The sequence below is a fragment of the Bubalus bubalis genome, chromosome 4, assembly GCF_019923935.1.
Source record: "Bubalus bubalis isolate 160015118507 breed Murrah chromosome 4, NDDB_SH_1, whole genome shotgun sequence".
In the NCBI taxonomy this organism is placed as follows: domain Eukaryota; kingdom Metazoa; phylum Chordata; class Mammalia; order Artiodactyla; family Bovidae; genus Bubalus; species Bubalus bubalis.
In genome coordinates this window covers 140327719-140471897 of record NC_059160.1, presented here as the reverse complement: position 1 = coordinate 140471897, position 144179 = coordinate 140327719, and positions in this window count along the sequence as shown.

The window sequence follows — 144179 nt, the reverse complement described above, 5'->3', positions numbered from 1 at the left end:
ATATCCTCTCTAATTTCTGTTGTTGCTATAAAATTCATAAAAATTGTTCACCAGATTTTGATTTGGCTAACTGCATGATTTTTCCTATTATGTATGTTCATTATTTTTTGAAAGGAAAGTTGGTTTATACTAATGAGTAATATATGTTTTTAATAGTTGTACAATCACTTCAGTTCAGTTCAGTCACGTCCAACTCTTTGTGACTCACAGACTGCAGAACTCCAGGCCTTCTTGTCCATCATCAATTACTGGAGTTTACTCAAACTCACGTCCATTGAGTCAGTGATACCATCCATCTCATCCTCTGCTGTCCTCTGTCATTCAATAAGTACTTGAGTATAAAAGCAAAAATTCCAAAATTAGGGAAAATTTTGAAGTACATAATTACTTAAATTATAGAATTTTCTATTATAATTATGAAAAAATTAATGAGTATCTAGCTTAATTTTAATTTAGTTGAGCATTTAGTAACACCATTTGGTATCATAAAGTCATTCTCAAATTAAATGAACAATAAAAATTTCCTTTTAAAAATTACTCAGGTTCAGTTCAGTTCAGTTCAGTTGCTCAGTCCTGTCCAACTCTTTGTGACCCCATGAAATGCAGCACGTCAGGCCTCCCTGTCCATCACCAACTCCCGGAGTTCACCCAAACTCATGTCCATTGAGTCGGTGATGCCATCCAGTCATCTCATCCTCTGTTGTCCCCTTCTCCTCCTGCCCCCAATCCCTCCCAGCATCAGAGTTTTTTCCAATGAGTCAACTCGTTGCATGAGGTGGCCAAAGTATTGGAGTTTCAGCTTTAGCATCAGTCCTTCCAAAGAACACCCAGGGCTGATCTCCTTCAGAATGGGCTGGTTGGATCTCCTTGCAGTCCAAGGGACTCTCAAGAGTCTTCTCCAACACCACAGTTCAAAAGCATCAATTCTTCAGCACTCAGCTTTCTTCACAGTCCAATTTTCACATCCATACTTGACCAATGGAAAAACCATAGCCTTGACTAGAGGGACCTTTGCTGACAAAGTAATGTCTCTGCTTTTGAATATGCTATCTAGGTTGGTCATAACTTTCCTTTCAAGGAGTAAGCGTCTTTTAATTTCATGGCTGCAGTCACCATCTGCATTGATTTTGGAGCCCCCCAAAATAAAGTCTGGCACTCTTCCCACTGTTTCCCCATCTATTTCCCATGAAGTGAAGGGACCAGATGCCATGATCTTCGTTTTCTGAATGTTGAGCTTTAAGCCAACTTTTTCACTCTCCTCTTTCACTTTCATCAAGAGGCTTTTTAGTTCCTCTTCACTTTCTGCCATAAGGGTGGTGTCATCTGCATATCTGAGGTTATTGATGTTTTTCCCGGCAGTCCTACATTTCTTAACATCTTTGAAGGAAGATGAATTTTTATGCCATTTACAAATTTTTTTTTGAGGTTTATAATTATTCCTGAATTTTAGAGTTGGTACGTTAGACTTACATAAATTTTGGAATGACCAGATTTCAGTAGTACTCCCCAATGCTCACTAAATCATATTTTTTGCTGTTAGGTAATTTGGTCAGGCATATGGACCATCTGTTGTGTTGACTACAAACTATATAATCTGCTTGAACCATCTTGTTGTTGCACATAGTTTACCTCACTTATTTAATTACTACATGCTTCCAGATTTTGTGGTTTACAATATGTTCACTCTATGAAATTCTGCCCATAACAGATTTCTTATGCACTGAGTAGCACCTAACATTTCTTTTTGGTTAACAGTTGGATTTGCTTGTCCTCAGTGAGGAATGATAGCACTGAATTATTTATTTTGGGGGGCAAATTTCATTATCTGTTTACTGTCAATAACAAATATATCTATTTTATTTAAATTATTCAATATTTTCTGTCTTGTTCAGGAAATTTGAATATCTTATGTACACTCAGATAGCTATCATTTCTTTTTTGTTAATTTTCCTGGATATTTAAAAATTGAATATGTTAGAGAATATGGAGTTCTCTCATAAAAAGTTATGTCTATCCTGATATTCAATGATTATTACAAATTATACCTGTTCTTTCATCTATTATAGATTATTTGCAAGTATATCATAGTCAACATCAGAGAGTTCTTTCAGATAATTTCTCTATTATATATTAAATTCCTATTTTCTTGTTTTCCACAGATTGAGATTATATCTGCTTGTATTTTTCACTTGAATAGATTTATGAAGTGTGGAAAATGAGCTATGATATTTTCTGTTATCAAAGTAGTTCACATTTCACGCACTTAAATGAATTTTAAAGACCAATAAACTATTTATTTTTGGTTGTCCCTTTATATGTTGTACAATAAAGTGATTTTTATCATTTCTAAATTCTTCTGAACCCATTAAAATTTTTATACTGCTTAGCATGTACAGAAGCACTTCTCAGTCATAGAATCCTCTTAATTAATTAAATTGCTTACATTTTAATTTTTGTTTAAACTATATGAAAGGAACTGGACAACTAGGCATTTAACATTTCCCCCTATGGCAAACCAACCTACTGATTATTTTCAATCCTTTTTTATTTGCTTCTATATAATTAATTGACATAATTCTTCCATGTCAGAATTTAATTTGATGTTATATTTTAAATTTGGATCATGTTTACTTTCAATTTTTAAATATCAACAAGATACTTCTGCTGCAAGACCTCTTTGCTGCAGAATACTTCAACAAAGAACAACTATAAAACTTGAATAAAATTGTGATTTAACAAAACAGCTACTTAAGTTATTTGATAAGAACTTTACTCATAGAAAAGATTTGAGGTTTCAAGGTCACAGAGAGAAAAGAAAGTACATCCACATTAATGTGAGACAGACATTTTCTGCTGATTTTCCTACCCATGAGTATGCTCATTTTTGAGCCACACTTGGCAAGAGTTATTCATTTGTAATTTGTATGTTTTTCTCCATATATATTTTTGTTCAAAGGAAAAATAGCATTAGCTACATCACCCATTTGAATAGATTATATGATGAAACTAGCCATATTTGATTTATTCCCTCTTTTGGCCTTTCATCAGCATGATAAGTAACTGGCTTTTGAACCAATAGAGTTTATGCACATAGTTTTTATAGATCTCACAATTAAAGCTTATTTTAGTAGATTTTAAAAAACAGAGTATCTACTTTTTCAAGTCTTTGCACTGTCTTTCATTAATTAATAAGCAGAGCATCATGTTCAAGATTGTAGAGTTTACAGTTAGAGACTCTAGCTTATTCTATAGCTATTTCACTTACCAGCTTTGGAAAATGGGCAGATAATTTGACCTAATCCTTCTGTGTTCAGTTTTCTCATTTGTTAACAGTATAAGTATACATTTTATATAGTTGATTGGTATGCTAACATGACAATGCATAAAGAGCAAAGAGAGAACTCATCCAGATTTTTCAATCTCTTTACTATTAATATTGTTATTGGAAAACATCTTAAAGTAAAACGGAAATGATTCTCAGTTCTGATAAGCAATTAGAAAATGTTTCCCTAAATGTACAAAAATAGTTATTTTATTGTAATTATAAGGAAAAGATTAGCAAATATATATTGCTCCTTAGATATAAGGAGTAGTTATAATGATCATTTGCATAATTTTCAAAATTAATTCAGAAGACACAAAGTCACTTCATAGTTTTAAGAAATTAAAAATATACTTACAATCTAAAAGGAGCACTTTTTAATAGGATTCACTGGTGGCTCAGACACTAAAAGGAACACATTTTTGTCTCACAATAAATTTAGATAGAAAGTAGATATGATAGAACATAACTCCCCAAAACTTAAATTTAAAAAAAGATTTTATAATATGCATATTCACCTGTAATGAATAATTAAATGTGGTTTTTATTCCTGTTTTATGGGTTCTGGAGACTTGCTCAAATTATTCAACTGAATTTTTATCATTATAGAATAAGGTTAATATAACATCCTGATATTATCCTATGTCTGATAAATATATGTATTAGATATTAACACTTTATAACATTACACATTTTTTTCTTCTTACTCAGTTATTTTGCACTATATTTAAAATATGAAAAAAGCAATAAAAAGATTGAAATAACATAGTCTTTTAAGCATCATGTAGATATTTATTAAAGTAAGGGATCTATTTTCAACATATCAAATAATTTTTCATATGAGAACTGTATTTTAGATTTATAAGCAATTTGAACCTAAAGAGAAATTTAGAGGACTTCCAATCTAACTCTGTCATTTTACATATAATAAACTAAGATATATAGACCTTAAATATTTTTCAGAGTCACAAAGACCATTTCTAACAAGTTTAAAATTAAACCTTACATCATCTAGTTTCTGTTCAGCATTTTTGCTTCATAGCTAACTGTCTCTTTTCATTTATCTCACCCTTAGAAAAGGAATTGAGGTAGAGCTTTGTGATCAATAGTGCCTAAATCTTGACTTGCTTTTGGAACTAAAGAGTTTCCAAATATAATAGGAAATTTACTTTCTCTGGGAGAATATCATGAAATCTCTGTCTCAAAATGACTGACTAAAAGCTTGCATGCCTTTCTACTCCTTCCTGTAAAATGACCATAAAGGAATACATACATTGGTAAGGAACTGGTACTAGATGATAGTTCACTGAATTTTTGAATATGGAAGATGAGAAAATGTATGATCAAGTAAAATGTACCTAAAGAGGGAAATCTAACAAGAAGTGAGCCATTGGCATCACTAAACCTCCAAAATACTCTTCAGTGAATGATACCAAAGATATCCAAAGATGGTGGTGAGAGGTGGAGATGAAGATAGGAGGATTAGTTGAAATTCTAAGAAACAGATTCTCCTGATCTCCTTTCCCAGTTTTCATTTTGCATAGCATGGTAAACACCCCTCACCCAGCAAGAGGCAGATTTTTCACATTTGGACACTGGGACAAAAAATAAAAAAGAAAGAAAGGAATTCAAGATGACTCCTAAATGTTGTCATCAAGACTTGGGAATTGTTTCCAAGCTCCATCCTATCCCTATTCCTGTGTGGGGAAAACACAAAAACTTCACCTGAAAATTTAATTAGATTGGGCAGGCAAGTACACTTGACTTGGCCAGTGAAACATGTGCCATTGCAGTGGGATGATGTTGTATTAACATTTGCATTGTTTTGCTATTTAATATTTGAATCACTTAAGAGATTCAGGAAATAAACTAAAAAGCTCATGAGATTAGGTTAATTTACTTAATAACCTTATATGTGTCTTTTGTATTATTCAGTTGGGTCATTGAATACAACTGCTGGTTTAATTTGAGAATATCTGGATTCTAGTTTAGAAGTAGCTAATGAATTCTGAAATAATTTGTCCATGTTGAGGTGTTCAGAAATGAGTTCCAAAGAGACTGAAGTGCTGTTATATATTACTCTCCTATCAAAATATCCAAGAGTTGATAATTCATAAAAGGAACAGGGAAACTTTATGTTCTTAAAACTTGAAATAACCATAACTAGACATTTAATATCTAACTAACCACTTATCTTCAGTCAGCTGTTCTGATTTGGATTGATCATAATAATCTACAAATGATAATACGTCACTGTGAAGAGCATTCAGGTGTGAGAACTGAGGCCATCATTGTTCATATGCTTTTAATCCAGGAATTTCTTGCCAAAGAAGGCAAGAATAAGGCTGTAAACCTTCACTGCAGTGCACTGTTTTATGAAAGGGATGAAACTAATTTATCTAACCAAATTTCTTGCTCATCTGGGCAATTAGATCTAAATCACACAATTTGGCTTTGAAGAATTACTTCTAGACCTATGTCTTGCTGTACCCAACAATTCCAAACTTCACCTAATCTCTATTAACTAGGCTCCTTAAAAGACAATGTGAGCTCAGACTCCAAAACCATATAAACATCCATCCGTAATTTCCTCCTCCAAGCTCATTGGAAAAGATCCTGATGCAGGGAAAGATTGAAGGCAGGAGCAGGGGACAACAGAGGATGAGATGGTTGGATGGCATCACCAACTTGATGGACATGAGTTTGAGCAAGCTCCAGGAGATGGTGATGGACAGGGAAGCCTGGTGTGCTGCAGTCCATGGGATCCCAAAGAGTCAGACACAACTGAGAGACTGAACTGAACTGAACTGAAGCCTCTTTCAGAGTAATGTTCTCCTTTATTGTGGAATGTTTAATGATAGATGTTATTCTGGCTCTGTGTTTCATTCATGTCCGTGGAAAGCTTGAACACTGCCTGGTATGTTGTTCCACTCCATAATGTTTGTTGAAAATGAAAAAAATTAAGTGATTAATAATAATTTAACTTTCCCTTTACTTCTGGTATCCATGGATTTAATTCAGTTTCTTCCAGAGGTAAAATCCTGTTGATATAAACTATATTTTATGAATCATATCTTATCCACTATCTCTAAGTGCTTGTAGTGTGAGGGCTTCTGTTTTGATCTTACTGGTCTTCTCATCAAACACTAGCTCATTAATGCTTCTAGTCAAAATCTGGAAAAGAATCAGGTGAGAGGAGAGAACAGTTTAAAGGAATGATTTGAACTTGAAAGAATTTTAAATTTCTGAGTGGTACTGAATTTTAGTCTTGGATTTACTAAATTTAGATCTTATTCTTGTTTCTAAGCAGATGGTGAAGCTTATGAAGAAGATAAAAATACGCTATTGAGAAAAGAAGGAATTACATTTCCTTTGCACATCCCAGATTGACCGGCCACTATAGGTCTTATTCAGAGACTTTTTCCAGATTCAGCTTTGTGCATTTGAAATCTTGTTATCAGATAAATGCTAAGTATTTTTTTTCGTATGTTCTTTAATTATGGATATTTTTTCCTTTCAGAACCAGAATAACATCTATCTTATTACTGAAAGTGAAAATCACTCAGTCACGTCCGACTCTTTACCACCCCATGGACTGTATGTAGCCTGCCAGGCTCCTCTGTCCATAGAATTCTCCAGGCCAGAGTCCTGGAGTAGGTAACCGTTCCCTTCTCCAGGGGATCTTACCAACCCAGGAATCGAACCCAGGTCTCCCACATTGCAGGCGGATTCTGGACCATCTGAGCCACTAGGGAAGTCCCTCTTATTGGTGAGCCTGAGGCATAAGGAAAATTGTTTGGTGTTCCTCAGTCTGGACAGATTTTCTGTTTTTACTACCCTCTCTTTTCTTTCTCCCTATTAGAGAATAGTGTTTTCTTTTAAAAAATATCAATTTAATGCTGTAATAGAAAGACAATGATATTAGAAGAATGACTTAATCTTATAAATGTTCCATTTGAAGAATCTAAACATCATTAATGTACTAGAACAGGAGGACTTTGCCCGTAAGGATCTATTGCCTTGCCATTAATCAGCTCACTCTAGTCTTAATCATTGGAAGTAGAAGCAAAATGAATCCAGGACTTAGAGGGAGAAGTGTAGGAAAAGGAAAGGGGAGGGAATTCAAGAACAATTTATCAATTCACATCCAAGTTGACCTGAAAGATACAAACTTTTTAAAAAATTTTTCTTTTGTGCTCTGAATATTTTTGCAATAACCTATGATTTACTCCACCTACAGATCTTTTGAAAGGTAGAGTTTGTACTTCACTTCAAAATTTTGGAAAATTCTGTGTGTTTAATATGACACTGATATTTGTTCCCATCCTATTTTTATACATATCCCTTCAAAAAATGTGATGTCATGATTTACCTGCTATCTGAGTTCAATTGTAGAAGTTCTACTTTTGCTAGAATACATGTGGCAGATTGTTTTTCATGACCTTATAAAGTTTAAATGATGGCTGTTTGGAGGAATAGCTAGGAAATGTTGAACACATGGGACAGGATAATAGAATGATCTATACAAATGATGAGAGAAAAGGGAAAAGAAGAAAATTTAAGTGCTTAGTTAACTATATTGTATAGGCACTTAACGGCTTCCCAGGTGGTGCTGGTTGTAAAGAACCTGCCTACCAATGCAGGAGATTTAAGAGATGAGGGTTCGATCCCTAGGTCAGGAAGATCCCCTGGAGGAAGGCATGTCAACCCACTCCAGAATTCTTGCCTGGAGAATCCCATGGACAGAGAAGCCTGGTGGGCTACAGTCCATAGAATCACAGAGAGTTGGACATGACTGAAGAGACAGCGCATCATGGCACATAGGCAGTTAATGTAATTTACAAATCTAACTCATGATTTTTAGCAGTAAAACCAATATACAGTACATCAAATCAAGTTTATTTTACAGCACTAAATCATCAAAAATGCTATTATTTATTCAACAAACAATTTGAAAATTAACAAAAGTTTGGTGGCTTCCTCTAATAATTCAAATTGTCTATAATACATATATAGCAATCAAAAGAAGAATCCTCAGGTCTATTATGACACACCACTAATTCTTTATTAATATAATAAGATGTTAAAAAATTACAGCTTTAGGTTATGGTCTGGCTGAAAAGAAACAGAAACCAATCAACATAAGTAGCTTTCTGCCTTATGCTGAGTATAGCTTTTTAAAATTTTTTCAGTGTACCTTTAAATGGCAAGAAGGATTAAGTTTTACTTATTCAATATCTCTCTGTGTCTATATTTTCTTGAAAAAGAAGCTAGCGGTTTAAGGAACTGCACAATCCTCCCATAATCTCCATAAACTAGGTATGTCAAAGTTGCTTGAAATGAATTACTCAGATAGACTTCACCTGAGCATCTTTAAAAAAGAAATTATTACCATCCTATTTCTCTTGATTATTGGATATTCTCCACTAATTCATATCTTAAGGTCCAAAATTAGGTTGTGTTTATTGAGTAATATTTGTAGAAATTATTTGCCTTTTAAAATATATTAATAAGACCTGAATGTGAAGTATCATATCTTTTGGCAACACTGATGAATATATAATGTTCATTGAATTCCAGTCTTCATCTAAGTTATGATTTTATTCTTTTATTATGCAAAGTACTTGAGATCAAATATTTCCCATACCTATGGACACATTCCTGTAACAACATGTTTTAAATTGAAAAAATCAAAAATAAATCCCTCTACTTGGAAATAAAATAGGCAGATGATTATCAACTCATATATCTTAACTACTTTGCAAAATGGTTTTTACAGTGTTTGAGAACTTTCAGGCTAAGAACACTATTGAAAAGAAATATGCATTTTAAAAGGTCTTATGTTAAAATTTGTTAATATAGATTATGATATGTTATTAGTATCCTACAAGGAGAGTGATTAATCATTAATTTCCAACTGTCATATCAATATAATAGTGTACAGATCAATTTTTTATTTATAAAGGCAATTATCTAAAACTCATTGCTTAGATAATATGAGAATGAAAATAATTTATGCTAATCAGTATTACTACTCAAAAATTATTAATAAGAAAATTAATAATCATTTAAATATTCTAATTGAATCTCATTTTTAAAATTTAAAATCAACAAATGGATAAGAAAGCTGGGTACATATACACAATGGAATATTACTCAGCCATTAAAAAGAATACATTTGAATCAGTTCTAATGAGATGGATAAAACTGGAGCCTATTATACAGAGTGAAGTAAGCCAGAAAGAAAAACACCAATACAGTATGCTGCTGCTGCTGCTAAGTCGCTTCAGTCATGTCCGACTCTGTGCGACCCATAGACGGCAGCCCACCAGGCCCCGCGGTCCCTGGGATTCTCCAGGCAAGAACACTGGAGTGGGTTACCATTTCCTTCTCCAATGCATGAAAGTGAAAAATGAAAGTGAAGTCGCTCAGTCGTGTCCGACTCTTAGCGACCCATGGACTGCAGCCTACCAGGCTCCTCCGTCCATGGGATTTTCCAGGCAAGAGCACTGCTAACGCATATATATGGAATTTCGGAAGATGGTAACAATAACCTTATACGCAAAACAGCAAAAGAGACACAGATGTATAGAATAGTCTTTTGGACTGTGTGGGAGAAGGCGAGGGTGGGATGATTTGAGAGAGTAGCATTGAAACATGTATATTATCATATGAGAAACAGATCGCCAGTCCTGGTTTGATGCATGAGACAGGGTGCTCAGGGTTATTGCACTGGGATGACCCAGAGGAATGGGATGGTGAGGGAAGTGGGAGGGGGGTTCAGAATGGGGAACACATGTATTATACCCATGGCTGATTCATGTCAATATATGGCAAAACCACTACAACATTGTAAAGTAAGTAGCCTCCAATTAAAATAAATAAATTAGAAAAAATAATAAGTGAGAATTACAAAAAAAAATTTAAATTCAATAATGAAAAATTTCTCTTTATATTTACTTTCCATAAAATTAAGAAAAAATAGAACTTATCCATAATATGGAAATGATAATGTTTAACTCTTTAAGATGTAATGTTCAGTAATAACAGTGAACAAAAACATAGTAAAATATCCCTTCCTCTGGAAAATAAGTTAAAATATACTTGTTAAAATTTTAAAAAATTAAATAAATAGGGAATCTTGAAAGCAGAAAAAAATCTTGAGAAAGAGAGAGGTATTTCACCGAAAGACGATAACATGTAGTACATGAAATGACTATGGAACAATCCATTGATCTGTGTGTCTGTTTTTATACCAATACCATACTGTTTTGATTAAGATACTTTTGTAATATAGTTTGAAAACAGAATGTGTGATGCCTCCAGCTTTGTATTTTCTCCAGATCGTTTCGGCTGTTTGGAGACTTTTGTTGCTCTATACAGATTTTTGATTTTTTTTTTTAATGTCAATCTGTCATATCAATATAATAGTATACAGATTAATTTTTTTTAATTTAATTTTATTTTTTAAACTTTACATAATTCTTTAGTTTTGCCAAATATCAAAATGAATCCGCCACAGGTATACATGTGTTCCCCATCCTGAACCCTCCTCCCTCCTCCCTCCCCATTCCATCCCTCTGGGTCGTCCCAGTGCACCAGCCCCAAGCATCCAGTATCATGCATCGAACCTGGACTGGCAACTCACTTCATACATGATATTTTACATGTTTCAATGCCATTCTCCCAAATCATCCCACCCTCTCCCTCTCTCTCAGAGTCCATAAGACTGTTCTATACATCAGTGTCTCTTTTGCTGTCTCGTACACAGGGTTATTGTTACCATCTTTCTAAATTCCATATATATGTGTTAGTATACTGTATTGGTGTTTTTCTTTCTGGCTTACTTCACTCTGTATAATAGGCTCCAGTTTCATCCACCTCATTAGAACTGATTCAAATGTATTCTTTTTAATGGCTGAGTAATACTCCATTGTGTATATGTACCACTGCTTTCTTATCCATTCATCTGCTGATGGACATCTAGGTTGCTTCCATGTCCTGGCTATTATAAACAGTGCTGCGATGAACATTGGGGTACATGTGTCTCTTTCCCTTCTGGTTTCCTCAGTGTGTATGCCCAGCAGTGGGATTGCTGGATCATAAGGCAGTTCTATTTCCCGTTTTTTAAGGAATCTCCACACTGTTCTCCATAGTGGCTGTACTAGTTTGCATTCCCACCAACAGTGTAAGAGGGTTCCCTTTTCTCCACACCCTCTCCAGCATTTATTACTTGTAGACTTTTGGATTGCAGCCATTCTGACTGGTGTGAAATGGTACCTCACAAACAACTAATCTCGAGAATATACAAACAACTCCTACAGCTCAATTCCAGAAAAATAAATGACCCAATCAAAAAATGGGCCAAAGAACTAAATAGACATTTCTCCAAAGAAGACATACAGATGGCTAACAAACACATGAAAAGATGCTCAACATCACTCATTATCAGAGAAATGCAAATCAAAACCACTATGAGGTACCATTTCACACCAGACAGATTAATTTTTTTATTTATAAAGGCAATTATCTAAAACTCACTGCTTAGATAACATGAGAATGAAAATATTTTATACTAATCAATATTACTACTCAAAAATTATTACTAAAAATTAATAATCATTTAAATATTCTAATTGATACTCATTTTTAAAATTTAGATTCAACAAATGGATAAGAAAACCGTGGTACATAAACACAATGGAATATTACTCAGCCATTACAAAGAATACATTTGAATCAGTTCTAATGAGGTGAATGAAACTGGAGCCTATTATACAGAGTGAAGTCTCTGTATTGACATTATTGACAAGATGGACATTATTAACAGATTGACATTTCTGTGCAGAACGTTATTGGAATTTTGCTAGGGAATGCATTAAATCTGTAGATGAATTTGTGTAGTTTGGACATTTTGACAGTATTCATTATCCTGTCACTCAAACAACTTGGTACTCAGGTGAAGTGAAGTGAAGTCACTCAGTCGTGTCCAACTCTTTGCGACCCCGTGGACTGTAGCCTACCAGGCTCCTCCCTCCTTGGGATTCTCCAGGCAAGAGCACTGGGGTGGGTTGCCATTTCCTTCTCCAAGGGATCTTCCCGACCCAGGGATCAAACCCGGGTCTCCCACATTCCAGGCAGATGCTTTAACCTCTGAGCCACCAGGGAAGCCCTCAGGTAGCAGCATTTAAATTCTGCAGGTAAAACTCTTCCAGAGTAAGACTTGGTGTTTTTCCCTGTCCCCTCTGCTTTGAGGCCTTGTTGGATAGCTATGTAAATACTGCTTTTTTTTTTTTTTTTGTAGTCCTATGGGACAACAAATTGAAAACCTGCTGTTTATAAAACTTAGAAATAACACCTGAAACTGTAACATTCATAGGAAAAGACAGAGGAAGGAAGTACCTTGTTATTAACCTTTGAAATATTTTTTTTAGATTTGACACCAAAAAGCAAAGGCAACAAAAGCAAAACTAAACAAGTGGGAATTTATCAAACTAAAAATTTTCTGCACTGCCAGAGAAACCTCAAATAGTGAAAAGGCAGTATATGGAATGGAAGAAAATACTTTCAAGGTCATATTCAAAAGGGCTTTAATAACCAAAATATATAATAAATGTATACAGCTCAATACCAAAAAGGCAAACAATGCAATTGAAAAATAGGCAAAGGCCCTGAACAGACATTTTTCAAAAGAATACATGAAAACCAACATGACTAATGAGGTACCACCTCATAGTGCTAGAATGAATGTAATACATAAATTATATATATATTTATTTATTTATATTTATATAAAAGACAAGAGATAATGAATGCTGATGGTGATATGGAAAAAAGGGAACCCTTGTACATGATTTGTGGAAATGTAAATCGGGGCAGCCGGTACGGAAAGCAGTATGAAAGTTTCTCAAGAAATTAAAGCTTAATCTATAAATATAATCCAGAAGTCCCAGTTCTGGTTGTATATCCAAAGGATATAAAATTGTTATCTCAAACAAATAACTTTGACTTCATCTGCATTGCAGCATTATTCACAGTAGATAAGGTATGAAAACCAAACAAACAAACAAACTATGTCCATCAATGGATGAATAGATTTAAAAAAGCTGTGATATACAAATACAATAGAATGTTGTTCAACCTGAAAAAAGGATGAAATCCTTTGTGTGTGTGTGTGTGTGTGTGTGTGTCTGACTGCATGATTGGAACTGTAGATTGTTTTGCTAAGCAAAATATGCCAGATAAAGACAAATACAATGTATGGCACTACTTTATGTGGAACCTAAAAAACAAAAATCATATGAACAGAAAAAGAGATTGTTGAATGGTGGCTCTCAGTGGTTTGGAAAAAGATAAAATAGAGAAATGGTGATAGGATACAAACTTCATTCAGATGAATAAGGTCAGAAGATCTAATTTACAAGATGGTGACTATATTTGGTAACACTGTATTGAGTAATTAAAATCTGCTAAGAGCATAGAACATAATTCCACCAAAAAGAAAAAACAAAACAAAAAACACATAAATATGTGAGGTGAAAGATGTGCTAATTAACTCAGTCGGAGAATCCTTCACAACAAATACATCAAATCATCACACTGTATACTTAAATATCTTAAAATCTGATTTTAAATTATATGTCAATAAAGGTGAAAAATGTGACAATATTGAGTAATCAATCATAACAAATGTACCACAAAAATGCAGTCTTAATAATGTGTACTGTGTGCAGGGAGTTAAGAAGTATAAATGGAGATTCTCTGTACTTTCTACCCAACTTTCCTATAAACCTAAACCTGCTCTAAAAAAATAAAATATATCAGTTAAGAAAGAATCAATGTGAGAAATAATGGAAAAATAAAATGTTTTTAAAAACTGTTACATTAGTGGACGAGAAGTGCTGTGAAGTTTGAAAAAGAGAAAGCAGATGGCAGCAACTGAGTAAAGGAAACACAGATCTAAGATAGCAGCCACAGTACATGGCTTCCCAGCGGAGTCACCAGAGAAACTCCAAATCTGGCAAAAGCTCTATAAAGATAAAAGCTGGACATCAGTAATGAGAATCATTATGTAAATGGTTGCAAATGCAATCCTCCCCCTTTATCCCCACAGAACTCATAGCTGGCTATTGTGGCCTCTGTGTTTAGGTAAAGTCTGAGAAACTTCTTAGAACAGTCTACCTAAGAAGTCTAAAGAAGGCTTTTAATTCCTATGAAAATAAACAGAAAAACCTGAGAGACTAGGGGACTTAAAGAAGTGTGGAAAGGGAAAACAAAAACTAAATCTTTCCCTTAAAGTGCAATAAGCTAATGCATTACTCTGAGACTTTATTAGAGCAGTTTGGGGGATTCTACTTGCCTGCTTATGTTAAATCCAGACTGAATATGCTGAAACACAGGATGTATTAAGTCCCAAGAGGATGGAGAGGGTGGCCATGATATTTCACTATGCTGCTCAGGAAGGGTATCTGGTTTAACACATATGAATTATTTATTTATGGAACTTGCCACTTAATATTGTCTGGTTGGACTAACCAGACAACTAACTGCACTGTGGATAGTGCGGACTACAGCACTGTCTTTGATTAAAACTATGAAACCATGTGATAAATTAAATAGACCGACCTAGAGACTAAGCTCTCTGAAATTTCAGAACCAAAAATAATATATATCTATATAATAACACTCAAAATTTTTGTCACCTATTTTCTAATGTTTATACTTCAAGATACACATGTATAAACACAATTTAGGTTTATAAACACAACAAATAAAAGTTAAAATAGTTGTTACCACATGACAAGCATAACCAAATAGTCATATCTGATCATAAAATTCTTTTTGTTTTAAAGTCTAATATTAAAATCAACTGCATATGATATTCCATTTTCATCACTGTGATTCTTTTTTCTTCTTATGAATTTGAATTGTCTTTAAAAACTGTGTATAGATCAGAATCACATTTTTCACTGAAACCATATGGAGGAACATTTATAGCAGATCCTAGCCCCTGTAGTAAACATTCTGATGTGCTCCTCTGAGGATATATAGTGCCTGCTTCTTTGGACCTGCTGCCAAGTCGCTTCAGTCGTGTCCTACTCTGTGCGACCCCATGGACTGCAGCCTACCAGGCTTCTCTGTCCATGGGATTCTCAAGGCAAGAACACTGGAGTGGGTTGCCATTTCCTTCTCCAATGCATGAAAGTGGAAAGTGAAAGTGAAGTCACTCAGTCGTGTCTGACTCTTAGCGACCCCATGGACTGCAGCCCACCAGGCTCCTCCATCCATGGGATTTTCCAGGCAACAGTACTGGAGTGGGGTGCCATTGCCTTCTTCTCTTCTTTGGACCAGCGGGACCTATTTCCCAAACCCATGGTGCACTTGTATGTGTTACACTGTTTTTCTGGTGAATGACACTCCCTGGTAGCAGCTCTGAGTAAATGATTCCTGACAATTGGTATGATGATTCCATGACGTGTGTTAAATAACATTTTCCAAAGTTTTCAAGGAATAAACTCCATTTGTCTGTGGTGATAATGGGGTTGATATTGCACCCTTACTGACTGTCTTCCCTTTCACTCCCTTGACCCTGTACAGGAGCCTCCTCAATAATCTAGAACTATTCAAGTCTCAGATATAGAGATGCTACCCCCCTTATGGCAGAAAGCAAAGAGAAACTAAAGGTCCTTTTGATGAAAGTGAAAGAGGGGAGTGAAAAAGCTGGCTTAAAACTCAACATTCAGAAAACGGAGATCATGGCATCCATTACCATGACTTTATGGCAAATAGATTGGGAAACAATGGAAACAGTGACAGACTTTATTTTGGGGGGCTCCAAAATCACTGCAGATGGTGACTGCAGCCGTAAAATTAAAAGACGCTTACTCCTTGGGAGGACAATTATGACCAACCTAGACAGCATATTAAAAAGCAGAGACATTACTTTGTCAACAAAGGCCCATCTAGTCCAAACCATGAGTTTTCCAGTAGCCATGTGTGGATGTGAGAGTTGGACCATAAAGAAAGCTGAGCACCAAAAATTGATGCTTTTGAAATATGGTATTGGAGAAGACTCATGAGAGTCCCTTGGACTGCAAGGAGTTCAAACCAGTCAATCCTAAAGGAAATCAGTCCTGAATATTCAATTGGAAGGACTGATGCTGAAGCTGAAGCTCCAATACTTTGGGCACCTGATGCAAAGAACTGAGTTATTGGAAAAGACTCTGATGCTGGGAAATATTGAAGGCAGGAGGAGAAACAGATGACAGCAGATGAGATGGTTGGATGGCATTGCCAACTCGATGGACTGAGTTCAAACAAGCTCCAGGAGTTGGTGATGGACAGGGAAGCCTGGCATAATGCAGTTCATGAGGTTGCAAAGAGTCAGACATGACTGAGCAATTGAACTGAACTGAGCAGCACCATTTATAGTAGGCAAGGCATGGAAGAAACCTATCGACAGATGAATGGATAAAGAAAATAAAGGAATATTTCCCAGCCATGGAAAAGAATGAAATATTGCCATCAGATTGCCATTAAACTGCATTATATTATCAGATTATTTTGAGAATGCAGACAGCCTGGACAGCTCAATAAGGTTTAAAAGCCTCACTCTGAGAATACACAAAACCCAGTATTTATTTCCCATATTTCCCACATCCCTGCAACACCAGTGGTCCTAGTGATTATTGTACTAAGTGAGGTAATTCAGACAGAGAAATATTGTATGATATAAATTATACGTGGAATCCAAAAACTCATGCCAATGAACTTATTTCCAAAACATAATCAGACTCACAAACAGAGAAAACAAACTTGTGTTTACTGAAGTGGAAAGGGAGTGGGGAGGATAAAGTAGGAGCTGAGGATTAACAGATACACATTATTATATGTAAAATAGATTTTAAAAAGATCCTACTGTAGAGCACAGGGGACTGTACTCAATATATTGTGACAATGGATGATAGAAAAGCACCTGATACAGAGTATATGCAGGTATAACTGAATTACTTTGCTGTTCACCTGAAACTAACACAACATTGTAAATTAAGTATACTTCAAAAAAAAAAAAAACCCTCAACTTACTCCTCCTACTCCATACTAAAACTGAAATTTTGAGTTTATTTTTTACTTTTATTCATCTAAACATAAATACGTATTTTTGAATGTTTTCTTATCTATGAAAACATTTGAAAATACATATATATCTATATCTATATCTGTGGGGGTGTGTGTGTTTAACTTTAGGTAGTATTTAAATGTATACATCTCTATCTCATTTTATAGGTAATTTGGCTGGAATTAAATTTCTAAATTTAAAATAATTTTCCCTCAGGACTTCAAAGGCTGTGCTTTGTCGTCTTTTACCTTTAAAACCTACTACTGAGATGTTTGATGTAAAATTTGCTATTCATTGATATCTTGGATCTTCAAGCAAGTGAATAATGTCTACCTCCTGGTGTTATAGATACAACATTTTACTGAATGAAAGCATCGGATTATCTTCATTACTTGTTTTCCTTCATAGTAGAATCATAGGCGGGCTATTCAGAGACCTTCAAATGTATCTGCAATTACTTATTTCACAAAGAGAAATGTTTGAAGCAAAAGTAGGAACAAGTTGAGATATGTTAAATATAGCTTTCATTATTCTTTGGACTCTTCTGTTTGTAAAACAAATACACATATATGTTTGTGCATGTATGTATCACATCCTTGATAACAGAAAAACACATGTATTCCTTTGTAGATTTATTTTTTGAAACACAGCTATACCACTTTGCAACTTTTTTTAATGTTTAGCCTAAATACAGTTAGGAATATATATAAAATAAATATTTTCAGTGGATAATGCCAATCAATTCATGAATGTGTTGATGAAATAAATTAAATAGAAGAGAAGATGGCACAAACCTAAATGGCAGAAATGTTTATATACCATCAACCTTACTAGAATTAATGTAGTTATGAGTTTTATACTTAAAATTTAGTCTTACCACTGGCACTCATTTATTATATGTAAAATATTTTTCTGTATTGTGAATACATTTGGTAGATTAAAATTTCACAAGTATTGTATCCCCTGCAGTTCTTTTTAGCACCATAGGTAAGTGGCAGAGAAATTTTAAAAATAAATAAATAATCATGAATAGACTGAAAAGATTTTTATTATATAGTTTTTGGTTTATCAACTATCATATATTGATTCAGCTACTAACCTTTCTAATTTATTCTTCTTGAACACATTATGCAAATTTAATCTATTCTACACACAAAAACTGCAAGGAGATGTGCCACAATACTCATTAGCTGTAATGGGGAAATGTTCAATTTAGCACATGGTCAAGTCTTTGCAATTATTTTTCCATTGAAAAAAATCATTTTTGTCTGCTGTTTTGAAACTATAATCATCTATGGGGATTGGCCATATACTCTACTACTTGATGAACCCACACAATCTTCTTGCTCATGTTTTATCATTTGGAGTTTATCTTTTGAGATTTCCAAGGTTTTCTATTTTGATACTGCAAGAGTTCTGAAGCTGAAAGGTATCTCTTTCATCTGTTTTAATTTTTTAACAACATGCTTTTACATTATGATATTGGGAAAACGCAGAAAATAAAATATAAGTAGGCAAGCTTTAAATATTACTAGAGCTTGAAGCTATCATCATAATACTTTGGAATACATGTTTCCAGTTTTATGTGTAAATAAATATGTAAAGCTATTTTTAAGTTAAATGAGACCTATATGATCCCATATGTCTTTTAAAATAAAATATAAAAGTAGAACGTTCCCTTTGTTTCTAAAATCAAATGGATTTCTCAGAATTTATGGAGGATTATCAAAGGATAAGCAAAAAACAAAATTAAGGTCCTCCAGTGGATAATATCCAGACATGGAGGGCTTCATTTTCTGTTTGGTTTGTTTATTCTTGATCCTATATACTAATGAATCATTACTTAAATTACAGCTTTATTATATATCATAATAATTTTAAAACTATATACCTTAATTCTTTAATCAAAATTATTTTATCTATTATTACATATAAATATTAGAATTAGTTCTTAAGTATCATAACCTTTTTTTTAGGATTTCAATTGCAGTGAAGGTATAACAGAACTTAGGAAGAATTTTTTCCAATATAAAGTCTTATATCCATTAACAGAATGTTATATATCATAAATTATTGAAGAGTCTTTCATCAGTTGACAAATGTGTGGCTATTTTTCTACTTCTTTAAAAAAATATTTATTTTATATCAATACTTGCCAATATCAATGTAGTAGCAGCTGTCAGTCACTTCACGAAACCTAAGGTTTTTTTTTCCTGTGTGAGATTAATATGCACTAAGCCTATATACTTATACTATAGACTTACACTTAGAAGTATAAAAGTATAAGTATAGACTTATACTATAGACTCTTGAGAGTCCCTTGGACTGCAAGGAGATCCAACCAGTCCATTCTGAAGGAGATCAGCCCTGGGATTTCTTTGGAGGGAATGATGCTGAAGCTGAAACTCCAGTACTTTGGCCACCTCATGCGAAGAGTTGACTCATTGGAAAAGACTATGATGCTGGGAGGGATTGGGGGCAGGAGGAGAAGGGGACGACAGAGGACAAGATGGCTGGATGGCATCACTGACTCGACAGACGTGAGTCTAAGTGAACTCCGGGAGTTGGTGATGGACAGGGAGGCCTGGTGTGCTGTGATTCATGGGGTCACAAAGAGCTGGACACGACTGAGCAACTGAACTGAACTGAAGCCTATATACAAAACATTGGTCCTTAATGAACGTGATGGCATTTTAGAAGTAATTTAAGTATGTGTGTGCATGCGTGCTAAGTAGCTTAAGTCATTTCCGACTTTTTGTGACCCTATGGACTGTAGTCCACCAGGCTACAGGAATGCTGGAGTGGGTATCCTATCTCTTCTTATCCATCAAAACTAGTACTTGAAAGAAATGTGATGATTTAATAGCTATAGGTGGTGCTAATGGGCTTCCCTGGTGGCTCAGATGATAAAGAATCCACCTGCATGTGGGAGACCTGGGTTTGATCCTTGGGTTGGGAAGATCCCCTGGAGGAGGGCACGGCAGCCCACTCCAGTACTCTTGCTTGAAGAATCCCCATGGACAGAGGACAATGGCCGGTTACAGTCCACGGGGTCACAGAGAGCCAGACATGACTGAGCCACTAATCACAGTACAGCAACATTAATTGGGTATTTCAATTCTCCAGAATTTTTAAAGAGATAAATATATTATAGATTTGTACAGTCCTAAAAACATATATTAATATTGATAAGAATTAAATAATAATACTGGTAGAAAAGACTGTGCTTGCAATTATGATATGTTTGTTTATTGTGGGAGTTTTTGCATTTAATACTAATAAACACCCTGTAAGTTATAGAGTTTAGGACATGGATGTCAAGAGACAAATACTTTGCACAAGATTATTACTCAGTTAGTCCCGAAGCATACAATATAAGTTCTTTAGAATTAAAGAATCACAGGCCCCATCTCAAACATGAATTTGAATTTTATTTAGATTTGACTGTGTAATTCATTTACATATTGAATTTTGTGAGTTGTTTAGCATGTCAAAGAGTTAGCATACTATGTAGTTACGGGCTTGCACCTAGACAGAAAATTCTGAGTCTAGCCTCTGCCCTCTTTACCACTTTACTATCCAACTTGCCCAATTTCTTTTATAGTGAATCCAACAAATTATCATGCACCTTTTGTTTAACCTTCCAAAATTAGAGAAGTACCCAAGAGAAAATGTTTCATTTTTTTGACCAGCTGTAATTGTTGTTATTCTAAGGAAAAGAAATCAGCTTTCTCTAATTATTAACAATATTTTCTATTGCTTATTCTACTGAGAAAATAAATCTAACTTCTGTGTTGGGGAGAGGGAATTTTCTTCCTTCCCGTCTCAATTTAGCTAATTGAATAATGAAAATGACACAACATTGATTAATAGGAGAAAAAATAATTGTACATATGGGAAGTCCACATAAACAGGAGATTCCAAATATTCAGACAAATTGAAGCACATATGTTATTCTGGACTAAGGAGAAGGAATGTGGAATCTGGGACTTTGAGAGGAAAGAAGGAAATTTAAAAAGAATAAATGTTTGCTAAACAAATATGTATGTGGTCATGCAGAAAAAATGGGCTTCCCTGTTGGCTCAGTTGTTGGTACAAAATTCAGTTGCCAACATAGGAACCTCAGGAGACACGAGTTTGATTCCTGGATCAGGAGGAGCCCCTGGAGAAGGAAATGGCAAACAGCTCCAGTATTCTTGCCTGGGAAATTCTAAAGATAGAGGAGCCTTATGGGCTACAGTCCATGGGGCTGCAAAGAGTAGGATGACTAAAGTGACTGAGTATGCACACAGGCAGAAACAATAGGACATAGAGATGAATTTTAGCAGAGACTTTCTTACATTTCTCTATGTCTACCACACTCATTCCTATTATACTACAGATATTTCTGGCGATAATTATCATTCCTGGATTAAGCAATCCCTCTCATTTCTTTTAGGCAATTAAGGGAGAGGAAAAAGATAAAGCTCCTTAATCTTCTGTTTCTTCCTCATGGCAAAGAGACACATTTTGAGGAGGCAAATATTGCTTACTACACCTTGAAATGCCTTCCCTATAAACATTTCAATACTAGTTTTTTGTCACCATTTTTTCAAAGATACATAGCCAATTTATTAAATATATTTCTAGTGGTTTTTATTGTCACCCTGCTTATTTAACTTCTATGCAGAGTACATCATGGGAAATGCTGGACTCGATGAAGCACAAGCTGGAATCAAGATTGCTGGAAGAAATATCAATAATCTAAGATAGGCAGATGATACCACCCTTATGGCAGAAAGTGAAGATTAACTAAAGAGCCCCTTGATGAAAGTGAAAGAGGAGAGTGAAAAAGTTGGTTTCAAACTAAACATTCAGGAAACTAAGATCATGATATCTGGACCCATCACTTCATGGTGAACAGATGGGGAAACAATGGAAATAGTGGCAGACTTTATTTATTTGGGCTCCAAAACCACTGCAGATGATGACTTCAGCCATAAAATTAAGAGATGTTTGCTCCTTGGAAGAAAAGATATGATCAACCTAGACAGCATATTAAAAAGCAGAGACATTACTTTGTCAACAAAGGTCCATTTAGTTAAAGCTTTGATTTTTCCAGTAGTCATGTATGGATGTGAGAGTTGGACCATGAAGAAAGCTGAGGGCCGAAGAATTGATGCTTTTGAACTGTGGTGTTGGAGAAGACTCTTGAGAGTCCCTTGGACTGCAAAGAGATCCAACCAATTCATCCTAAAGGAAATCAGTCCTGAATATTCATTGGAAGGACTGGTGCTGAAGCTGAAACTCCAATATTTTAGCTACCTAATATGAAGAACTGACCCATTTGAAAAAACCCTGATGCTGGGAATGATTGAAGGTGGGAGGAGAAGGGGATGACAGAGAATGAGATGGTTGGATGGCATCATGCACTCGATGGATATGAGTTTTAGTAATCTCTGGGAGTTGGTGATGGACAGGGAAGCCTGGCATGCTGTAATCCATGGGGTCGCAAAGTGTTGGACAGGACTGAGCGACTGAACTGAACTGAACTGAACTGAGTGATTTTTATATTTTTGTTCACAGACTTCTTTCAAATGTATTCTACTTCTCATTGGGTAATTTTGAAATACTTTCATTCATTAATAAATTGATAAAACTATTGAGAATCAATCATCTTCTATGCTGTGTCCTAGGGAAAGAATTAGGAGCAGCAAGATCTGCATGTCCCTGCCTTTGTGGATTTGGGAAATTGAACTAATAGATGATATTTAAACCATAACTCTATACAGACTATCATTTCCCTTCTTCTACCTATTATGATGCTATTATTATAGACAGGCTGTTTATTTATGTATCTGTTTTTGGTCACTATATGGCAATAGGCCAGTACTCATCACTGAATTCTCGAAGTACCTTTTTAAAGTATTTTCAGGATTGTTGGTACTGAAAAAATGAATACATGTAATCTGCATATGCAAAAATAATAGTTTATTTTAAACAGTGTTTTACTATTTTCGAAACAATTCAGTTCAGTTCAGTCACTCAGTCATATCCAACTATTTGCGACCCCATGGACTGCAGCATGCCAGGCCTCCCTGTCCATCACAAACTCTCAGAGCTTGCTCAAACTTATGTTAATAGAGTCAATGATGCCATCTAACCATCTCATCCTCAGTCGTGCCCTTCTCCTCCCACCGTCAACCTTTCCCAGCATCAGGATCTTTTCCAATTAGTCAGTTCTCAGCATGAGGTGGTCAAAGCATTTGAGTTTCAGCTTCAACATCAGTCCTTCCAGTGAATATTCAGGACTCATTTCCTTTAGGATTGACTAGTTGGATCTCCTTGCTGTCCAAGGGACTCTCATGGGTCTTCTCCAACACCATAGTTCAAAAGCATCAAATCTTCAGTGCTCAGTTTTCTTTATAGTCCAACTCTCACATCGATACATGACCACTGGAAAAACCACAACTCCGACTAGACAGACATTTGTTGGCAAAGTAGTGTCTTTGCTTTTGAATATGCTGTCTACATTGGTCATAACTTTTCTTCCAAGGAACAAGTGTCTTTGAATTCCATGGCTGCAATCACCATCTGCAGTGATTTTTGCAGCCCCCACAAATAAAGTCTGTCACTCTTTCCATTGTTTCCCCATCTGTTCACCATGAAGTGATGGGTCCAGATGTCATGATCCTAGTTTCCTGAATGTTGAGTTTGAAACCAACTTTTTCACTTTCCTCATTCACTTTCATCAAGAGGCTCTTTAGTTTCTCATTGCTTTCTTCCATAGTGTGGTGTCATCTGCTTTTCTGAGATTATTGATCTCTCTCCCAGCAATGTTGATTCCAGCTTGTGCTCATCCAGTCCAGCATTTCTCATGATGTACTCTGCATAGAAGTTAAATAAGCAGGGTGACAATATACAGCCTTGACGTACTCCTTTTCCAATTTGGAACCAGTCTGTTGTTCCATGTCCAGTTCTAACAGTTGCTTCTTGACTTCTCAGGAGGCAGGTCATGTGGTCTGGTATTCCCATCTCTTTAAGAATTTTCCATAGTTTGTTGTGATCCACAGAGTCACAGGTTTTGGCATAGTCAATAAAGTAGAAGTAGATCTTTTTCTGGAACTCTTGCTTTTTTGATGATCCAAGGGATTCTGGCGATTTAATCTCTGATTTCTCTTCCTTTTCTAAATGTTGCTTGAACATCTGGAAATTCATGATTCATGTACTGTTGAAGCCTGGCTTGTAGAATTTTGAGCATTACTTTGCTAACATGTTCAGTTCAGTTCAGTTCAGTAGCTCAGTCGTGTCCCATGAATTGCAGCATGCCAGGCCTCCCTGTCCATCACCAACTCCCAGAGTTCACTCAAACTCATGTCCATCAAGTCAGTGATGCCATCCAGCCATCTCAACCTCTGTTGTCCCATTCTCTGCCTGCCCCCAATCCCTCCCAGCATCAGAGTTTTTCCAATGAGTCAACTCTTCACATGAGGTGGCCCAAGTATTGGAGTTTCAGCTTTAGCATCATTCCTTCCAAAGAACACCCAGGACTGATCTCCTTTAGAATGGACTGGTTGGATCTCCTTGCAGTCCAAGGGACTCCCGAGTCTTCTCCAATACCACAGTTCAAAAGCATCAGTTCTTCGGTGCTCAGCTTTCTTCACAGTCCAACTCTCACATCCACAGATGACTACTGGAAAAACCATAGCCTTGACTAGATGGACCTTTGTTGGCAAAGTAGTGTCTCTGCTTTTGAATATGCTATCTAGGTTGGTCATACCTTTCCTTCCAAGCAGTAAGGGTCTTTTAATTTTATGGCTGCAATCACTATCTGCAGTGATTTTGGAGCCCCAAAAAATAAAGTCTGACACTGTTTCCACTGTTTCCCCATCTATTTCTGATGAAGTGATGGGACCGGATGCCATGACCTTCATTTTCTGAATGTTGAGCTTTAATCAACTTTTTCACTCTCTTCTTTCACTTTCATCAAGAGGCTTTTTAGTTCCTCTTCACTTGTTAGATGAAAGCAATTGTGAAATAGCTCAAACATTCTTTGGCATTGCCTTTCTTTTGGATTGGAATGAAAACTGACCTTTTCCAGTCATGCAGCCACTGCTAAGTTTTCCAAATTTGCTGGCATATTAAATGCAGCACTTTCACAGTGTCATCTTTTAGCATTTGAAATAGCTCAAATGGAATTCCATCACTTCCACTAGCTTTGTTTTTAGTGATGCTTCCTAAGGCCGTCTTGACTTCACATTCCAGGATATCTGGCTCTAGGTGAGTGATCACATCATCGTGATTATTGCATTCTATTGTTTTCCTCTATTTCTTTGCATTGATCATTGAGGAAGTCTTTCTTATCTCTCCTTGCTACTCTTTGGAATTTTGCTTTCAAACAATACCAACTATAAAATTTCATTTAACCTCATAGTCCAACCTGAAGAGTGATATAAAGGCAATATGGAAGATAAACTCCATTTTAAAGGTAAAGACATTCAAGTTCACAAAAAAAAAAAAAAAAAAGTGATCTGAACAAGCTCAGGGTTGGTTACTACTGGTGCTATCTTCAGAATTCTACTTTAAGTCTACTTTTCACTCTTGTATGCTGGAATATCTTTCAGAGAATATGACCAGTGATCATAATTTCTTTATTTATTGCTCCATTTTTTAAAAAGTTCTTTCTACTTTTAATTATTTGTATAACACCATTTATATTAGTAAGCATTACTATATTATTACAAAAGTAAACACATATACATTAACAATATATTCTCTGTGAATACAGCTTAATGATATTATTATAGGGTAAAAATAAAATAGGGCTTCCCTGGTGACTCAAACTGTAAAGAATCTGCCTGCAATGCAAGAGACTTGGGTTTGATCCTGGGTCAGGAAGATCCCCTGGAGAAGGGAATGGCAACCCACTCCAGTATTCTCACCTGGAGAATTACGTGGACAGAGGAGCCTGGTGGTCTACACTCCACAGTGTCGCAAAGAGTTGGACAAAACTGAGCAACAAACACACACAGAATTAAAATAAGCACTAATTCAACCTGCTAAGAACGTTATGACAATGGTGTGCTTGTAAATCTTATTAACAGGAAACTTTGATTCCTTAATATAGTATTAAAAATTCTGAAAATTTCTCCATGGTCCAATTTTAGCTATTGTCATTAAACTGATACTGTGACTTTTAGAAGACTTTATTAGGTACATTTTCATAGGTAAGATTTGATGTAATCTTTTCACAATTCTTAAACTTAGTTATAATTTTAGCAAAGAATTAAATGATTTATGCAATGAAAGATGAAGAGTGGTTTAATGACATTGTATTAAATATAGAACTCATAAATAGATGATTGTACTTAAGAAACTGATGTGAAGATTCATTTGTTATTTTCCTTGTTTTTAATACTTAAGATAGATTAATTTACAACATAGACATCTGGCCATAATATTATTGGTGGCATCATTAAGGATACAATAAATGCATGTTTTTGAGGAAACCAAAAGAGCAAATTTTGTGAAATATATGAGAAACATATCATTTCTTTACACAAGAACCAAAATAATGTTAAAACATGTCTCTGATTTGGTTTCTTCTTTTGATGATTTTAAGTTTATTTTAGAATTACTACATGCTAGATGATTTAAAAATTATTGATTTTAGCATAGGCAATATTTGCAAAATGCTGACTACTTTCATCAGTGATTGAATTAGCATTATTCTGCATTCTCTTCCTTTTTCTTCACTGTGGTTTTACTGGGATTACATAAAACTGAAAGTACAGCGTTTTGGACAGAATGCTGGAGTGCATAGCCTTTCCCTTCTCCAAGGGGTCTTCCCAACCCAGGGATCAAACCCAGGTCTCCCACATGACAGGCAGATTCTTTACCAGCTGAGCTACCAGGGAACAGCACAGGAGCAGTGCAGGAGCACAGAACAGCTGAGAGGAGCTACCCCATGTCCAAGGTAAGAGAAACACAAGTAAGATGGTAGGCGCTGAGAAAGGACATCAGACGGCAGATAGACTGAAACCACAATCACAGACAAGTAGCCATCTGATCACATGGCGACAGCCTTGTCTAACTCAATGAAAATAAGCCATGCTGTGTAGGGCCACCCAAGATGGAAAGGTCATGGTGGAGAGGTCTGACAGAATGCAGTCCACTGCAGAAGGGAATGGCAAACCACTTTAGTATTCTTTCCTTGAGAACTACATGAACAGCATGAAGGCAAAAAGATAGGACACTGAAAGATGAATCCCCAGGTCGGTAGGTGCCAATATGCTACTGGAGATCATAGGAGAAATAACTCCAGAAACAAAGAAGGGATGGAGCCACAGCAAAAGCATCACCCAGTTGTGGATGTGACTGGTGAAAGAAGTAAAGCCTGATGCTGTAAAGAGCAATATTGCACAGGAACCTGGTGTTAAGTCCAAGATCAAGGCAAATTGGAAGTGGTCAAACAAGAGACGGCAAGAATGAACATCGACATTCTAGGAATCAGCAAACTTGGATGGACTGAAATGGGTGAGTTTAACTCAGATGACCATTATATCTACTACTGTGGCCAAGAATCCTTTAGAAGAAATGGAGTAGCCATCATAGTCAACAAAAGAGTCTGAAACGCAATACTTGGATGCAGTCTCAAAAATGAGAGAATGATCTCTGTTCATTTCCAAGGCAAACCATTCAATATCATGGTAATCCAAGTCTATGCCCTGACCAGTAACACTGAAAAAGCTGAAGTTGAATGGTTCTATGAAGACATACAACCTTTTAGAATTAACACCCAAAAAGATGTCCTGTTCATTATAGGGGACTGGAATGCAAAAACAGTAAGTCAAGAAACACCTGGAGTACCAGGCAAATTTGGCCTGGGAGTACAGAATGAAGTAGGGCAAAGGCTAATAGAGTTTTGCCAAGAGAATGCACTGGTCATAGCAAACACCCTCTTCCAACAACACAAGAGAAGACTCTACACATGGACATCACCAGATGGTCAACACTGAAATCAGATTGATTATATTCTTTGCACCCACAGATGGAGAAGCTCTATATAGTCAGTAAAACAAGACTGGGAGCTGACTGTGGCTCAGATCATGAACCCATTATTGCCAAATTCAGACTTAAATTTAAGAAAGTGGGGAAAACCACTAAATCATTCAGGTATGGCCTAAATCAAATCCCTTATGATTATACAGTGTAAGTGAAAAATAGATTTAAGGGCCTAGATCTGATAGACAGAGTGCCTGATGAACTATAGACGGAGGTTCATGACATTGTACAGGAGACAAGGATCAAGATCATCCCCAATAAAAAGAATTGCAAAAAAGCAAAATGGCTGCCTATAGAGGCCTGACAAATAGCTGTGAAAAGAAGAGAAGCAGAAAGCAAAGGATAAAAGCAAAGGTATACCCATTTGAATGCAGAGTTCCAGGGGATAGCAAGGAGAGATAAGAAAGCCTTCCTCAGCAATCAATGAAAAGAAATAGAGGAAAACAATAGAATGGGAAAGACTAGAGATCTCTTCAATAAAAATAGAGATACCAAAGGAACATTCCATGCAAAGATGCGCTCAATAAATGACAGAAATGATGTGAACCTAACAAAAGCAGAAGATATTAAGAGGAGGTGGCGAGTATTCACAGAAGAACTTTACAAAAAAGATTTTCACGACCCAGATGATCATGATGCTGTGATCACTCACCTAAAACCAGACATCCTGGAAAATGAAGTCAAGAGGACATTAGGAAGCATCACTACTAGCAAAGCTAGTGGAAATGATGGAATTCCAGTTGAGCTATTTCAAATCCTGAAAGATGATGCTGTGAAAGTGCTGCACTCAATATGCCAGCAAATATGGAAAATTCAGCAGTAGCCACAGGACTGAAAAAGATCAGTTCTCATTCCCGTCCCAAAAAAAGGCAATGCCAAAGAATGCTCAAACTACCACACGATTGCCCTCATCTCACAAGCTAGTCAAGTAATGCTCAAAATTCTCCAGCCAGGCTTCAGTAATACATGAACCATGAACTTCCAGATGTTCAACCTGGTTTTAGAAAAGACAGAGGAACCAGAGATCAAATTTCCATCATCTGCTGAATCACTGAAAAAGGAAGAGAGTTCCAGAAAAACATTTACTTTTGCTTTATTGACTATGACAAAGCCTTTGATTGTGTGGATCACAATAAAATGTGGAAAATTCTGAAAAAGATGGGACTATCAGACCACCTAACGTACCTCTTAAGAAACCTGTATGCAGATCAGGAAGTAACATTTAGAACTGGACATGGAACAACAGATTGGTTCCAAATAGGAAAAGGAGTACGTCAAGGCTGTATACTGTCACTCTGCTTATTTAACTTATATGCAGAGTACATCATGAGAAACGCTGGGCTGGAAGATGCACAAGCTGGAGTCAAGATTGCTGGGAGAAATATCAATAACCTCAGATATGCAAATGACACCAGCCTTCTGGCAGAAAGTGAAGAAGAACTAAAGAGCCTCTTGATGAAAGTGAAAGAGGAGAGTGAAAACGTTGGTTTAAAGCTCAGCATTCAGAAAACTATGATCATGGCATCAGGTCCCATCACTTCATGTCAAATAGATGGAGAAACAGTGTCAAAGGTGGCTGACTTTATTTATTTTGGCTCCAAAATCACTGCAGTTGGTGATTGCAGCCATGAAATTAAAAGACGCTTACGCCTTGAAAGGAAAGTTATGACCAACCTAGACAGCATATTAAAAAGCAGTGACAACACTTTGCCAACAAAGTTCCATCTAGTCAAGGCTATGGTTTTTCCAGTGGTCATGTTTGGATGGGAGAGTAGACTGTAAAGAAATCTGAGCACTGAAGAATTGATGCTTTTGCACTGTGGTGTTGGAGAAAACTCTTGAGAGTCCCTTGGACTGCAAGGAGATCCAACCAGTCCATCCTAAAGGAGATCAGTCCTGGGTGTTCATTGGAAGGACTGATGCTGAAGATGAAACTCCAATACTTTGGCCAACTAATGGGAAGAGGTGACTCATTTGAAAAGGCCCTGATGCTGGGAAAGATTGAAGGCATGAGGAGAAGGGGACGACAGAGGATGAGATTGTTGGATGGCATCACCAACTCCATACACATGAATTGGGTGAACTCCTGGAGTTGGTGATGGACAGGGAGGTCTGGCTTGCTGCCATTCTTGGGGTCGGAAAGAGTTGGACATGACTGAGTAACTGAACTGAACTGAACTTCCTATTTCATTATATATAATTTACTACACAGGTGTGGCTTATTGAACTGGTTGACTTCAATGGAATTATAATATGAAAATGGTTTTATTTTATTAACAATCATCGGCTTTTGACCAGAATAATACTGAGTAATATAGGAAGTCATCTCCAGTGAATAATCTAGTAGAAAAGAATTTGGGGGTGGGGGTATGATTACATCAATAAAGAAAAAAATAATTGCTGCAACGCTGCCACAACAAAGTAAGCATGAAGCAAATTTGAGTTTCTCTTATTATTAAAGTAATTATCAGACTGATAAACTGGTTTTTAGCCTCAATACAATTTATGTAATACAGTAATTATCATACTTATAGGCTTTGGAATTCCAAATAAACTCCTTTCTAGGTATGTGATATCATTTTCTATAAGGGTAACTACTTTGCACCTCAGTTTTCTTATTTTAAATAGTTATAATGAGAATATCTATCAAAACATGTTGTAGGGACTAAATCCAATCACTAATATTTTCAATTATCACACTATCATTACCCCTTTCATTCCCTAATCTTAACTGAAGGAAAAAAAAAAAATATTTATCCTTAAAATGCTGCCCTATTTATACCACTCTAAATAGAAAGTTTTTTGTTTATTTCTTTATTAACCTTTCTTTGAAACTAGAAGCTTGAGTCACTTTGTTTTATTGTCCTTTATACTTTGATATTGTAACAAACCCAGAATGTTAGGTCCATGAATCAAGATAAATTATAAGTTTCAAACAGGAGATGGCAAGAGTGAACATCAACAGTTTAGGAATCAGTGAACCAAAAGGGACTGGAATGGACAAACTTAATTCAGATGACCATTATATCTACTTCTGTGGAAGAGAATCCCTTAGAAGAAATGGAATAGCTCTCATAGTCAACAAGAGTCTGAAATACAGTACTTGGGTACAATCTCAAAAATGACAGAAAGATCTCTGTTCAGTTTGAGGCAATATCACAGTAATCCAAGTCTATGCCCCAACCAGTAATGCTGAAGAAGCTGAAGTTGAACAGTTCTATGAAGACCTACAAGATCTTCTAGAACTAACACACAAAAAAATATATCCTTTTCATCATAGGGGACTGGAATGCAAAAGTAGAAAGTCAAGAGATACCTGGATTAACAGGCAAGATTGGCCTTGGACTACAAAATGAAGCAGCACAAAGGCTAACAGATTTTTACCAAGAAAATGCACTGGTCATAGCAAATGCCCCTTCCAACAACACAAGAGAAGATTCTACACATGGGCATCACCAGATGGTCAACACCAAAATCAGATTGATTATATTCTTTGCACCCAAAGATGGAGAAGCGCTATAGAGACAGGATAAACAAGACCAGGAGCTGACTGTGGCTCAGATCATGAACTCCTTATTGCCAAATTCAGACTTGAAGAAAGTAGGGAAAACCACTAGACCTTTGAAGTATGACCTAAGTCAAATCCCGTATGATTATATAGTGAAAGTGACAAGTAGACTCAAGGGATTAGATCTGATAGACAGAGTGCCTGATGAACATTGGATTGCAGTTCATGACACTGTAGAGGAGGCAGTGATCAAGACCATCCCCAAGTAAAAGAAATGATAAAAGACAATATGGTTGTCTGAGGAGGCCTTACAAATAGCTAAGAAAAGAAGAGAAGCTAAAGGCAAAAGAGAAAAGGAAGGATATATCCATATGAATGCAGAGTTCCAAAGAATAGCAAGGAGATACAAAGCTTTCCTCAGTAATCAGTGCAAAGAACTAGAGGAAAACAATAGAATAGGAAAGACTAGAGATCTCTTCAAGAAAATCAGAGATACCAAGAGAAATTTTCATGTAAAGATGGGTACAATAAAGAAAAGAAAATGTATGGACCTAATAGAAGCTGAAGACATTAAGAAGTGGTGGCAAGAATACACGGAAGAACTATACAAAAAAGATCTTCATGACCCAGAGAACCATGATGGTGTGATCACTCACCTAGAGCCAGGCATCCTGGAATGAAAAATCAAATGGGACTTAGGAAGTGTGACTATGAACAAAGCTAGTGGAGATGATGGAATTCCTGTTGAGCTATTTCAAGTCCTAAAAGATGATGCTGTGAAATTGCTGCACTCAATATGCTGACAAACTTGAAAAACTCAGTAGTGTTAGTGGCCACAGAACTGGAAAAGGTCAGTTTTCATTCCAATCCCAAAGAAGGGCAATGCCAAATAATGTCCAAACTACTGCACAATTGCACTCATCTCGCACGGTATCAGAGTAATGCTCAGAATTCTCCAAGCTAGACTTCAACAGGATGTGAACCATGAAATTCCAGATGTTCAAATTGGATTTAGAAAAATCAGAGAAACCAGAGATAAAATTGCCAACATCCGTTGGATCATAGAAAAAGCAAGAGAGTTCCAGAAAAATATCTACTTCTGCTTTATTGATTACACCAAAGCCTTTGGATTGTGTAGATCACAACAGACTGAAAAATTCTTAAAGAGATGGGAATACCAGACCACATGATCTGCCTCCTGAGAAATCTGTATGCAGGTCATACGGAAACATATGCAGCAACAGTTAGAACCAGACATGGAACAACAGACTGGTTTCTAATTTGAAAGGAGTATTTCAAGGCTGTATATTTTCACCCTGTTTAATTTAATTTATATACAGAGTACATCTTGAGAAACGTTGGGCTGGATGAAGCACAAGCTGAGATCAAGTTTTCTGGGAGAAATATCAATCATCCAATACACAGATGATACCAACCTATGGCAGAAAGTGAAGAGGAACTAAAGAGCATCTTGATGAAAGTGAAAGAGGATTGTGAAAAAGCTGGATTAAAACTCAATATTTAAGAAGCTAACATCATGGCATCCCTTCCTATCACTTCATGGCAAATAGATGGGGAAACAATGGAAACAGTGACAGACTATTTTATTGGGCTCCAAAATCACCAGATGGTGATTGCATCCATGAAATTAAAAGACACCTGCTCCTTGGAATAAAAGCTATGAACAACCTAGACAGCATATTCAAAAGCAGACACTACTTTTCCAACAAAGGTCCTTCTAGTGAAACCATGGCTTTTCCACTAATCAGGTATGGATATGAGAGCTTTACCATAAAGAAAGCTGAGCACCAAAGAATTGATGCTTTTGAACTGTGGTATTGGAGAAGATTCTTGAGAGTCTCTTGGACTGCAAAGAGATCAATCCAGTCAATCCTAAAGGAAATCAGTCCTGAATATTCATTGGAAGGACTGATGCTGAAGCTGAAACTCCAATACTCTGGCCACCTGATGCAAAGAACTGACTCATTGGAAAAGACCCTGATGCTCAGAAAGATTGAAAGCAGGAGGAAAAGGGGATAACTGAGGATGAGATGGTTGGATGTCATCACCAACTCTATAAACATGAGTTTGAGCAAGCTCTTGGGATTTGTGATGGATAGAGAAACCTGGCGTAAAGCAGTCCATGTGGTCACAAAAAGCCTGACACAACTGAGAGACTGAACTGTATACTTTCATACTGTTCATAGAGTTCTCAAGGCAAGAAAGCTGAAGTGGTTTGGCCTTCCCTTCTCCAGTGAACCTTTTTTGGTCAGAATTCTCCATCATGACCCAGCCATCTTGGGTGGCCCTACACAGCATGACTCAAGTTTTGTTAAGTTACACGAAGTTGTGACCCATGTGATCATTTTGGTTAGTTTTCTTTGATTGTGGCTTTCATTCTGTCTGCCCTCTGATGGATGAAGTTAAGAGGCTTGTGGAAGTTTCCTGATGGGAGGGACTGGCTTTTGGGGAATTCAGGTCTTGCTCTGATGAGCAAGGCCATGCTCAGTAAATCTTTAATCCAATTTTCTCCTGAAGGGTGGGGCTGTGTTCTCTCCCTGTAATTTGTCCTGAGGCCAAACTAAAGCAGGGGCAATTCAAAAGAGTTTAAGCCACATCAGTTTCCCTTGCCCTTCAGCAAACCACTGCCTTCCCAGGCCTCCACCAGAGACTCCCAAAAACTCATAGTCAAGTCTATTTTAGTCTCTTGTGAGGTCACTGTCCTTTCTCCTGGGTCCTGGTACACACAAGGGTTTTTTTGTGTGTGTGCCCTCCAAGAGTCTGTTTCCCTAGTTGGTGAACTTTCTGTAATCAAATCCTGCTGAACTTTAAAGTCATGTGACACTGAAAGATGAACCTGCCTGGTCAGTAGGTATTCAATATACTACTGGAGAAGAGCAGAGAAATAGCTCCAGAGGAAGTGAAGAGACTGAGCCAAAGTGGTAATGATAACCAGTTGTGGATGCGTTTGGTGGTGAAAGTAAAGTCCAGTGCTATAAAGAACAGTATTACATAGGAACCTGGAATACTAGGTCAATAAATCGAGGTAAATTGGAAGTGGTCAAACAGGAGACAGCAAGAGTGAACATTGACGTTTTAGGAATCAGTGACCTAAATGGACAAGAATGGGTGAGTTTAATTCATATAGCCATTATGTCTACTACTGTGGGCAAGAATCCCTTAATAGCCCTCATAATCAACAAAGGAGTCCAAAATATAGTACTTGGATGCAATCTCAAAACAACAGAATGATCTCTGTTTCTAAGGCAAAGCATTCAATAACACAATAATACAAGTCTATGTCCCAACCACTAATGCCAAAGAAGCTGAAGTTAAATGGTTCTATGAAGACCTATGAGACCTTCTAGAACTAAACTTAAAATAGATGTCATTTTCATCATAGGGGACTAGAAGGGAAAAGTAGGAAGTCAAAAGATACCTGGAGTAACAGGCAAGTTTGGCCTTGGAGTACAAAATAAAGCAGGGGAAAAGGCTAACGAAATTTTGCCTTGAGAATGCACTGGTCATATCAAACACCCTCTTCCAACAATACAAGAGATGATTCTACACATGTCCATCATCAGATGGTCAATACAGAAATCAGACTGATTAAATTCTTTGCAGCTGAAAATGGAGAAGCTCTATACAATCAAAAGAAAAAGAATGGGAACTGACAATGACTCAGCTCATGAACTCCTTATTGCCAAATTGAGACATAAATTGAAGACAGTAGGGAAAACCACTAGACCATTTAGGTATGACCTAAACCAAATCCCTTATGATAATACAGTGGAAATGATGAACAAATTCAAGGGGTTAGATCTGATAGAGTGCCTGAAGAACTATGGATTGGGGTTCATAACATTGTACAGGATGCAGTGACCAAAACCATCCAAAGAAAAAGAAATGCAAGAGGGCAAAGTGGTTGTTGGAGAAGTCCTTACAAACAGCTGAGAAAAGAAAAGAAGACAAAGGCAAAGGAGAAAAGAAAAGATATACCCATTTGAATGCAGAGAACCAAAGAATAGCAAGGAGATATATGAACACCTTCCTAAGTGAACAATGCAAAGAAACAGAGGGAAACAATAGAATGGGAAACAGTAGAGGCCTCTTCAAGAAAATTAGAGATACCAAGGGAACATTCCATGCAAAAATGGGCACAATAAAGAACAGAAAAGGTATGGCCTTAACAGAAGCAGAAGATATTAAGAAGAGGTGGCAAGAATACACAGAAGAACTCTACAAAATGGTATCAATGGCTCAGATAGCCATGACGGTGTGATCATTCACCTAGGGCCAGACATGCTGGAGTGTGAAGTCCAGTGGGCCTTGGGAAGCATTACTATGAACATGTCTAGTGGATGTGATGGGATTCCAGCTGAGCTATTTCAAATCCTAAAAGATGATGCTGTTAAAAGGCTGCACTCAATATGCCAGAAAATTTGGAAAACTCAGCAGTGGCCACAGGACTGCAAAAGGTCAGTTTTCATTCCAATCCCAAAGAAGGGCAATGCCAAAGAATGTTCAAACTACTGCACAATTGCACTCATTTCACATGCTATCAAGGTAATGCTCAAAATCCTTCAAGCCATGTTGCAACAGTACATGAACTGAGAAATTCCAGATGTACAAGGTGGATTTAGAAAAGGCAAAAGAACCAGATCAAATTGCCAATATCCATTGGATCATGGAAAAAACAAGAGAATTCCAGAAAAACCTCTGCTTTATAGACTGTGCCAAAGCCTTTTGACTGTGGATTTGACTGAGGATCACAAGAAACTGTGGAAAATTCTTAAAGAGATGCGATTACCAGACGAAATTACCTGTGTCATGAGAAATCTGTATGCAGGTCAATAAGCAACAGTTAGAACCAGAAAAAGGCACTGGTTCAGAATTGGGAAGGGAGTATGTCAAGGCTGTCTATTGTCACCCTGCTTCTTTAACTTATATGCAGAGTGCATGCGTGCATGCTAAGTCTGTTCAGTCCTGTCTGACTCTTTGTGACCCTATAGACTATTGCCCGCTAGGGTCCTCTGTCCACTGGTTTTCCCAGACAAGAATACTGGAGTGTGTTGTTGTTTTCCTCTCCAGGGGATCTTTGTGACCCAGGGATGTAACTGACATCTCTTATGTCTCTTACATTATGAAATGCCAGGCTGGATAAAGCTCAGCTTGAATCAAGATTGCTGGGAGAAATATCACTAACCTCAGATAATGGGGCTCTGTACCAACCTAACAGGGTGGGATGAGTATGGAGATAAGAGGAAGGTTCAAGAAGGAAGGTTCATATGTATACCTATGGCTGATTCCTGTTGATGTTTGGCAAAAACCAACACAAAATGTAAAGCAATTATCCTTCAATTCAAAAATAGATTGAAAAAAAATTACTTCAGACATGTAAGTGACACCACTCTAATGCAGATAGGAAAGAGAAACTAAAGATCCTCTTGATGAAAGTGAAAGAGGAGAGTGAAAAAGCTGGCTTAAAACTCAACATTCAAAAAATGAAGATCATGGCATCTGGTCCCATCACTTCATGGTAAAAAGATATAGAAAAAATGGAAACAGTGCAGACTTTATTTTCTTAGTCTCCAGAATCACTGCAGATGGCGACTGCAGCCATGAAATTAAAAGATGCTTGCTCCTTGGAAGAAAAGCTATGACCATCCTAGAAGTATTAAAAACCAGAGACATCACTTTGCTGATGAAGGTTTGTCTAGTCAAGCTATGGTATGTAAGGATGTGAGAGTTGGCCATAAAGAAGGCTGAGTGATGAAGAATTGGTGCTTTCAAGAATTGATGTTTTGTGGTGCTAGGGAAGACTCTTGAGAATCCCTTGGACAGTAAAGAGATCAAACCAGTCAATCATAAAGGAAATTAACCCTGAATATTCACTGAAGGACTGATGCTAAAGCTGAAACTCCAATACTTTGACTACATGAAGCGAAGAGCTGACTCATTGGAAAATACCCCAATGCTGGGCAAAACTGAGGACAAGAGGATAAGAGGGTGACAGAGGATGAGATGGTTTGATGGCATCATTGACTCAATGGACATGAGTTTGAGCGAAGTCTGGGAGATAGTAAAGGACAGGGACATCTGGCTTGCTGCAGTCCATGATGGTCACAAAGAGTCGGACAGGACTGAGTGACTGAACAACTATTTATTTTCAGTATAATATGTATCTTTTAAATTGTTTTTACTCCTATAAAATATATACCACTTTTGATATTATCTTATTCTCTTTCTTGTAGCCATGTGCTATGCTTAGTAGCTTGGTTGTGTCTGAATCTTTGTGACCTCATGAACTGCAGCCTGCCAGGTTCCTCTGTCCATGGGGATTCTCCAGGCAAGAATACTGGTGTGGGTTGCCATGCCCTCTTCCAGGGAGTCCTTCCAATCCAGAGATCGAACCCAGGTCTTCCACATTGCAGGTGGATTCTTTCCATCTGAGCCACCAGGGAAGCCCAAGAATACTGGAGTGAGTAGCTTATCCCTTCTCCAGGGATAGTCTTGTAGACACACTATATTAAAATTTGTATTTTTGTAGACTTGGAACTTGAACTGTGATTTTACCATCTCTGATATCTCCTGCCCACTATATATAGAACTCTTACACCTATGGTATTTATTGGTGGACCCAATTTCCTTTAGCAACCCATATCGGGCTTCCCATGTGGTGCTAGATGTAAAGTACCACCTACTAATGCAGGAGACATAAGAGACATGGGGTTGATCCTTCCCAGGTGGGAAAGATCCCTGGGAGGAGGGCATGGCAACACTGTACTATTCCTGCTGGAGAAACCCCATGGACAGAGGAACCTGGCAGACTGCAGTCCATTGGATCACAAAGAGTTGGACATGACTGAAGCAACTTAGCACACATTGGTTGTCACATTTTTACTTTTGACATTATGAATCATTTTATCTCTAAAATCTTGAACATAAAATCCTACAGTACATAACAAATTTTCTTAATCCTACTTCTCCTTAATAGTTTCTCCAATATACCTTTTCTCAAATGCATTAGTATTTCTAATCCAGGAGTAAAATATGTATTCTTATCAATATTCTCCCAATTTATAGTAGCTAGTTGTAACAGTGTACTGATAATTCTGAACCTGAGGTCAAAGCTCAGCAAAAAAGACTTGTGATCAATTATCAGTGTGAAATAAAGCAGAAATTTATAGTTGCCTGCATGTCAAATACATGTAAGTCCTTCTACCTTTCCCATTCTGTTAGACTATCATTCTTTGTCTGAAATCACCTTTCTCACCCTCTGTGTTAGTGACTTCCATCCTCAATCTCACCATCCAAGGTTTGAAAATATTTTTAAAAAATCTTTTGAATAGTGTCAAAAAACAAAACGTGATTTTACCATTCCCTGGAACGAATTGCATAGTATTTACATTGTGTTTACAACTATTTACATATAATTTACATCGCATTAGGTAATAAATAATCTATATATGATGTAAAGTATAAGATGGGATATGTGGAGGTTATATGCAAAAACTATACGATTTTATAGTATAAGGACTTCCGCAGTGACTCATTGGCAAAGAATCGGACAAGTGATTAATTCCAAAGTAACCATGGAGCTTAGACAGCTGCTGAATATCAAAGAAACAAACACACAAAAACAAATAAAAAAAAATGTGCAGAAGATCTAAATAGACATTTCTCCAAAAAGGACATACAGATGGCCAACAGGCACTTGAAAGGATGCTCAACATTGCTAATTATTAGAGAAATGAGAAACAAAACTACAATAAAGTATCACCTTACATCAGTCAGATTGACCATCATCAAAAAAAGTTTACAAATAACTTAAAGAGGTGCATGGACCCAATGTTTATAGTAGTGCTATTTACAAAGGCCAAGACAGAAGCAACCTAGATGTTCACTGATAGATGAATATATAATGAAGTATTACTCAGTCATGGAAAAGAATGAATTAATGCCATTTACAGCAACATGGATGGACCTAGAGATTATCATACTAAATGAAGTAGGTCAGACAGAGAAAGGCAAATAGCATATAATATCATTTATATGTGAAATCTAAAAAAACTGATAAAAATGAATTTATTTACAAAACAGAAACAGACCCACAGACATTGAAAACAAAATTATGTTTGCTGGAAGGAAAAGTGGGGAGGGATAAACTGGGGATTTGGATTAACAGATACATACTACTATGTATAAAATGAATGAAAGGTAGGAACCTACTATGCAGTGCAGGGAACTATATTCAATGTCTTGTGGTAAACTGTGAAAGTGAAAGTTACTCACTCAGTTGTGTTTGACTCTTTGCAACACCAGGGACTGTAGACTACCCAGTTCTGTGATCATGGATTTCTTCAGGCAAGTGTACTGGAGTGGGTAGCTTTTCTTTTCTCCAGGGTATCTTCCTGACCCAGCGATCAAACCTGCGTCTCTTACATCTTCTGGTATTGGCAGGCAGATTCTTTACCATCTGAGCCACCACGGAAGCCCCCTGCAAGCCTATACTGAAAGGAAATCTGAGTGGAAATAAATTTGGAAAAAGTATATTTATTTATTTATTTGTGTATGCCTGAATCACTTTACATGAAATATGAAATACATGCACATGAAATATGTATGTAGGTCAATTGTTCCTCGATTTAAAAAGATAAAAAATTTTACAAAAATACAAGCAACATTTGCTGGCCTAAATATTTATCTTATATCCACCAGCCTGTTTAAATCTTTTTATTAATACAAAAATTTAGTTCTTCATTCTTTGTTTGTCTTAAAACTTACTTATTGGGAGAGGTAACAGGTAGGAAGGCCAGAGGTCCCCAAACAGCAGGAGGAAATAAACTGCAAGAGGCAGACTTTTTTTCCTTACACAAAATTACTAGAAGCTTCTTTTAATCCTGTGTTGATGACACTTGGCTCTGCCTGAACTTTTCTCAAACTTTTAACTAACTAATGCATTTTTCTTATGGAAATGTTTTTCTTAAGATATGTTAATAGAACTATGTATCTCCTTTGGAATCTGCCTTTCTTCAAAATGGTTCCCACCTAAGACTAACTTTTATTTTTTCTTTTCTCAAACCTTGGGTTGATAATGGTTCAACAAACAAGTATTCATGTCAATTGTTTTATGACCAGGGATGACACACCTCATGCCGTTCTATCTCAAAAGTGCATATTGTGGGAGACAGTCCTGGTGAAACTACCTCAGCCTTGAGGTGCTTTCCTTATCTGATTAATAGCTTGCTAACAGACATAAATGGAGAAGGCACTGGCAACCCACTCCAGTACTCTTGCCTGGAAAATCCCATGGACGGAGGAGCCTGGTAGGCTGCAGTCCATGGGATTGCTAGGAGTCAGACACGACTGAGCGACTTCACTTTCACTTTTCACTTTCATGCATTGGAGAAGGAAATGGCAACCCACTCCAGTGTTCTTGCCTGGAGAATTCCAGGGATGGGGGAGCCTGGTGAGCTGCTGTCTATGGGGTCGCACAGAGTCGGACACGGATGAAGGGACTTAGCAGCAGCAGCAGCAACAGCAACAGACATAAAACACCTTGCTAAAAGCTAGCAAGGGACATTTTTTCTGCTCCCTTCTGATGTCTATATCAGAACCATTCTCTTTTTTATATTTTAAAAATTCTGTTACATAAAAAGCTCTGAGTGGTCAAGCGTGTCTCTGACCCGGGATCAATGCCTGTGGTCAAGCCTCTCACCTCTGGAGGTCGTAAATACCGGCATAACACACAGCTCGCAGCAGCAACCTTTCAATATTATCTGGAAATAGCTGCAGTTTAATTTTCACTCTCAACCTACCCATATTCACTTTCTTCTTCTTGTTATATGATACTGACTTTGTTGGTATGCAAGATATGGCAAGGAATATCTTCATACAATTTTACTGTTTTTTTTAATATTGCAACTAATATTGTGTGATTTCTTATAGAATAAATTCACTGGACTTCTAGTTACCTTTAAAAATGTATTAAGTAATTACTGGCCTTAAATTTTTTTACTAATCAGAATTTTTCTAAATTTTGTTTAAATAATGTCATTCTAAAGATAATATAAGTCAGCTCAGTTCAGTTCAGTCACTCAGTCGTGTCTGACTCTGTGACACCATGGACTACAGAACACCAGGTTTGCCTGTCCATCATCAACTCCCAGAGCTTGCTCAAACTCATGTTCATCGAATCAGTGATGTCATCCAACCATCTCATCCTCTGTTGTCCCTTTTCCTCCTTCCTTCAGTTGTTCCCAGCAGCAGGGTCTTTTCCAGTTACTTCTTGGCGTCGGGTGGCAAAAGTATTGGAGCTTCAGTTTCAGCATCAGTCATTCCAATGAATTTTCAGGTCTGATTTCCTTTAGGATTGACCGTTTTGATCTCCTTGCAGTCCAAGGGACTCTCAAGAGTCTTCTCTAACACCACAGTTCAAAAGTATCAATTCTTTTTTTGAGATTTCTCCTAAGTACTGCATTTTAGACTCTTTTGTTGACTATGAGGGCTATTCCATTTATTCTAAGGGATTCTTGCCCACAGTAGTAGATGTAATGGTTATCTGAATTAAATTCACCAATTCTGGCCCATTTTAGTTCATTGATTCCTAGAATGTCAACGTTCATTTTTGCCATCCCCTGTTTGACCACTTCCAATTTACCATAATTCATGGATCTAACAATATTCTAGGTTCCTATGCAATACTATTCTTACTGCATCAGACTTTACTTCCATCACCAGTCACACCCAAAACTGGGAGTTATTTTTGCCTTGGCTCAGCCTCTTCATTCTTTCTGGAGCTATTTCTCCACTCTTCTCCAGTAGTGTATGCTATTTCAAATTCTAAGTAGCATAGCTATTGCAAATCCTAAAAGATAATATACTTATGGTATTTCTATATGTTTTTAAGATTCAAGCTTCCCAATATTTAAGGAAAATAATGAAGATTGGTTATAAAAAATTAATAGTAAATAAATTTTATGCATTAATCTATAAAGAGTTAGATTTCTGCATGCTCTTAATGTCCAGTATTATGAGACTTTATTTTCAATACTCTCAAAGTGAATTTGATCTCTCTAGTCCTCTTTACTATAAATTAGTTTTACTTACATTATCAAAACTTAAATAAGATTCTATTTCCCCAAGACCTTTGCGGGATTACTAGCTTCTTGGAATAAGTGGAAAGGTTTAATTTTAATGTTTTCATTACTTCATGCAAAAAATATCTTCAGTGATTTTTGTATGTTTAAAAAAGTAGGTGATTTAAGAACACAATTATATATAAGGTGCTTTAGTTAAATTAGGAATGTTTTTCAATACCAAATGGGTTTAATCCAGTCAAACAATTAATTTTATAGAGTCTTAATTGTATTCTTATTGCATCTGGCATACAATATATTTCTACTTTTGCTGAAGTTTCAAACCTTCCATTTATGATATTGGCAATTTTTCATATTCAGTCTTTGAAAACTGTAGTTTTTATTATTATGTCTGTAATGTTGAAGATTCATGGATAATATGTAAAACAGGGTTCTGAAATTTTCTTTTACAATTAAAGTTTAATTATTTTTATTGAAAAATGCTTACCAAAATAACTACAAACAAAATAATTGAGCTGTCTGTGTAAAGTTTTTCCATGATATGTATTATCTCCACACTAAAGTTCAAAATAGCTTAGGCTGCTAAATTAGATATGGTAAATCTTTTTTTTTTTTTTTTAATATACCTGTTGTAGAAGTACATTTCCTAGGTGTTTGTGGCTTCACTTGTTTAAGATAGTCACATAAAGCCTGAAATATCCCAGTGGAGACCCAGCTAGGTTTATTTGCGACTAGAATAGTGAATTTTGAAAATAAAAATATTCTACATTCAAATCAGCAGTTGTTTGACACAGCTTGAGGAGAATTTTTAAAATGTGCATAGTATTTTAATTTTCACTTAAAATAAATAAATTTCTATTTTACAAAAATTTTCATTTTGCATATGTGGTGTGCATGTATATTCTTTTAGAGAGTTAGAAGAGAACTGATATTTGTAGGATTTGAGACTAGATGAAAACTGAGGCTAACCTAAATCAGTTAAGACTTGAATTCATATCTTTGTTCAGGGAATGGAGTGGGATAATGCAAAGGTAACTAAATTGGTCAAGTTAATTTTTATTAAAAAATCAACCTAATAAAATGAATTGAAGTAAAATAAACTGTCCCATGTTTGAATCTTGGTGTATGAAGTTAAAAAACCATTACTTTTTGTAAGAAGTTATAATTATATACTTTTAGAGGGAAAAATGTTCTTCTCATAACTTGGGCAAAAGCAAGTCTAAAGTCAGTGCTTTCTAAACTACTGGTTCTACGTGTCAGAAATCAGGGTTAGGGTGTTGAGAAAGACTTCACCAAGAGCCAGAGACAAACTTTGAAATGACAACTTGAAAATAAATCAAGCTTGTAAATTTTTAGGTTTAAATAATTGAAAATAATTCTTACATACAGTTAAACATTTACAAGATGAACCAAATGATGCTATTGAAATTCTTCCAAGAGTTAGAATACAGAGATCTCATCATCAACTAGCTCTGTTGATAATGTTATGAATTGAGCTAAAATCAGATTTGTTCTCTTAAGATTGTGTGCTTAGTCACTCAGTTGTGTCTGACTCTTTGCAACCCTGTCTATGAACTGTAGCCCACAAGGCTCCTCTGCCCATGGGATTTTCCAGGCAAGAATACTGGAGTGGGTTGCAATTTTCCTCCTCCAGGGGATCTTCCCAACCCAAGAATCAACCCATGTCTCCTGTGTCTGCTTTTCTGCTTAGACACTCAGTCATGTCCGAATCTTTGTGATCCCATGAAATTTAGAGTCTTCTCAAACACCACAGTTCAAAAGCATCAATTCTTCAGTGCTCAGCTTTATTCACAGTCCAACTCTCACATCCATACATGACCACTGGAAAAACCATAGCCTTGACTAGACGGACCCTTGTTGGCAAAGTAATGTCTCTGCTTTTCAATATGCTATCTAGGTTGGTCATAACTTTTCTTCCAAGGAGTAAGCGTCTTCTAATTTCATGGCTGCAGTCACCATCTGCAATGATTTTGGAGCCCCCCAAAATAAAGTCTGACACTGTTTCCACTGTTTCCCCATCTATTTCCCATGAAGTGATGGAATCGGATGCCATGATCTTCATTTTCTAAATGTTGAGCTTTAAGCCAACTTTTTCACTCTCCACTTTCACTTTCTTCAAGAGGCTTTTTAAGTCCCTCTTCACTTTCTGCCATAAGGGTGGTGTCATCTGCATATCTGAGGTTATTGATATTTCTCCCGGCAATCTTGAGTCCAGCTTGTGCTTCTTCCAGCCCAACGTTTCTCATGATGTAATTATGTTCCATTTTAATCTGTTGTAATGTTAGAAAGAATATGGCACAGTAGGTATATGTACAGTATTCTCCATTGAAGCCCGTATTTACTAGCTTACTAGTAGTAAATTATGAGCTATTTCAAATCCTAAAAGATAATGCTATGAAAGTGCGCCACTCAATATGCCAGAAAATTTTGAAAACACAGCAGTGGCCACAGGACTGAAAAAGTTCAGTTTTCATTCTAGTCCCAAAGAAGGGCCAATGCCAAAGAATATTCAAACTGCTGCACAATTGCACTCATTTCACACACTAGCAAAGTAGTGCTCAAAATCCTTCAAGCTAGGCTTCAACAATATGTGAACCAAGAATTTCCAGATACACAAGCTGGATTTAGAAAAGGCAGAGGAAGCAGAGATCACATTGCCTACATCTGTTTGATCATAGAAAAAGCAAGAGAATTCCAGAAAAACATATACTTCTGCTTCATTTACTATGCTAAAGACTTTGACTGTGTAGACCACAGCAAACTGTGGAAATTTCTTAAAGAGATGGGAATACCAGACCACCTTACCTGTCTTCTGAGAAACGTGTATGCAGGTCTTGACAAGCAAAAGTTAAAACCAGACATGGAACAATGGACTGGTTCAAAATTGGGAAAGATGTACATCAAGGCTAACATATTGTCACCCTACTTATTTTATTTATGTGCAGAGTACATCATGTGAAATGCCATGGTGGATGAAGCACAAGCTGGAATCCAGATTGTGAGTGACATACCAATAACCTCATATATGCAGATGGTATCTCTTTAATTAGAGAAAGCAAAGAGGAATTATAGAACCTTTTGATAAAGGTGAAAGAGGACAGTGAAAAAGCTGGCTTAAAACTCAACATTCAAAAAACTAAGATCATGGAATCTGGTCCTATCACTTCATGGGAAATAGATGGGGAAACAACAGAAGCACTGACAGACTTTATTTTGTTGAGCTCCAAAATCACTGTAGATGGTCACTGGGCAGTCTTGAAATTAAAAGACACTTGCTCCTTGGAGGTAAAGCAATGGCAAAAGTAGACAGCGTATAAAATCAGAGACATTATTTGCCAACAAAGGTCCATATAGTCAAAGCTATGGTTTTTCCAGTAGTCATGTACAGATGTGAGAACTGGACAATAAAAAAGTCTGAATGGTGAAGAACTGATGCCTTTGAACTGTGGTGCTGGAGATAACTCTTGAAAGTGCTTTGGACTGCAAGGAGATCAACCCAGTCGATCCTAAAGGAAATCAACCCTGAATATTCATTGGAAGTACTGATCCTGATGCTGAAGCTCCAATACCTTGGCCACATGATGCAAAGAGCCATCTCAGTAGATAAGACTCTAATGCTCGAAAGATTGAAGGAAGGAGGAGAAGGGGATGACAGAGGATGAGATGGTTGGATGGCATCACTGACTCAATGGACATGAGTTTGAGCAAACCCTGGGAAATGGTGAAGGACAGGGAAGCCTGGTATGCTGCACTTCATGGGGTTGCAAAGAGTTGGACATGATTGGGCACCTAAACAACACAAGTAGAAAATTATAGGTACCTTTAATTATCTGTAATTGATTAGAATAATATGATGAATGAGTTTAAATAATCATTAATATTAATTCTTTAAATACTATCATGTGATGCAGATTTTATTTTTATTAGAACAAAAGGAGAAAAAGGAATCTCTGGAGTATTATAACACACAAGAATAATAAGCTTTTTGGTGCAATCCTTTGTAGAGTAACTAATTATAAAATGTGCATCAAAAGAAGACTTTTTTTCATACATATATATTCCATCAGTTAATTGTATTCTTCTTAGCTACAAGTTTCTGAATTTTATCTTACATTTCTATAATTGACTTAAATTTTAATGTTACTTTATTTCACAAAGTTTTCCCTGAGTTTTTTAAAATATAAATTTATTTATTTTAATTAGAGGCTAATTACTTTACAGTATTGTACTGGTTTTGCCGTACATCAACATGAATCCAGCACGGGTGTACACATGTTCCTCATCCTGAACCCCCCTCCCACCTCCCTCCCCATACCATCCCTCTGGGTCATCCCAGTGCACCAGCCCCCAGCATCCTGTATCACGCATTGAACCTGGACTGGCGATTCATTCCATATATGATATTATACATGTTTCAATGCCATTCTCCTAAATCATTCCAGCCTCTCCCTCTCCCACAGAGTCCAAAAGACTGTTCTATACATCTGTGTCTCTTTTGCTGTCTCACATACAGGGTTACTTTTATATAAGTAATCATATGTCTAAAATCTGTTTTATTTTTTTTTCTCACATCTTTAAACCATTTTCATATAGCTCCATGCCATCTTTCCTCTACAAGCACTTTCAATAGTTGGGGATAAACATTTTCAATTTTTAAATCTTATTTCCATGAAACTTATGTATATTTAAAAATATCCATGTATATTTATATGTATTTGACCCTCAGTGAGTGGACCAGGATCCTTAATAACCATCATCAGGTGCATAACTCTCAGTTGCTTATTCACCCTGAGGAATACTAAAGGAAGCTTCCCTGTTGCAAACCAATGTCAGAAATTTGGACTGTTTTTGCTCTTTATTCTTCTATTGTTTATGATGAAATACTTCATATACCTAAAAGAGAGTTCAGTGTTTGGGTGTTTTTTTATGTATAAAGATAATAGATTTTTAGCTCCAACCAAGTGAAGAAAAACTACATTGCGAACCCTCCAGACACTTCCCGTTTATTGCTCCCTATGCAAATACTTTGGCCTCTCTAAAAATTAAGGATTATTTTGCCTTAAGTAATAGCCATTCCTTTGTTTTTATTTATATTCTTTGTATGTATAACTGGATCCTTAACATTATAGTTTTGCATATTATAGGAATAGAATTTTATATGGACCTGTCCAAATTCTTTATTTATTGTTTCTTTTGTTCAGTATTATATTTATGAATTTCAATTCTTGTTTTATATATCTGTGATTCTTTGTTGTCTATTGCTATATGTTATCTCATTATGTGATTATTTGGCTCCCAAATATTATTAATAAACATTTCCAGCATTTCCAGGTTTGCAATTGGAGAAAACATTGCTATGACTATTTTTGTTCATGTTTCCCAGTGCACATTAACAAGAGATGTACTTGAAAATTTCCTGATGGTGATTTTGCTGAGTGGGTTTATGAATGTTTAGCTTCACTAGAAAATGTCAAATTGTTTTTTTCCAAAATAGTCTAATCAATTTAAACCAGGCAAATGTGGGCTTTTCTGAGACTCTCTAGTATTTACAAATTGATATTTGAAGACATTTAAGCTTTTGCTGACATAGTCAGTTTACACATATACACACACAGACACAAAGAAATGTCTGGTATAGATGATTTTACTGATGAATTTTTTCTAAATCTTTAGGCACCAATATTACAGCAAATTTCAGAGGACTGAAAAAGAACAAAAATCCTCTGGCAGTAGCTCATTGCCCCCAAGTCTTATCAAATCTGAGGATTTTCAATACATAAAAATTATAGAAGAATTTCTATCATAAACTCAAGAGGCAAAACATTTTAATAAAAATAAAAGTAAGTAAAACCAATCTTGCATTAATATGTTATGACCAAGTAATGTTTGCTCAAGAAGGGTAAACTTGCAGGAAATCCATAGAATTGTAACAAATTAATATACAGAAACGTCAATTACATAGAGTGGAAAGATGAGAAGGAGTAGCTCGCATATCCTGTGAAAATAGTAGAGCCTAAAAGAAAGAAGAAAAACTACTTTCTGGGTAAAGACTAAGCCAATGAAAAGCCATGGACTCTATGTTTACTAAAGCCCTCCCAACTTACATTCTTCTCTATAAAAACATCTTCTTCCCTTGACATGGCATACTCGCACATGGCTAGTCATGGTGACAGATCTTGAATTTCAATTATCTGCTGATTCCAAATGAACTCAACTTTGCTGGACAAATATCTGGCAGTCTGTTCATTTTAGATCATCAGAATTCACCATATTTTTAGAACAAAATGAGAAATATATACATATATATTAATATATTTGGCTTATTCTAATTTTTGTCTAATGAGAACAAAGTTATGAGCATTTATACATAATCTATATAAGTAAATATATCTTAAAGATAATTTCATAATGTTGATGTGTATATTTAAATAATAAATTAAATGCCTGTTAATTTTTTCTGGATATATAGTCCCAGGAGTTGTATTGCTGTGTCATATGGCAAGTCTTTTTAGTTTTTAAGGAACCTCCATACTTTTCTCTAGGATATGTTGGCAATTGAACTCTGCTTCCTCTGCCTTTTCTAAATCCAGCTTTGTACATCTGAAAGTTCTCAGTTCGTGTACTGTTGAAGCCTAGCTTGAAGGATTTTGAGCATAATCTTGTTAACATGCTTGGCATTGCCTTTCTTTGAGACTGTAATGAAAACTGATCTTTCACAGTCCTGAGGCCACTACTGAGATTTCCAAATTTGCTGGCATATTGAGAGCAACACTTTCACAGCATCATCTTTGAGGATTTGAAACAGCTCAGCTGGAAATCCATCACCTCTGCTAGCTTTGTTCATATTAATGCTTCATAAAGCCTACTTAACTTCACACTCCAGGATGTCTGGCTCTAGGTGAGTGATCACACCATCATGGTTTTCTGAGTCACTAAGAGTTCTTTTGTACACTTCCGTGTATTCGTGCCACCTCTTCATAATATCTTCTGCTTCTGTTAGGTCCTTGCCATTTTTGCCCTTTATTGTAGCCATCTTTGCATGAAATATTCCCTTGGTATCTCCAGTTTTCTTGAAGAGATCTCTAGTCATTCCCATTCTATTGTTTTCCTCTATTTCTTTGCATTGTTCACTTAGGGAGTTTTTTTTTAGTTTTGTTTTGTTTTTTTTAAATCTCTCCTTACTATTCTCTGGAATTCTGCATTCAGTTGGGTTTATCTTTCCCTTTCTCCTTTGGCTTTTAATTCTCTTCTTCTCTCAGCTATTTGTAAGGCCTCCTCAGACAACAACTTTGCCTTTTGGATTTCTTTTTCTTGGGAATGGTTTTAGTCATCACCTCCTATACAGTGCTATAAACCTTCAGCCACAATTCTTCAGGCACTCTGTCTACCAGATCTAGTACCTTTAATCTATTTGTCACCTCCACTGCATAATCATAATGAATTTGATTTAAGTCATGGCTGAATGGTCTAGTGGCTTTCCCTACTTTTTTCAATTTGAGCCTGAATTTTGCAATAAGGAGCAGATGATCTGAGCCACAGTCAGCTCCAGAGCTTGTTTTGCTGACTGTATAGAGCTTCTTCATCTTCAGCTGCAAATAATATTATCAATCTGATTTTGGTATTGATCATCTTGTGATTTCTATGTGTAGAGTCATCTCTGTGTTGTTGGAAGAAAGTGTTTGCTATGACCAGTACACCCTCTTGGCAAAACTCTGTTAGCCTTTGTCCTGCTTCATTTTGTACTCCAAAGCCAAACTTGCCTGTTACTCCAGGTATTCCTTGATTTCCTACATTTGCATTCCATTCCCCTATAATGAAGAGGACATCTTTTTTTTGGTGTTAGTTCTAAGAGGTCTTGTAGTTCTTCACAGAACTGCTCAACTTGATCTTCTTTGGCATTAGTGCTTGGGACATAGACTTGGATTACTGTGATGTTAAGCGGTTTGCCTTGTAAATGAACTGAGATCATTCTGTCACTTTTTTTGCTGATCATTAAAAAAAAAAATCTGCTTCATTGAGTATGCTAAAGTCTTTGTGTGGATCACAATTTGTGGACTATTCTTAAAGAGATGGGAATAACAGACCACTTTGTCTGCCTGCTGAGAAACCTGTATGCAGATCAAGAAGCAACAGTTAAAGCTGAACATGGAAAATGACTGGTTCAAAATTGTGAAAGGAGTACATAAAGGCTGTATATTGTCACCCTGCTTATTTAACTTATATGCAGAGTACATCATGTGAAATGCTGGGCTGGATGACTCACAAGGTAAAACCAAGATTGCTGGAAGAAATATCAACAAACTCATACATACAGATGATATATCTTTAATGGCAGAAAGTGAAGATGAACTAAAGAGCCTCTTGATGAAGAGGAAATTGAAAAAGTAGGCTTAAAACTCAGCATTCAAGAAATTAGGATCACGGCAACTGGTCCTATCACTTCATGGCAAATAGATGGGGAAAAAGTGACATATTTTATTTTCTTTGGCTCAAAATCACTGCAGACGGTGACTGCAGCCATGAAATTAAAAGATATTTGCTCTCTGGAAGAAAAGCTATGGCAAACCTAGACAGAATATTAAAAAGCAGAGACATTGCTTTTTGGACAAAGATTTGTATAGTCAAAGCTATGGTTTTTCTGGTAGTCATGTACAGATGTGAGGATTGGACCATAAAAAAGACTGAGTGCTGAAGAATTGATTCTTTCAAATTTCAGTGCTGGAGAAGACTCTTGAGAATCCACTGGACAGCAAGGAGGTCCAACCAGCCATTCCTAAAGAAAATCAACCCTGAATATTCATTGGAAAGACTGATCCTGCAGCTGAAGCTCCAACATTTTGGCCACCTGATGCAAAGAGCCGAGTAATTGGAAAAGACCTTGATGCGACAAAGGTTGAGGGCAAGAGGAGAAGGGGTTGACAGAGGATGAGCTGGTTGAATGGCATCACTGACTCAATGAACATGAGTTTAAGCAATCTCAAGGAGATAGCAGAGGACAACCTGTTGTGCTGCAGTTCATGGGGTGACAGAGGCAAACACAACCTAGTGACTGAACAATAACAATGTACTCTTCTCCATAGTGACCTCATCAATTTACATTCCCACAAACAGTTTCCCCCTTTTCCACACCCACTCCAGCATTTGTTCATGGCAGACATTTTTATTTGGGGTATTCAGACCAGTCTGAGATAATACCTTATTGTACTTTTGATTTCTGTTTCTCTAATTATAACAGAATTATGACAGAATGTGGTCCACTGGAGAAGGGAATGGCAAACCACTTCAGTATTCTTGCCTTGAGAACTCCATGAACAGTATGAAAAAGCAAAATGATCAGATACTGAAAGGGAAAGTCCCTGGGTAGGTAGATGCCCAATATGCTACTGTAAATCAGTGGAGAAATAACTCCGGAAAGAATGAAGGGATGGAGCCAAAGCAAAAGAAATACCCAGTTGTGGTTAAGACTGGTGATAGAAGCAAGGTCCAATGCTGTAAAGAGCAATATTGCATAGGAATCTGAAATGTCAGGTCCTTGAATCAAGGAAAATTGGAAGTGGTCAAACAGGAGATGGCAAGAGTGAACGTCGACATTCTAGGAATCAGCAAACTAAAATGGACTGGAATGGGTGAATTTAACTCAGATGATCATTATATCTACTACTGTGAGCAGGAATCACTTAGAAGAAATGGAGTAGCCATCATGGTCAACAAAAGAGTCTGAAATGCAGTACTTGGATGCAGTCTCAAAAACGACAGAATGATCTCTGATCGTTTCCAAGGCAAACCATTCAATATCATGGTAATCCAAGCCTATGCCCCAACCAGTAATGCTGAAAAAGCTGAAGTTGAACAGTTCTATGAAGACTTACAAGACCTTTTATAACTAACACCCAAAAAAAGATGTCCTTTTCATTATAGGGGACTGGGATGCACAAGTAAGAAGTCAAGAAACACCTGGAGTAACAGGCAAATTTGGCCATGGAGTACAGAATGAAGCAGGGCAAAGGCTAATAAATTTTTGCCAAGAGAATGCACTGGTCATAGCAAACACCCTCTTCCAACAACACAAGAGAAGACTCTACACATGGACATCACCAGATGGTCAACACCAAAATCAGATTGATTATATTATTTGCTCCCAAAGATGGAGAAACTAAACAGTCAGCAAAAACAAGACTGGGAGCTGACTGTGGCTCAGATCATGAACTCCTTATTGCCAAATTCAGATTTAAATTGAAGAAAGTGGAGAAAACCACTAGACCATTCAGGTATGACCTAAATCAAATCCCTTATTATACAGTGGAAGTAAGAAATAGACTTAAGAAACTAGATCTCATAGACAGACTGCCTGATGAACTATGGATGGAGATTCATGACATTGTACAGGAGACAGGGATCAAGACCATCCCCAAAGAAAAGAAATGCAAAAAAGCAAGATGGCTGCCTTACAAATAGCTGTGAAAAGAAGAGAAGTGAAAAGCAAAGGAGAAAAGGAAACATTTAAGCATCTGAAAGCAGAATTCCAAAGAATAGCAAGGAGAAATAAGAAAGCCCTCCTCAGTGATCAATGCAAAGAAATAGAGGAAAACAACAGAATGGGAAAGACTAGAGATCTCCTCAACAAAATTAGAGATACCAAGGGAACATTTCATGCAAAGATGGCTCAATAAAGGACAGAAATGGTATGGACCTAACAGAAGCAGAAGATATTAAGAAGAGGTGTCAAGAACACACAGAACTGTACAAAAAAGATCTTCACGACCAAGATAATCACGATGGTGTGATCACTCAGCTAGAGCCAGAGTTCCAGAAAAACATCTACTTCTGCTTTATTGACTATGCCAAAGCTTTTGACTGTGTGGATCACAATAAACTATGGAAAATTATGCAAGAGATGGGAATACTGACCACCTGACCTGCCTCTTGAGAAACCTGTATGCAGGTCAGGAAGCAACAGTTAGAACTGGACATGGAACAACAGACTTGTTCCAAATAGGAAAAGGAGTATGTCAAGGCTGTATATTGTCACTCTGCTTATTTAACTTATATGCAGAGTACATCATGAGAAACGCTGGGCTGGAAGAAGCACAAGCTGGAATCAAGATTGCAAGGAGAAATATCAATCATCTCAGATATGCAGATGACACCACCTTTATGGCAGAAAGTGAAGAGGCACTAAAAAGCCTCTTGATAAAATTGAAAGAGGAGAGTGAAAAAAGTTGGCTTAAAACTCAACATTCAGAAAAACGAAGATTATAGCATCTGGTCCTATCACTTCAGGGCAAATAGATGGGGAAACAGTGGAAATAGTGTCAGACTTTGTTTTTCAGGGCTCCAAAATCACTGAAGTTGGTGATTGCAGCCATGAAATTAAGACGCTTACTCCTTGGAAGGAAAGTTATGACCAACATAGATAGCATATTAAAAAGCAGAAACATTACTTTGCCAACAAAGGTACGTCTAGTCAAGGCTATGGTTTTTCCTGTGGTCATGTATGGCTGTGAGAGTTGGACTGTGAAGAAAGCTGAGCACCAAAGAATTGATGCTTTTGAACTGTGGTGTTGGAGAAGACTCTTGAGAGTCCCTTGGACTAAGGAGATCCAACCAGTCCATCCTAACGGAGATCAGTCTTGGGTGTTCATTAGAAGGACTGATGCTAAAGCTGAAACTCCAATACTTTGGCCACCTCATGTGAAGAGTTGACTCATTGGAAAAGACCCTAATATGGGAGGGATTGGGGGCAGGAGAAGGGGACAACAGAGGATGAGATGGCTGGGTGGCATCATCGACTCAATGGACATGAGTTTGAGTGACCTCCGGGAATTGGCTATGGACAAGGAGGCCTGGTGTGCTGTGATTCATGGGGTCGCAGAGCCGGACACGACTGAGACGGAACTGAACTGAACTATAACAAATGTTGAGCACATTTTTATGTGCCTGTTGGTCATGTGTATGTCTTCTTTGGAGGAATGACTATTTTGGTCTTCAGCTTAGTTTTTGATTTTTTTAAATTGAATTGGATAATCTGTTTTTATTTTTGTAATGTAAGCCCTCAATAGTCACATTACTTGCAAATATTTCTCCCAGTCCTAAGGTGTCTTTTCATTTTGCTTATGGTTTTCTTTGTTGTTCAAAAGCTTATACATTTGATTAGGACCCATTTACTTATGTTTCCTTTTAATTCTGTTGCCTTGAGAGACCAACCTAAGAAAATATTTTATACTTATTATTCAATCTAATGGATTGTTGTAGTATGCTGATTATTGCATTCACATATTCACTTCTTTAAAAAAAATTTATTTTATATTGTAGTATATTTGACTTAAAATCTTATGTTAGTTTCAGGTGTATAGCACAGTGATTTAGTTATACGCATACATATATCTATTCTTTTTCAGATTATTTTCCCATATAATTTATTTCAGAGTATCAAGTCGAGTTCCCTTTGCTATGGACTTTTGTAGGTCCATGATGATTTTCTGTTTTTTATTCAGTAGCATGCATATGCTAATCCCAACCTCCTAATTTTTCTCTGCCAATCTTTCTCCTTTGGTAACTGTAAGTTTGTTTTCTAAGTCTATGAGTTTATTTCAGTTTTGTAAATTAATTCATTTGTGTCATATTTTAGATTCCACATATAAATGATATCATATAGTATTTGTCTATCTTTATCTGACTTACTTCATTTATTATGATAATCTCTAGGTCCATCCATGTTGCTACCATGGGCATTACTTCATTCTTTCTTATGGCTAAGTAATAATCCTTTGCGTATATGTTTCACATCTTCTTTATCTATTGATCCATCAATGGACATTTAAGTTGCTCCCATGTCTTGGCTATTGTAAATAGTGCTGCAATGAACACATATCTTTGTGAAGCACGGTTTTCTCCAGTTTTGTATCTAGGAGTGGGATTGCCACATAAAGTGGAAGCTCTATCTTTAGTTTTTTAAGGAGTGTTCATATTGTTCTCCATAGTGGAGAACATATTCACTTCTGATAAAAGGATTAAACACCCTTTCCCATCGTTGTGTGACATAAAGTGCCCACAGGCAACTTTTGCCTTCATTCCATGGATGGTTGATTTAGCGGTGACAGGCACTTTGGCCACTGATAGTGTGAATGTATATCATATCCAAGCAGAAGTTTCAAGTGCCAAGGAGTATTTTTCTCAGAATCCTTGCATTTTGCCATGAGAAAGTCATGACAGAAAAAGGAGTTACTCCTTCATCCTAAATCCCAGTAGAAGAAACTGGTATGGTTAGGGACAAATCATTCTTGTTGCAAGGCAAGGTTCAAGGGTCATTTATTACAATATAAAAGCTAATTAATCCAGTACAATCAATTTCCCTATAAAGTTTTCCTTATACACCATAAAAAGTGGTAACTTTAATTATCTCTCATAATGGGAAATAATTTATTTCTTCATTTGCTAATTTATTCAGTGCACTTATCTATGACTTATACAAGGAGAAATGAAGTGTTTGTGGTATAAAAAGACAGAGGAAAAGCACACAAATAAGATTAGAGTTGAAATTATGAATTGTAACAGATATTTAAGAAACACTTTGAGAAAATTCAAAATAGATAAATATAATTTTAACTAAGAGGCAAGGTAAGACTGCCAGTACAATAATATTTGAGATAGGTCTAAATAATGCTTAAAATTTTAATACAGGCTAAGATATCTGAATTGCAGGAGAGACAAAAGCTAAAAGAAAGACCAAAAGCAAATATATATATACATACACACACACACACATATGAAAGGATAGAGACAAAGACACAAAGCAAGAATTTTTTGGTGAGTATCTAGTTTGCAAGAGACTATATTGGAACTTATAATTAAAGTCCACAGTGGGTAAATAAATACACCCTTTGAATCTTGATATCAATTTTTTTAGTGCCCACTGTATGCTAAGTGGCTTCAGTTGTATCTGACTTTGTGATCCTATGGACTGTGCCTGCCAGGTTCCTCTGTCCATGGGATTCTTCAGGCATTTCGGGCAAGAATACTGGGTTGCCATGCCCTCAGTCTTAGGGGATCTTTCTGACCCAGGGGTCAAACAGGCAGCTCCTGCATGCCCTGCCTTGCAGGTAGATTCTTTACCACTGAGCCACCAGTTAAACCCATTTTTAAGTTTAGACTTGGATTTAAATAGAGATATACCAAATTTTTTTGTCAATAGCTAAACAATATATCTGCTTATAAATCAAAAGTAAATTTTGACTGTTGATCCTATATTTGGAGTATCAATTAAAAATACCCTTTAACTTAAGGGTCACTTTGGGAATGCATCCAATCCTTTAACAATTTTATGGGAAAAATGTCAAGACAGTCAGCTGTCTTAAATATGGAAATGCACAGTTATACTAAACATACTCTGAATAGGCAGAATAACCTCATTAGGAGACCAGTATCAAGCTGAAGATTCTTAATTTAATAAAGTTAATCATTTTTTTTTTTTGCAAAATAGGTATCAGAATCCTTTCTGTTAGTAATTTTCAAAGTCACCAAACCACTTATTTTGTAGCTTTCAGAATAAACTGAGGTTGTATGCTCCTCAAATCAGATACTCTGTCATCTTTTCATTTAAAAAATGAAGGCAATAACTCAAAATAAAGATAAATCCATAAATATTATAATTTATAGCATTTTTGCAACAACTCACACTTTAGTGATCAAATAATTTTAAATGTTTGAATCAGTACAGTTAAAAAATAAAACTATAGCAGACTATCCAAGAAAAACAAGGCTGTATTGTCTTTCCAAGTATTTTTCCAACACAATCTGATTGTATTTGGAGTCTTAGGAGACACAGGCTGCAAATTTTGCTGTCTGTCAAAACTCCATCACAGTGACTCATGAGAGCTATGAAAAGTTTCAGAAGATCTTGTATTCAAGATCTTCTATATAAGCTTCTTGAGATCTTATATGCAACTGCTTAAAATAAGCAGCTGTATATCATTATATGTATTTTAATAAATTTGTACAAAATATAATACTTTGAAATACAAATGTTATTCAATCCAAATATAAAATGTTTGCATTCCATATATTTACTATATAATATATATTCATTATAATGCATTGTAATTATATGCACTCAATCTATATAAATATAAATGCATTATATATTTTATATACACTTTAAAAAGTTGTAAGTTGGAGATTGGTACAACTGTTTGTTAAGAAACTTTAAAAATCAACATAAAGTTGTTATTTTTCAAGTAAAACATGAACATATAAGAAGAAAGTAAAAAGAAATGTAAAAGTAAATCAAAGATCTACACTTAAAAATGACCTCTATGTTCAGGAAGTTTTATAGGAAAATATAGTAAATGATTAAATAATATTTTAGGGGATCATCTATGAGCTCAAGGCTACACTAGGTGTTATGGTTACAAAGAAGAGGACACAGTGGATATTGTTTGTTCTGATGGAGTTTACACTCTGTTGGAGGAGTGACATATTTGAAAAATAATCACAATAATCAGTGTATAATTTCTAACAGTTTTAGAAATTGTAAAAAAAGTAATGAGGTAATACCTCTAAGAAATAAATCTGGCCTATAAGAATAGCAGAAGGGTCTTAAAGTCTCCTAATGAGAGATGGGAACTGAGATGGTGATGAACAAGGCTTGACAGAGTGTGGGAAGGTAAGGTGTATATGCAAGACAAACATACAGAGTGTCTTAACACAATCAGTGTATGATAAGTGCACATACACATTACTAACAGTTATTATTATGTATCTTATGCCAGTAATACTTAAACGGGCTTCCCCAGTGGCTCAGTGGTAAAGAATCTGCCTGCCAATGCAGGAGACTCAGATTTGATCCCTAATCAGGAAGATCCCCTGGAGAAGGAAATGCCAACCCTCTCTAGTTTTCTTGCCTGGGGAATCCCATGGACAGAGAAGCCTGGCAGGCCACAGGCCATGGGAATGCAAAAGAGTTGGACATGATTTAGAGACTAAACAGCAACAAACAAAATGCAGCTGTTTTACATAAAGTTTTCTTGTAAATATACATATTTTTTTAAATTCATGAGACAGAGAATGCAATGAATTCTTTTAATTAATAATCAAATAGTAACCTGATAAACTAATAGACTGAATAATAATTTAATTTTAAAAAATCTAAGCCTTCCCATGAATAAATGTCCTTAAGCCTGGGTCAAATGTAAAGTAGTAATAACCTGTTGCTATGCCATGTTGACTTCTATTTTGTGTGTGTGTGTGTGTGTGTGTGTGTGTTTTTTTTTTTTTTTTTTTTTACTGTTTTCAGTAATCCATACTTTGGTTTTTAGTAAACATATTTTTTCTTTCTTTCAATGATATAGTGATCATAAAATCTTCAAAAACCATGATTTTAACATGAAAATTAGACTTTACCCTTTATTAACAGATTTTTCCCCTGCTGTTGTTTTTAATGTCTGCAACCTTGTGAAGGACTGATCAAGTCAATCTATTTGAGGAGAATTCCTTTTTCAATTAGGTCTTGAAAGCTCCCACCAAAGCATAGACAAATATTCCAGGAAAGGAAAGGAGGTGTGAAATAACAAATTGAGACTGTCTGTGTGACTTTGCATTTGAGTGAGCTTAAGAAAAATGGAGGAATATTGACAGAAGACAAATTACTTTGTAATTGCATCTAGAATAGTTTCTTTTAAGGTAGTAAACAAATGTCATTCATATCAGGAATAGTTTCAAATAGCCTGAATAAAATAAAAATGAAAGAGTTGACATGCTTGAGAGAGCTAGGAGATGACTGAGCATTCCTCTAAAACAATTTTTAAAAATATGTGGAGAGTCAGACACAACTTAGCAACTGAAAAACAATATACCTTATGAAAAATCTATTATCTTTGGCCCATATTCTAAATACTCAATCACTGTGACAACCAAAATTGCTCCCGAAATTTACAAAGAGGTCCCTAGGATGATTCAGGAACAGACACATGACCCTACATGGTCCAATCAGAGGAAAGCCTAGAGCTGCCGTTTGACAAAGAGAAAAAGGAAAACCAGTACTTCTGGCATGGCCTAAATGAAGAAGCCCCATGCCCGCATGCGCCAGCAACCCTTCCACCACCAGGGGGAGCCCTTCTTGGGAGGAGGCTTTTACCTTTTTTTAATGTAGTATTGAATTTTTTTTTAATTATGGTAAAATATACATAAATGTAACATCTTAACCAAAAAAAAAAAAAAAGTGGAAATACAGGGAGCTCTACTCAATACTCTGTAATGGCCTATATAAGAAAAGAATTAAAAAAAAAAAAAGATGGTATTTAACCCTGATCTTCCAGGTGGCTCAGTAGCAAAGACTCTTCCTGCCAATGCAGGAGACTGGGGTTAATCCCTGGGTCAGGAAGATCCCTGGAGGAGAAAATGGCAAACCAGTCTAATATTCTTGTCTGGAAAATCCCATGGACAGAGGAGCCTGGTGGGTTACAGTCCATGAGATCACAAATAGACATGACTGAGCATGCGTGCACAGGTGAGCGTGCATGCGCGCGCGTGCACACACACACACACACACACGTGTAACCCTAAATTCTAAGCCACTTTGGAGCGGGTGATTCAGCAAATGTTGGTAATTTGATCTCTGGTTCCTTTTCCTTTTCTAAATCCAGCTTGGACATCTGGAAATTCTTGCTTCACATAATGCTGAAGCCTAGCATGAAAGATTTTAAGCGTGACCTTACTAGCATAGGATATGAGTGCAATTGTCTGAGCACATTCTTTAGTAATACCCTTTTTGGGAATTGGGATGAGGTTTGACCTTTTCCAGTCCTATAGCCACTGCTGGGTCTTCCAGATTTACTGACATAATGAATGCAACACCTTGATGGCCTCATCCTTTGGAATTTTGAATAGATTTACTGGAATTCTTTCTCATCCACTCACTTTATTAACAGCAGTTCTTCCTAAGGCCCACTTGACTCACCCTTCAGAATGTCTGGCTCTGGGTAGCTGACCACACCATCATAGCAATCCAGTTCATTTAGATCTTTCTTATACAGTTCTTCCATGTATTCTTTCCATCTCTTCTCGATCTCTTCACCATCTACTAGGCCATTACCATTTTTGTCTTTTATTGTGCCCATTTTGGAGCAAAATGTTTCCTTGATATCTCCAATTTTCTTGAAGAGATCTCTAGTCTTTCCCCTTCTGTTGTTTTCCTCTAGTTCATACACTGTTCATTAAAGAAGGCCTTCTTGTCTCTCCATGCTATTCTTTGGAAATCTGCATTTAGTTGGATTGGATATACCTTTCCCTTCTCCCTTGCTTTTCACTTCTCCTCTTTCTTTAGCTATTTGTAAGGCCTCTTCAGATAACCACTTTGCCTTCTTGCTTTTCGCTTCTCCTCTTTCTTTAGCTATTTGTAAGGCCTCTTCAGATAACCACTTTGCCTTCTTGCTTTTCTTTTCCTTTGGGCTGCTTTTGTTCACTGCCTCCTATACAATAGTATGCACTTCCATCCATAAGTCTTCATGCATTCTGTCTACCAGATCTAATTCCTTCAATCTATTCATTAACTCTACTGCATATTCATAGGGGATCTGACTTAAGTTGTACCTGGCTGGCCTAGTGGTTTTCCCCACTTTCTTTAGTTTAAGCCTAAATTTTGCTATAAGAAGCTGGTGATTTGAACTACAGTCAGATCCAGGTCTTGTTTTTGCTAACTGTATACAGTTTCTTCATCTTCAGCTATAAAGAATGTAATCAATTTGATTTTGGTGTTATTGGTCATTTGGTGATGTCCATGTGTAAAGTCAATTCTTGTGCTGTTGAAAAAGATTATTTGCTATGATGAATGCATTCTCTTGGTAGAATTCAGTTAGCCTTTGCCCTGCTTCATTTTATTCTCCAAGGTCAAACTTGCCTGTTACTAAGATATCTTTTGACTTCCTACTTTTGCATTCCAGACCCCAATGATGAATAGAACATCTTTTTCGGTGCTTGTTTCAGGATGTCTTCTAGGTCTTCATAGAACTGATCAACTTCAGCTTCTTTGGCATCAGTGGTAGGGGCATAAACTTGGATTACTGTGATGTTGAATGACTTCCCTTGAAAACGAACCAAGATCATTCTGTCATTTTTGAGGTTGTATCCAAGTACTGTATTTCAGACTTTTATCATATTAAGCTTGACTTTATTCAGTTCTAAAACAAGAGAGGCATGCTTGGACTTAAGACAGCAAAACCACATGAAATTTTCATCTGTATAACAACAGGTAATAGTTGACACATACACTGGTTTTAACTGAAGGACACAAACCAAGGAAGAAGAGTCTAAGTTCAGCTACACACCTAAATACCTATTTTTCTCCCACACTTTATTCTTTGCATCATTTTTAACATTGATTTAATGTATTAGAAATATGAGCCAGGCAAATAAAAAATTTCAGTAAGTTGAGTAGTTTTGATTTTCAACTTAACTACTTCTAAGAACCCACTAAGAGATTTGTACAAAATAGATGTGCTTTGTTTCCACACTAAACTTACTATAGCTATCAGGAGTTAGAGCTTCAGTTCAGTTCAGTTCAGTCACTCAGTCATGTCTGAATCTTTGTGACCCCATGAATCGCAGCATGCCAGGCCTCCCTGTCCATCACCAACTCCCAGAGTTCACCCAGACTCAAGTCCATCGAGTCAGTGATGCCATCCAGCCATCTTATCCTCTGTCGTCCCCCTCTCCTCCTGCCCCCAATCCCTCCCAGCATCAGAGTCTTTTCCAATGAGTAAACTCTTCGCATGAGGTGGCCAAAGTACTGGAGTTTCAGCTTTAGCATCATTCCTTCCAAAGAAACCCAGGGCTGATCTCCTTCACAATGGACTGGTTGGATCTCCTTGCAGTCCAAGGGACTCTCAAGAGTCTTCTCCAACACCACAGTTAAAAGCATCAATTCTTTGGCGCTCAGCTTTCTTCACAGTCCAACTCTCACATCCATACATGACCACAGGAAAAACCATAGCCTTGACTAGACAGACCTTTGTTGGCAAAGTAATGTCTCTGCTTTTGAATATGCTATCTATGTTGGTCATAACTTTCCTTCCAAGGAGTAAGCGTCTTTTAATTTCATGGCTGTAGTCACCATCTGCAGTGATTTTGGAGCCCAGAAAAATAAAGTCTGACACTGTTTCCACTCTTTCCCCATCGATTTCCCATGAAGTGGTGGGACCAGATGCCATGATCTTCGTTTTCTGACTGTTGAGTTTTAAGCCAACTTTTTCACTCTCCTCTTTCACCTTCATCAAGAGGCTTTTGAGTTCCTCTTCACTTTCTGCCATAAGGGTGGTGTCATCTGCATATCTGAGGTTATTGATATTTCTCCCAGCAATCTTGATTCCAGATTGTGTTTCTTCCAGTCCAGCATTTCTCATGATGTACTCTGCATATAAGCTAAATAAGCAGGGTGACAATATACAGCCTTGATGTACTCCTTTTCCTATTTGGAACCAATCTGTTGATTCATGTCCAGTTCAGACCAGCACATGCAATTCCCCCGATAAATGATCAAAGGAGTATATATTGTATCTTATGTGCCTTCTGAACTTTCCCCCAACTCATATATATGTTATATGAAAATCTAGAAAATTACTCACAAATCATCTGTACATCATTAGAAGAGTATTCAACTAGTATATGAGAATACTTAAGATAGCTTTAGTTTCAAATGGAAGAATCATTCTGAGATCCTAGAGGTCAGAACTTCATTTAAATTAAGCAGTGTCCAACCTTGCCTCTATAATATCTCCAGATATTTTTATTTACACAAAGTCTTCTGGTCATATTTTCTAATTGTACCTTTCTCAAATAGTGCTTCTCAACCTTGAAAGCACATTTTAATTATTGACTAGAGTTCTTCTTCAGAGATTCTGATTTAATTGATGTTGAGTAAGACCTAGAAATAATTTTTGAGATCCCTGATGCTTCAAATATTTTAGAATAATATTATATATCCTGGTGTTTGTCTAAAGTTATATAGAATTTGAAAACCTGTGTATAAAGGAGTGATCCAATTATATTTTATGTGAATGTCATGAAAGTAAAAGTGAAAGTTGCTCGGTCATGTCTGACTCTTTGTGACCCCATGGACTATACAGTCAATGGAATTCTCCAGACCAGAATACTGGAGTGGGTATCCTATACCTTCTACAGTGGATCTTCCTGACCCAGGAATTGAACCAGGATCTCCTGCACTGGAGGTGGATTTTTTACCAACTGAGCTCCTAGGGGAACCCATATGAATGTTATAAACAGTGTCAAATTTGTTTTAAAAACATGAAAATTAACATGCAAAACTGATATTTCTAACTTGAGAGTTTATATCATCGTTGCAGAGGAAGTTTTCCAATTTTTCCTTAAAAGTTCACCTTGTCTTCTATCATAAAATGTGTTATGGGATTTTACATTGCTATGATAGCACTGAAGTTACAAGAAATTTTGATATTTTTCTATAAGTGAAAGGACTTTGATATTTTATATATGAAGTTTGTGCCACATGTCTATTTTAAATTATTCTATTAAAATTAATTACCCCCATTTCCAGAGTGAACATCAGATCAGATCAAATCAGTCGCTCAGTCGTGTCCGACTCTTCGAGACCCTGTGAATCGCAGCACGCCAGGCCTCCCTGTCCATCACCAATCCCAGAGTTCACTCAGACTCAAGTCCATCGAGTCAGTGATGCCATCCAGCCATCTCATCCTCTGTCGTCCCCTTCTCCTCCTGCCCCCAATCACTCCCAGCATCAGAGTCCTTTCCAATGAGTCAACTCTTCGCATGAGGTGGCCAAAGTACTGGAGTTTCGGCTTTAGCATCATCCCTTCCAAAGAAATCCCAGGGCTGATCTCCTTCAGAATGGACTCATTCAGGTTGGATCTCCTTGCAGTCCAAGGGACTCTCAAGAGTCTTCTCCAACACCACAGTTCAAAGGCATCAATTCTTCGGCGCTCAGCCTTCTTCACAGTCCAACTCTCACATCCATATATGACCACAGGAAAAACCATAGCCTTGACTAGACAAACCTTTGTTGGCAAAGTAATGTCTCTGCTTTTGTATATGCTATCTAGGTTGGTCATAACTTTCCTTCCAAGGAGTAAGCGTCTTTTAATTTCATGGCTGCAGTCACCATCTGCAGTGATTTTGGAGCCCAGAAAAATAAAGTCTGACACTGTTTCCACTCTTTCCCTATCTATTTCCCATGAAGTAGTGGGACCAGATGCCATGATCTTCATTTTCTGAATGTTGAGCTTTAAGCCAACTTTTTCACTCTCCACTTTCACTTTCATCAAGAGGCTTTTGAGTTCCTCTTTACTTTCTGCCATAAAGGTGGTGTCATCTGCATATCTGAGGTTATTGATATTTCTCCCAGCAATCTTGATTCCAGCTTGTGTTTCTTCCAGTCCAGTGTTTAGCATCTAAAACATTTCTAAGACTTCCAAAATGCTATACTATTTTCTCCTGTTCTCAGAAACAGAAGAAACCTTTGTTTGACAATGTAAAAGTCATCTTATGAATTGATAGTGTAGATCAAATAATTATCCCCAAATATTGCTCTTTCCCTGTAATAGAATTAAATCTCTTCACCCATTGCTATGGGACTTACCTTTGTATCTAATGGGAGTTGCATACATTTTTGCATCATTGATTTAGGGCTTGGTAATATTATGCGAAGAGTTGACTCATTGGGAAAGACTCTGATGCTGGGAGGGATTGGGAGCAGGAGGAGAAGAGGATGACAGAGGATGAGATGGCTGGATGGCATCACCGACTCGATGGATATGAGTCTGAGTGAACTCTGGGAGTTGGTGATGGACAGGGAAGCCTGGCGTGCTGCAATTCATGGGGTCGCAAAGAGTTGGACATGACTGAGTGGCTGAACTGAACTGAATGTTATTATATACTTTGCTCAGTGGGATGTAAGCACAGTAAATTTTGTTCTAGCTTGGCAGAAGCTAATTTAGTGATCATATAGTTTGTTTTGATTGCTTTTCCCCTTAATCAGGAGGGAGCGCACATGCAAGTTAAAATAGGGAGACATTGTGGACCTATAGGAAACAAACCCATAGTCACCCTGCAGCTTTGAATACTGCAATACAACATCAAGCCCTCAGAATCATTGTGCCCACAACTGAAATGTAGCATTAGTGAAATGATCAAACGTTGTTGTTTTAAGTTAGTAAAACTTGAATTTGTTTGTTACACAGAATTACTGCAGTAGAAGTTGATAAACATAACTATTGATGAAATGTATCAATATTAATACATGTCAAAATATGCCACATACTTCATCTACTGATAAACACCAGCTCAGGATACATATCCCTTCATTTTACAATGAATAAAGATGAAAGCAAAATGAGCCTGCCATAAAAACAATACCAAACCAAGGGATATTGAAAATGATCCTAAAGCCTAAGATGAAAATGGCCACTGAATATAAAAAATATATAGGGAATATTTGGATCATCAGTGTACCAAAATTGTTGTTGTAGTTCAGTTTCTAAGTCATGTCCAACTCTTTGTGACCTCATGGACTGCAGCATGCCAGGTTTCCCTGTCCTTCACTATCTCCTGGAGTTTGCTGATACTCATGTCCCTTGAGTCAGTGATGCCATCCATCTCATCCTCTGTCTCCTTCTCCTCTTGCACTCAATATTTCCTAGCATCAGGGGCTTTTCCAATGAGTCAGTTTTTTCAGATCAGGTGGCCAAATATTGGAACTTCAGCTTCAGCATCAGTCATTTCAATAAATATTCAGAATTGATTTCCTTTAGGATTGACTGATTCAATCTCCTTGCTGTCCAAGGTACTCTCAAGAGTCTTCTCCAGCACCACAGTTCAAAAGCATCAATTCTTCAGCACTCAGCCTTCTTTATGGTTCAGCTCTCATATTCATACATGACTACTGGAAAAACCATAGCTTTAACTATATGGACCTTTGTCAGCAAAGTGATATATCTGCTTTTTAATAGCACAATAGTATATTTTTATTATGAAATAGAAACATGAAAATCTTAGGAAGGAATTGGCATAGAAAAAAGACAACAAGAAAAAATAGAAAGATATTGATGAAGTAAGGAAGGGTTACAAAGCAACTAAAACTCAAAAGCAGAAATAAACTGTTTTATATGACAGTAAAAATTCAACAAGGGAGCACTATAAAAGTATAAATATAATATTGTAAGATAAGAGCTCTGCCCTGAAATATGAATTAAATTAAGACTCCAAAAAATGTCTTATAATTAACTAAATGAATGAAATATAATTTAGTTAATTATAATTAACTAAATAAATGAAATTTACTTGTTAATACTGCATTAAACTTTTATACCAGTTTGTAATAGGTTTTTTTCTGGCTTTTATTTATTTTCTGCATGCAATATTGTTGAAATTTAAGAGCTGAAGTGAATATAGATTATATTTGATCAAACTTATATAGAGTAGACAAAATTAAATGTGAAAAACTGGAAATAGAAAAGTCTGAATAGTCAGCTAACTAGTGCAGCCTTACTATGCTTCCAATAAGAAATAAAGAAAAAGAAAAGAATGAAGGAAAGAAGAAAGCATGAAGGCAGATACACACACACACACAATAGGAATATAATAGTTCACCAATTTCTTCTGAGATCTGAATCAGTTATCAAGGTTCAAGTATCACCTTTGCTAAAAATAACAGCTTCCGTCACAGTTTCTCATCCTTATCACATTTCATTATTTTAGTTTTATCACTTTTAATTTGAATACCTTTATTGAGTAATAAGCTCTGACAAACCTATACAGTTTTGAAGCAAATACATCACTTTGCTGACAAACGTCCATATAGTCTAGGCTATGGTCTTTCCAGTAGACATGTACAGATGTGAGAGTTGGACCATAAAGAAGGAGGAAAGTCAAAGAATTGATGCTTTCAAACTGTGGTACTGGAGAAGACTCTTGAGAGTCCCTTGGACAGCAAAGAGATCAAACCAGTCCAATCTTAAAATAAAACAACCTTGAATACCCAATGGAAGAACTGATACTGAAGCTGGAGCTTCAATCCTTTGGCCTCCTAATGTGAAATGCTGATTCACTGGAAATACCCTGATGCTGGGAAAGATTGAAGAAAGAAGGAGAACAGGATTAGATGGTTGGATGGCATCACAGATTCAGTGGAAATAAACTTGGGCAAATTCCAGGAGATGGTGAGGGACAGCGAAGCCTTGTGTGCTGCAGTCCATGGGGTCACAAAGAGTCAGGTACAACCTGATGACTGAACAACAGCACTGAGTAATAACTGATGTGCAATAAACTGCATATACTTAAAGTGCACAATTTGTTAAGTTTCTGCAGACCTGTACTGCCATGAAACCATCACTATAGCCAAAATAGGGAGAATAACTACCACCCCGACAAACGGTTTTGTGCACCTTTGTAAACCTTCCATTCCATGTCTCCTCCACGTAGTTATATCTCCAGGCAAACACTGATCTGCAATTGTCACTATATACTAGTTTGCTCTTTCCAGAGTTTTCTAAAAATGGAATAACATAGTACTCTTATTGTCTAGCTTGTTTCATCCAGCTTAATTATTTTGAGATTTATCTGTGTTGTTGTTTGACATATTGATTCATAAAACAAATTTATACATATTAATGTACAAGTTTATGTATAGACTTTTTTCTCTTGGATATTTGGGTGTGTGAAATATAACTATATCAAATGGTAGATGTATGATTGTCTTTAAAAAAAAACCTGACAAAGTATTTCCCAAGGTAGTTGTACCATTCTACAGCTCCCATTAGAACCACATGAAAGTTCTAGTTCTTCCACATCCTTAGAAACACATGGAATAGTCAGTCTTTTCTTTTTAGCCATTCATGTGATTAATAGTATCTCATTACATTTTTCAATTTGTATTTTTCCCACTGACTAAATTTTTTTCATGTGCTTATTTGCATCCTCCCATGTCTCCCAGTTATATATCTGTTTTAATGCGTGGTCCATTTTTATTGGGTTGTTTGTATCATTTTCTTGTTACTGAAGTTTGAGAGTTCTTTACATATACTGCATACAAGCTCTTTATCAAATATAGTCTGTGTAGTTACTTTAAACCATCTATGGCTTTTCATTTTATAACAGTACCCAATGAAGAGAATAATTTTTTAAATTTTAATGAAGTTTAATATATCAATTTGTCCTTTTATTGATTGTGGCTTTTATGTAATATCTTAGGAATTTTCCCATAGCCCAATGTCACAAAAAATTTTTTCTGTGTTCTGTCTTAGAAGGCTTATGGTTATAGGTTTTACATTTACGTATACCATCCATTTTGAGTTAATTTTTCCTGTGTATGCAAGGTAAGGATAAAAATGATCTCAATTTTTGGATATGAATATTGGGTTATTTCAGCATCTTTGTTGAAACAATATAATTTCTCCAATGAATTCCCTTTGCATATTTATAGAAAAATATCTTTATTATGCATGTGTGATATATTTGTATCCCACATCTTCCATACCATGCTAGAACTGTTCATCCAAGTATTTCACAATTGTCTCAAACAAGATTTCAATTGATCATCCTCCTTTAAGGTGAATTTTCCATTTTATAACTTGGACTATGCTTAAAATTCTTTAATATAGCTAATAGTATTCAGGTTAAAATATGGATAGTTTTGTTTGATTAACTTTTATGCCATTTACCAAAGTACAATAAGTGGGACTGACAATGATGAAACAAAAAACAACACAAAAACAAGAAACAAAAAAACTCCTGAAATTGTAAATGTAAACGTGGAGATAGAAATATTATAAGAGTATGGCCAGGATTTAGTAGTTGGTGGTGAGGCAGAAATGGAAGTGGGGACAGAAAGAACACCAGATACCTACTACGGCAATAATAAATACCAAAATTTAGATGAAAAATTAAAAAAAAGAAAGGCAAAATTCTCCAGATGGGCATAGAGTCAAAGGTCAAGGAGAGAAAATCAATAAACAACAACAGGAAACAGAAAGGGAACATGCCTGGCCTGCGTTAATAATAACATGGGTGGCAGTTCATACAGGTGAGACTTTGATCTTCTGGGCTTTGCTTATTCTGTGTTAGAGGAGCTTCTGTCTGAATGTTGTATCCCAGAGCCACCATTTAAGAACTTTCATAATCTATCCTTAAATTTTTGAGATATAATTGATATGTTGTTGTTTAGTCACTAAGTCATGTCTGACTCAATGGATTGTAGCCTGCCAGGCTCCTCTGGAAATCTTCCATGGGATTTCCCTAGGCAAGAATACTGAAGTGGGCATTGCTATTTCTTTCTCCAGGGGATCTTTCTGATGCAGGGATGAAGGCCATGTCTCCTGCATTGGCAGGCTGATTCTTTACTGCTGAGCTACCATATATATATCAGTTTCAGGTATACAACATGATGATTCAATATTTGTATACATTGTGAAGTGATCATCATAATAAGTCTAGTTAACATTCATCATCATACATATTTAAAAAGTTTCTTTTCCTGTGATAAGAACTTTTGATATCTACTTTCTTAGCAACTTTCAAATGCACTACAGTACTATTAACACTAATCACCATACTGTACATTATATCCCCATGACTTATTTATTTTATAATTGAAAGTTTGTATATATTAATCACCTTCACACGGTCTATCTCTAGTTTGATGATCCAAACTGACAATCTACTATTTGCTATACGAACTTCTGCATTGCCAAAATGTCCGCACCATCCTCATGGAATATACCTTGTAATTCCTTGTTTTCTTCTTTTATTTGTTTACACTAAATATCACTCAAATTTTTCTCTTTCTTTCTGGCTTCCCTCCTTCTCCTATGGATCCTTTGACTCTCAGCTCAAATTCTGTCTCATTTGTGATTTCATCCTAAAACTGCAGATCATACAACTTGCTCCTTCTCAAAAACCAAAGAACTCATCAACTATACAATTCATTGAGCAGACATTTTTGTATGTTTGATATTGTCTGTGATTTTAATTGTTATTTTGCTTATTTAATATAATTTTGTCTATCTGACTGTTAGCATTTGGAAGTCAGAGCCTTGATTTTGCTATATAGCATCCCTGGCATTACCCATAGTGGTCCCTAGTTCAAAAACATACCTGAAGCTACCACAATATTGTTAATCAGCTCTAACCCAATAAAAATAAAAAGTTAAAAAAAATCATACTTTGGCTGCTTAATATGTGCCAGACTATATGCTAGGTACTATTGTTAAAACAAGAGTTGCAATCTTAGAGTGCTTTAAAGAAGCTTGCAGATATTTCTGCAGAAATAAAAGATCTTGTATTGATAGTAGGAAGCAATACTTTAAAGAGGAGCTCACGAAGTAGTTCTTCTAAGGTTGGTGTTAGGGGGAAGGGGGTTTCTTAGATAAATGTAGACCTAGCCTGAGATTTTAGTAAGCATGAGCAAATGAAAAAGTAAAGCACACAAGTGTTCTAGCAGAGAAATGCTTTGAGAAAACACCACTGGTTAGTCATGGCAAAATTAGTTAGTTCATAGGACTTACACCATGTGTTAAGGAAAACAGGTTTAGCTGATGGTTTGTGAGCAGCAGAGTGGTGATTTGATTTGCTTTCAAATTTTTATTCCATTAACCAAGACCCAGGACTGCATCCTAATTATTTGTCATAAAGCCTGAAGTCTGACATAGACTTCAGGTCTATCTGAGTTCAAGTCCTTCCATAGACTGACTTCAAATTATCTTCCTATCCACCATAACCCACAGTAGCTGCTTTTTTTTCAGTTAGAAAAATAGGTTCACTGTCTCCAGCTTTGTTGCCTTTGTAGATTTTTTTTAATTCTCTATGCTTTCTACAGTGTTCTCAGAAAATTTCTGATTTATATAGTTTTCAAACATAAAATTTCTTCAAAGAAATTTTAAATTAGTCAATGTACAGTGATTTTTAACCTTTTAAACCAATTAATCAATAACCATTAATTGATTTTTAAGCAGTAACTATTTAATCATTCACTGCTGTTTATTGATCACCCATTATGTGTGGATAACTACATTGGGCATTATAGAGCATGTGTAAAGAAATTGGATGCAGACTCTGTTACTCAAATGTCTGTTCTCCAAAATTAAAACATCATATTGTCATAAATAACTACAAAGGAATGTAGATCACAATAAATGAATAGAAGCAGTATAAATTTGTTGCTTTGAGAGTTCTCAGGAGTAACATTTCGGCAGACTTAAAGAAATAGGCAGGATTTGATAGGAATTACTGTATTTTATATGATCCTTAAAAATCAGTATCTGTCCATGAATTTTCTGAATGAATATTCAAAATATGTATAGTGCAGTTCAGTTCAGTTCAGTCGCTCAGCCGTGTCCGACTCTTTGCTACCCCATGAATTGCAGCATGCCAGGCCTCCCAGTCCGTCACCAACCCCCGGAGTTCACTCAGACTCACGTCCATCGAGTCGGTGATGCCACCCAGCCATCTCATCCTCTGTTGTTCCCTTCTCCTCCTGCCCTCAATCCCTCCCAGCATCAGAGTCTTTTCCAATGAGTCAACTCTTCACATGAGGTGGCCAAAGTACTGGAGTTTCAGCCTCAGTGTTACTTCCAATGAACACCCAGGACTGGTCTCCTTTAGGATGGACTGGTTGGATCTCCTTGCAGTCCAAGGGACTCTCAAGAGTCTTCTCCAACACCACACACAGTTCAAAAACTCTTTGTGACCCCATGAATCACAGCATGCCAGGCCTCCCTGTCCATTACCAGCTCCCAGAGTCCACCCAAACCCATGTCCATTGAGTCGGATGCCATCCAGCCATCTCATCCTCTGTCGTCCCCTTCTCCTCCTGCCCTCAATCCCTCCCAGCATCAGAGTCTTTTCCAATGTGTATAGACATGGATTTAATTAGTCTGAATCATAAATACGAATGCTTGTTTTAACGTTAGTATTTTTCTACTTCAGTTCTTCTAAAGAGGGATATTTCTCATGGTTTTTATCTTTATTTCTGGGAGTTCAGGGTCTAGTACTGCTTATAAGGTAGCAGATTAATAAATATTTGCTGATTGTTTTACCTGTGAATCACATTTAGAAAGATAGAAAGATAAATATTAAAAAGAAGAAAATATAAGTGTCCTAAACAATACCACTGGAGAAGGCAATGGCACCCCACTCCAGTACTCTTGCCTGGAAAATCCTATTGACAGAGGAGCCTGGTATGCTGCAGTCCATGGGGTCACTAAGAGTCGGACACGACTGAGAGACTTCACTTTCACTTTTCACTTTCCTGCATTGGAGAAGGAAATGGCAACCCACTCCAGTGTTCTTGCCTGGAGAATCCCAGGGACAGGGGAGCCTGGTGGGCTGCTGTCTATGGGGTCACACAGAGTCGGACGCGACTGAAGTGACTTAGCAGCAAACAATACCACATGCCTTTGAAACCTGCATTTTTCCTTAGTTAAGTGGGGCTATTGGGTTAAGTTATGCTATCTCTTCATTCATGCTAAATATCAGCAACTTGATAAAACTTGATAAAAAATGGTGACATTGAGTACAGGATTTTAAAATGGTGACATTGTGAAAGAGAAAGCAGTAGCTATTTTGTATAAATTTATAATTTGCTTCTCCCTGATGTAGAATAAAAGAAAAATAATAAGAAATATTCTTTGTTTAATGGAGCATACATTGTAGTCTTATTTTATTTACAGTTGTAAATTTTTTCCTAGAGTTGCTGCTAGAATATCAGGGAAAGAGAACAACAATTTAATAACAAGTCAGTGAAAGTCACTGTAAAAGGGAATCATGAATTCCCAATTATTACAATGCAAGTAGACCTACTTGGAATTGAGATAATGTGAAGTTTAAATCCCTTGGGAAAAATTTTGCCAGACAGACTGATTGAGTGGAAACTATCCAATAAGCTGTTCATCAGCTTTACAATCAGTGAACTGTGTAAAAGAGACTCAATTTCCTGAACTGCATGTCAAAAACTAAATTTATATGACATACCCACTTGAAGTAAACATAACTAAGCCTGTTGGTACATGATCCCCTTGGGGACAAACGGAGTATCACTAAGCAACTATTGGATCTCCTAGCCAGAGTACTCTATGTGACTGTGAATGAGTATTGCTGCTTAATCAAAAATAAATCTATAACTCCATCTACATAATTATTGACTTTCATTCACAATAGGACAATAGTTCCACTAGTGCTGGCCGCACCACTTTGCACAATGAAAGTCCCTATAAACAGAAATAGCAGTCTTCCAGTCATGTAAGACTAAGTAACCCAGATCAATTCTCCCTCAGAGGATAACTAGAAAACTGAAATAAGATAGATTCAAATATTAACCTAAAAGCAATGGTATAGCAATCAGTTCATAAACAATTACCAGGTGTAGATTAATTGTGTGACATTGGTGGTATAATGGTAAGAATAGCTGCCTTCCAAGCAGTTGACCTGGGTTTGTTTCCCAGCCAACACACAGTCCTTTCCGCTTGTCTGGTGGCTCAGATGGTAAAGAGTCAGCCTGCAATGATTAATTGCAATATCTGTACCATCTTTGGTTCCACTCGACAGAAGGTGGAGCCTTTTTCCTGCTCCTTGAATCTGTGTTGGCTTGCTTTGGCAAAAGTAATTGGCCAGAAGTGGTAGTTTGCCTACGTAGTTAGCATAGGTATCAAGAGATATTTCAAGCTTCCATTCTTGTAACTCTGTTATCACAATTGGAACAAGCCCTGGCTATCCTGCAGGAAGAGAAAATAACACATAAAACAGAGCTGAGCCAGCCAAGGCCAGGCTCTTCTCTGTCCATGGGATTCCCCAGGCAAGAATAATGGGATTCTCCAGGCAAGAATACTGGAATGGGTTGTCATGCCTTCCTCCAGGGGATCTTCCTGATCCAGGGGTCAAGCCCATATTTTCTGTGTTCCCTGCATAGCAGGCAGATTCTTTACCCACTGAGCCACCTGGGAAGCCTAAGTATGCAAATAGGGTATCTTATAAATTCAGATACAGAAATATAGTTGGGATCTCAAAAGACTGAAAAACTGGCAATGGAAGGAATCTAAAAATAAAGGAACAATCATTAACCATTTCCCACCTCCATTTCTCTTGTTATATGCAGTGTTATTCTTCTTTCTCTAGTTCTTTGACAGAAGACAAAACACCATGAAAGCTACCCTGAATGACTCAAGTTTGGGTCAGTGCTCAGCCTTTCAAATTCACTGTGAGAAAGGAAATAGGGTCATATTTTATAAATGTCTGCTTGATTGCAGCTGCTATGGGGATGGTGAGGCTAATGAAGGTTATCTATATAAACACAGCATCCATGGCTTCACAACGCTACTGTGAAAATGAAATATATTTAAAACTTCTGGTAATCATTGATAATTATTATGATGATGATTATCATAAGCATTAAAATTCAACTACTGATGCTATTTTGGTATGCTTACTTTAAAGCATGTTATGATGATTCTTTTATACGTGTGTGTGTGTGTATATATATATATATATATATATATATATTACTTAGATGAGATTGCACAATAAGTTAAAGTGAATAGGTTTAAAATATGCATTTTTTTAGTAAATAGTATATCCTTAACTTCTTTACAAGATATTTAAAGCTCTTTATAACTAACATTTTTGATTGCCTATTCTACTCTTAATACACAAATGCTATAATTATTTGATCTGCCTCAACTAACCTTCACCTTCAAAGTGAATTGGAAATTTAGCCTAAACAGATTGAAAAGGGTTGGCAGTAATGTTCTCAAATGGTAATGAATGCAATTTGCTCTGTTTTCAGACAATGCTATCTGATTGAAAATATGTTTTTGATGTCAGATAAAATGCACAAAGGAGAATTAATAGATATGCATATGAGTGTATCTTTCATAAACACAATATGCCAAATTTCAAATTTTGTTAACACTAATTGTTAGTAATATCATTTGGCAACTAATCAAGTCTTTTGACATTTGTCCTTTGTGATATTTCTTGCATCGCATAACTGTTATTTTTGAGAAGCCTTAATAAAGGGAAAGTAAATTTTCAAGAGATCTTTCTTTTTCATGCTTTTTTTTCATTGATTTCCTGATTCAGTATGAGGATTTGAATGAAATAATCTCTGGTAGATGCATCTTGCTTTTATTTTTTGAGATAAGAGATGTTAAAAAGCCCTTGTTAAAATGCATTTACTTGTCTATCAAATAGAAGCAATAAAACTAGAGTAAATCAACATAAATATGTCAAAAAATACCTGAACTCTTTTTTGTCTTAGAATATTTTGCAATCACATTTTTTTTAGTTAACATGCAGGATATATAATCTTGCATTTTTCTACTCTATTGATGCTGGCTATGAACCAGAATAATGCCCATATAATGCCTGAATATTGTAGATGCTCATAGAAAAATGCTGTGAGTAGAAAATTCTTCATTCTTAAATATAGAAAATTGAAAAGATTGCAAATTTAAATTCTTCAAAGCAGAAATGAAGTGTTACTCAGTCAAACATATTCAATTTGCATTCTCTTTCTTTTTTTATGGGAATCTATTAATGAGAGCAATGTGAAACTAAAAGACTTATTTGCTGCAAAAAGAGAAGTTTATTCTTAATGGCAGAAACACAGATAGCTCATGTTTTGAGAAAAGGCTGAGCTATTACTTTGCTTATTTACATGATGTTCATAAACATGATGAGAAACTACAGTTTCTAAGAGTACTGTTTTTGTTTACCTTTCCCAAAGCCTTCATGGACTTCCATTAGGGAAGGGAGGTTGCCTACTTGAAAATATTTATAAATTTTCTGATCAGTTCAGCTTATGATCAGTTCAATGCAGTCGCTCAGGCATGTATGACTCTTTGCGACCCCATGAACTGCATCACTCCAGGCCTCCCTGTTCATCACCAACTTCCGGAGTCCACCCAAACCCATGTCCATTGAGTCAGTGATGCCATCCAACCATCTCATCCTCTGTCGTCCCCTTCTCCTCCTGCCCTCAATCTTTCCCAGCATCAGGGCCTTTTCAAATGAGTCAGCTCTCTGCATCAGGTGGCCAAAGTATTGGAGTTTCAGCTTCAACATCATTCCTTCCAAAGAACACCCAGGACTGATCTCCTTTAGAATGGACTGGTTGGATCTCCTTGCAGTCCAAGGGACTCTCAAGAGTCTTCTCCAACACAACACCACAGTTCAAAACCATCAATTCTTCAGCACTCAGCTTTCTTTATAGTCCAACTCTGACATCCGTACATGACCACTGGAAAAACCACAGCCTTGACTAGATGGACCTTTGTTGGCAAAGTAATGTCTCTGCTTTTTAATATGCTATCTAGGTTGGTCACAACTTTCCTTCCAAGGAATAAGCGTCTTTTAATTTCATGGCTGCTGAGATTACATAGAATAAAATTGACACTTTTGCTGGATTTTAAAATTCATGTAAGATTATTTGGAAAGGTGAAAAGACTTAAATGATATTTTTCTGGTTAGTACTTAGTACCTGGATAATTAAAGGTCGCATAGGGCTTTTAAAAAGAATCAGAGCTCATGCAAGTAAAATTGAGGGAACTCTTGGGAAAGGTTTTGAGGTTTAATTATGAAAGGCTTTAAATTTCAAACCAAGCATTTTAGCAGTTTCCTTCATAATAAGGAATCAGTCGTTATATATGTCTTCTAAATTACAAAGTTATAGTTAATAATAATAGATACATATGCATAAAAATGCCATACATTAAAAACTCTTATTGATATTATATTTTTATACTGTTAAAGTATGATAAGTCACTTATCTATAAATCTATATCAATATTTCCTCAATAACTATAATCACCAATGTTAATTTTCTGTCTGAAACTTTGAGAAATATTGAATTACATTGTTTATCAGTTGATATCTCACCTATATTTAACATTTCCAAAAGATGTGGGTTATATTTGAGATTTGCATTTTGTTTCTAATGAAATATCATGTGTGATGGTTCATTATTCAAGAACAGAAGAGACAGGAATAAAATAAAAGAAGACTGCTAACAATTTTTAAATAAGGACAGACTGAAAATCAAGTTTCTAATTTGCAAAATATTTTTTAAATATCCTTAGGTTTGTAAGCAAAAAAGAAATGTAAACTTTATGAAGCAGACACAAACCAGTGGTCATGGAACTCTGGAACCAAAAATAATTTCCCATTAAAATATGGGAAACACATTTGATTTACTAATATTCACAGTAATGAGAGACCCGAAATATTGAAAATTTGTATATAATAACTTGTGGGTGGGAATATCTTTATTGAGATTGACTTTACTAGCATCAATTAGTATTACATGTATTCTGTTGTTGTTCATGCTATTCCCTAACTTTAGATTTTCTTCTTTTCTTTTCCATGAAATTCTGGCTTACATTTTAAGCACACCCTGAAAATATTGCAACTCTGAAGCCATCTCTGATACTACAATAAAACTTAGTATCCTCTTGACTTTAATAGTATTTCTTAACATTTCATGATAGGATTTACTTCTTATTTCTTTCATGATAGGATTTGCTTCATTTCAATGGGTTTCCCTGTTGGCTCAGATGGTAAAGAATCCACCTGCAATGCAGGAGACCTTAGATCTCTAGGTCAGGAAGATCCCCTGGGGGAGGGCATGGCAACCCACTCCAGTATTCTTGTCTGGAGAATCTGAATGGACAAAGTAACCTGGCAGGCTAAAGTCCATGGGGTCAAAAAGAGTCTGACATGACTGAGCAAATAATCAAAGCACACATCATAGGATTTACTTCGTTCTACCTAATATCTCCATGGTAATGATTATAGGTTTTTCATGGTTTTGTTTCTGTTTTTCTTTTTGTTTCTATCAGTTCAGTTCAGTTGCTCAGTCGTGTCTGACTCTTTGCAACCCCATGAATCACAGCACTCCAGGCCTCCCTGTCCATCACCAACTCCCGGAGTTCACTCAAACTCGTGTCCATCGAGTCTGTGATGCCATCCAGCCAATAATTGTTGAGTAAATCAACTTGAATTGATCAGCACACCCAGTCAGGCAGTCTAAGACTCTGGACTATAGACAGTCTAACCTGGAAGCATTCCATGATTCTCCTCTCATATAGTTTTAACTACAGCAAGACTTTGATGGTCTCCTCAACTGCAGAATCAAACTGTGTCTCTGCTGCTGCTGCTGCTGCTGCTAAGTCACTTCAGTCGTGTTCGACTCTGTGTGACCCCATAGACGGCAGCCCACCAGGCTTCCCCGTCCCTGGGTTCTCCAGGCAAGAACACTGGAGTGGGTTGCCATTTCCTTCTCCAACTGTGTCTCTAATGAATTTATAACCAGATGATCTTAAAGGGTTACTTAAGCTTTCTTGCATTGTTTTCTTCTTTACACTAAACTGCAAGTATAATTGTAGGGGTCCTAATACATGTTATTACAGTATAGGGGTACTAGAAGAAAAAGTTTGCACAAATCATTCACATATAACTATTTACATGAGGAAAGAACATAACTGGGACAAAATTAAGTGATTTTTAGTTCAAATGAGCTCAGCTAAAGATGTCCTAAAAAGGCATTTGGATCCAAAAAGAATATTCACCATATGACTAAGAGGCCTGGCATGCTGCGGTTCATGGGGTTACAAAGAGTCGGACACGACTGAGTGATTGAACTGAACTGAACTGAACTGAATAGGTTAACTTTTAAAATGTGTTTTATTTCTAGCACAAGCAGAGGAGTGTACATGTGTATGTGTCTCAAATAATACATAAAGCAAAATTTATTAAAATATATATATTTTTATTTCCCTCATGATTCAGACAACTTAGTTTTATAAAGGTTCTGATTTCATCTTTTTGGATGTACCTAGTCATTTTTGTGTTTTCTCCTTAAATAACTATAAGAAGTAAAATATATATATATATATATATTGATTTGTAGTTCTTATAAGTCATATAATTATTTTTTCCTAAAAGCCTATTTTATAGAACCCTTAATTATTAAATACAGTAATGCCTTTGTCCTTTAATATACACTTGATTTGGAAAGAGGTTATGGACTGCATTTGCTTTGCCAGTATTTTGGGTATAACATATGTCAGGTTCTTACTTTTGGGGCTTCTTTTTATAGCTCATCCTGAGAAAGCCTGTTTTCTCCTTATCTCTGATTTTCAATGTCTGCACTTGCTATATTGCCCCAGTGTGAGGTGTGGATCAGTGGTCAAGCCAACTCAGTGTCCTCATCACTTTCAACCAGATTTTATAAACATTGTAGGTGAGGATTAGTTTGTGTTTTTGTGTCCAAAGGCTCGTGATTTGGATGAGAAGGAAGACAGAAAAAAAGAATGATGCCTCTCTGTGCTGGTTTCTATAGTAACAGTGAAATTGTGACTTGGCTCAAGCTGATTCTTGAGATTGTGTTTTTTCTTGTGAAGTCAGCTATAGTACATGGAACCACAGGCAGCTAATTATCTCATTCTGAGTAGAAACTGTGCCATATTGATTGGCAGGATCTATATTGAACTGAAGAATCATTTGGGGATGACAAGGCAAAATCCATTTGGTGACACCATTCCACACTCCAGTGTCTTGTCTTGGAATAAATAATCAGGATATGTTACTAATAATCATAGAGACCTGGCATTAATTAATAGATCTCAAAAGGTAGATCTTTTTTGTCTCTTACTAAGTGGTATTTTCTTAACACAGGATGAATTTAAAATTCTAGCCATATGTGTGTTCTTCTCTAAAATTATTTTAATAACACATTAACTAAATTATGTTCAGTTCAGTTCAGTCACTCAATCATGTCTGACTCTTTGTGACCCCATTGACTGCAACATGCCAAGCTTCCCTGTCCATCACCAGCTCTTGAAACTTGCTCAAACTCATGTCCATTGAGTTGGTAATGCAATCCAACCATCTCATCCTCTGTTGTCCCCTTTTCCTCCTGCCTTCAGTCTTTCCCAGCATCAGGGTCTTTTCTAATGAGTCAGTTCTTCACATTAGGTGACCAAAGTATTGGAGTTTCAGCTTCAGCATCAGTCCTCCCAATGAATATTCAGGACTGTTTTTTTTAGGATTGACTGGTTTGATCTCCTAGCAGTCCAAGGGACTCTCAAAATTATGTTACCATTATATTAAAGGCAATAATTTATTTACTCAGGGAAATTTTCTGCTGCTGTGCCCAGTGTAGATAGATAAGATGATTTTTTTTTTTTTTTGTCTGTATAGGAAGCATAATATGGGTTTTCCCAAGTGGTGCTAGTGGTAAAGAATGACCTGCTAATGCAGGAGACCTAAGAAATTGGGGTTCAATCCCTGGGTTAGAACATACCATAGAGAAGGGCATGACAACCTACTCCAGTATTCTTGCCTGTAGAATCCAATGGACAGAGAAGGCTGGTAGGCTACAGTCTGTAGGGTCATGAAGAGTCTGACAAAAATGAAGCAACTTAGCACAGCACAGTAAACACACACACACACACATATATATATATATATATATATATATATATATATTTACTGTCACCCTGTTTATTTAATTTATATGCAGAGCACATCACGAGAAATGTTGGACTGCAATCAAGATAATCATGAGAAATATCAACACCTCAGATATGCAGATGATACCACTATAATGGCATAAAACAAAGAGGAATTGAAGAACCTCTTTTTATTTATTTTTCATTGAAGGATAATGGCTTTACAGAATTTTTTTATTTTCTGTTAAGCCTCAACATGAATCATCTATAGATATACATATATCCCCTCCCTTTTGAACCTCTTTACCATCTCCCTCCCCATCCCACCCCTCTACGTTGATATAGAGCCCTTGTTTGAGTTTCCTGAGCCATATAAAAAATTCCTATTGGCTATCTATTTTACATGTGGTAATGTAAGTTTCCATGTTACTCTTTCCATACATGTCACCCTCTCCTCCCCTCTCTCCATGTACATAAGTCTATTCTCTATGTCTGTTTCTCCATTGTTGCCCTATAAATAAATTCTTCAGTACCATTTTTCTAGATTCCATGTATATGCATTAGAATACTATATTTATCTTTCTCTTTCAGACTTACTTCACTCTGTATAATAGGTTGTAAGTTCATCCACCTCGTTAGAACTGACTCAAATGTGTTCCTTTTTATGGATGAGAAATATTCCATTGTGTATATGTACCACAGCTTCTTTATCCATTCATCTGTCAATGGACATGTAGGTTGCTTCCATGTTATAGCTATTGTAAATAGTGTTGCAATGAACAATGGGATACATGTGTCTTTTTCAATTTTGGTTTCCTCAAGGTATATGCCTAGGAGTGGGATTCCTGGGTCATATGGTGGTTTTATTCCTAACTTTTTAAGGAATCTCCATACCATCTACCAGTATCAATTTACATTCCCACCAACTGTGCAAGAGCATTCCCTTTTCTCCACACCCTCTCCAGCATTTATTGTTTGTAGACTTTTAATGATGGCCATTGTGACTGGTGTGAGGTGATATCTCATTGTAGTTTTGATTTCCATTTCTCTAATAATGAGTGATGTTGAGCATCTTTTCATGTGTTTGTTAGCTATCTGTATGTCTTCTTGGAGAAATATCTGTTTAGGTCTTTTCCCCACTTTTTTATTGGATTGTTTGTTTTCCTGGCATTGAGTTATATGAGTTGCTTGTGTATTTTGGAAATTAATCCTTTGTCAGTTGTTTCATTTGCTATTATTTTCTCCCATTCTGACAGTTGTATTTTCATCTTGCTTATAGTTTCCTTTGCTGGGCAAAAGCTTTTAAGTTTAATCAGGTCCCACTTCTTTCCTTTTGTTTTTATTTTCAATACTCTAGGAGGTGGGTCATAGAGGATCTTACTGCTATTTATGTCATCGGGTGTTCTGCCTGTGTTTTCCTCTAAGAGTTTTATAGTTTCTGGTCTTACATGTAGGTCTTTAATCCATTTTGAGTTTATCTTTGTGTATGGTGTTAGGAAGTATTCTAGTTTCATTCTTTTACACATAGCTGTCCAGTTTTCACAGCACCATTTATTGAAGAGGCTGTCTTTGCCCCATTGTATATTTTTGCCTCTTTTGCAAAAGTACCCATAGGTGCATGGGTTATTGCTGGGCTTTCTATCTTGTTCCATTGGTCTATATTTCTGTTTTTGTGTCAGTACCTTACTGTGTTGATGACAGTAGCTTTATAGTATAATCTGAAATCAGGAAGGTTGATTCCTCCAGCTCTATTCTTCTTTCTCAAGACTCGCTATTCAGGGTCTTTTGTGTTTCCATATGAATTGTGAAATTTTTTGTTCTATTTCTGTGAAAAATGCCATTGGTAGCTTGATAGGGATTGTACCAAATCTGTAGATTGCATTTGGTAGTATAGTCATTTTCACAATATTGTTTTTTCCTACCCAGGATCATGGAATATCTCTCCAACTATTTATGTCATCTTTGATGTTTTTCATTAGTGTCTTATAATTTTCTGTGCACAGTTCTTTTTTCTCCTTAGGCAAGTTTATTCCTAGATATTTAATTCTTAGTGTTGCAATAGTGAAGGGGATTGATTCCTTAATTTCTCTTTCTGATATTTCATTGTTAGTATATAGAAATGAAAGTGACTTCTGTGTATTGATTTTGTATCTTGCAACTTTGCTAAATTCACTGATTAGCTCTAGTAATTTTCTGTTATTATCTTTAAGGTTTTCTATGTACAGTATCACATCATCTGCACACAGTGAGCGTTTTACTTCTTCTTTTCCAATCTGGATTCCTTTTATCTCTTTTCCGTCTCTGATTGCTGTAGCTAGGACTTCCAGATCTATTTTGAATAATACTAGCAAAAGTGAATACCCTTGTCTTGTTCCTGATCTTAGGAAGAATGCTTTCAGTTTTTCACCATTGAGAATAATGTTTGCTGTAGGCTTATCATGTATGGCCTCTACTATGTTGAGGTAGGTTCCTTATATGACTATTTTTTGAAGAGTTTTAATCATAAATGGGTGCTGAATTTTTTCAAAGCCTTTTTCTGCATCTATTGAGATGATCATATGGTTTTTATCTTTCGATTTGTTAACATGGTGTATCACATTGATCTACTTGTGTATATTGAGGAATCCTTGAATCCCTGGAATAGACCCAACTTGATCATTGTGTATGAGCTTTTTAATGTCTTGCTGAATTCTGTTTGCTAAAATTGTGTTGAGGATTTTTGCATCTATGTTTATCAGTGGTATTGGGCTGTAGTTTTCTTTTTTGTTGTTGTTTTTGTCTGATTTTGGTATTGGGGTTATAATGGCCTCATAGAATGAGTTTGGAAGTGTTGTTTCCTCTGCAATTTTTTGACAGAGTTTTAGAAGGATAGGCATTAGCTCTTCACTAAATGTTTGATAGAATTCTCTTATGAAGCCATCTGGTTGTGGGCTTTTGTTTTTGGGGAGATTTTTTAATCAAAGCTTCAATTTCAGTGCTTATGATTGGGTTGCTCATAATTTCTATTTCTTTCTGATTCCGTCTTTGAAGATTGAACTTTTCTAAGAATCTGTCAATTTCTTCCAGGTTATCTATTTTATCGCCATATAGTTGTTCATAATAGTGTCTTATAATCCTTTGTGTGTCTGCATTGTCTGTTGTAACCTCTCCTTTTTCATTTTTAATTTTGTTGATTTGATTCTTTTCTCTTTTTTTTCTTGATAAGTCTGGCTAAAGGTTTATTGATTGTGTTTATCTTCTCAAAGAATGAGCTTTTAGTTTTCTTAATCTTTACTATTGTTTCTTTCATTTCTTTTTTATGTATTTCTGCTTGGACCTTTATAATGTCTTTCCTTCTACTAATTTTGGTGGGCTTTTGTTCTTCTTTTTCCAGTTGTTTTAGGTATAAAGTTAGGTTGGTTATTAAATGTTTTTCTTGTTTTTCCAGGTAGGATTGTATTGCTATAAACATCCCTCTTAGACCTGCTTTTGCTGCATTCCAAAGGTTTTGAGTTGTCTTGTCACTGTCATTTGTTTCTAGAAATTTTTTTTAATTCCCTTTTGATTTCTTCAGTAACCTGATGGTTATTTAGAAATGTATTGTTTAATCTCCATGTGCTTGTGTTTCTTACACCATTTTTTCTTGCAATTGATATCTAGTCTCAGAGCATTGCAGTCATGGAAGATGCTTGATACAGTTTCAATTTTCTTAAATTACTGAAGTTCAATTTGTGACCCAAGATGTGGTCTATCCTGAAGAATATTCCATGTGCACTTGAGAACAGGGTGTATTATTCTTCATTTGGATGGAATGTCCTTAAGATATCAATAAGATCCATCTCATCTAATGTATCACTTAAGACGTGTTTCTTTATTAATTTTCTGTGTTGATGATCTGTCCATTGGGTGAATGGGGTGTTAAAGTATACTACTATTATTATTGTGTTACTGTCAATTTCTCCTTTTATGTATGTCAGTGCCTGTCTTATGTATTGAGGTGCTTCTATGATGGGTACATAGGTATTTGCAATTATTATGTCTTCCTCATGGATTGTTCCCTTGATCGTGATGTAGTGTCTTTCCTTCAGTTCAGTTCAGTTCAGTCGCTCAGTTGTGTCCGACTGTTTGCGACCCCATCAACCGCAGTACACAAGACTTCCCTGTCCATCACCAATTCCCAGAGTCTACCCGAACCCATGTCCATTGAGTCGGTGATGCCATCCAACCATCTCATCCTCTGTCGTCCCCTTCTCCTCCTGCCCTCAATCTTTCCCAGCATCAGGGTCTTTTCAAATGAGTCAGCTCTTAGCATCAGGTGGCCGAAGTATTGGAGTTTCAGCTTCAACATCAGTCCTTCCAATGAACACCTAGGATCTCCTTTAGGATGTACTGGTTGGATCTCCTTGCAATCCAAGAGATTCTTAAGAGTCTTCCCCAATACCACAGTTCAAAATCATCAATTCTTGAGTGCTCAACTTTCTTTATAGTCCAAATCTCACAACCATACATGACCACTGGAAAAATCATAGCCTTGATTAGACGGATCTTTGTTGACAATGTGATGTCTCTGCTTTTTAATATGGTGTCTAGTGTCCTTCCTTATCTCTTATAATAGTCTTCATTTTAAGGTCTATTTTGTCTGATATGAGGATTGCTACTCCAGATTTCTTTTGCTTCCTATTTGCATGGAATATATTTCTCCATCCTCTCACTTTCAGTCTATATGTGTCTTGAGGTCTGAAGTGGGTTTCTTGTGGGCAGCAAGGGTCTTCTTTTGTATCTATTCAGCTAGTCTGTGTCTTATGGTTGAAGAATTTAATCCTTCTACATTTAAGGTAATTATTCATAAATATATTCCTATTGCCATTTTCTTAATTGTTTGGGGTTGATTTTGTAGATCTTTTTTCTTCTCTTGTATTTCTTGACTATATAAGTCCCTTTAACATTTGTTGTAAAGCTTGTTTGGTGGTACTGAATTCTCTTAACTTTAGCTTGTCTGAAATGTTTTTATTTCTCTATCAATTTTTAATGAGATCCTTGTTGGGTACTGTAATCTTGGTTGTAGATTTTTCCCTTTCAACATTTTAAACATATCCTTCCATTCCCTTCTGGCCTCCAGTTTGTGCTGAAAGATCAGCTGTTAAGCATTTGGGGTTTCCCTTGTATGTTACTTGTTGCTTCTTCCATGCTGCTTTTAATATTTTTTCTTTGTGCTTAGTCTTTGTTAGTTTGATTAGTATGCATCTTGGTGTGTTTTTCCTTGGGTTTATGGGACTCTTTGTGCCTCTTGGACTTGATTGAATATTTCCTTTTCCATGATAGGGAAATTTTCATGTATAATCTCTTCAAAATTTTTCTCATACCCTTACTTTTTTCCCTTCTCTTTCTGGGACTCCTATAATTCGAATGTTGGTGGATTTGATATTGTCCCAGAGGTCTCTGACACTATCCTCAGTAGTTGTCATTCTTTTTACTTTATTCTGCTCTTCAGAAGTTATTTCCACCATTTTATCTTGCAGCTCAGTGATTCATTCTTGTGCTTCAGATATTCTGCTATTGATTCCTTCTAGAGTATTTTTAATTTCAGAAATTGTGTTGCTTGTCTCCGTATGTTTATTTTTAATTCTTCTAAGTTTTTATTAATTGATCTTGCCTTCTTTCCATTTTGCTTTCAAGGTTTTTACTATCATTATTCTGAATTCTTTTTCAGGTAGTTTACCTCTTTCCTCTTCATTTATTTGGACTTCTGTATTTCTAGTCTGTTCCTTGAATTGTGTAGTATTTCTCTGCCTTTTAATTATTATTATTATTATTATTTTACTTATTGTGTTTGAGGTCTCCTTTTCCCAGGCTTCAAGGAAAGTTGAGTTCTTTCCCTGAAGAAGGTAGAATTCTTTCTTCTTTTTGGTTTCTGCCCTCCTAAGGTTGGTTCACCAGTTTGTTAAGCTTCATATAGGGTGAGATTTGTTCTGAGTTTTTGTTTGTTTGTTTTTTCTCTGATGGGCAAGGCTGAGTGAGGTGGTAATGCTGTCTGCTGATGATTGGATTTGTATTTTTGCTTTGTTTGTTGTTTAGATGAGGTGTCCTGCAGAGGGTGCTATGGGTGGTTTGGTGATTCAGGGTCTTGTACTCAAGTGGTTTTGTTTGTGTGAGTTCTCACTATTTGATACTCCCTAGGGTTGGTTCTCTGGTATTCTATGTTCTTGGGGTCAGTGGTCCCACTCCAAAGGCTCAGGGCTTGATCTCTGGTCAGGAATGAAGATTACACAAGTAGTTTGTTATGGCATTGAGTGAGATTAAAACAAAAGCCCAACTTTACAATATTGTATTGGTTTTGCCATATATCAACATATAAAAAAAATAATAATAATAATAAAAAGCCCAATAACGATAAACTGAAGATGAACCCCAGACAAGTGACAGTTACAAAATCAGGCAAATAGTAATTAAAATAATGGAATATATACATATACATATACATATATACCTATAAGCAAAGTCAAAACAGTTCAATGAAAATAAAGTACAATAGACTAATCCAGTGAACAAAGGAAATCAAAAATTATATCTACCAGAACAAAAGTAACTAAAGCACAAACTGGAAAACAAAACTAAAGGAAGATGCAAATTGGGGAATAAAGCAACAAAAATAAAACTAGCAAACATGTTGAGAGAAAAGGAAAGAAAGAAAAAGAAGAAACAATAGATACGAAAAGTTAACTAAAGGTAGATAAAGAAGATTTACTCAAAATGCCAGCAAATTTGGAAAACTCAGCAGTGGCCACAGGACTGGAAAAGGTCAGTTTTCATTCCAATCCAAGATTCATTCCAATCCAATCCAATCCAAGAAAGGCAATGCCAAAGAATGCTCAAACTACCGCACAATTGCACTCATCTCACACGCTAGTAAAGTAATGCTCAAAATTCGCCAAGACAGGCTTCAGCAATACATGAACCGTGAACTACCTGATGTTCAAGCCGGTTTTAGCAAAGGCAGAGGAACCAGAGATCAATTTGCCAACATCCACTGGATCATGGAAAAAGCAAGAGAGTTCCAGAAAAACATCTATTTCTGCTTTATTGACTATGCCAAAGCCTTTTACTCTGTGGATCACAATAAACTGTGGGAAATTCTGAAAGAGATGGGAATACAAGACCACCTGACCTGCCTCTTGAGAAATCTGTATGTAGGTCAGGAAGCAACAGTTAGAACTGGACATGGAACAACAGGCTGGTTCCAAATAGGAAAAGGAGTTCGTCAAGGCTGTATATTGTCACCCTGCTTATTTAACTTATATGCAGAGTACATCATGAGAAACGCTGGACTGGAAGAAACACAAGCTGGAATCAAGCTTGCTGGGAGAAATATCAATAACCTCAGATATGCAGATGCCACCACACTTATGGCAGAAAGTGAAGAGGAACTCAAAAGCCTCTTGATGAAAGTGAAAGTGGAGAGTGAAAAAGTTGGCTTAAAGCTCAACATTCAAAAAACGAAGATTATGGCATCCGGTCCCATCACTTCATGGGAAATAGATGGGGAAACGGTGGAAACAGTGTCAGACTTTATTTTGGGGGGCTCCAAAATCACTGCAGATGGTGACTGCAGCCATGAAATTAAAAGACGCTTACTCCTTGGAAGGAAAGTTATGTCCAACCTAGATAGCATATTCAAAAGCAGAGACATTACTTTACCAACAAATGTCCATCTAGTCTAGGCTATGGTTTTTCCTGTGGTCATGTATGGTTGTGAGAGTTGGACTGTGAAGACGGCTGAGCGCTGAAGAATTGATGCTTTTGAACTGTGGTGTTGGAGAAGACTCTTGAGAGTCCCTTGGACTGCAAGGAGATCCAACCAGTCCATTCTGAAGGAGATCAGCCCTGGGATTTCTTTGGAAGGAATGATGCTAAAGCTGAAACTCCAGTACTTTGGCCACCTCATGCGAAGAGTTGACTCATTGGAAAAGACTGTGATGCTGGGAGGGATTGGGGCCAGGAGGAGAAGGGGACGACAGAGGATGAGATGGCTGCATGGCATCACTGTTTCGATGGACGTGAGTCTGGGTGAACACTGCAAGTTGGTGATGGACAGGGAGGCCTGGCGTGCTGCGATTCATGTGGTCACAAAGAGTCGGACATGACTGAGCTACTGAACTGAACTGAACTGAAAGATTAACTGCAAGGAGAAAAGAACAGTAGGAAAAGCAAACAAAGGAATAAATGTAGAAAACATAATAATATATTTAAAAAATTCGAAATTAAAATTTTAAAAAAGAGAATAGGAAAACCCCTTAGATCTGCAAAAGCCCAAAGTAGATGCAGAGGTTTATGACAACAATAAAAAATGTGACTGAGGAGGGGGAAAATAAAGCTCAAAAGCTTAATTGGATTTCATAGTTCCAATAAAATTGACAGCTGCAATGGGCAGGGGGTGGGGGGGGGGGGGCAGGAAAAAGAAAAAAAAATCCAAAAGAATCTAGAGAACAAGTCAAAATATAAGAATAATAAACATTTTTCTTGAATCCCTGCTGTCAGAGTCCTTTCACTCGCTGCAAGTCACAGTCCACCTTATCTCCCTAGGATTCCCTCCAACACTCTGCTGACCTCTGGACATGCTGTGTCAGCAGCTCAGATTCTAATCTGGTCCTATGCTAGTATGTTCTTGCCTCCAATGTCCACAGCTATCAGAACTAGTGTGTTTTCTTTTGTGGGAGCTCTCAATGATATTTTATATATTCCAAAGACATGGAGTCTGCTTAGTTGATCATGTCCATTTAATCTGAAGCTTGTATAGCTGGTGGGAAGGTTTTGGGTCTTTTTCCTTAGCCACACTGCTCCTGGGTTTCAATTGTGCTTTTATTTACACCTCTATATGTGAGTCATCCCCTGGGGTTTGCTCCTGAGTCTGCCTTGGAGGACTTGGTTTGCCCCTGTGAGAGCCAGATGTGGAGGTGATGCAGCTGCTAGGGTTTAGTGGGTTCTGGCAGCACCAGGTACTCAGGGGAGTTGGCAGCTAGGGCAGCAGGACATTTAGTGCTCTAGAAGAGTATGGCAACAAGTACTGGCCAATACATTCCAGTGTTCTTGCCTGGAGAACCATCCATCTCCCTGATGGATAGGCCTGGCAGGCCATAGTCTACAGGATTGCAAAGATTTGGACACAAATGAAGTGACCCTGAGTGCACAGACACAAGATATTTTTTGCCTATGGCAGCTCTGCCCCAGTGAGAGTTGAGAGCAGCTGCTTGTCTTGCAGGGACCCTGGCGATGGCAAATGTGCAGGGATAGGGACTGCCTATCACTATATCACTTCTGTGATAGTGCCACAGAAGTTATGGCACTATCAGAGTCTTTTTTTTTTTTTTTTTTAGCCTCTTGTAGCTGGCAATCAGAAGGCCTCTTTGGCCAGTCTTTCTCCATAGCTCTGCCCCCATTCAGACATTTACAGAGCTCCCTTGCCTGGGGTCCTTATGTGTTGTTTGGCACATCAGGCACATAGAGGGGCCCCCCTCGCCTGCTGGGGTCCTACTCTGTAGTTCCACACATCACATCAGTCACTTAAAGGAGCACCCTGGGTGGGGTCCAACTATGTAGTTCAGTGTGTCAGGCATTTGATGGGCCAGCCTCTCTATTGTTCAGCTGCTGATGCTGGCCGTGTGGGGAGAGGGGGTATGGTGATGGCCCCACCCCCTACGCATGACTTAGCAGTATCAGTTTGCTTCCATGGCTGCCTGGCTTTCTTCCACTGGCATTTCCCATCATGATTTCCTTCCCCACCTCCCCTCAATCAGTCTCTCTGCAATCAACAGCAGCCCTTGCTCTGGGATTTCTCCACAATCCCTAAACTCCAGTTTCCAGGTGCTGAGCCTTCCAGGGGACCAGTGTTCCTGTCTGGGGTATGTATGGCTGCAGCAAGGACTGTCTGATTCTCATTCTATTTAGGCTGTCACAGAACATCTGTTTCACTCTCAGCCTTAAATGTTTCCCCCTGACTCAGAAAATGCCCCAGTGTGGGGATTGGACCCCTGCTTCAGTTCTCCCACCCACCAAGGGCAGGTCCAGTCATACCAACACTCCTGTTTTTCCCCCTAGTTCCTTCATACTCCCGAGTTTTGCATGGTTCTATATATCCTTTTCCACTGGTCAGGTATTCCTGTCCACTCTCAGCTGGTATTCTGCATGCACTTCTGTGTCTGAAGGTGTATCCCTGAAGTATCTGTGGAGAGAGATGTACTCCACATCCACCTACTCCTCCTCCATCTTGTTCTCTCATAATATAAATTTTTATATTCAATTTGGATTGGCAAAGCATCATTTTTTAATGTTTTCTAAGTCAATTATATGATTATAGAATGTTCCTATTATTAGTGTTATTTTAGAGCAATAGCATAATTAAAAGGTATATAAGAAGATTCCTCATATACCCATCTCCCCACACATGCATAAACACCCCCGTCATTATCACCATCACTCACCAAAGTGGTTTATTTGTTACAGCTGGTAAACTTATATCAATGCCACTTAATCGCCCAAAGTTCATAGTTTACTTTCAAGAACTATTTCATATAGGAAAAAAGACAAAGAAAACATGGGGAAGATGGTCACAAAAAAATATAATTTTGTTCCTAGAAAGTTATGAGCCAAGGATAAGACAGGAGAAGTATAGAAATTTATAGTGTCCTTTTAGGAGAGATGGAAGAATTAAGAGTGGCAAATGAAAACCAAGAAAATTGATGTTATAAAATCTTTGTGAGAAACTCTTATTCAGAGTTGAGATACAGCTAGTAAATTGCTTGGCACCTATGTTATGAGGGTGGGGAGGAAATCTGACAAAAAATAGCATCCCCTAAGATTTTGCCTGATATTTTTTAGGGCAAAATATCAAGAAGGTCACAAGTGGAGGTGGATTCTTATCGTGCTAAAAGTCATGTTCCAAAAAAAGTAAAAGGTTCTACATCTATCTGAAATAAATGTTACTGTCTCTTTTAAGAAATACAATAGGTAGTATGTTTTGTTACTGATGCGTATGCACCTGTATTTATTCAGATTGGCTTTTTAAGCAAGATGGCAACATTATCCACCTAACTGGCTTTTGTAATAAATAAAGTGTCTATATCTTTAACTTTCATGTAATTATACTTCAATAGATAGAAATGCTCTCTACTGTAGAGAGAAAAACTCTACTAAGGAGAGCTGAATTAGTCAGAATAATATGAAAGTGAAGTTGCTCAGTCATGTCCGACTCTTTGTGACCCCATGGACTGTAGCCTACCAAGCTCCTCCCTCCATGGGATTCTCCAGGCAAGAGTACAGAAGTGGGTTGCCATTTCCTTCTCCAGGGGATCTTCCTGACCCAGGGATTGAACCCGGGTCTCCCACATTCCAGGCAGGAGCTTTAACCTCTGAGCCATAGGTTTGTGCAAAATAGCAAGCCTCCTAATAATCTCAGAATCTCAGTGGTTTGTCTTTCCCTTAAATTTTCTTAATCCAATAGGCCATTTAGATATGACCTAAATCAAACCTCTTATGATTTTACAGTGAAAGTGACAAATAGATTCAAGGGATTAGATCTGATAGACAAAGTGCCTAATGAACTATGGGTGGAGGTTCATAACATTATATAACATATGGTGATCAAAAATATCCTCAAGAAAAAGAAATGCAAAAAGTCAAAGTATTTGTCTCAGGAGGCTTGAGAAAAGAAGAGAAGTGAAAGGCAAAGGAGAAAAGCAATGACATATCCATCTGAATGCAGAGTTCCAAAGAATAGCAAGGAGAGAGAAGAAAACCTTTCTAAGTGAACAATGCAAAGAAATAGAGGAAAACAATAGAATGGGAAAGACTAGAGATCTCTTCAAGAAAATTAGAGATACCAAGGGAACATTTCATGCAAAGATGGGCACAATAAAGTGTAAAAACAGCATGGATCTAACAGATGTAGAAAATATTAAGAAAAGGTGGCAAGAATACATATAAGAAGTATGCAAGGAAATCTTAATGACCCAGGTAATCGTGATGGAGTGATCACTCACCTAGAGCCAGACATCTTGGAGTGCAATGTCAAGTGAGCCTTAGGAAGCACCAATACAAACAAAGCTAGTGGATGTGATGGAATTCCAGCTGAGTTATTTCAATTCCTCAAAGGTGATGTTGTGAAAGTGCTGCACTCAATAGGCCAGCAAATTTGGAAAACTCAACAGTGGCTACAGGACTGGAAAAGATCAGTTTTCATTCCAATACCAAAGAAAGACTGTGCCAGAGAATGTTCAAACTATCACACTTGCACTTATTTCACATGCTAGCAAAGTAATACTCAAAGTTCTCCAACCTAGGTATGTGAACCAAGAACTTTCAGATGTTCAATATGGATTTAGAAAAGACAGAGGGAATAGAGATCAAATTGCCAACATCCATTGCATCATAGAAAAAGCAATAGAATTCCAGAAAATTATCTATTTGTGCTTCATTGAATATGCTAAAGCCTTTGACTGTGTGGATCACAACAAACTTTGGAAAATTCTTCAAGAGGGGAATACCAGACAACCTTATCTGCCTCCTGTGAAACCTGAATGCAGTTCAAGAATCAACGGTTAGAACCAGACCTGGAACAGTGGAATGGTTCAAAATTGGAAAAGGAGTACTTCAAGGATGTATATTGTCACCCTGCTTATTTCACATTTATGCAGAGTACATCATGCAAAATGCTGGGCTGGATGAAGCACAAGTAGGAATCAAGAATGCCAGGAGAAATATCAATAACCTCAGACATCCAGATAATGCCACCCTTATGGCAGAAAGCAAAGAGGAACTAAAGAACATCTTGATGAAAGAGAAACAAGAGAGTGAAAAAGCTGAATTAAAACTCAACCTTCAAAAAAATGAAGATCATGGAATCCGGTCCCATCACTTCATGGCAAATAGATGGGAAAAAATGGAAACAGTGAGACTTTATTTTGTGGGGGCTCCAAAATCACTGCAGATGGTGACTTCAGCCATGAAATTAAAAGACGTTTACTCCTTGGAACAAAATTCATGACCAACCTAGACAGCATATTAAAAAGCAGAGGCATTACTTTGCCAACAAAGGTCCGTCATAGTCAAGGCTATGGTTTTTCTTGTGGTCATGTATGGATGTGAGAGTTGGACTGTGAAGAAGGCTGAGTGCCAAAGAATTGATGCTTTTGAACTGTGTGTGGTGTTGGAGAAGACTCTTGAGAGTCCCTTGGACTGCAAGGAGATCCAACCAGTCCATCCTAAAGGAGATCAGTCCTGGGTGTTCTTTGGAAGGACTGATGCTAAAGCTGAAACTCCAGTACTTTGGCCACCTCATGCGAAGAGTTAACTCATTGGAAAAGACTGATGCTGGGAGGGATTGGGGGCAGGAGGAGAAGAGGATGACAGAGGAGGAGATGGCTGGATGGCATCACTAACTCGATGGACGTGAGTCTGAGTGAACCCCGGGAGTTGGTGATGGACAGGGAGGCCTGGCGTGCTGCGATTCATGGGGTCACAAAGAGTCGGACATGACTGAGTGACTGAACTGAACTGAACTGACTGAATATTCCCCTGTACATGTACCACAACTTCTTTATCCACTCATCTGTTGATGAATATAAAGGTTGCTTCCATGGCCTAACTGTTGTAAATAGTACTGCAATGAACATTGGGGTACATGCGTCTTTTTGATGGTTTACTTGGCATATGTGCCCAGTAGTGGGATTGTCGGGTCATATGATAGTTTTATTCCAAGTTTTTAAGGAATCTCCATACTGCTCTCCATAGTCGCTATATCAATTTACATTCCCACCAACAGTACAAGAGGGTTCCCTTTTCTCCACACCCTGTCCAGCATTTATTATTTGTAGATTTATTGATTATGGCCATTCTAACCATTGTGAGGTGATGCCTCATTGTAGTTTTGATTTGCATTTCTCTAATGAGCCATGTTGATTTCATGTGTTTTAGCTATCTGTATGTCTTATTGGAGAAACATCTGTTTAGATCTTCTGCTCATTTTTTGATTCGGCTGTTTTTCTGGTATTGAGCTGCATGAGCTGCTTTTATATTTTGGATATTAATCCTTTGTCAGTTGTTTCATTTGCTATTATTTTCTCCAATTCTGAGGATTGTCTTTCACCTTGTTTATGATTTCCTTTGGTGTGTAAAAACTTTGAAGTTTAATTAGATCCCACTTACTTATTTTTGTTTTTATTTCCATTATTCTAGAGGTGAATCACAGAGGATCTTGCTGTGATTTATATCAAGTAGTGTACTAGCTATGTTTTCCTCTAGGACCTTTATAGTTTCTGGTTTTGAATGTAAGTCTTTAATCCATTTTGAGTTTACTTCTGTGTATGGTGTTAGGATGTGTTCTAATTTCATTCTTTTATATGTAGTTATCCAGTTTTCCCAGCACCACTTATTAAAGAGGCTGTCTTTTCTCCAAAAACATTCCCTTAGAAGCAATCCTCAGTGTTCAAGAGGATTAAGGATTTGAGGGCTACTCAGATGAGGAAAAAAAAAATCTTTTGATCCTTTCCATAGATATCTAATGTAAACTTGTTAATACACTCAATATTATGGGGGAAAAAAAAAAATCCTTGCCATTGCTCTATATCTCACAATACCGAAAGTGAATTTGTTCTACCCATTGTGTGGATTATGAATTTGATAAGTCTTCTTTTCATTTGCCTGGAGAAGGAAATGGCAACCCACTCCAGTACTCTCGCCTGGAAAATCCCATTGACAGAGGAACCTAGTGGCTACCTCCATGGAATCACTAAGAGTCAGACAGGACCGAGTGACTTCACTTTCACTTTCATGCCTTGGAGAAGGAAATGGCAACGCACTCCAGTATTCTTGCCTGGAGAATCCCAGGGACGGAGGAGCCTGGTGGGTTGCTGTCTATGGGGTCGCACAGAGTCGGACACGACTGAAGCACCTTAGCAGCAGCAGCAGCAGCTTTTTGTTTGCTATTTGATACATAGCTTTGCCATTATAAGGCTTCCTCTTATCCTGGGAAAGGAAAACAACTAAAATAATATTGTTATACCTTATATTATTTAATAGAGACTATCTCATAAATTGCTTTCAACTACATGTAAATTGATCTTCATGCACTGAATTATATTTTCCTCTGAAAAAGTATTTTAAACTGAGAAAAAAGTTTCAAATCATTATAAAATTCATGATTAAACAAATAAGTCAAACTCTTTTTTATATTAAAAGTTTTCATAATAAAAATAAAACCCAAAGCAATAAAATACACAGAAAATATATGACTTGGCATTTTATTAATACTGAGACAAAATATCATTTCAAAAATTGATGTATGTTAAGATAGTGACAGACTTGACTATACATACATAAAGTTTCCATTTAGCAACAAACAATATCTTACATTAAAGTGAAATACAATTGATAAATGTCAAAAACTATACAAAAGTGGTATTATTAATGAAATTATGGATACTAAAATATATACTATTTCTTTTCTATCTTTTTTTCCATTTCTGATTATGTAGTTATTATTCAAATAAACTCACTTGAGGGAAGAATGTTTCATTTTTGTATCTGTTTATTTTGTGATTGAATACTTAATGTATGTAGATGAGCATTTTTCTGTAATTCTTATTTTTATAAATAAAAATGGTTTATAATTTGAGGGCCTATTAAATTCTAGGCAATGAAACAGGTATGCTATATTTATTTACTTTACTCCCTACATATGCTTTTCAAGTAGAAAGCTATCTTAGGTGAATAATTGATAATTGCTTTGAGAGGAACAGTTATGATTAGGGCCAACTGCTGTGTCAAAGTTAAAATGGACCAATTTTTTCATTAGAAATATGAGATGAAGTAGGTTAAATGATGTGTGCAAGGTCACACAGAAAGTCTTGATTCATCTTCAAGTTTCTTTTTAAAGTTAAAATTCTTGCCATCTTGGCAAAGTTTTGACACACAATATTGAGCGTATTTGAACTGCGTGATGGATGCTTTTGAACTGCAGTGTTGGAGAAGACTCTTGAGATTCTTGCAATCCTTGGATTGCAAGGAGATCAAACAAATCAATCCTAAAGGAAATCAGTCCTGAATATTCATTGGAAGGACTAATGCTGAAACTGAAACTCCAATACTTTGGCCACCTGATTTGAAAAACTGACTCACTGGAAAAGACCCTGATGCTGGGAAAGATTGGAGGCAGGAGGAGAAGGGGACAACAGAGGATGAGATGGTTGGATGGCATCACCGACTCAACGGACATGAGTTTGAGCAATCTCTGGGAGTTGGTGATGGACAGGGAAACCTGGTGTGCTGCAGTCCATGGGGTGGCAAAGAGTCTGACCTGACTGAGAGACTGAACTGAACTCATTGAGCCTATGAAAGTGAGTTTAGCCACTCAGTCATTTCCAACTCTTTGCGACCCAATGGACTGTAGCCTACCAGCCTCCTCCGTCCATGGGATTTTCCAGGCAAGAGTACTGGAATGGATTGCCATTTCTTTCTCCAGAGGATCTTCCTGACCTAGGGATCGAACTCAGGTCTCTCACATTGTGAACAGATGCTTTACCATCTGAGACACCAGGGAAGTCCTCATTGACTGTACAGTGGTCCCCAATGCTCAGTTCACCTAACAGAGAAAAGCACCTCTAAAAAATACCATCCTCATGGGTCAAACCCATAAATCTATACTTCTTTTAATCAAAACTCATCACTGCAATTTCTGGATTCAACTGGCTGAAGTGCTCAGACTTTACTCAGAAAGCAGGCTTCAGGTGATTAACCATGCTCCTGGATATCAGTTTCTTTTGATCAAGGTCCAAAACCTGTACCAACTTTCAAAATATGATAATGACGTCTGCTCAAAATTTGAGAGTTTGCAACTTTACTGAAGATTTGGAGATGGTAGCAAAGTTTATCTCCTGAATTGCATAGCTCTCTGCCAGCTCATTAGTTCCTTTTTTTTTTTTTTCCTCTTGCCACAGCACAAATTTCTCCCCAGTAGCAGTTCTAGCCCTGCCCATGCTCCTGCAACATATAAGCTGCTTTAATAAGCCATCCCTCCATTACACATACACTGATAGAAAATAAATTGTTTTCATGAAAAGCAACCATGTGAATATAAAATTCTCAGTTTAATACCAAAATCATTCTGGAGATTCTTCTGCATCTCCTAATACTGAAGCCTAATAGTCTCTGCATTCTAATGTAGTTTTCCTTGAACAAGGGAATAAATGTGGGGCATGGGAGTTGTAATGGACATTTCTTGCTTGTTCTCTTTTTTACCATCAGCCAAACCAAATCTTGTTATTTATAGTACACTGTTTTTGCTTTCCAGAAAATCTCCTTCTCTTACTTTAAGTGCTTTGGGAAAAGCATGCCCATCCTGTGACTGGTCTAAGCATGGGATGCAGACATGACCCAGTTAATACTGGTTAGAGCCAATACAACCAATGATAAGATATTTGAGCTCTTAGGAAAGTATGTTGTTGTTGTTTTTGTTGTTGTTTTCTGTTCAACTTGATCCTAGCAGAGTACGCATCTGCAATTTTCACAGTCCTCTAAAAACTGTTTGTAGAAGGATATCTGAGAATGAAGACACCATAGCAGACAATAGCCCCAAGAGAGAAAAAAGATGTTCTAAGATATCATTTACATCTTTTATCAAGTTTGAAGCTGCCTATCCTTGGGCTTTTCAGTTAAAGGAGATGATGAATTGATTCTGTATAAACCAATTTTAGTTAGATTTTCTGTTGCTTGATCAGAAACATACAAAACTATTTAGAAGAGATAATAGAATAAAATACTAGTCTGAAAATGTTTTACACCAGGAAAATATGATCTCTTATTAAGCAATGGTCATTTACTGGATTTTCTAAAAAATACTGCCAAAGATGTGCACAAATTTATGTATAAAAATATTTATTTCTCTGTTTTGCTTTGCATTTTTTTAATTTTTGGGGGGGGCTTCAGATCTTTTATTTACTTATTTATTTTTTGTTTCTACCAGTTTTTACTTGCATTCTTTTTTTTAATTTTATTTTTTAACCTTACAATATTGTATTGGTTTTGCCATATATCAACATGAATCCACCACAGGTATACACATATTCCCCATACTGAACCCTCCTCCCTCCTCCCTCCCTGTACCATCCCTCTGGGTCGTCCCAGTGCACCAGCCCCAAGCATCCCGTATCATGCATCGAACCTGGACTGGCAACTCTTTTCATATATGATATTATACATGTTTCAATGCCATTCTCCATGGAGTATTACTCAGCCATTAAAAAGAATACATTTGAATCAGTTCTAATGAGGTGGATGAAACTGGAGCCTATTATACAGAGTGAAGTAAGCCAGAAAGAAAAACACCAATACAGTATACTAACACATATATATGGAATTTAGAAAGATGGTAACAATAACCCTGTATACGAGACAGCAAAAGAGACACTGATGTATAGAACAGTCTTCTGTTTTGCTTTTTAATACAATTGTATATCACATGCTCAGCATTTAAGTGGCAAAATATTAAGCGACTAATAATTTCATGTCATATATTATCTTATATTGAATATACAGATAATATAAATTGGATTGCAAGTGATAGGATATATGATAAATTACATAGATTAGTGAAATGAAGTGAAAGTCATTCAGTCGTGTCCGACTCTTTGTGACCCCATGGACTATACAGTCCAAGGAATTCTCCAGGCCAGAATACTGGAGTATTACAATCTGCTAAAGAAGTGATGAAGGATATTGGGCGAAAGTGATTAATAAGCTGATATTTAACTAAGCAAAACATTATTATAATACATATTTTATCATTTCCTCAATTGTGTATATAAATCTTGTCGACTTCTTTATTTCTCTGTTTTTACATCATTCTGTGAAAGTAGGCAAATGAAATGGTAATTCCATTGGGCAACTTAAAGTGTCTTCAACTTGGCCTGCTCAAATACTTTGAGAAAGCAGATGGCTCACATTAACGTAACAAACAATAAATATTTTCATGCCCCTGAAATATCCTGAACCAATTATATAGTCAAACATTCTAACAGAATAAACAGTCAGTCAAGATATGCCATATACACCAATCTGGGATTGATTTTTACAATTGTTTTCACTATACTGAAATTATCCTTTCAGTTTTCCCCTTTCTTCATATGCACTAATGTTAAATTATCTCTTCATATTCTCAGATTCAGGGTTGATATTTAGATTATATCTATAGGTACCTTATATTCCCAAGATAAAAGCTTGGCAAATATTTGATAGACATTGGGTTTCATTTAGAAACATTACTGTTTACATATGAATATGTTCTTTCCTAGGAGATTTCTCAGTAATACCTATAATATATTGCTTCATCTCTCTCTCTGACACATCCTCTTAATTTCTTTATAATTTCCTTAATATTTCCCCAGAAACTTTTAGTGCCAGCTTCAGGTTTAGATTTAATTATGAAAAAAGTGAAAAAATTGAGATTTAGAGAATTGAAATACTATTTCCATAAAATGTGTTTTATAAAAGCTATGAAATTATTATATATATATAATAATGAATATATATACATATCACATATACATATATATATAGGTAACTGTATGTGTATAATAGTACATTATATACATACTGTATATATATATATACACTATAATAGTAGATATGCAGTATGGTATATGTATAATGTTTATATATACCATATTTAACAAATTAAATAACTTGTTCTTTTAATAAATGAGAAGAGTTTTAAAACATTATAAAAATATATTTTCAGAAATATATCTCCCTTATTAACAATGATTTGGATATTTCCTTTGAGATTTGGTTTGATGATTTCATACAGAGTTAGAAATTTAAATAATATGGTGACAAAATTTAACTGGAGCAGAATATATTAATAATGTCATCAACTATTCATGATAGCACTTTTATTAATGAAGAAGTACTGGTATTTTTCAACTGTCACTCCCTTCTGTCATTAGCTTTTAACTACATTTGTGAAAAAAAGTAGCTATACACACCCAGAACAGAAATCACATCCTTAATAGAGTTTTAATAAGTTAGGAACTGATAAAATCCTGCTGAAGACTCTGGCACCGTGGAGGAGGCTACTCAGCTGGAAGGTTTTAAATTAGTGATGGCCAATCTACTTCTATAAAATATTTCTTGGAAGATATTGCCTCCAGTTCTGAGCACAGCCAAGCTAAATGAAAGCACATTCTGTGGACAACCCTCTGGGTCTAAAGTATGCCAAGCTCAGCTTAATAAATAAATCTGATTTACGGGCATTAAATACAAAGTTTATTCACGGCTCTGTAATGAATGTTTTGCAGAGACCATTTTTACATGCATAATATTTCATTTTCTAGAGCGAAAAGAGTGGGTTCTTCATGGAAAGTGAAAGGAGAGTGCTTTATTTTATATGTGGTTTTCTGCTCTTTCATTTTTGAGTCTGAAATACTATTAATCTTCATTACATGTTGCTGCATTTAGTAAAGAGAAAGATGCTGAAATAAAGTAGAGAGGTCACATTTGCCAAACCCACAGGAATCTCAGAATGAGCTTAAAAAATGTATTAACACACAAATGTTTGTAGATCATAATTGCATAATTATGCTATATTTATATATAGAGATCATGTACATAAGCATATAGAGATGAGTATATTACACAGACATACACACCTCTTAAAGAGCTTTTTCTCCAACTAGCATCTGGAAGTTTAGCTTTTTTCTATGTTTTATTATTAAATATTTGTTGCATAGAAGATAATGTATCTAAAATATACACAATGTATAAAAAAATCTATAATAATCTCCAGTATGCCCACTACCCAAGTTAAAAAATAAACATGATTAAATCCTACATGTGTCTCTCTATAAAAATCTTTCTTTCTTCCACCACAATATTTAACTATTATTATGAAATTTTGTTTATTATTTATTTGTGTGTGCTTGTATGTGTATGTGTATGCTTTTAGTACGCACACATCTAAACACAATATATTGATAGGATTTTTTATTATTTTCTTGCTTTAAAATTATATACAATTACATAAAAATGTTAACATATATAGTTAGAAAATTTTATTAATAATTCTTTTTTATAATCATTATGTTTTTAAGACTCATTAATGTTGGAAGCAGCTGTTTTCCATTTATTTAGCATTCCATTTTGTGAATACATCATAAAAATTTTTTTTACTTGTAATAGTTTCAGGCTTAAATTTCCTCTTTTATTATGTTAAACCAATATTATTTCTGGGTAAAATTGATAAAAAAGAGAGAGGAGTGATATTGCAATGATCGAATTATCTATGGCTATTTTGAATTGTAAAAGAAAACAGAAAATGTTAGGCCAGGAACTAATTGATGCAAATATAAAATAACTCATTAATAGTTTGATTATGATTTTGTGTTATATTTCTAAACTTCTATAAGTCTTTTTATAAAGAATACAAGAATACATAATGATAAATGGACAGACGTACATAATGAAATAATAAAGTGTATGTGTATACATATATATACTTAGCATTTGTGCTAAGTCACTTCAGTTATGTCAGACTCTTCAGCTCTTTGTGACCCTATGCACTGTAGCCCTTCAGGCTTCTCTATCCATGGGATTCTCCAGGCAAGAATACTGGAGCGGGTTCCCATGCCCTTCTGCAGGGGATCTTTCTGACCCAGGGATCGAACCCGCATCTCTTTTGTCTCATGAATTGGCAAGCAGGTTCTCTACCAGTAGCACCACCTGGGAAGCCTATGTATATATATGTATATACATATATATATATATATATATATATATATATATACACACTCACACATATACATACATACGTACACATGTACATTTCAAAGGCAAATTCTAGGTTACAATCTTGAGTCTTCTATACTTCCACCACTGAAATTAATCATCACAACCTATGAATCTGACCCCTTAGTGTTCGTTTTTAACATCTTCATTTTACTCTACCCCATTTCAAATTTCTACCAACCTTTCTAGATTACTTATAAAAACCTCATGATATGTCTCTAGTAACACTTCTTTCAATTCTTTCTTCAACTGTGGCAAAATAATCTCTTAAAACCAAATATCGTCTATGTTTAAAATCTCTTCTTAACTGTAAATGCAGTTTTTGAAAGCACAAGGACTTTAAAATACCTTAAATCTTTCACCATAGTATTTTGCTGATAATCAATACTTCATGTTTTCTGCTCCATTTTCTAAAAACAAAACATGGAGAACTCATTGATCTAGGAATGCTCACTTGTAATAAAAGACCACAAAGTGGCCCTATTATATCAGCACCATTTGGAGCTGGTCTTACTAGTTTGTTGAATGTCTCCTTGAAACTTGGACATGCATGTCACATACAAAAAATTAGATGATGTGTTGGAATTTCATTGAATTGATATATGGGAATGATGTCAGGAAATTCACAGAGATGTCTATAGTAGAATGAATTTACTATGCAATTGACTATATCCAGGATCTGATTGTTTCAATGGTAAGAGAAGGGAACTTCTTCAACAGAGATGATAAACATGCACAGGAATGAAGCAAAATCAGTGGCAAATGACTTGTATAGGTCAGGACCATTCAATGATTTGGATGTTACTAGCCAGAGAAGGCAATGGCACCCCACTCCAGTACTCTTGCCTGGAAAATCCCATGGATGGAGGAGCCTGGTGGGCTGCAGTCCATGGGGTCGCTAGGAGTCAGACACGACTGAGCGACTTCACTTTCACTTTTCACTTTCCTGAATTGGAGAAGGAAAGGGCAACCCACTCCATTGTTCTTGCCTGGAGAATCCCAGGGATGGGGGAGCCTGGTGGGCTGCCGTCTATGAGGTCGCACAGGGTCAGACACGACTGAAGCGACTTAGCAGCAGCAGCAGCAGCAGCAGCAGTAGGGGCAACAGGACTGGAAAAGTTCACTTTTCCTTCAAATTCCAAAGAAGGGTAATGCCAAAGAATGTTCAAACTACTGCAAAGTTGTGCTCTTTTTACATGCTAGCAAGGTGATGCTCAAAATCCTTCAAGCTAGGCTACAACAGTGTGTGAACTTAGAACTTCCAGATATACAAGCTTGATTTAGAAAAGGCAGAGGAACCATAGAGCAAATTGCCAACATCTGTTGGATCCTAGAAAAAGCAAGAGAATTACAGAAAAACATCTATTTCTGTTTCATTGACTATGCTAAAGTCATTGCCTGCATGGATCACAGCAAACTGTGGAAAATTCTTAAAGAGATGGGAATACCAGACCACCTTACCTGTCTTCTGAAAAACCTGTATGTAGGTCAATAATCAGCAGTTAGAACCAGACATGGAACAATGAACTGATTCAAAATTGGGTGAAGGAGTACATCAAAACTGTATATTGTCACCCTGCTTATTTAACTTATATGCAGAGTACATCATGCCAAATGCCAGGCAGGATGAATCACAAGCTGAAATCAAGATTGCCAGGAAAAATATCAACAACTTCAGATATACAGATGATATCACACTAATGGAAGAGAGTGAAGAGGAACTAAAAAGCTTTTTGATGAAGGTGAAAGAAGAGAGTGAAAAAGATGACTTAAAACTCAATATTCAAAAAACAAATATCATGGCATTTACTTTACAGCAAATAGATGAGGAAAAAATGGAAATAGTGATAGACTTTATTTTCTTGGGCTCCAAAATCACTGTAGATGGTGACTGCACCCATAAATTTAACAATACATTTACTCCTTGGAAGAAAAGCTATGACAAACCTAGAGAGCATATTGAAAAGCAGAGATCACTGTGTCAACAAAGATCCAATGGTCAAAGCTATGATTTTTCCAGTAGTCATGTACAGGTGTAAGAGTTGGAACATAAAGAAGGCTGAGTGCTGAAGAATTGATGCTTTTGAACTGTGATGTTGGAGAAGACTCTTGAGACTACATTGGACTGCAAGGAAATCAAACCAGCCAATCCTAAAAGAAATCAATCCTGAATATTCACTGGAAAGACTAAGTGGTGAAACTGAAATTGCAATACTTTGGCCACCTGATGTGAAGAGCTGACCCTTTGGAAAAGACCTGATTCTGGAAAGATTGAAGACAGGAGGAGAAGTGGGTAACAGAGAATGAGATGGTTGAATGGCATCATTGATTCAAGGGACATGAGTTAAAGCAAACTCTGGGAGATAGTGAAGGACCGGAAAGCCTGGCTTGCTGCAGTCCATGAGGTCACAAAGAGTTGAACACAACTGAGCTATTGAACAGCAGCATCGGTATTGATTATGTGATTCCAGAATAACAGAGACCAAGTGTTAGCATATTCATCAGAAGAAAGATGGATGTTATTATCATAATGGGCAGAAAGCATAGACATTAGGAAACCATGACATGTAGAAGCTGTAACCTCCATCCTGTCACCACTCAATTCGCTTTTCTGGTTTTGCAAAAAAACAGATATAGATAATGGTGAAATCACAATTGACTAACATCATTTTAACAGTCATAGATTGTTCTGTCAGGTTTTTATATTTGCTTGAGCAGTGCAACACAGTCTCTGGCACTTGGTAAGTGGCTATCGATTTTACAAAGCCTCTTCTTAATTCCTATCACTAGAGCAAGTCTTATGGTATTAACTTTTACCTCCCAAATTTCAGGAGAGCACTTTCACTGTCTTGCTTCCAGGTTATGTTAATTCTCCTGAGCTCTGTCATAATATGGTCCAATGCATATAAATTTTAATGCACATGTAAATCCTCTGGAGGTATTATATGCAGATTCTGATTCAGTATTTTTGGAGAGGGACCTCCAAATAATAAATTTCTAAAAATGTTCCCTGATGATTGCAACATCACTTGGCAAAGATACACACATCTTGATCTTGATCATCTTGACAACTGGGAGAATATCATGCTTGCCCTCTAGGTTAGTGATACTATGCAAAGTGAACTTGCTGAGCAAAAACTTTAGAGTGCTGTACCTGTGTTAAGCAGATAATTATATGTGCAAGGTTAAAAAAAAAAAAAACCTTATGGAAATTTAGAATCCTGCCAACACCAAATATTTGTGTTTCATTGGTTCCAGTCATTTTGTTATCATCTCTAAAGCAAAAGTACAAATGGTATTATTGCACATCACATCTTAAGAAGATCCACAAAATTTAGTGCTGCTCTTTAGTGGTACACACAGTGATTTTAGGAATATTATTCTGACTCATTTATCAGATGTCTTGAAAAGCTTCTTATCCTCAAGTGGGTCCTAGAATAAGACAGGGATTTACCACAACTCCAGCTTCCAGAACAAACTTTCCAGATTTAGGCCAGATGACCCACCATGGTTCTGGTGATATATTGGGCACATAAAAATGCTTTCTGGGCAACTCCGAGTTTATCTCATTGGAAGAGTCTTAGATTTTTGGAGCAAAGTCTATGAAGCAAGATCTACTTTCCCTTTTTAAAAAAACAGCTTCATATACTGTGTTGGAAAAATAGGAAGAAAATGAGAACCTAACTATAGACATTGATTGCCTATGTGACCTGATCTTATTATGAGAAGACTGTTAATAAAACCCACTGGATCAAAATGCTACAGAAATAGAGCAGAAATCCATCTTAGATTAAAAGTTACACATTCCAGATTAAGCTTGAGTATGGCATGTCTAAAAGACAAAATTATATGAAAAAGTCACCCATTTCTGTACTTCTGGTCCTTTTCCAGCATAGCCCTAGAGGCTTAGCAAAATTTCCTTTGAGAACAGAGGAATAGAGAACTCTAACTGTGGCCGTGAATGAACCAAAACAGTGTGTTAGGTTAGCTAGGACTAGAGTGCTATAGCATTAAAGACCCATCCATGATTAGCCCTGAAGGACAATGGTAAAAGAAAACCTTCCCATTGTTGTGAGCGGTATAATTGTTCTTCTACTTTGTACGCAGAGAGAAATATTTTAAAGGTTGGATTGACTCCGACTTCCTTTAGGTGCCTGCAGGGAGCACATGTGAAATTTCCGGGACGAGGGAGCCCTAGGAAAAGATATGTGCATTTATTTATGAGAGTGAGCGAAAATATTTGAATCTTTGTGTGTCATTTTAATGTCCATCAGAAAACACCTATTTAAGAAGAGACCTTCAATAACCATATAGACAGGTTGCCTTCACAACCCACTTCTCTTTCTCAACTACCCCCAGAATGGGCACACATGAACAGGTGGCAGGAATGATAAACTCGATAATATGGCTAACTTGGGAATTCCCTGGTGGCCTAGTGGTTAGGATTCCAAACCTTCACTGCCATGACCTGGGTTCAATTTCTAGGTGGGGAAATGACATCCTGAAAGCCATGGGGCATAGCCAAAATAAACAAAACATGGCTAATTTATTGAGGCTAATTTAAATATGGCCATCATGGACCCAGTCCACCAGGACCACAGACTGATGCAAATCCCTAGAGGGGTAACATTTTTCTGGTTAATTAACTACTTGGCCCTCTTCCATCCTTTCTGGGCAGCAATGCATCTTTAACAGAATCCATGTATATTCATGTACAATATTGTCTTCTTTGCCTCAGTACCTCAACCAGCACTTCCACCTAAGATAACTTACAGAACACCTGATCTGTTGAAATGCTATAATATAACATCGTATTCAACCAAGGGAGAGATAAGTCTTTTGTCAATGGAGTTATAGCAATGAGCTCATGACCACAGGATTCACTGTTTTTGTTTGGTTGGTTTGCTTTAGTGTTTAATGATTTACTCCATCAAATATAAGACAACAATTATAGTACAAAAGTAGAATAACCTATTGATTTCTCAGTTAAGGTGCCAGCTCAGTGCACACATTCTGAGAGATTGGTGCACTATACTAAAAAAAAAAAAACAAAAAACAAAAGGCATATGGATGTAACTGATGCTGCTGCGTAGGCTATGCACCTAGTAGCTGGAATATACTTGTCCAGAAAACTATGTATTCAAGAAGAAATCACCCCATTCACCATCATTTCTAGAAACCCACAAGAAGAATTTGTGTTTTCCATCTATTATCATAGATTCTATGGTATTAGAAGCTTTGGTTCTCACACTTGTAGTGCTTTCATCCATACTATATTTTGGTGACCTCAAAAATTGTGTGTAAACTTGACTATTTTTACTAGCAATTTGAATGTTTTAATCTTTTCCTTTTGTTATATTTTCTTGATTGCATTAAAATAATATTAATGTGTCAATCATTCATATATTTATAGAATTCAGAGAATATATTTCTTATTATATCATTTGTTAAAGAAATGCACTCTAGAAATGTAACCTCTAATAGAAGGAAATATAAAAATGCTCAATAATAGATGGCTAATACCAGAAAGAGAATAAGAGTATAATTGAGTGTAAAGTGTAACATAAATTTAGTTGAAGAGAAATAAAGCCTGCGCCAAAAAAGTGAGAGAGAAAAACAGAATATTTGGAAAGGTGGGGAAAATGAAGGATATTTCAGATAACTAGAGAAAATATAGGAAGCATTTTTCCTATAGCTTGTACTCAAACCTTGTCAGATGTATAGATGATGGATTTTAAAAATAAAATTTCAGTTTATGTGTGTTAATCAAGTTTTATGTGCAAATCTCTTACAATATTTCACCTCAATGAAAATTTAATATTAAATAAAATACCATTCATGGAGCAACAATGGATCCAACACAAATTTTACTCTCCTCCAAATATCGGGAGTGCTTAAGCAGCTCTATTGTGATGAAAATAAGATTATTATAACAATTTTGGATGGATATTTTCAAAAGTAGTTATTGCCTGTCAATAATGTTTATGACTACCCCAAAAGCTTTAATGACTCTTTTGTGATGCCAAACTGCAAGGTCAAATAAACAGCTTTCAGAAAACACACGGATGGAAGGAAATAAAATCCTGTTAGTGACTTGCTCTGTGCAAGTTCCTTAGCTCTCCTAGAGAATCTTAAGGATCAAGAAAAGTAGTAAATATTTACCAATGCTACTTTCAAAAACACTTTCATCTTTTACTTTTTTTTGATCCTGACATATTTGGGGAAAAAAATTATTAAATCTATTTTAAGACAACATTTTGAGTCAGAATTAAGAAACTTGTTAGTGGTTCCTACTGATGATGTTAGTTGGTAATATCATTATCATACAAATCAGAAAATCTACATGATATATTTGAATAATTTAATGTGGATTACTAACATTTTTTTTAATTTTATTTTATTTTTAAACTTTACAATATTGTATTAGTTTTGCCAAATATCAAAATGAATCAGCCACAGGTATACCTGTGTTCCCCATCCTGAACCCTCCTCCCTCCTCCCCCCCCATACCCTCCCTCTGGGTTGTCCCAGTGCACCAGCCCCAAGCACCCAGTATCGTGCATCGAACCTGAACTGGCGACTCGTTTCATACATGATATTATACATGTTTCAATGCCATTCTCCCAAATCTCCCCACCCTCTCCCTCTCTCACAGAGTCCATAAGACTGATCTATACATCAGTGTCTCTTTTGCTGTCTTGTACACAGGGTTATTGTTACCATCTTTCTAAATTCCATATATATGCGTTAGTATACTGTATTGGTGTTTTTCTTTCTGGCTTACTTCACTCTGTATAATAGGCTCCAGTTTCATCCACCTCATTAGAACTGATTCAAATGTATTTTTAATGGCTGAGTAATACTCCATTGTGTATATGTACCACTGCTTTCTTATCCATTCATCTGCTGATGGACATCTAGGTTGCTTCCATGTCCTGGCTATTATAAACAGTGCTGCGATGAACATTGGGGTACACGTGTCTCTTTCCCTTCTGGTTTCCTCAGTGTGTATGCCCAGCAGTGGGATTGCTGGATCATAAGGCAGTTCTATTTCCAGTTTTTTAAGGAATCTCCACACTGTTCTCCATAGTAGCTGTACTAGTTTGCATTCCCACCAACAATGTAAGAGGGTTCCCTTTTCTCCACACCCTCTCCAGCATTTATTGCTTGTAGACTTTTGGATCGCAGCCATTCTGACTGGCATGAAATGGTACCTCATAGTGGTTTTGATTTGCATTTCTCTGATAATGAGTGATGTTGAGCATCTTTTCATGTGTTTGTTAGCCATCTGTATGGCTTCTTTGGAGAAATGTCTGTTTAGTTCTTTGGTCCATTTTTTGACTGGGTCATTTATTTTTTTGGAGTTGAGCTGTAGGAGTTGCTTGTATATTTTGAGATTAGTTGTTTGTCAATTGCTTCATTTGCTATTATTTTCTCCCATTCTGAAGGCTGCCTTTTCACCTTGCTAATAGTTTCCTTTGTTGTGCAGAAGCTTTTAAGTTTAATTAGGCCCCATTTGTTTATTTTTGCTTTTATTTCCAATATTCTGGGAGGTGGGTCATAGAGGATCCTGCTGTGATATATGTCGGAGAGTGTTTTGCCTATGTTCTCCTCTAGGAGTTTTATAGTTTCTGGTCTTACATTGAGATCTTTAATCCACTTTGAGTTTGTTTTTGTGTATGGTGTTAGAAAGTGTTCTAGTTTCATTCTTTTACAAGTGGTTGACCAGTTTTCCCAGCACCACTTGTTAAAGAGATTGTCTTTAATCCATTGTATATTCTTGCCTCCTTTGTGAAAGATAAGGTGTCCATATGTGTGTGGATTTATCTCTGAGCTTTCTATTTTGTTCCATTGATCTATATTTCTGCTTTTGTGCCAGTACCATACTGTCTTGATAACTGTGGCTTTGCAATAGAGCCTGAGGTCAGGTAGGTTGATTCCTCCAGTTCCATTCTTCTTTCTCAAGATAGCTTTGGCTATTCGAGGTTTTTTGCATGTCCATACAAATTGTGAAATTATTTGTTCTAGCTCTGTGAAGAATACCGTTAGTAGCTTGATAGGGATTGCATTGAATCTATAAATTGCTTTGGGTAGTATACTCATTTTCACTATATTGATTCTTCCAATCCATGAACATGGTATATTTCTCCATCTGTTAGTGTCCTCTTGATTTCTTTCACCAGAGTTTTATAGTTTTCTATATATAGGTCTTTAGTTTCTTTAGGTAGATATATTCCTAAGTATTTTATTCTTTCCGTTGCAATGGTGAATGGAATTGTTTCCTTAATTTCTCTTTCTGTTTTCTCATTATTAGTGTATAGGAATGCAAGGGATTTCTGTGTGTTGATTTTATATCCTGCAACTTTACTGTAAACATTGATTAGTTCTAGTAATTTTCTGGTGGAGTCTTCAGGGTTTTCTATGTAGAGGATCATGTCATCTGCAAATAGTGAGAGTTTTACTTCTTCTTTCCAATTTGGATTCCTTTTATTTCTTTTTCTGCTCTGATTGCTGTGGCCAAAACTTCCAAAACTATGTTGAATAGTAATGGTGAAAGTTGGCACCCTTGTCTTGTTCCTAACTTTAGAGGAAATGCTTTCAATTTTTCACCATTGAGGATAATGTTTGCTGTGGGTTTGCCATATATAGCTTTTATTATGTTGAGGTATGTTCCTTCTATTCCTGCTTTCTGGAGAGTTTTTATCATCAATGGATGTTGAATTTTGTCAAAGGCTTTCTCTGCATCTATTGAGATAATCATATGGTTTTTATTTTTCAATTTGTTAATGTGGTGTATTAAATTGATTGATTTGTGGATATTGAAGAATCCTTGCATCCCTGGGATAAAGCCCACTTGGTCATGGTGTATGATCTTTTAAATGTGTTGTTGGATTCTGATTGCTAGAATTTTGTTAAGGATTTTTGCATCTATGTTCATCAGTGATATTGGCCTGTAGTTTTCTTTTTTGTGGGATCTTTCTTTGTCAGGTTTTGGTATTAGGGTGATGGTGGCCTCATAGAATGAGTTTGCAAGTTTACCTTCCTCTGCAATTTTCTGGAAGAGTTTGAGCAAGATAGGTGTTAGCTCTTCTCTAAATTTTTGGTAGAATTCAGCTGTGAAGCCATCTGGACCTGGGCTTTTGTTTGCTGGAAGATTTTTGATTACAGTTTCAATTTCCGTGCTTGTGATGGGTCTGTTAAGATTTTCTATTTCTTCCTGATCGAGTTTTGGAAAGTTGTACTTTTCTAAGAATTTGTCCATTTCTTCCACGTTGTCCATTTTATTGGCATATAATTGTTGATAGTACTCTCTTATGATCCTTTGTATTTCTGTGTTGTCTGTTGTGATCTCTCCATTTTCATTTCTAATTTTATTGACTTGATTTTTCTCCCTTTGTTTCTTGATGAGTCTGGCTAATGGTTTGTCAAATTTTATTTATCCTTTAAAAGAATCAGCTTTTGGCTTTGTTGATTTTTGCTATTGTCTCTTTTGTTTCTTTCGCATTTATTTCTGCCCTAATTTTTAAGATTTCTTTCCTTCTACTAACCCTGGGGTTCTTCATTTCTTCCTTTTCTAGTTGCTTTAGGTGTAGGGTTAGGTTATTTATTTGACTTTTTTCTTGTTTCTTGAGGTATGCCTGAATTGCTATGAACTTTCCCCTTAGGACTGCTTTTAAAGTGTCCCACAGGTTTTGGGTTGTTGTGCTTTCATTTTCATTAGTTTCTATGCAAATTTTTATTTCTTTTTTGATTTCTTCTGTGATTTGTTAGTTATTCAACAGCGTGTTGTTCAGCCTCCATATGTTGGAATTTTTAATAGTTTTTCTCCTGTAATTGAGATCTAATCTTACTGCATTGTGGTCAGAAAAGATGCTTGGAATAGTTCTATTTTTTTGAATTTCCAAGGCTAGATTTATGGCCCAGGATGTGATCTATCCTGGAGAAGGTTCCATGTGCACTTGAGAAAAAGGTGAAATTCATTGTTTTGGGATGAAATGTCCTATAGATATTAATTAGGTCTAACTGGTCTATTGTATCGTTTAAAGTTTGTGTTTCCTTGTTGATTTTCTGTTTAGTTGATCTATCCATAGGTGTGAGTGGGGTATTAAAGTCTCCCACTATTATTGTGTTATTGTTAATTTCTCCTTTCATACTTGTTAGCATTTGTCTTACATATTGCAGTGCTCCCGTGTTGGGTGCATATATATTTATAATTGTTATATCTTCTTCTTGGATTGATCCTTTGATCATTATGTAGTGACCATCTTTGTCTCTTTTCACAGCCTTTGTTTTAAAGTCTATTTTATCTGATATAAGTATTGCTACTCCTGCTTTCTTTTGGTCCCTATTTGCATGGAAAATCTTTTTCTAGCCCTTCACTTTCAGTCTATATGTGTCCCCTGTTTTGAGGGGGATCTCTTGTAGACAACATATGCAGGGGTCTTGTTTTTGTATCCATTCAGCCAGTCTTTGTCTTTTGGTTTGGGCATTCAACCCATTTACGTTTAAGGTAATTACTGATAAGTATGATCCCCGTTGCCATTTACTTTATTGTTTTGCGTTCGATTTTATACACCGTTTTTGTGTTTCCTGTCTAGAGAATATCCTTTAGTATTTGTTGGAGAGCTGGTTTGGTGGTGCTGAATTCTCTCAGCTTTTGCTTGTCTGAAAAGCTTGTGATTTCTCCTTCATATTTGAATGAGATCCTTGCTGGGTACAATAATCTGGGCTGTAGGTTATTTTCTTTCATCACTTTAAGTATGTCTTGCCATTCCCTCCTGGCTTGAAGAGTTTCTATTGAAAGATCAGCTGTTATCCTTATGGGAATTCCCTTATGTGTTATTTGTTGTTTTTCCCTTGCTGCTTTTAATATTTGTTCTTTGTGTTTGATCTTTGTTAATTTGATTAATATGTGTCTTGGGGTGTTTCGCCTTGGGTTTATCCTGTTTGGGACTCTCTGGGTTTCTTGGACTTGGGTGAGTATTTCCTTCCCCATTTTAGGGAAGTTTTCAACTATTATCTCTTCAAGTATTTTCTCATGGTCTTTCTTTTTGTCTTCTTCTTCTGGGACCCCTATGATTCGAATGTTGTAGCGTTTAATATTGTCCTGGAGGTCTCTGAGATTGTCCTCATTTCTTTTAATTCTTTTTTTTTTTATCCTCTCTGATTCATTTATTTCTACCATTCTATCTTCTAATTCACTAATCCTATCTTCTGCCTCTGTTATTCTACTATTTGTTGCCTCCAGAGTGTTTTTAATTTCATTTATTGCATTATTCATTATATATTGACTCTCTTTTATTTCTTCTAGGTCCTTGTTAAATCTTTCTTGCATCTTCTCAATCCTTGTCTCCAGGCTATTTATCTGTGATTCCATTTTGATTTCAAGATTTTGGATCAATTTCACTATCATTATTTGGAATTCTTTATCAGGTAGATTCCCTATCTCTTCCTCTTTTGTTTGGTTTGGTGGGCATTTATCCTGTTCCTTTATCTGCTGGCTATTCCTCTGTCTCTTCATCTTGTTTAAATTGCTGAGTTTGGGGTGTCCTTTCTGTATTCTGGCAGTTTGTGGAGTTCTCTTTATTTGGTGTTTCCTTGCTCTCTATGGGTTTGTACAGGTGGCTTGTCAAGGTTTCTTGGTTAGGGAAGCTTGTGTCGGTGTTCTGGTGGATGGAGCTGTATTTCTTCTCTCTGGAGTGCAATGAAATGTCCAGTAATGAGTTATGGGATGTCTATGGTTTTGGGGTGACTTTGGGCTGCCTGTATCTTGGAGCTCAGGGCTGTGTTCCTTGTTGCTGGAGAATTTGCTTGGTATGTCTTGCCCTGAAACTTGTTGGCCCTTGTGTAGTGCTTGGTTTCAGTGCAGGTATGGAGGTATTGATGAGCTCCTGTTTATTAATGTTCCTTGGAGTCAGGACTTCCCTGGAGTCAGGGTTTCGACTTAAGCCTCCTGCTTCCAGTTATCAGTCTTATTTTTACAGTAGTTTCAAAGCTTCTCCTTCTATACAGCACCATTGATAAAACATCTACGTTAAAGATGAAAAGTTTCTCTACCATGAGGGTCACCCAGAGAGGTTCACAGCGTTACATGGAGAAGAGAAGAGGGAGGAGGGAGTTAGAGGTGACCCGAATGAGATGAGGTGGAATCAATAGAGGAGAGAGTGGGCTAGCCAGTAATCTCTTCCTTATATGCACTCCACAACTGGACCGCTCAGAGATGTTCACGGAGTTATACAGAGAAGAGAAGAAGGAGGAAGGTGACAGAGGTGGCCAGGAGGATAAAAGGGGGGAATGAAAAGGAGGGAGACAGATCCAGCCGGTAATCAGTTCCCTAAGTGTTCTCCACCGTCTGGAACACACAGAAATTCACAGAGTTGGGTAGAGTAGAGAGGGGTTAGGGAGGAGACACAAGCGACCTGGTGGAGAAAATGGAGAGTCCAAAGGGAGAGAGAGCAGTCAAGCCAGTAATCTTGCTCCCTAGTGAAAAATGAGTCCTGAAGATTGGGTACTTAAAGGTACAAAATTGGTAACAAATACATAAAAGCAAAAATTAAAAATCTACAGTAGAGTTTGGAATTTCAAAAATACAATGTTAAAGAAAAGAAGAAGGAAATGAAAGAGAGAAAAAACGAACAAACAAAAACAAACAAGGTCGTGAAAATTATAAAGAAAATATAGGTACAAAATTGATAACAAATACCAAAAAGCAAAAGTTAAAAATCTAGAGTAGAGTTTGGAATTTCAAAAATAACAATGTTAAAAAAAGAAGAATAAAAAGAAAGAGAGAGGAAAAAAAAAACAAACAAACAAGAACAAACAAAGTCTCATAAATTATAAAGAAAATACAGGTACAAAATTGATAACAAATACCAAAAGCATAAATTAAAAATCTAGAGTAGAGTTTGGAATTTCAGATATACAATGTCATTTAAAAGAAGAAGAGAAAGAAACAGAGAAAAAGAAAAAGAAAAAAGGGTCACAGAAATTATTAAAAAAAACTATAGGTACATAATTGATAACAAATACTAAAAAGCTAAAATTAAAAATCTAGAGTAGAGTTTGGAATTTCAAAAACACAATGTTAAAGAAAAGAAGGAAAAAAAAAACAAGATCAAAAAAATTATAAAAAATATATATATGAAGTTTGCTTTAAACAAAAATAGGGTCTTTTTTTTTTTTTGCAAAGTAATCGGTTATAAAAGTGAAAATTAAAGGAATAATAGAGGACTTAAAAAAATTTTTTAATTAAAAAAAGAAAGAAAGAATGATCATAAAAGTAGTAAAAATATATCTAGGACTTTCTCTGGTTTTGTTGTGAGTATTGTGGGTTCAGTTCATTTTTGGCTAGTTCCTTGGTCCAATTTATATTTCTCAAGATCTATAGGCCCCTTCCTATGTAGTTGGTACTAACCACAGGGTTTTAATCTATTGCCTGTAGCTTCCAAGGCGGTTCCCTCTGTTATAGCTTCTTCTGTTTGCTGGTCTCTTCAGTGTCTGGTTTCCGCCCTGACACAAAGGGGATGGTGGAGGACACTTTTTTTTTTTTTTTTTTTTTTAGGCTTACTTGTTCAGTCGCGCTGTGGGGAGGTAGGGAGGGATGCTGCAAACAAATAACACTGGCGTGTGCTCGCAGTGCCTCAGCCACACTGGCTCTGCCCCCCGTTCACGGCGAGTGTAGCCTCCCTGCCCACGCTGCTCAGGCTCTCGGTTGCTCCGCCGGGAACCATCCGTGGCCGGCCCTGGGCTGCCTGCACTTCCCAGGTCCAAGCTGCTCAGGTTCAGGCACTCGGGTAGTCCTCAGAGATGCAGACTCTCGGTTGGGCCTGCATTTTGCACCCTTCCCAGATCCGAGCAGCTCAGGTGATGAGGTGTTTGTCGCGCGCGATTGCTGCGACTTAGCGCCTCCCTGCCACTAGGTTATCTAGGTGTGCAACCGGCACACCTTCTCAGGCAGATATTGACCGTCTGGACCCCCAAGAAGTTTTAGTTAGCAAAGAAGCCTGCTTACAGTTTTATAGATAATGTCTCTCTGGGGCTGCGATTGTCCCCTTCCGTCTCTGGCTGCCTGTCACCGGAGGGGAATGGTCTGCCGCCGGCTATCTCTGTTCAGTCCTTTGTTCCGTGCGCGGGCCTGGCGGTGTCTTAGGTTAGGGCTGGCTTTTCGCGTGGTAGATATCCCACAGTCTGGTTTGCTAGCCCAAATTATTTTGCTCAGATAGCGCTCAGAGTATTCAGGCCAGATCTTTACTCTAAGCGATGCAGCCCGCGCCGCGCCTCCCTGCCCAGCCCCTGCTTGCTAGTGGCCTGTGCAGGCGTCTGTGCTGCTTCTCTGCTGGGGGAGTTACCATAGGGCTCGCAATGTGCGGGTTTTAACTGTTTATTTATTTTTCCTCCCTGTTATGTTGCCTTCTGTGCTTCCAAGGCTCGGCACAGATTCGGCAGTGAGAAGGTTTCCTGGTGTTTGGAAACTTCTCTCTTTTTAAGACTCCCTTCCCAGGACGGAACTCCGTCCCTCCCTCTTTTGTCTCTTTTTTTGTCTTTTATATTTTTTCCTACCTCCTTTTGAAGACTTGGGTTGCTTTTCTGGGTGCCTGATGTCCTCTGCCGGCATTCAGAGGTTGTTTTGTGGAATTTACTCAGAGTTTAAATGTTCTTTTGATGAATTTGTTGGGGAGAAAGTGTTCTCCCTGTCCTACTCCTCCGCCATCTTAGCTCCTCCCCTAACATATTTATAAAATGATTTAAAACAAAAGTGAAATTTAGTGGCTAATGGAAGCTCAAGTAAAATATAACAAATTAGTAATTAAACTAAATATAAAGAGCCACTAAAGATGACCAATTTGTCCTTATTAAAGATGGTACTTATAAAAATATTTATGAAACCTTATTTACTACAACACATTTTCATTTATAATCACACTGAAAGAAAAAGCCTGTACACATTGGTAAGCTATTCTAAGAATATGTATTAAGTTCATAACTCAAATTGTAGAAGAAACAGAAAAATATTAATTATTTATATATATAATGCTCTATATATTTCAAAATATTTGATTTATTGTATATGTTATCTTTATTATATGCCTGCAAGGTTTTGTTTTCAATTTTTAGTAACCCTACAAAATTTTAACATAAGCAAAATATTTTAATATGATTGTTTAAATCATTATTTATTTTCTTAAAATCTGTTATCTTAAATCCAGCATGATACTTAAAGTCCCCTATATTTAAACATCTCTCATTTGTGTATTTTCTGTATTGGATCCTCAGTTTTACTTATTAATATAAACTACATAAACTCTTTATTTTTATGGGTTTTTTAATGCTTATTGTAAAAAGAAACATTAATCTAATATTCAGTGAGTCATGCCTAAAATAAACAGATCTTAAAATAACTGTTTTGTAAATTCTTATTTTAAAAAGAAAAAATATTACAGATCAAACATCAAAATGTTTCTAACTAGAATTATAAAGTATGTATCTAACATAAAGATGTAGCAATTGAACAACCAAAACCTGAAAGCAAGAATCACGGAATTATGTTGACATTTTTTAACAACAAAGGATATAATACACTTAAGATATAATTTCAAAAATTTATTGCAATTATTATCTTTGTGTTATGATGAATATAGTGGAAGATTTAAATATACCTAATTGAGAAAATGTCTTATTTTTATTAATCATAAATATACATGTAATACTAATAAAAGAATGAAAATTGCAATCTAAAAAGACAAAAAATTCACAAAGAATGAATATATAGCTGTATTTTATTTCTTGGTGAAAGAAGGGATTATACTATATATCTCCCTCCAGCACTGGGAAGAATTCTAAAAGATGAAGGAACCTGGTTAGAACATGTAGATATGATAGAGCATCTTATTGAAATATTGTCCTATACCTACACAAATAAGATAGATACAGAGAGAGACAATGTGGCCTTAAAGCGCAGATAACAGTTACAATACTGCAATTGGAATATCTTGCCTTGGCTATACCTGACACTCAAAGATAAGCACAGACCTTGGACTAAGACTAAACTGCTTCCAGTTTGGTAACCTATTTCTGCTTTCTCAGCGGAAACATTAGGAAATTTTCTATTTGTGTTTCCTCAATTTAGAACTCTGAAGATTAAGACAAAATAACAGGTCCACATCAAAAATCACCAGGCCAAATTGATAATAAGCGATCTTGTACTAGGCATTAGTAAAAATGTTTTAGAGTCCAAAATACTACCAATGTGTAACAATGCAGTTATGGATTACCACAAAACACACATGTTATAATGTTTAAAGAATTTTTATCTCATAAATGAGCAAACAGTGATATTCTTTTATTGTCTCCTCTGTTTTTTTATTTTTTTTAATTTTATTGAAATATGGTTGATTTTAAATATGTTAATTTCTCCTGTAGAGCAAAGTTACGCATTTATACACACAGACAGACACACACACACACATATACTTTTTCATATTATTTTTCATTACGGTTTGTCACAGGATATTTAATATAGTTTGCTGTGTTATACAGTAGGGCCTCATTGTTTATAATCTGTCTTGAATTAATTTTTGCTGCTGCTAAGTCACTTCAGTCATGTCCGACTCTGTGCGACCCCATAGATGGCAGCCCACCAGGCCCCGCAGTCCCTGGGATTCTCTAGGCAAGAACACTGGAGTGGGTTGCCATTTCCTCCTCCAATGCATGAAAGTGAAAAGTGAAAGTGAAGTCGCTCAGTCGTGTCCGACTCTTAGCGACCCCATGGACTGCAGCCTACCAGACTTCTCCGTCCATGGAATTTTCCAGGCAAGAGTACTGGAGTGGGGTGCCATTGCCTTCTCCCAATTTTTGCTAGTGGTGTCAGAAATTAAAAGACGCTTGCTCCTTGGAAGAAAAGCTATGACGAACCTAGACAGTATATTAAAAAGCAGAGGCATTACTTTGTTGACAAAGGTCCATCTAGTCAAAGCTATGGTTTTTCCAGTGGTCATGTATGGATGTGAGAGTTGGACTATAAAGAAAGCTGAGGGCTGAAGAATTGATGCTTTTGAACTGTGAGAAGTGTTTGAGAGTCCCTTGGACTGCAAGGAGATCCAACCAGTCCATCCTAAAGGAGATCAGTCCTGGGTGTTCATTGAAAAGACTGATGTTGAAGCTGAAACTCCAATACTTTGGCCACCTGATGTGGAAAACCGACTCACTGGGAAATTCCCTGATGCTGGGAAAGAGTGAAGCAGGGGGAGTAGAAGGGGAGGACAGAGGATGAGACGGTTGGATGACATCACTGATGCGATGGACATGAGCTTGGTTAGGCTCCTGGAGTTGGTGATGGACAGGGAAGCCTGTCTGCAGGCGTGCTGCAGTCAGACACAACTGAGCGACTGAACTGAAGTGAACTGAAGATTGCCGTCTAGCTTTATTCTTTTTTTTTTTTTTTAATTTTTATTTTATATTGAAGTAAAGTTGATTTGGGCTTCCCTGGTGGCACAGTGGTAAAGAATCTGCCTACAATGCAGGAGACACAGATTCAGTCCCTAGGTTATATATATGCATGAGTGCTCAGTCACTCAATCATGTCCCTTCTTTGCAACCCCACAGACTGTAGGCCATGAGGCTCCTCTGTGCATGGAATTTTCCAGACAAGAATACTGGAATGGGTTGCCATGCCCCCCCCCTCCAGGAGATCTTCCTGACCCAACAATCAAATCCACATCTCTTACATCTTCCACATTGGAAGGTGGAGTCTTTACCACTGAGTTGCCTGGGAAGCCCAGTTACAGGCATACATATATTCTTCATCAAATTCTTTTCCCACTTAGATTATTTGAGAATATTGAGCATATTTCCCTCTGCTACTCATAGTGGGTCCTTGTTGGTTATCTATTTTAAATATAGCAGTGTGTATATGTCAATATTGGTGGGCAAGTTGTCAGGACTCAGCACTTTAGCTTCCAGAGTCCAGTTTCCCTGGTCAGGGAACTAAGATCCTGCAAGCCACACAGCATGGTCAAAAACAACAACAACAAAAAAAACAAACTCAAACATTGGTATTCTCATTAATGAAGAGAAACATTTTTTTTATTGAAATGTAGTTGATTTACAATGCTGTTAACTACTGCTATACATCATAGTGATTCAGTTATTCATATATATATATATATATATATATTTCACTCTTTTTTTAATATTATTTTCCATTATGGTTTATCACAGAATACTGAATATAGTTCTCTGTACTATACAATAAGACCTTGTTGTTTCTCCATCCTATATATAAAAAACTTACATCTGATAACCCAAACCTCCCATTCTATCCCTCCCCCAACTCCCTCCTCCTTGGCAACTACAAGTCTGTTCTATATGTCCATGATTCTGTTTCATAGACAGGTTCATTTGTGTCATATTTTAGATTCCACATATAAATGATATCATATGTTATTTGTCTTTCTCTTTCTGACTCACTTCACTTAGTTTGATAATCTCTAGGTCCATCCTTGTTGCTGGAAATGGCATTATTTCTCTCTTTTTTATGGCTGAGTAGCATTCCTTTGTATATATGTACTACATCTTCTTTATCCATTCATTCATAGATGGACTTTAGGTTGTTTCCATGTCTTGGCTATTGTGAATAGTGTAACTAGAAACATAGGGGTACATGTAATTTTTTGAGTTTTCCTTGTGTCCAGATATATGCCCAGGAGTGGGATTTCTGTATTATATGGTAATTCTATTTTTAGTTTCCTGAGGAACTTCCATACTGTTTTTTAAGTGGCTGCACCAACTTACATTCCCATCAACAGTATAGGCTACAGCTGCTAAGTTGCATCAGTCATGTCTGACTCTGTGCGACCCTGTAGATGGCAGCCCACCAGGGTCCTCTGTCCACAGGATTCTCTAGGCAAGAATAACAGAGTGGGTTGCTGTTTCCTTCTCCACAACAGTATGGGAGAGGTCCCTTTTCTCCACACCTTTTTTAGGGTTTGCTATTTGTAGACTTTATAATGATGGCCATTCTGATTTGTGTGAGATGATACCTCACTGTAGTTCTGGTGTACATTCCTCTATTAAATTAACAATGTTAAGCATCTTTTCTTTTGACTATAGATCATCTCTGTGTCTTCTTTGAAGAAGTGTATAATTAGGTATTTTTCTGACTTTTGGTTTGGATTGTTTGTTCATCATTGAGTTGTATGAGCTAATTTGTATATTTTGGAAATTAAGCCCTTGTCAGTAATAAACAGAAACATTTAATAAACACATAAGACTTCTGGTAATGAGAAAGATGTTTGCTATTTTTTTTTAAGAATCAACATATTAAGTGGTATATTAGACTGAACTAAAGAATATATTAATAAACTAAAAGATTGATCATAACAAACTCCCTATAAAGCATTTAATAAAGAAAACAGGAAGGTTCACTGACTAGTTTATGTGCCATACTATGGTCTTATAAATTTAGTGAACTTGTAATTGGTATGGGCTTCCCAGGTAGCTCAGATGGTAAAGAATCCACCTGCAATGCAGGAGACCTGGGTTTGATCCCTGGGTTGGGAAGATCCCCTCGAGGAGGGCATGGCAACCCACTCCAGTATTCTTGCCTGGAGAGTCTTAATGGACATAAGAGCCTGGTGTGTTGCAGTTGATGGTGTTGCAAAGAGTTGGATACAACTGAGTGACTAAACACAACAAAAATCGGTAATAATATTTAATGGTGCAAAACATGTTTTGTTTTCTCTTTTCAGAATATTCTTGGATTATTTTCAGTTTTTCATTTCATATTATATTTAGCATATACTCTTCAAATTTTACTTAAAATATTGATATTATATTGATCAGGATTTTAAAAATTGTTAAATTAATTTGAAGGAAATTGGCATCTTCACAATATTAAATTACCTTCTTCAGTAATACAGTATGTATTTTCTTTTATGTTGGCAACTTTTTATCTGCTAAACTTGTATATTTTCTTGTAGGTCTTACTAGGTTTTTTTTTTTTTTTTGCTAGTATTATATATTTTTAGTTTAAATATAGTAATTTTTTTAAAATAAATCCTATAACTGCTTACTGGAAGAATATATAATTATTTTTCTCATATATCTTTAACTGACCATCTACTTAATAAGCTCATTAGCTCATTTTTTAAAAGTAGAGCTTTTCCTCACTGACCTTTAGTGATTAATGGCCTTCTTTGTCTCTTGTTAAATAAACTAACATGTCTGCTTAAAGTATTAATCTTTAGAGGATATATGTCCATATAAAATCTTTTCTTTTTTTTTCCCATTTTAGTTGTCATTCATCTCCTTCCAGAAAGTACTAGGGTTCTTACTTTTTAGATCTCTGGAAGATACATTTATGTCTCTTAGAGATAGGTTTAAGATAAGGCACTCATTGTATATACACCTAAATAGTGAAATAAAAGTTTAATCTGAGAAAAGGAGGAAACAAAAAACTATTTTCTGTAAACATATTATATATATATATATACACACACACACACACACACACACACATTCCAAGGTGCAAATTTATTTCTAGCTATCTATATTAGTCTATCAATTCATATGTAACTTCTGATTTATGCCTATGTTCACATATATGTGCACATTTCTTTTCCTTTTTTCCACACACACACACACACACACACACACATAAAAAATTCAGTATCTTGTGGTAGTCTCTTATGAAAGTGAAAGGATAATAAGGTAAGTTAAATAACAGTTGAAAGTGAAAGTGTTAGTCGCTCAGCTCATCTGATTCTTTGTGACTCCATGGACTGTAGCCCACCAGGCTTTTCTGTCCATGGAATTCTCCAGGCAAGAATACTGAAATGGGTAGCCATTCCCTTCTCAGAGGATCTTCCCAACTCAGAGATCGAACCTGGGTCTCAGGCATTGCAGGCATATTCTTTATGGCCTGAGCCACCAGGAAAGCCCAAAATGGGACACTAAAAAATCTGAAATAATTTTTCAAAATAGCTTCCCCAAATAGTGTACTTGAAAAGTCTCAAACAATTAAAAAGTTGTGATACTAAAAGAGACAAAAACTGGAGAAACTATCAAGCTAGGGAGTTTACTCTGTATTTCCTAATGCCATTATTTCCCACATCTTAGTCTACCTCCTTAAGGGAGAAGAATAAGGTGATTAAGAACCAGCTACACCATTTAGCATCAGTGACTTAAGAGAATTCTCAAAGAAAATTTATCCTGTAGAAAATTGACCGAAGACAGAGCAACTGGCACAAGAGTCTTAGTCATTTCATCATCCAATAGCTTGTTGTCTTGCAGTGTTCCATGAGTAGAACTTATATTTACTTTTAAATCTAGATTTTTCCCTTCTGCTTGTAGCCATGGGAGATGTGCTCAGAATGTTTTTATATTATCAAAATATTATTGCACTCTCAGACAGGGATAGAATTTCAAAGCAGAGAAATTTTCTTTTTCAGCCGTCACGATTCTCAGTAACATTTGTCCTCTATCTCCCTTCCTTCTCTCAATATTTCCATGATCTCAATAGAAAAACCAATTAACTAATTAATAAATGATAATAATAAGTCAGGCAAAGATCCTGTTTTGAGATTACATGAATTCTGTGTTTCCATGTATGTGAATGCAAAGATCATGTAAAGCATGGATATGGCTTCACATTACACTTTAGCAACATTAAACTGTATTGTTACCTACCACACCTTGATCATTGGTTCTTGCCCACCCTCCAAATGCACTGTTTCATAGTTTTCACCCCTCCTTCTATAATGCATCTGTTCTATAAATTTTCTATTACTCCCAAAGTAAATATTAAGGTCTTTTCCTTTCCCCAGGTGTGAATGATGGCACCTTATTACCTATAACATCTTAATCTAAATATCACCTTGGCAAAACCAGTATCTATCATCTAATCTAAAGCTCTTCCTGCTAGCCTCAATGTTAGAATACTGCTTTTGTTTCTTTCTTTTTTTTCCTGAAGAAAATCATGTATACCTTTTAGTATTTTTGTCTATTTGCTTTTACTTCTCTTCCTTCCCTATAATGTGAGTGTCATGATACTTAGATCTTGTCCATCTTGGATCTAGTTCTAATGTTAGAACATAACTTCTTTCCTAATGCTTGCTGCTGCTGCTGCTAAGTCGCTTCAGTCGTGTCCAACTCTGTGCGACCCCATAGACAGCAGCCCACCAGGCTCCCGCGTCCCTGGGATTCTCCAGGCAAGAGCACTGGAGTGGGTTGCCATTTCCTTCTCCAATGCATGAAAGGGAAAAGTGAAAGTGAAGTCTCTCAGTTGTGTCCGACTCCTAGCGACCCTATGGACTGCAGCCCACCAGGCCCCTCCATCCATGGGATCTTCCAGGCAAGAGTACTGGAGTGGGGTGCCATTGCCTTCTCCTTCCTAATGCTTAGTGGCTCCTAATAAAAATTTGTTGAAGTAATAAATTAAAACATAAAGTATGAACTTCTCAATAATTGTGGAAAGGATACTATTTTGCTTCATACTTGATTATCTTCACTATCTTCAAATTATACTATAAAAGTAACTCTCTAGTAAAAAAAAGTCAGCCCTTTTTCATTATTTTTATTTTAGTAAGGAGGAAATAAAACATAGAAATACTATTAACATCATTTAAGCATTTGCAAAGTTTCACATATAATTCCTGAACAAAACAATCTCATGAGAGAACTAAATAGACTTATCAATCTAAAATAAATTTGAATATAGATGAATACTCTCAGAAGCATTGTAGTTATTCTAAAATGTAAAAATAAAAGGCTTGATATTTTCTAATGTAGATCTGTTAATGCCCCAGTTTTTAAGTAGAAAATCATCTTTCCCAAATTTGTTCCTGCTTTCATTAGCCATTTGTCTGGAAACAAACAGTTAGTAACTCCAGAATAATGAATTCTATAACAAAAATTATCAGGATATAACATGCTTTTGTCAAGAAGGCATAAGAAATGATCATACTCATAGAATTGAGTGGAATTTTTAGGTGGTTTTCTGGAGACTTTATGCTGTAATTTTAAGATTTTTCTTCCTTTGATAGGTTTAAAGGAAGTAGAAATCAGCGATCCCATAAAGGGAGACTGCTTCAAGGGACTTGTATATAGCATTCTGACTAACTTAAGGTTTTAGAAGACAAATCAATTTAGAATATTACTGAACATGCAAGCCATCCCATTTTTATCTGAAAATATATTCAAGGTCATGTTATTAGTTACCACTATCTGCTTCGGATGAGCATAGATATTTGCCATTTGGTATAGAGAACATTATCTAACTGAACCGATGAGACTGCAATACAGATAATTGAAGTTTTAATTACAGTATTTTGGCACTTTAAATAGACTTTAGCTGTAACCTAGGAAACCACTCACTTTTAGATAAAGAAATAGTAAACTCTACACTGTAAGAAATAATGGGAACAACATTTATTAAAAAAAAAAAAAAACACAGGAGCAGGAAGACAAGAAAGAAGTTACAAATTGCACAAAAGCATAAGCAGTCTTTGAGTTGACTGGGGAGAAAAGATGGTTTTAAAAAATAAATTTTCTAAGAAATATACATGTATTATGGATTTTTATTTATTTATTTATTTTTTATTTTAGGCCATGCCACACTGCTTGTGGGATCTTAAGTTTTCTTTTTTTTTTTTTTAATTTTATTTTATTTTTAAACTTTACATAATTGTATTAGTTTTGCCAAATATCAAAATGAATCCGCCACAGTTATACATGTGTTCCCCATCCTGAACCCTCCTCCCTCCTCCCTCCCCATTCCATCCCTCTGGGTCGTCCCAGTGCACCAGCCCCAAGTATCCAGTATCGTGCATCGAACCTGGACTGGCAACTCGTTTCATACATGATATTTTACATGTTTCAATGCCATTTTCCCAAATCTTCCCACCCTCTCCCTCTCTCACAGAGTCCATAAGACTGTTCTATACATCAGTATTATGGATTTTTAAACTAGAGTTTGTGTTTTGTCCACTCTTCTTTCTTAGTTAGAAAAGAAAAGAAGTATAACTTAATAAGGAAAGAAAAGAAGCAACAGTAATGGTAATATTAACACTGACCAAAGATTTGGATTTGACACTCAGTTCAATCTCTGTTACTAGTTCTGTTATATTGAGGATGTGGTTAAATATTTTAAGCATCAGTTTTTTCCTATATAAAATATAAAATACAATATGTATTTGGAAAATTTTCTGGGAAGAGTATAGGGAAATATGTTTCAAAAGTTTTCACATTTTTTCAAAAGATAATAGATACTAAAATATTTTAGCACAATTGCATTGTTAAAATATTTTATTAATGTTCTCAACCTTCTTCCTGAACTATTGTCAGTATGAACATATGTACTCTTGGTATCTAGTGCAAGATCAATTCTGGAACTGCGTGTTTTAAGGACATATGGAGAACCTCTTGCTGATTTCCTTATCTCATTTCTGAGTATTTGTCTTTTGTATTTCACCTTCCTTTCTTCTATGATCCCCTGTATCTTAAAGGAAATTCCTACTCTGTGTTTCCGGTTTGTATTTCCTATACTATATATTTGAACATTACCATAATAAAATATTAGGTGAAAAATTCACCTTTTAATCCTTCAGTTTACAAATTTATCCCATGTATATGTTCAACCTATTCAGACATACTATTTTGGTTTGTTTCATTTTTCTTGAAGTTGAAAAAGAAAGAGCCTGATTATAAGTATGGTGAGAAACAGAACCATTACAATTCCTGTCACAGTGTACTTCCCTGTCTATATTAAACTACACTTTGTCCAAGCAATAACACTGCTGCTTGCTCTTGGGAATAGGTGCCTTGAAACGTAAAACTGTATGCAATCTAAAATATTACTTACAAGATTAAAGCTTACTTATAAAAACTTGATTAAAGACTCTTGACTTTTTCTGCCTACCAGCTCAAAGCTGTCATTGTCAAAAACTGTCCAGTCTTAACCAGCAAAACTAATACAATTTTGTAAAGTTTAAAAATAAAATAAAATTAAAAAAAATAAAATAAAAAATAAAAATAAGGAAACTGAAAAAAAATAAAAATAAAAATGAGAACAAGAAAAAAAAATGATCTTCCTTAAAAGTATCTCCTCCATATCCTAAAATGCTATAAATCATTTTGTTTGAGCCATTAGCTAAAAGCCTATCAAAGAGGTATTCTCCCTATAAACCTAATAAACTAAGATTTGCATGATCAACAGAATTTTCCCCCAATTGTCTTTTGAAGTGTTAATAATAGACAACAGAAATTACAGTAATGAGTTCAGGGAGGGGATTATATTATTAAATTTAATTTAATCATATTCTCAGGAATGCACCTGAAACTCTCAAAGTTCAAGAAGGTGATAGAAGCTCTAGAAAAGAGCTGATTTTTTTGGTAAACTCCAGAATAAGAATTATATTTTGTATTTTGAAAATAATCATTTCTGTATGTAAGTCTAGGTTTTAAGAAACACTTGTGATAATCTTGGGCAAGATGTGTACACTGTGTGTATCAGTTTATATACTTGATTCATAGTAGATGCTCAACGAATAGAAACTTCTATGATGAATATCCCTTTTATGATATATATATACTGCCAATAAAAGCAATATAAGTTCACGAGTTCACTGAAAGCTATAACTCTATTTCTTCATAATTACCTAATTTTGTTAGAGTTAGATAAATAATATTTTTTTGATGATGATTATATAAGTACATACTCTGTCTGAATATTGAAACCCAAGAGCATATTTTATTCAAGTGATTAGTAAGGTAATGCCATTGACTTTTTTTTATTTTAATTTTTAATTGGAGGATAACCACTATACAATGTTGTATTGGTTTCTTCTGTACAACAATATGAATCAGAAGTACACATGTATCCCCTACCTCTTGGGCCACCCTCCCACCCCACCATTTCACTACTCTAGATTGTCACAGATCATCAGGCTGAGCAACTTTCCACTAGCTATCTATTTTACATATGGTAAGGTTAGTACAAAAGTAATTGCAGTTTTGGATCATGAACTTTAAATCATTATAAGTATGCTTGTGCTTAGTCGCTCAGTCATATCCAACTATTTGTGACTTTATGAATTGTAGTACACCAGGCTCCTTTGTTTATGGGATTCTCCAGGCAAGAATACTGGAATGGCTAGCCATTCCCATCTCCAGGGAATCTTCCAGACCCAGAGATCGAACCTAGGTCTCCCACATTGCAGGCAGATTCTTTACCATCTAAGCTACCAGGGAAGGTAGTCACAAATAAACCTTTATTAATGAAAATTGGAACCATTACAGTCAACACATTTTTGTCAATGAGAAATAAGTTTGTTTAATTGTATAGCATTAAAATCCATGCTTCAGGTTTCAAAGAACTCTTGGAAAGTATTTTTTGCCTCCTGCTTGTTGGGGAACCATTTTCTCAGAAAAAAACTTGTTGAGATGCTTGAAAAAGTGGTAATTATTTGGTGAGAGGTCAGATGAATATGGTGGATGAGGCAAAACTTCCTAGCCCAATTTGTTGGACTTTCAAAGAGCTGGTTGTCTTATGTATCTTCAGGCATCATCATGCAGAAGAATTGGTCTGTTGACCAATACTGGCTGCAAGCACTGGAGTTTTTGGTGCATTTCATTGATTTGCTGAGCATACTTCTCAGATGTAGTGGTCTCCCCGGAATTCAGAAAGCGTAGTGGATCAGATGGGCAGCAGACCACCCAACAGTGAACATGAGCTTTTTTGGGTGCAAGTTTGGCTTTGGTAAGTGCTTTGGAGCTTCTTCTCGGTCCAATCACTGAGCTGGAAATCACTGGTTGTCTTATTAAAATCCACTTTTCATTGTATGTCACAATGGACTGTGAAATGGCTCATTGTTATTGCATAGAATAAGAGAAGATGACACTTCAAAATGATTTTTTCTTTTTTATTTTTTTTTTTTGGTTCAGTTCATGAAGCACCCACTTATCGAGCTTTTTCACCTTTCCAATTTGCTTAAATGCCGAATGACCATAGAATGGTTGACCTTGAGTTCTTTGGCAATGTCTCTTGTAGTTATAAGAGTATCAGCTTTGATGATGTTCTCAGTTGGTTGTTGTCAACTTCCATTGGTCATCGATTATGCTCCTCATCTTCAAGCCTCTCAAGTTTCCTTTGCAAAACTGCTTGAACCACCATTGCACTGTACATTCATCAGCAATTCCTGAACCAAATTCTTTGTTGATGTTCTGAGTTGTCTCTGCTGTTTTACAACTCATGTTTTTCATCTTTTTTTTTTTAATTATGAAAATATTATAACTCATTTACAGGAGACTTGGCAAATACAGAATAAAATTACATATAGTTCTACTACATATTACAATTGCTTGTTTTAAGTAGATAAATGAAGGTTTTAGTTGGAGTTTCAATATTAAACTCTCAGGAATTAATAGAATTCATGTACAGAGAAGTAGAATTAAAATGATATATAACTGCTGCTGCTGCTAAGTTTCTTCAGTCATGTCCGACTCTGTGTGACCCCATAGAAGGCAGCCCACCAGGCTTTTCCATCCCTGGGATTCTCCAGGCAAGAACACTGGATTGGGTTGCCATTTCCTTCTCCAATGCATGAAAGTGAAAAGTGAAAGTGAAGTCGCTCAGTCGTGTCCCACTCTTAGCGACCTCATGGACTGCAGCCTACCAGGCTCCTCTGTCCATGGGATTTTCCAGGCAAGAGTACTGGAGTGGGGTGCCATTGCCGTCTCCATGCTATATAACATAACCACAATTATTTAAGAAAATATTCAAGTATCAAATGGCAAGTTTCAACAAGGCAGACCTGCAATTACTTTTGCACTAGTCTATATTTCATTGGAAGCAATGATGCTAAAGCTGAAACTCCAGTACTTTGGCCACCTCGTGCGAAGAGGTGACTCATTGGAAAAGACTCTGATGCTGGGAGGGATTCGGGGCAGGAGGAAAAGGGGATGACAGAGGATGAGATGGCTGGATGGCATCACTGATTCAATGGACGTGAGTTTGAGTGAACTCCAGGAGATGGTGATAGACAGGGAGGCCTGGCATGCTGCAATTCATGGGGTCCAAAGAGTCAGACACGACTGAGCGACTGAACTGAACTGAATATATATTTCAATATTAACACATATATAAGGAAGGACAAGGAAGCCTGGTGTGCTGCAATCCATGGGGTGGCAAAGAGTTGGACACAACTTAGGGACTGAACAACAAATTATTGACTCTATTTTTGATAGATATTGGCCTATTCAGCTAATCTTTATCCTTGTGAAAATTTTGGTGTTCGTGTCTTTCAAGTAATCGTCCCACAAATAGGTTGATAAATATAATATTAAAATACTCGAATACACCTATTTTGTGTGTGGAATATATTAGTTTAGAACTAGCTAGATTGATTTGTGAATCTCATAGAGTTCAGTGTATAAATAGAGCTGGTGACCTTCTAGGGAATTTAATTCTTGTTTGTTTAATTATTTAGAGACTTAGTACTAATGAGATGATAATAATAAGTTCTTGGTTGAAATGTCACAGTTATCAGCCAGATTTGCATGAAAGAAAAATATAATAAAATAAACCCATAGGCATAAAATGCCCTCCTAACTTTTCCCAAGTACTGTAATAAAAAAGAGAGAGAACAGACCTGCAAGAGTGCAGCTGATGGTACAAACCAATTACCTACATAATAGCAATTATTAAGATTGTTATAAGCTGGCAGTGGTAAATATTATTATTACATGCACATATGCAGGTGAATTTATCCTATTCAAGAATGTACAGAAGGCTGTAAGTAGCAGGAATATATTCGCATCCTAATATCTGTTTAGAAGCATGTCATTTTTGTTCTTCCTTTTCCTTTTCACCCAGCAGGCATTTCTTTGCTTATGAATCAATCCAAATTTTGTTGGAAAAGTAAGTAAAATGTAAGCTCAAGTTGTCCATTACACATTTCTCTTTAGGTATCCAGTACTTAATACTGATTTTTTTTTTATGTGATCTACATTGTTTAGGGAGTGATTCAGTAAAGTGCTCATTATGGGAGGAGGCAAATTTTAGACATATGTAGCTGGTAAAATTGGCCAGTTAAATGAATGAAGAAACGAAAAAGGATGACTCAAGATGAGTGGAACAATAGTGATGCCATACATTTTGATAGGAAATGAGTGAGCAAAGAGATGATTTGAGGAAGAAGAAAGTAAACTCAGGGCTAGCTATAGTAAGATTGAGTCTCTAATGAGTGTTTAATTGTGTCTATTTAGCAGAATTTAAAATATACATCATTGAACCTCAAGGAAGTCAGGGCTGTATGAAACAAGAAATGTGCTTTAAATAAACTATACAATCTTTCAGATCACACATTTCCTGATTTTCTGATTCTGCATCTTTCATTGTATATTAGTCTACTTGGACTGAAATAGGAAAATACTATACACTAGATGTTTTACACAGCCTAAGTTTATTTTCTCACAGTTCTGGAGAAGTACATGATCAAGGTTTCAATTGGTTTAGTTTCTGGTGAGAGCCCTCTTTCTGGCTTGCAGACGGCCTCTTTTTTCTTTTTCTTTTTTATTTTCTTTCTTTCTTTCTTTCTTTATTTTTAGAATATGGTTGATTTACAAAGTTGTGTCAGTTTCTGCTGCACAGCAAAGTGAATTAGTGAATCTTTTTTAGATTCTTTTCCTATTTAGGTCATTGCTACTGCTGCTAAGTCTGCTAAGTCACTTCAGTCGTGTCCGACTCTGTGCAACCCCATAGACGGCAGCCCACCAGGCTCCCCCGTCCCTGAGATTCTCCAGGCAAGAATACTGGAGTGGGTTGCCATTTCCTTCTCCAATACATGAAAGTGAAAAGTGAAAGTGAAGTTGCTCAGTCATGTCCGACTCTTAGCGACTCTATGGACTGCAGCCTACCAGGCTCCTCCATTCATGGGATTTTCCAGGGAAGAGTACTGGACTGGGTTGCCATATACATAGTAGTGTGCATATGTCAATCCCAAGCTATCTCTTCTTCCTCCTTTCCCCCTTGGTAACCTTCAGACAGCCTCCTTCTTGCTATGTCCTCATGTAGTCTTTTCTCTGTACATGCATGTGGAGAAAGAGAAAACTCTTGGTGTTACTTCTTAAAAGGACGGTAATCCTATTGGATCACACACCTTTGTGACCTCACTTGGCCTTTACAAGTTATCTTTATTGGTTTTGATATCACAGTATATTTATTTTCTTTACTTACACTGTCTAATTATAATTAAAATATTTTAACATGAATTTAGAAAGCTAAGCAGGAATGATCATTTGACATTTTTGGTATTCGTAAGCTAGGTAGACACTGACAAATTCTGACCTATGGTGTCTCAGAACACTCACCAATTAAGTGAAGTTTGTCTTCATGGAAAACTGTGGCTTATTAAGGCATGTTAAATGGCCTCAGGGTGCATGCATCCGAAGCTAAAGCACAAGGCATTGTTCATCCCTCATGTTTTAGCAGCTGTTTAATGAAAAGTGCCAGCTCAGTGTGTAGTTAATCTATCTAATAATTAATATAACAGCAGCCTGGGACCAATGTGGATATAACTCCAAAGTCCTTGTTCATTTGCAAATTGACACAGAGACTTGTTTTTAGAGCCAGTTTGTTACCTGGGAAGGAGAAAGAGATACTTAAGATTCTAAATATCAAGGCTTCTATTTGATCCCATTTCATTTGAATACACCACATAAAACAGAGTTTAAAAGGATAATGCTTATGAGTGTAATATAGAAAATTAATCTCTTTATGGTTATTAAGATACACATGTTCACTTCAAAGCAAAGGGAGGCCAGGATGTTTTCTGTGCACAAAGTAGCCTAATTTGAGAGCTAAGCTCTTTCTAATGTCCTTAATTATATAAATTCCCTTAATTTATCTATGTTATAATCTACTCAAAAGTTGTCTAATATGGGGGGAAAATGTCAAATTGACTGCTTGATATTTTTTAAATTCTAATTAAATTTTTTTTCTAACCTATTAGTTTCTTGGTTACAAGCAACGTTAGATTCTGAGGTGCTTTCCAGAAGTCAAGAATTGGAAGTAAATATTAACCCCAAAAGCACAAAATAATGAACATTGTGAAGGAAAAGTTAGTTTGAACCAAGAACTATTTTAAGGTTATTGTTGCAGTTATGTGTAATAAACAAGTATAAATCAGAATAAGTCTTAGTCTCTGTGCACTTAAGACACCCTTTAAGATAACTGATTAACCCATTAAATAAATATTTGTTGCTATTGTTGTTGTAATCACACCTGTGAAACCATTTTGTAACAATGAGAGGAATTTAAGTTTCCCTTAAAATGTCAAAGAGATACTATATGACTAGAAATTTCAATTCCCAAAGAAATAAAAATATATGTTCATATAAAATCTTATAAAGACAGGGTGCTCAGGGCTGGTGCTCTGGGATGACCCAGAGGGATGGGATGGGGAGGGAATTGGGACGGGGGGTTCAGGATGGGGAACACATGTACACCCATGGCGGATTCATGTTAATGTATGGCAAAATCACCACAATATTATAAAGTAATTAGCCTCCAATTAAAATAAATAAATTTAAAATATAAAAATATAATATAGAAATCTTAAAAAAAATAAAGAAATGTTCAAAGACAAATTATTCATAGTAACTCCAAATGTCCGTCAAATGATAACATGGGTAAACACGATGTAATGTTATTCCATATTAAAAAGGAAAAAAGTACTGAAATTTGCTACAAAGTAGATTAATGGTCACTAGGGCTAGGAGAAAGTTGGAGGGGAGAATGGGAATGGGGAGTTACTTTTGATGGATACAGGACTTCTTTTTAGGATGATGACAATATTCTAAAGTAGATTGTGATGATGGCCACACAGTTCTGAGGTAAATTGAACAATTCTATTTATGTTTTATATATATATAATATTGTATACACATATATAGACCTTAAGTGCTTTCTGATATAAAAACTCATTCTAAAGCAGGAAAATGCTATCTTTGGCAAAAATAATTTCCTACAATAACAAAGATAATTTTCTAGAATAATATTTCTCCAGAGGTCAAAACTGAAATCAGATTGATTATATTACTTGCAGCCAAAGATGCAGAAGCCCTATACAGTCAGCAATAATAAGACCAGAGGCTGACTGTGGCTCAGATCATGAACTCCTTGTTGCACAATTCAGACTTAAATTGAAGAAAGTAGATATGACATAAATCAAATCCCTAATGATTACACAGTGGACATGACAAATAGATTCAAGGGATTAGATCTGATAGACAAGGGTGCCTGAAGAACTGTGGACAGAGATTCTTAACATCTGTGATGATAAAAATCTGTGGTGATCAAAACCATCCCCAAGAAAAAGAAATGAAAAAAGGCAAAATAGTTCTCTGAGGGGGCCTTAGAAATAGCTGAGAAAAAAAGAGAGGTGAAGGGCAAGGGAGAAAAGGAAAGATAAATCTATCTGAATGCAAAGTTCCAAAGAATATCAAATAGAGATAAGAAAGCCTTCTTATGTGATCAATGCAAAGAAACAGAGGTAAACAATAGAATGGGAAAGACTAGAGATCTCTTCAAGAAAATTAGAGATTCCAAGGGAACATTTCATGCAAAGATGGGCACAATAGAGGATAGAAATGGTATGGACCTAACAGAAGCAGAAGATATTAAGAAGAGGTGGCAAGAATACACAGAACTATCCAAAAACATTCTTAATGACCCAGATAACCACAAGAGTGATCATTCACATAGAGCCAAATCCTGGAGTGCAAAATCAAGTGGGCCTTAGGAGGTATCACTATTAACAAAGCTAATGGAGGTGATGGAATCTAGCTGAACTATTTCAAATCCTCAAAGAGGATGCTGTGAAAATGATGCACTCAATAGGCCAGTGAATTTGGGAACTCAGCAGTGGCCACAGGACTGTAAAGGGTCAGTTCTCATTCCAATCCCAAAGACACGCAATGCCAAAGAACATTCAAACTAACAGACAATTGCACTCATTTCACATGTTAGCAAAGTAATGCTCAAAATTCTCCAATCTAGCCTTCAACAGTATGCCAACCAAGAATTTTCAGACGTTCAATCGGGATTTAGAAAAGGCTGAGGAACCAGAGACCAAATTGCCAATATCCATTGGATCATAGAAAAAGCAAGAGAATTCCAAAAAAGACATTTACTACTGCTTCATTAACTACGCTAAAGCCATTGACTGTGTGGATCACAAAAAACTGTGGAAAAATGTTAAAATGATGAGAACACCAGACCACCTTACCTGCCTCCTGATAAATCTGTATGCAGGTCAGCAAGCAACAGTTAGAACTGGACATGGAACAACAGACTGGTTACAAAGTGGGAAATAAATATTTCAAAGCTGTATATTGTCACACTGCTTATTTAACTTATATGCGGAGTACATCATGCAAAATGCTAAGGTGAAGAAACACAAGCTGGAATCAAGTTTGTTGGGAGAAATATCAATAATCTCAGCTATGCAAATGACACCACCTTTATGGCAGAAAGCCAAGAAGAAGTAAAGAGCCTCTTGATGTATGTGAAAGAGGAGAGTGAAGCTGGCTTAAAACTCAACATTGAAAAAAATGAAGACCATGGCATGTGGTCCCATCACTTCATGTCAAATAAATGGGAAAACAATGGAAAGAGTGAGAGATTTTATTTATTGGGCTCCAAAAATCACTGCAGATTATGATTGCTGCTGCTGCTGCTAAGTCGCTTCAGTCATGTCCGACTCTGTGCGACCCCATAGACAGCAGCCCACCAGGCTTCCTGTCCCTGTGATTCTCCAGGCAAGAACACTGGAGTGGGTTGCCATTTCCTTCTCCAATACATGAAAGTGAAAAGTGAAAAGTGAAACTGAAGTCGCTCAGTTGTGTCCGACTCTTAGCGACCCCGTGAACTGCAGCCTACCAGGCTCCTCCGTCCATGGGATTTTCTAGGCAAAAGTACTGGAGTGGGGTGCCATTAAAGGACACTTTTCCCTTGGAAGAAAAGCTGTGACAAACCTAAACATATTAAAAAGTAGAGACATGAATCTGCTGACAAAGGTCCACATATTCAAAGCCATAGTTTTTCCAGTAGTCACACATAGATGTGAAAGATGGACCATAAAGAAGGCTGAGCATCAAAGAATTGATGCTTTTGAACTGTGGTGTTGGAAAAGACTCTTGAAAGTTCCATGGACTGCCAGGAGATCAAAACAGTCAATTCTAAAGGAAATAAATCCTGAATATTCATTTTAAAAACTGATGGTGAAGCTGAAGCTCCAATACGTGGGCCATCTAATGCGAAGAGCAGACTTATTAGAAAAGACCCTGACGCTGGGAAATATTGAAGGCAGGTGGAGAAGGGGATGACATAGGATGAGGTGGTTGGATGACATCACCGACTCAATGGTCTTGAGTTTGAGCGTCCTCCAGGAGACAGTGAAGCTGCAGCCTGGCATGCTGCAATCCATGGGGTGCAAAGACGTGGACATGACTGAGTGACTGAACAACAGCAAATATTTATGTTCCAAAGATCAGTCTCTCAGTCGTGTCTGACTCTTTGCGACCCCATGAATCGCAGCACGCCAGGCCTCCCTGTCCATCACCAACTCCCGGAGTTCACTCAGACTCACAGTGATGCCATCCAGTCATCTCATCCTCTTTTGTCCCCTTCTCCTCTTGCCCCCAATCCCTCCCAGCATCAGAGTCTTTTCAAATGAGTCAACTCTTTGCATGAGGTGGCCAAAGTACTGGAGTTTCAGCTTCAGCATCATTCCTTTCAAAGAAATCCCAGGGCTGATCTCATTCAGAATGGACTGGTTGGATTTCCTTACAGTTCAAGGGACTCTCAAGAGTCTTATCCAACACCACAGTTCAAAAGCATCAATTCTTCGGTGCTCAGCTTTCTTCACAGTCCAACTCTCACATTCATACATGACCACAGGAAAGACCATAGCCTTGACTAGATGAAACTTTGTTGGCAAAGTAATGTCTCTGCTTTTGAATATTGTATCTAGGTTGGTCATAACTTTCCTTCCAAGGAGTAAGCGTCTTTTAATTTCATGGCTGCAGTCACCATCTGCAGTGATTTTGGAGCCCCCCAAAATAAAGTCTGACACTGTTTCCACTGTTTCCCAATCTATTTCCCATGAAGTGGTGGGACCAGATGCCATGATCTTCATTTTCTGAATGTTGAGCTTTAAGCCAACTTTTTCACTCTCCTCTTTCACTTTCATCAAGAGGCTTTTGAGTTCCTCTTCACTTTCTGCCATAAGGGTGGTGTCATCTGTATATCTGAGGTTATTGATATTTCTCCTGGAAATCTTGATTCCAGCCTGTGCTTCCTCCAGTCCAGCATTTCTCATGATGTACTCTGCATATAAGTTAAATAAACAGGGTGACAATATACAGCCTTGACGAACTCCTTTTCCTATTTGGAACCAGTCCATTCTTCCATGTCCAGTTCTAATTGTTGTTTCCTGACCTGCATACAAATTTCTCAAGAGGCAGGTCAGGTGGTCTGGCATTCCCATCTCTTTCGGAATTTTCCACAGTTTATTGTGATCCACACAGTCAAAGGCTTTGGCATAGTCAATAAAGCAGAAATAGATGTCTTTCTGGAACTCTCTTGCTTTTTCCATGATCCAGCAGATGTTGGCAATTTGACCTCTAGTTCCTCTGCCTTTTCTAAAACCAGCTTGAACATCAGGAAGTTCACGGTTCACATATTGCTGAAGCCTGGCTTGGAGAATTTTGAGCATTACTTTACTAGCGTGTGAGATGAGTGCAATTGTGCGCTAGTTTGAGCATTCTTTGGCATTGCCTTTCTTTGGGATTAGAATGAAAACTGACCTTTTCCAGTCCTGTGGCCACTGCTGAGTTTTTCAAATTTGCTGGCATATTGAGTGCAGCACTTTCACAGCATCCTCTTTCAGGATTTGGATTAGCTCAACTGGAATTCTAAATACCTCCACTAGCTTTGTTTGTAGTGATGCTTTCTAAGACCCACTTGACTTCACATTCCAGGATGTCTGGCTCTAGGTGAGTGATCACACCATCATGATTATCTGGGTCATGAAGATCTTTTTTGTACAGTTCTTCTGTGTATCTTGCCAAAAGTCAAATCTAAATATACTCAATATCAGGATTCTAAACTATTCATATATATGCAATCAAAATTTTGTCAATTTTTATCATATTTTAATGCAAATAAATTCAATAATCAAAAATTAAAACAACATAGAAACAGACTCCAAAACAAAACTTCACACACACACAAATATATGCACATGGATTTAGGAAGAAAAGAATAAAGGCTTGGAAAATGTGTTCTGATAAAGTCAGCCAAACATTTCAGAAAAGAAGCTTGATGAAACAAATGTCTAAATTCAAGGATATATTTGGTGATAACTGAGGTAATAACCTACCTAAAATCTATCTCTCGTTGTTAAATTTCTACAGGGAAAATGTGTGGTGAGGTATGGATAAATAAAATATTGTTACTTAAAGACAGAAGACTACTAATAAAGTTTTTCATAAATGCACACACAAACGATTTTAGTAAATCTGGCATGGCCTTACTTCACATAACATAATAAATTATGACATACAGGAAATTTAACATTCACTAACTACTATTATCAAATATACACTCCTAATTCAAATTTCCACAAATGCTCCCTTATTGTGAAACTCAAGAATAAAAGTATGTGTTTTACTGAAAAAAAAAACCATTAAGTTTAGCCTCCGAATTTATTTCCAGTTCAAAATTAATTTTCTAGTGATTTTCTATTGCAATAATCAGTCACCTATTTAAAGTATAGTTTGGATGAAGTATAGTATAGTCTGGATGAAGCACAAGCTGGAATCAAGATTGCTGGGAGAAATAGCAATAACCTCAGATATGCAGATGACACCACCCTTATGGCAGAAAGTGAAGAGGAACTCAAAAGCCTCATGATGAAAGTGAAAGAGGAGAGTGAAAAAGTTGGCCTAAAGCTCACCATTCAGAAAACTAAGATCACGGCATCTGGTCCCATCACTTCATGGCAAATAGATGGAGAAACAGTAGAAACAGTTGTCAGGCTTTATTTTTCTGGGCTCCAAAATCACTGCAGATGGTGATTGCAGCCATGAAATTAAAAGACGCTTACTCCTTGGAAGAAAAGTTATGACCAAACTAGACAGCATATTCAAAAGCAGAGACATTACTTTGCCAACAAAGGTTCGTCTAGTCAAGGCTATGGTTTTTCCAGTGGTCATATATGGATGTGAGAGTGGACTAGAAAGAAAGCTGAGTACCGAAGAATTGATGCTTTTGAACTGTGGTGTGGAGAAGACTCTTGAGAGTCCCTTGCACTGCAAGGAGATACGACCAGTCCATCCTAATGGAAATCAGTCCTGATATGTTCATTGGAAGGACTAATGTTGAAGCTGAAACACCAATGTTTTGTCCTCCTGATGCAAACAACTGACACATTGGAAAAGACCCTGATGCTGGGAAAGATTGAAGGCGGGAGGAGAAGGGGACGACAGAGGATGAGATGGTTAGATGGTATCACCAACTCAATGGACATGAGTCTGAGTAAACTCCAGGAGTTGGTGATGGACAGGAAGGTAGGTGTGCTGTAGTCCATGGGGTTGCAAGAGTCGGACATGACCGAGCGACTGAACTAAAGTATAATTTAAACCTCATTCTGGTATTAAGCAGAATGAGGTTTAAGGTGTACTTTAAATACACTAACGAAGCCTTGGATAAAATACTTTTGGAGCTATTTTTTAATCAATTGATAGACATTAATAGTGAAATAACTACTTTCTAACAAAATAAAAATATATCTGTAAATGTAAATTCTCGTTTGTATATTTAAACAAAATTTAAACTACAAGCATAGATCATTAATAATAGTCAAAGATTTTCTGCCCTCTATAGATCATGAGAAACGCTGGGCTGGAAGAAACACAAGCTGGAATCAAGATTGCCGGGAGAAATATCAATAACCTCAGATATACAGATGACACCACCCTTATGGCAGAAAGTGAAGAGGAACTCAAAAGCCTCGTGATGAAGGTGAAAGTGGAGAGTGAAAAAGTTGGCCTCAAGCTCCACATTCAGAAAACGAAGATCATGAAATCCAGTCCCATCACTTCATGGTAAATACATGGCAAACAGTGGAAACAGTGTCAGACTCTATTTTTTTTGGAGGGGGGGGCTCCAAAATCACTGCAGATGGTAACTGCAGCCATGAAATAAAAAGATGTTTACTCTTTGGAAGGAAGGTTATGACCAACCTAGATAGCATATTGAAAAGCAGAGACATTACTTTGCCAACAAAGGTCCGTCTAGTCAAGGCTATGGTTTTTCCAGTGGTCATGTATGGATGTGAGAGTTGGACTGTGAAGAAAGCTGAGTGCCAAAGAATTTATGCTTTTGAACTGTGGTGTTGGAGAAGACTTTTGAGTTTCCTTGGACCGCAAGGAGATAGGACCAGTCCATCCTAAAGGAGATCAGTCCTGGGTCTTCATTGGAAGGACTGATGTTGAAGCTGAAACTCCAATACTTTGGCCACCTCATGCAAAGAGTTGATTCATTGGAAAAGACACTGATGCTGGGAGGGATTGGAGCAGGAGGAGAAGGGGATATGGAGATTGAGATGGCTGGATGGTATCACCGACTCGATGGACATAAGTTTGACTAAACTCCGGGAGTTGGTGATGGACAGGGAGGCCTGGCTTGCTGCAGTTCATGGGGTCGCAAACAGTTGGACACACCTGAGCGACTGAACTGAACTGAACTGATATCATTTTGAGGAGGAGATAATGAGGAAAAAGAAGAAGTGAAATAATGAGATAAAATTAATTGGGTGACCAACAAAATTTTATACAATTCCTTCATAATATGACCTATTTTTTCTTAATAGTCTTTGTCGTATAAATTTTTCTTCATTTGGTGGACTTACACAAAATTTACAAACCATATTATACAATATCTTTCCTCCATGACTTGATACATGTTTCCTTTTACTATGTCTGTATTCTTATGGGATGATCAATGAAGAAGGAAAAAGCGATAATATGGGAGAGGAAGAATTCTAGAATACTACACAAAAGTAGATGAGAAGATATGGATTTTACTCCAAAAGGGGAGAATTTGGCTCATGCCAAAAGTAAGAACATTTCATCTACAGCAATGGGAAGGAAGGCACAGTATAAATGTAGACAGATCTGTAATGACATTGGTGGCATCATGTAGACATTCTCTAGCTTATGCCTATTTTCTATAAGAAATAGGAACCCAAGTCCTCTTGGGTGAGGTGAGACTAAACAGTTTGACATAGGAGTCTATTGAATGAGAAAGTTATTGTCCTATGGGAAAGTAATAGGATCTACAGAGTACTAAGAGTCCACCTACATTTAGGAATGATTCATTTAATTGAAGCCAATTGAATGAGTTATGAGTTTTTTCTTTAATTATATTCAACTGAAGGAGAACAAGTGTGAAGCAGAAAGCACTGGATTTAACTGAGGCTTTGTCTGTTGAGTACTAAGAAGAGAGAAAAGAACAAGACATGAATACATGAAAGGAAGTGATTACCATAATCATCACAGTGGACTCTGTATCTAAGGGGATCAAAGAGTTCAGAGAATTGAATCATGTCTGGGTGTACTGAGTGAATAAGAAATAAGATAAATAAAACTGGATTGGAAAGAATGGGAATCAGTCAAAGGTTAGACACTCTAGGAATCAAGGAAGCAGTTCTGTGAACTCTAGTCAACTGTGTTTCATGCCTGAGCTTAGAAACTGCTTTGTTGTTGTTTTCTTTGATATTTTTATAATAACAGAGGATAAAGAGAAAAGACCCTGAAGTATAATAAAAGGAAAGGAAGTACTAACCGACACCCAGGTCAGTGCTATTCCTTCATATGGTAACATTCACTTGAGAGACCTTCAGAAAAAAAAAAAAAAAAAAAAAAAAAAAAATTCTTAGGGAGCACTAAATTTCAGTTTGGGTTGAAACATTAAGGGAATACACACAATAGCTTAATGATATAGGAGACTTTGTTGACATGAAAACTTCAGTTTCAGAGAGTGCAAGTGGAAGAGTTTTAATAAAGGAGTATCAGTTCAGTTAAGTCACTCAGTCGTGTCCGACTGTTTGTGACCACATGAATCGCAGCAAGCTAGGCCTCCCTGTCCATCACCAACTCCTGGAGTCTACTCAAATGCATGTCCATCGAGTCGATGATGCCATCCAGCCATCTCATCCTCCTTTGTCCCCTTCTCCTCCTATCCCTAATCCCTCCCAGCATCAGGGCCTTTTCCAATGAGGCAACTCTTCACATGAGGTGGCCAAAGTACTGGAGTTTCAGCTTCAACATCAGTCCTTCCAGTGAACACCCAGGACTGATCTCCTTTAGGATGGACTGGTTGTATCTCCTTGAAGTCCAAGGGACTCTCAAGAGTCTTCTCCAACACCACAGTTCAAAAGCATCAATTCTTTGGTGCTCAGCTTTCTTCGCAGTCCAACTCTCACATCCATACATGACCACTGGAAAAATCATAGCTTTGACTAGATGGACCTTTGTTGGCGAAGTAATGTCTCTGCTTTTCAATACGCTATCTAGGTTGGTCTTAACTTGTCTTCCAAGGAGTAAGCATCTTTTAATTTCATGGCTGCAATCACCATCAGACCTTTTAGAACTAACATCCAAAAAAGATGTCCTTTTCATTATAGGGGACTGGAATACAAAAGTAAGAAGTCAAAAAACA